This window comes from Ochotona princeps, chromosome 10 (genome assembly GCF_030435755.1).
Source record: "Ochotona princeps isolate mOchPri1 chromosome 10, mOchPri1.hap1, whole genome shotgun sequence".
Classification (NCBI taxonomy): Eukaryota; Metazoa; Chordata; class Mammalia; order Lagomorpha; family Ochotonidae; genus Ochotona; species Ochotona princeps.
In genome coordinates, this window is record NC_080841.1 from 44,514,288 (window position 1) to 44,638,735 (window position 124,448).

Sequence of the window (124,448 nt, forward strand, 5' to 3'; positions counted from 1 at the left end):
TTTTTCTGATTACCATTTAGATGTTTTTTATGGGGAAGATTTTACACTTTGGGGATTCATGAAATATATTTGGCTAGCACCAATCTAATTGCTTATTTTCTGAAAATATATTTTATCTGAGATCCTTGAAGGAAAGAATAGTCAGCATAAACGAGAGGCAAAACCTCAGACAATAAGACAGATTGTGAAGATGTCATAAATTATCTGTTCTACATATGGCTTTCCTTATAAAATTATTGCTTTTTCTTATAATTTATAGAGATAATTTATTATAAGATAACAAATATTCAAAGAAGATATTTGATTAAAATGTTACAGGAAGCTTTAAAAAGTTCACAGCAATTGGCATTTTTTTCCTATTATTCCATGAACTTTTTAAAGTTTCCTTGTATTATAATTTACAATATTTGTCATTTTTATAGGATTTTCTGTTGAGAGTATTTATGTTAAACTTTCTTTTAAAAAAGCTGGAGTGGGCATAATGACACAGTAAGCTAAGTCACCACTTGGAACATGTGTATTTCATATCTAAGTGCCTTGTTCAAGTCCTGACTACTCCACTTTCAGTCCAGCTTCCTGCCAACGCCCCTCTGACGTGGCAGATCATGACCCAAGTACTTGTGTTCCTGTCATTCACATAAGAGACTAGACTGAGTTGCTGGGTCCCAGCTTTGACACGACTTAGCCCTGGCTGTGGCAGGCATATGGGAAGTGAACCAGCAAATTGAAAATCAGATCAGCTCAGCTCCAGCTATAACGACCACTTAGGGAGTGAACCAACAGATGGAAGAGCTTTCTATCTCTCCTTCTCTCTGCAAATCTTACTTTCCAATAAAAAAATAATAATAAATCCTTAAAAATAAAAGTTAAGCTCTAATTTGAAACTACAGGTGGCATTTGTTTATACTTGGATAAGATTTGGATAGAAAACACAAATGAAATCAGCTTGATATGTTTGTAATAAAGTAGGTACACTTTAAACTGTACTAAAATGAATATTAAGATAACTACCTTATCTTTGAAGTAAATTTCAATAGCAGCATTAAAGATCTAACCAGGGAGAAAGATAGGAAGTAGGTGGATGTATATGTGTGCGAGCAAATACTTTCACACTGAGGCAAACTTTTAAGTATGTTCTCCCCTTTCCTATTCTTAAAGTTTAATATCAACAATAAAAAGGAGCCCCAAGTCCAGACATTCAGAACTTGTGAAGTCTCTGCAAAAGATTTCCTTAAGTGGTAATTTGAGAAGCACAGACAAAAGGGACCTTAAGGAACACTGATCTTGATGATGCTTAATTTCCATATGGATGCACTAGAATTTTTCTTTTCAAACAAAGATGGGTCCTTTGGAGTAAGTTACAAGAAAACTATACTCAATTTGAGAAAATAATGATAATACTGTTCACTGGTTACCTACCTGGCAGGAAACCCAAATTTTAACCAATTTTCCTTATTTTTAAAAAATTTTATTCATTTGAAAGAGATTTACAGAGAGAGGAGGAAAGGCAGAGCAAGAGAGAAATCTTCCATCTGCTAGTTCACTCTCCAAATGGCCACAATGGCTGGGGCTAGGCCAGGCCAAAGCCAACAGCTAGGAGCTTCTTCCAGGTCTTCCACATAGGTATAGAGGCCTAAGCATTTGGGCTATCTTCTGCTGCTTTCCCAGGCATTAGCAGGGAGCTGGGTCTAAAGTGGAGCTATCATCAACCTGCTTGACATTAATCACATTAATTAATCTCCCTTTATAATTCTTCATTTCTAAAGTGATAGCAATAATACTTCTGGTCCCTTGAGTCTTGCAGAACTGTGCAGAAGTGAAATGAAATAGCAGAATTCATGGTGCTGACTCTTTGCTCCTTCTTGACATTTTCCCTTTAATTTCAGTGGCTATCCAAGTTTCATCAGAGAATCCAAATGCATTGTAAAAGACAAGAGCTACAGGCTGATGCCTTGGCACAGCAAGCTAACCCTCTATCTGCGGCACTGGCATCCCAGATGGGTGCTGGTTCATGTTCCAGCTACTCTATTTCTGATCCAGTTCCCTACTTTTGACATGGGAAGCAGGGGAGGATGAGCCAAGTGCTTGAGCACCTGTATCCATGATGGAGATCCAGAAGAAGCTCCTGGTTCCTGGCTTAAGATCAGCTCAGCTGCAGCCATTATAGCCATCTGGGGAATGAACCACTGGATGGAAGATCTCTTTGTCTGTCTTTCCTTCTCTCAGTAAAATCTGCCTTCCAAATAAAAATAAATAAATCTTTAAAAAACACCAGCAAGAGCTATAATATGTTCCATAGTTCAGATTTTAAATTGCAAATTCAATCAACAAAATCCTAACCCCTGTGAAAGCAGTGACAGGGCCTCTAAGGATTAAAACAAATTGCTTAGCTCTAGAGTAGGAGGTTAATACATAATGGTCAGTAGGTATTTGTCAACTAGAAATGAAGACTGACCTTCATGGCTATCTATAGAGAAACTAACCCTGAGAAAGTAGCTCTGACTTGGGATTTGAATGGAGCACTCAATATTTTTTTTGGAAGGTAGTCACACAGGAAGGATATACCACTTAAATAGTCTTTGTTGATTTGTTGACTATGAAGCCTATATACTGCATACGTGTGGAAATGAATAATGTGAGATTATACAAAATACTAACATATTAATTGAAATATTCTGTAGAGTTAAAGAAATCATTGGTCCTTTAAACCTGATTATGTAGCTAGTAGTCTTGTGCTAGATAGATTGTTGTTCATGGTTAATTCCATTCTGGTTACACAGCCTCAAGCCTAATCTTCTCTTTAATCAGTAATATAATTCTCTAATAAAGGATGGACTAGATGAATCTCCTTATACTGATTAAAATCTTCATTTCTAAATCATTCTATAAAATGTTCTCTCTGTCTTTCAGGAGCCAAACAATCAAACAAACAAACAAAATACTTGATCATCATGAAAAGAATTGTATCCAAACACCACACTGGATCTGTTAAAAACTGATTTAAAAAATGTTTTAAATTTTAAACACTCCCCATTTTTCAAAATAAATTTCTCTACTTGAAAAGAGAAAAAAAGAGAAGAGTAGAAAGAGCAAAGAGAAAAATAATGCTCCAAAATTTGAACTTTGCCTTGGTTGCACTGACTCTGAGCCTGACCCAAAACTCTGAGAACCATAGAACCTGCTACAGTCTTGAATATAAGCTTCTAGACAACCAGACTTTATGATGACCTGTAACAATTTACCAAAAATTATGATAATTTAAATAGTAATACTATTTTTTCTTTTTTTAAAAAAAGATTTATCTATTTTTATTGCAAAGTCAGATATATGGAGGAGAGGAGAGACAGAGGGGAAGATACCCCATCCACTAATTCACTTCCCAAACAACCACAATGGCCAGAGCTGAGCTGATCCGAAGCCAGGAGACTCTTCTGGGTCTCCCACGCAGGTGCAGAGTCCTAAGGCTTTAGGCCATCCTCGACTGCTTTCCCAGGTCACAAGCAGTGAGCTGGATGGGAAGCAGGGCCACCAGGACTGGGACTGGCACCCATATGGGATTCTGGCATGTTCAAGGTGAAGGATCTTAGCTGCTAGGCTACCGCACTGGGCCCAAATAGGAATACTATTTTAAAAAGAAAAACTTATTAAATTGAAACCTCCTCTTTCCTCATTACTTTTACTTTTAATAACATGATCTAAAAGGTTTACAAATTTTATATCTCTCTTTTCTACCTGGCAAATATTTATACTTAGTGAAAGTATAAGTATAAATGTTTGTCCACAAAGAAGTTCTTTTTTAAAAATGTTTGTTCATTATTGAAGTTATAATTGTTGCTCTTTATTAGAAGCAATTTAATAATTAAATTGGACCAATGTTTTCTGTTTGTTTAAATAGCTGCTGTTCACTTATTTATACAGCTTTAAGAATTAGTTTTACCTGGGCCCAGCGGCGTGGCCTAGCAGCTAAAGTCCTCGCCTTGAAAGTCCCGGGATCCCATATGGACGCCGGTTCTAATCCCGGCAGCTCCACTCCCCATCCAGATCCCTGCTTGTGGCCTGGGAAAGCAGTTGAGGACGGCCCAAAGCTTTGGGACACTGCACCCGCGTGGGAGACCCGGAAGAGGTTCCAGGTTCCCGGCTTCGGATCGGCACAGCACCGGCCGTTGCGGCTCACTAGGGGAGTGAATCATCGGACAGAAGATCTTCCTCTCTGTCTGTCCTCCTCTGTGTATATCTGGCTGTAATAAAATAAATAAATCTTAAAAAAAAGAATTAGTTTTACCTAAGATGGATAGGTCATCATTGTACTGTTAAAGCTACAGTATAAACCTTCTGTCTTCGACAGTCATTTTTATTGTCTTTTTAAGTAAATGCATTCAAATAATGTCACATTGAAAGCATAAGTTAAATTTTAAAATATAATATTGCATTACTTAAAATCGCCCCCTACATACCTGCTTCCCCAACCACTCACACACAGAGACCAACAAGAGCAAGAGAGAGAAACCACAGAGAACTTTTTGTTATGCATTAATTTTGCAAAGCCATTTACTTCAGGAGGACTCTTTTGATCTCTAGGTTTTACTGCCTGATTCATTTCTCAATACAGAACTGACTGTACCTCAAGAAGCATAAAACTATCAACTTTCAATTTTCTTTTCTAAAAGTACAAATTTATAAACTTGGAATCCACTGTCTTTGTACAGGATTTTTTTCACCCCTACCCTCTGGGTTATAAAACTTATACCCACTTGCCTCATTACTTTCTTTGTATTTCAAACCTATTTGCTACTTAATGAAATGCAAAGCTGTTTGATTAGAAGTATCTTTATTCCCCTGCAAGTGAGTGCAAGAATCAAGATGGGGAACAGCCCAGACCAGGCCAAAATATGGTACCCACCGTCATACATTTGGTGCAGGTTGGGAGCAGGCCAGGCTGGGTAAGTCCATATCACCAACCGGCGAATCTGAGTGCCAGAATGGAGTGTGGGTCAGGCTGGGTCAGGGCACAATACCAGCCAGTCCACATGAGGGCTGGGCTTGGGGGCTGGCAGGGCAGGGCTAGGCTGTAGTCCCCACCAGCGTGAGTTGGAACTGAGGGTGAGCCTGGCCTGGACAGGCTACAGCACCCACTGGCAAATGCCAAGGTGAGGGGGCGGTGCCAGGCTGGGCAGCAGCACCCAACCAGCACATGTGAAACACGGGGGTTGGGGGGACAGCCTCAGTGAGGGGGTTGTGAAGGTCCTCCTGCTGGGTCACTACTCCCGCTGGTGAGCATCAGAGCTGGGATGGGGCAGACCAGGCTGGGCAAGGCTACATCAAATGGCCTACATGTGAGCCTGATCAGGGAAAAACAAGGCTGGGTTGACTGTACCTTCTCATACATGCATAAGCCAGTGTTGGTGTGGATTGATTGGGCTTTGCTACAGCATCAGCTGGCAGATGCTGGCACAAGGGCCAAATTCTGTCAGGCACAGACATAGCTTAGACAGATGGTGGCACCTGCTGGCATCAGTGTGGACTGGGTAGTGGGGCTGGTTGGGACGAACTGGGCTTCAATATCCATCAACATGTGCAAAAGCTGAATGGGATGTTGGGCAGACGGAACCAATCCGCTGTACATACTGGCAGGCACAGGTACCAGGGCAGGGGCGGGCCTGGTGGGGGTTTTTGTGGGTCGCTCTGACTAGATTGCAACTCCAGCTGGTTTATGTGAAGGTCAAGTATGTGGTGGGCAGGATCGGGCGCTGGGCTCTAACATCCATCGGGTTTCGTAAAACACGGGGCAGGAGACAAAACTGACCCAGCAATTGCAACTACCAGTTTGTGCGTAGGCTGATTTGGGTGACAGATTGTGCCGGACCTTGTATTGGCAAACACACACAAGAATCAGGTCTGGGATGGCCTCAGATGAGGTTTCTTGGGCGATTCCCTACCAACTGAACTGCTGGACTCAGAACACTAACCATGAAGAGAATTGCAGGTTCCATGGGCTGACTGTGGGAGTGGATGTGTCACAGCAGGGCCTCCTCAGTGGCTCAGATGGAGCAGAGGACAGCATATCCAAATGTACATGGAGGATATGGCAGTACATTGGAGCCTCCAGAGGACACCTGGTACCAATGCAGAGGACGGAGGACAGAACACATTGATCAACTACCCCAGCCAATCATTGGCAGTGAAGATCTGGGCAGACAGAGAAACTAAGGTGGACTATAGCAGCCAGTGGATGCGGGAGAGATTTCATCATGATTGGAATGGCAGGATTGCCAGCAAATTCAGAACTGTTGAACTATGAAACCCTCTCGAGAAATTCATGGTGTTGTAAATTTCTAGTTTTCTTCCTGTTGTTGATTTTGTGTTGTGGCTTTTCATTTAAGAGGGATGTGTGGTGACTCTGTAATGGAGACTTTCATGTCCAGATGTAAGGATGCAGTGCAGTGTGCATCTCTACTTCCAGATCAAAGATGCACTATTAATGAAACTATTAGCCATATCTTGATAGTAGGAAGCTGGACTCTCTGTCATTGTCCATGCCCACAGTGATGAACATGTGACTGTTTATGAAGAGCTATGCTATATAAATAATAACATAGGGGAATTTGGTGGGAGTGGATTTGGGGGAGGGGACAGAGGAAATCCCAGGACCTATGGAATTGTATCACAGAATGATGATAATAATTTAAAAAGAAGTTAAATTAAAAAAATTTTTTAAAGAGCCATAAAAAAGAAGTGCCTCTATTCCTGTAATATACTGAATAGAAATGCAACCAGGATTTGCAGCAAAAATAGTTATGTAGAAGTCACTTAAAAAACACAACCCAAACATCATTATGAGAAAACTCGTGAGCTGAAATAGAAGATAGCACCTGTAATACTGTATTTGGAATTAGACATTCTGGAGTTCATGTCACAGCACCTACATTGGTTTCATGCTTTTTGTTTTTATAAGTATAATTTGTGACAAACCAATAAGCTGCTCTGAGCTCTGGTGCTGTGGTATGAACATGGTTTGTGTCCTCGAAAACTGATGCTGAGTTTACTCTCCATTGTGAGATATGAAGGGGAGTGGAAAATTAACCTGGCTATGGGATACAGAGGTTAATTTTCTACCCCCCTTCATACCTCACATAAGATCACATAATTTCATCAAGACAGAGCCTCCCAAGATTGAATCCCAGTGGAGAGAGAGTACTCACACACACATACTCCTTGACCCTTGCCACATGATGCCATGTAGCACCTCAGGACTCACAAAAAGAAGGCCACGTCCAGATATGGGCCCTAGACTTTGGACCTCTAGAACCACCAACCAAAATAAACCTGTTTTCTTAAAATCAGTCTGTGATGCTTCGCTGCCATCAATAGACAATAAGCTGATACCCCCTGTTTTCTTAGATTCTCAGGACAATATTTTCCCCACAGTAATAAATGTCTATATGATGGTGTAGAAAGCATTAACCTTATTTAATCCTTAAAACAACCTCCAACATATATTTTATTATTTACATTTTACAGATGGGCTATACCACTTGTCTAAGCTCAAATGTTTACAAGTAAGTGGTAGAGTCAAAATTTGAAACAGTCAGCTCCAGAGCTCAAAGTCTTAATCACAGCAGAACCTTTATTGATTTAGTAGTGTCTATAACACCACCTTCTAACTCCTTCTTCTGATTTTTAAACTCCAAGTTCCAATGATTTGTTATTTAAGAAGTTAAGTACTGATCAATATATGGGAAGAAGACCGAGTATGGTATTTGTATTATAATTTTCATGCTCCTAAATTCTTAGCATAAGTAGCTGTCACATCCCCATGGTTTTATTCAACTCAAAAGACTGCCTTCTGACTTCTGGGACAAAACAGGGACTCGCCTTGTTCTAAAAATGTTAACAGTTGAACATTGGCTGTGAACTCTGCCTCTAGGGAGGGAGCTGGCCTAGCTCATGGAAATATTCCATGTGCCAAGTCTAATCATGTGGAGTCCACAAAAAGCAGACTCATGAACTCCTTGTGCCATTAACTCTAGGTTCAGCTGAAGCGAAGGTGACTTCGCCCTTCAACATTTTTCAACTTTCTTTGGGAAATAATGCTGTCTTTTAGGGTTTCAAATTGGCGGTCCGTGGCCACAGAAGTATCCTGTCTGATTAGCCGTGTGGTGACCAGAAATGTTTTTAAAAGTTGAATTAGTTATCAATACTTAGCAGTAAGTGAAGTTCACACTTATATGTAAGACACTACTTGAGCTCTGCCAGGAATCCCACCTGTCGACCACCAGCTGGACCTTAGCAGATGCTGCTGCCACTGGAATGATCATGACACTTCTGCACAGCCCCTTCCAACTCCACCTCCAGCGGCCCACTTGACTAGTGTCCATGCCTCCCATGCTCACTAACCACTGAAAGGGTCAGTCCAATTCCAGCCACTCACATCTTTCCCTGACATCAGCTCATTTTGTTCCGCACCTAAGCACTTTCCTGCTTGAAGGCTATCCACTTCATTTACTTGACTAGGGACTATAGCCAGGTGAAAAACAAGCAAGCAAATTACAGCTTAGCCTTGCTAAAAGCAAACATTTCCTTACAGGCCATTAAGGGAATGGTATTAACAGTGAGATTATCCAGAAAACTGGTTTTATCAAATGGCCTTTTGGCCAGACCTGGTTTGATAGATCATCTTCAAAACATAAAATATGTACATTTTAAAGCCACTGTGTTTTAATTTCACAAATGATCCTTTTGAGAATAAGCTGATACCAGAATCATATAGATAATATGTTCCAAATATCATACTTTCAGAAAGCTATAAGGATGATCAGTTTAATTTATTAAGGGGCTGTTTCCTAAAAACTCCTGAAGCAGTACATAAGAAATGAACAAGACAACATCCTTCATAGAATTTTCATCCTGGTAATTTTTCGTGAAAACATTTCCAACCTCTGAACTAAGATATATAATCTGAGATTCTTAGTTTTTTTGATTTGATACTTTCTAAAAGAATGTATCACTTTGAAACACTTTTAGATATTTTTTCACAACTATTATCTGGATAATAGTTATACAATATGTAAATAAAACCCCTAGTAAATTAGAGCCATAGTCTTAAAATACACAAGAAGCATACTGAGACTTCAGTGCATATGAGCCAACACAGAAGTGTCATCAAAGTAAAAATTGAGAATACTAATTCTTTCAACAAGAAATCAGTATCTAAAGACTTATATTTAGTTCCCCTTGTAACATGTACAGTTGAGAAAAGCATCACAATTTGCCATTTTACAACTAGGAATGAGAAATCATCACTGACAAACAGGTGTGCTATTCCAAAAAAAAAACAAGACATGTATCTCTTGTCTGTGATCCTAGTTCTCATTAGACCATGTTTAAACACAATTAAAATTACTTTCCACCTTAAAATGTTTAGAAGACACACCTTTGTTTCTTTTTTTTTTTTAATTCAAAAGTCAGATTTACAGAGAGAAGGGGAGACAGAAAGATCTTCCATCTGTTGGTTCACTCCCCAATTGGCTGTAATGACCAGAGCTGAGCCAATCTGAAACCAGGAAACAGGAGCTTCTTTTGGGTCTCCCTCATGAGTTCAGGGTCCCAAGAGTTTGGGCTGTCCTCCACTGCTTTCCCAGGGCACAAGCAGGGAGCTACAAGGGAAGTGGATCAGCCAGGATATCAAGCAGCACCCATATGGGATACCGCACATGCAAGGCAAGGACTTTAGCTGCTAGGCTATTGTGCTGAGCCCCTTTGTTTCATTTTTTACATGCTTTAGCCATAACACATCAGACAGAAAAAAGTCAGCAATCCAAATCTATTCAGAGGCACTTTTGAAACTGCAAATCTATGTGAAATATGTCTTCATGTTCATAAAGAAGAGAACAGATAAGTTGTGATAAACCTATTTAATGGAACACTTCATATTAAATTATAGACATGGGTGAAACCTTAAATATAATGCTAAACAAAAAGCTTCCAGAATAATAGTTGTAACATGATATCATGTCTATAAATTTTAAAGATTCAAACAATATTGTCATTAGGTTTATATGGAGTAAGTATAAAGTATGTACAGGCAAGGTAACCCCAAGTTTAGAGCAGTTGTATATGGGGAGAGAAAAGTCTGACATTAGGCTAGATCATAGCAAATTTTTTCCAAAACAATTTTTGTTTATTTATTCGAGAAGCAGAGAAGAGATAGGGAGAGGTGGGGGAAGTGCTCCTATCTTAAACCTGCACTGCCTAGGACTGGACCAAGATCAAAATCAAGAGCCAGAAACTCCATCCTGATCTCCCACATGAGTGGCAAAGACCCTATCACTTGAGTCATCAATACCATCTCCCAAGATCCACATTAACTGAAAGCTGGAGTCAGGAGCCAGACTGGGAATTATGGAACACATGTCTTTACCGGTATCTCAATGGCAAAGTGACAAGCCTGTCATTTTGACAGTTTAGAGACAAAAGAAAATAACTAAAATTCACACAATAGAAATGAAATGGTATATTGGTTTGGAATTATACCAAACAGTACTTATTTTCAAAAAAGTGCTGAACCCTAAAATCTTGAAGGAACCCTAATATCCTCAAAGCACAGAGGCACACAGCAGCAAAAACTTTCCTGTAGACTTCATCAGTGTGTGACTGCTTTTGATTCCTGAAGTCTTCAATAGGCTTTCTCCTTGGAAATTCAAATTCCAGGGAGGGTATGTTATTGGCCGAATCTACTTTTCTTTTCCTTGGGGTGGATGGGTAGGCCAGCACCTTGCTGTTATTGATTGTGAAGTCAATGGAAACATGTCTCACAAATTCCAAACTTCAAGGCTTCTAAGTGACTGAAAACCCTGAAGCTGTGTTCTGAAATCCATCACTCGAGTAGCACTGAGACTAGGGTTCTCCATAAGCTGCTCTCAGCCAACAACTGAGCTCTGCAAGGGGTACAGGCAAGTCCATTCCTGATACAGGCAGACTCTTGGAGGCAAAACTACCCAGAACTGTCTTTAGAACTATGCTTCATTCTAAGACTTCCTGCACCTCATCTTCCAATGTCCTCTCTCTTCTTTAATCAGACTTATCTCCAAGTCTGATACCCTCCCAGATTCTCCCCGCAATCTCTCCATTCTCTCTAACAGGCATTCCCTGCCCCTGGATTTCTTACACATTCAATCCCATCTTGCAATTAGCCCTTCAAAGTTCTTGGGCTGATACACCAAGAAGCATGTGGAATGCATAAGGACTATTTTCTACATGATGAGTGCTAGGCAAGAAAAACTCATCTGTAATGCAACACTATCATATTCTAGCACTTAATTTACCAAGTATCTCACACACACACACACACACACACACACACACATAAGCTCTCTGTCAGCATGTAATGCTTCATATCACTGTGAAACTACCAGCCAAAAGCCATCAGCAGATGTGGTCTCTCATTTTGCCACCTCAGAACTGAGTAAAAATAAACCCCTTTCCTTTACAACTAACCATTCTATGGTATTGCATTAGTAACAACAGAACATGGACTAAAACAAAATTTTTTAAAATGAAAACAAAAATTTTTAAACATTTACGTTTTTATTTCATTTTTAAAGATTTACTTATTTTTATTTGAAAGGCAGAGTTACAGATTTAGAAGGAGAAATAGATACATCTTCTATCTGCTGTTTACTCCCCAAATGGGCCAGTCTAAGTCAGGAACCAGAAGCTTCTTCTGGGTTTCCTCATGGTTGAAGGTGTCCCAGTATTTGGGCCATCCTACACTGCTTTCCCAGGCCGTTAGCAGACAGCTGGATCAGAAGTGGAGCAGCCAGGATTGGAATCAGCACCCTTATGGGATGCTAGTACCACAGGCACAGGTTTAATCAGCAAGGGCATGGTACTGGCCCCTAAACTGATTTTTAAACAAAAGGTCATCACAATATCTTCATGTTTATCCTACATGTTGGTAACAACGTATGGGATTCTGTCAGCTCCAGGTTTTCTCTACAGCACTATTTTAAATGGTTAATAAAATTTTTTATAACAAACGTTTCAGAGTTGTTTTAGATTATTACAGTGCTTTAAGATAGTGTGAATTAAATCGCACTGAGTGTTTGCATTTCCATGACACTAACAAATGCATTATCATTCTATTGTGACTATGTTTTGGTTGACTTCTTATCTTAATGAATGAGGGAACAGTTGATGAACTGTTCTGTTTCAACATAGACATACTAGAGTGAAAGTATAATAGCATGATTTGCATTTTTAATACCAAGATGAATTGTGTTAATGAATCAGATATTGGTGCTTTCAAATACTGGATTACAAAGGAAAGACTAGTGATTTATTTCTTGAATTTATATCTGTGACTTTTATGAGTGAATTTTTGCTTAACAGCAAGAAGACCAAGCTGAGGAATTCTGGAGGATTTAACAGAGAGGGAAGGTTGGAAAGAAGAACAGAGATCACAATGAAAGACAACTGTAACAAGGTGGAACATTCCACATGGGCGGAGGGTGGGGGGAGGGGTGGGGTGATTCCCAGTTCCAATGAAACTGTATCACATAATACAATGTAATCAATGAATAAAAAATAAATAAATAAATAAATAAATAAATAAATAAAAGAAAAAAAAAGACAACTGTAGTGTTCCCACACCTTTGCCAACTTGTGTTATCTGTGTGGTTTCATCTCCTTCCTGATTTTCTTCTTAGTCAAACATAAGCTTTCTTATCCAGCTTTTTGTCTTCCCCAGATTGGAAGCACTGTACAACCCAATATAGGGATGTTTTAATTAATGCGTTACTGCAGCAAGATACATGAAGCAGCTAACATTAAAAACAAGAGAGAAAAGATATATTTAGCTCAATGCTTTTGAGTTACAAGTCCAGGATGAGGTGGGCTCCTGCTGATTTGGCCTCTGGTGAGGGCAGCAGACATGGCACATTAAGCCAGAAATACATACATGTGGAAGTGCTTACATCGTTAAATAGCAAGTCAGACAGCAACACTGGCAATCCCACAATTTTAACAAAGGGCATGTTCTCAAATACCTAAGTTTCCCACAAGGTTTCATCTACCTCCCAATAGGTCATAGGAGTCGTCATTCCTCTAAGGTCACGCTGCAACTCAAATACCTCTTTGAATGACACTGCCTCCACACTAGTGACACCCCAGACCTGCTCTGTCATTCTCATCTATTATTGGGGTTACCCAGCTGCCAAGGCACCCTGTCCTTATTATGTTGTCTAATTTCTAATTGGTGCCTCTATCTATATACCCTGCCTTAGACACAGAAACCAGTATAGCACTGGTTTCTGCTTCCTTAGACTGACCTCAATGAGAGACCAAACCTTCCAGAAGACACTTTTCTCCTCCATGATGTTGAGCAGCATTCTAGAACATCTCCCTTATTGTACTGAGTCAATAAATTGTACAAGGGCTTGTTCCTGGTGGTCCTTGGAAATTAGGCTTTAACATCTCAGAGAAAGTTCCTGATCAACTGGTTCATAAAAGTGTTACCTAATTCTCTGAAACCCATCTTGTTGCCTTATAATTATGACCCACAGCTGACACAAAATCTGCCTGGTACTGATTTCCCTGTGTGCAGTGTTTTGCTCAGCTCCTTCTATGATATCTGTGCTTTAATGAGGTCACAACAAAAGTATTGATCAATAAGGGTACAAAACACACTGATAAGTTTCTTAATATTACATTTTTGAGTGCCAAGCATTCTGCATGTGTATGTGTGTGTTTATGCACGCGCGCACACACACCAGGCCCTATAATAAATGCCTGACAAATTAAAAAATTTTTTTAAAGATTTATTTATTTTTTTATTACAAAGTCAGATATACAGAGAGGAGGAGAGACAGAGGAAGATCTTCCGTCCAATGATTCACTCCCCAAATGAGCCGCAATGGCCGGTACTGCACTGATCCGAAGCCAGGAGTCAGGAACCTCTTCCAGGTCTCCCACACAGGTGCAGGGTCCCAAAGCTTTGGGTCGTCCTCGACTGCTTTCCCAGGCCACAAGCAGGGAGCTGGATGGGAAGTGGAGCTGCTGGGATTAGAACCGGCAGCCATATGGGATCCTGTCGCATTCAAGGCAAGGACTTTAGCTGCTAGGCCATGGCGCTAGGCCCCAAATTTAAAATTTTTTAAACTTAGAACAACACTTGGAAGGAGATACTATTATTACCTCCATTTCATAAATTATGAAACACAACCACAGAACAGGAAGCAGCAAAGTGAAGAACCATGATTTGAACCTCAGCAATCTGACTTCATAGCCACTTAACTGGTAAAAGAGCTGGTTCTAGTTTTAGTTCTGCTGTAATCTTATCATAGATTTCCACAAGTTGCTTATGTCTAATGTTCAGACTCTTCATCTACAACCTAGGAATGTTCTAGAACATTCAACTCATCTAACACCTATACAACTCCATTCTTATAATTTCAACTACCTACTTAATCAAGAACTGTGACTGGGACTGAAATTTTACCCTCCCGATGTTCAGAAGTTGGTCCACTCTGGTTTAATGGATTCTGGCAGAAAACATTAAGTACTGAGAGACAAAGGACTTTACTCACTACACAGAAGGTAGCATGAACTTCATGTTCACATTTGTTCTCTTTCCCCAAATAACACAGCAGCTGAGGTGGAGGCTGTAGGTACAGTAGATAGGCATCACAGCTGAGGAATCCTGAACAGAGAGAACCCAAATCTTTCATCACCTTTCCATGTGAAGAAGTAACAGGTACAGAAAGATGAATTCATAAAAGTTCAATCCCTACTTTGACTTACAAATTGAAGGTTCCAGACAATTTTCCCACTCATAATAACCCTGGCCAGTGGGTTGAGGTTGATCTCACTGCCCACTAGACCCAAAGTGGTGATCATTTTATTAAAGTCAGGAACAAACTACACATAGGTTGTAGATGAAGAGTTTGAACATTAGACATAAGCACAAATCCATGTGTTTTTGAAGGGAAATAAACTTAATGCCTTTTTCCACACGAGAATTGCAGTGACACAGGTTGATAGGATGTCTGTGGACAAAAGTGATCATTTTTAGGATTCCCCAGTTGAGACATCAGTTAAAGGGCCTAGGCTGAGTGCCTAGTGTTTCTGACAGGCAGGTAAAGTGCTCAGTTTGGTTTGAGTACTGATTCTAGCCCTTATTTGGCTGCAAATCCAGCTTTTCCAGTTTTTCCATACCAGATGGCATTTCCCACACCAAGGAATGACTGCGCAGTATCCACAGGAATTGGGTGGGAAGATAATCATAGGTGTTGACAAATATTTTCACGGGAAGTATGGGAGTTGGGAACCTCCTGTTTCTACTGGCCTTTCAATCAGGTTAAGAGGAATTGCAATCAGATCTTGGTCAGAGATGTCTGGCAGGGGATAGGCAGACTCAGTGGTCAGTTAAATTACGGGGCCTGTCAGAGCTAAGGAAACTTGTAACAGGGCATTTTGCTTTGTGTGGAAAGCTTCAGAAACTTTTTCAAAAAGCAAAAGATCGTTAATGCCTCTCCTCTCCCATACCTGCTGGGGTCAAGGTTATTCTCTGCCCTAGTACCAGGGTATTGCTCTCCCTTCAGTACCACATAATAAGCAAGCCTCAACTAGTAGCTGTAACTTCACTTTTTCTAAATCACCCCCTACTCAAACCCAGATCTTTTGTCTTGAATGTCTGTTACCTGAGTGGGAGAGTCAGAAGAAGTTCGGGCATCTTGGCCTTGGATCAGCTCAGCTCCAGCTATTGCAGTCATTTGGGGAGTGAACCAGTGGATGGAAGTTTTTTTTTTTCTGTCTATCCTTCTCTCTGTAAATCTGATATTTCTTTCCAATAAAAAAGAAAGAAATCTTGAACAAAAAGGAGTAGGAGAAAGTAATTTAGCCAAATATCAAAAATGGTCAGGGGATTTTTCATTACCATAGACCCAACAGGGTTCTTGCTAAAACTGGACTGGGTAAGCAGGCAGAGCCACTGGAGTCAACACCAAGCGCAAGGCTCAGTACTAGCAAAAAAAAAGCTCAGAGGAGCCTGCTTTGGTCAAAGGAGAGTCTCTATCACGATGCATCCTATTTTGTAGCCATACACTTCATTGATTCAATTGTAAAATGCTAAGTGAAGAGGAATTAAAAAACTAAAGCAATATTTTTACAATTTATTTATTTTATGATACAATGTTATAGGCTCCGGGATTTCCCCTCCCATCCTTTCTCACTCCCCTCCCCCTGCTGATTTCCCCTATATTATTACAACAGCATAGTCCTTCCAAAACAGTCGTAAGTCCAAGAATGAAAGCAATATTGAGCAAATTTAAGCACTCTGGCAGAGACAGTGCCGGTGCAACAACCTGCCTTGTTAGCTTTAGAATACCACGTGATCCTAGCATTGAGTGACTACCACCAACTGACTCAATTAGTTAACACTGAGATGTAGCACAACTCAATGTGGAAAAATACATGACTTTCTAGACTGTGCCACCCAGTATTGACTGTGGCCAGTAGCCACATGGGTGCTGAGTAATTAAACTGTGGCTAGTCCAAACAGATTATGCTGCAAGTACTTTTATGTACTGGCTATCGAAGACTTAGAGTAATTAAAAAGTTACTGCCACTTTGAGATTACTAACATCGCAAGTCATTTTCAATTGATGGAAGTGGGACTGAAAATGGAAGAGGTCAACCTGCAAGTCTATGACATCAGAAACACCAAGGAAGGGCAATACTTAGTCCTAGAGGAAGGAGGCTGAGCCAGTTACAACCTCTTTTGTAGGAATCTGTTTATGGCCAAAGACAGTAAATTCTGAGAAACTTTTATGTGTTTCATATTTTCAAAGAAAAATTATCAAAATATATAAACACCACAGACACAGTTTAATTACATTTAAAATTAATTCAGACCTATCCAACTCATAAAAATGTAACCTATAATGGCTTTACCCTCTCACTTTTGCTGTTTGACATCTTCTGTTTTTATACCTGCAAACAAATATCACATCTCACCCTCAAAGGTCAAAGTGATTCTGAATCACTTGATATTTTGAGTCTACAGTGTGATGGGTGCTGTTCTAAGGTGCTGGTGGAATAGCAGTGAACAAAACACGCAAAGTGCCTGGTCTCACAGAGCTTGTACACTTGCATTAGTGACGTATTCCTCTGAATTTTAATGTTACACTCTTCCTTCCATTTATTGGACTACTCTATTTTGGAGTTTTCTTTATTTGTATATATACATATAAATACAATTATGGAGGAGAAAAATCCTTCTCTTATAAATATTAATAGACTTATTATTATTTGGAATTTTCAGTTTTTATCTCTGAGATAGCTCAGCTTCCACCCTGGAGGTAGTTCCCCTGAAAATTCCCTGAGGGAGCTGGCTCATTCTTTCTGTGTCAGAAACTTTTCCTAGAATGGACAGTATTGTAAGTGACAGCACTGGCATTCCTGTATCAAGAAAAGGGATCACAGGGTCCTCAACACGGTATGTAGATCAGCTGTTAAAAAGACCATGAAGCTTCCAGCTGTGTGAGTGACCAGTTAATACAACCTGTCAGATCAGAAGCTGTAACTCCCAGCTCAACAAGAGCCTTGATCCATTTACCATCAGGGTTAAGCAACTATATAAGTGAAGAAAATTGCACCAGGCACTTATATTTCCATAGTTTAATTAAAAATACTGTGGAGATTAAAATTTTAGCAGGACTTCTAACTCAGGAATCAGCTAATGAATCAACTAATTCTATGTTAGTATCAAGGTCAGGGAATAGAAATGTAACCAACAATTTATATATTTTTCCAGGATTAAGTTGAGTTGTGATTAATGAACCAGCTGCAGTCTGGCAACTACTTTATTTATAAGGTATAATAGAGATATTACAAGGCATGTAAAAGCTTCTGAAGAGCCTGCTGATTTATGGGCAGAATTTCATATTGACTTGAGGCATAAATTGCAATTTGTGGTTGGTGATAAGATTTCTGGTATTTACTTTCTCCTTTCTTTGGCAAGGATACAGGATAAAAAAGTAACACATGTGACTGCATTGTTTTTTCTTAAATATTTGTAGAGCCATAAACTCTTCAAGTATCCTTTATTAAATAAGATTAGATAAATTTGGGATAAAAACCTAATTTGCCTTTATAAAAGGGGATACACAAACTATGAGAACAGTCAGTTTGAAGAAAGCTCAATTTTATAAACAACATCTGGACTAGCAAAGATTAGTGAGTGCTGTGCTCAAATTTTTTTTTTTAAAGATTTATTCATTTTATTACAGCCAGATATACAGAGAGGAGGAGAGACAGAGAGGAAGATCCTCCATCCGATGTTTCACTCCCCAAGTGAGCCGCAACGGGCCGATGCGCGCCGATCCGATGCCGGGAACCTGGAACCTCTTCCAGGTCTCCCACGCGGGTGCAGGGTCCCAAGGCTTTGGGCCGTCCTCAACTGCTTTCCCAGGCCACAAGCAGGGAGCTGAATGGGAAGTGGAGCTGCCGGGACCAGAACCGGCGCCCATATGGGATCCCGGGCGCATTCAAGGCGAGGACTTTTAGCCGCTAGGCCACGCCGCCGGGCCCTGTGCTCAAATTTTTTTAAAAAAGTCATAAGTTCAATGACTGGCAAAACTCATTTTGTCACTCTGCCTGCCCCCCTTGGTTCTACAGCTTGTCTTCTTTAACACTAGGGGTTTCACACAACTGCAAAGCAGCAGAAAGATGTGTTATGGAACTGGGCCATTAGCTTTGCTTTTAAACTCCAAACCCCTCCACACCTGTCATGCTAGGTAATTAGGCAGATTCTTGGAATTGGCCTGTCTCCCCAGAGCCAGAAGAACAATTTAGGACTTGCTTACTCTCCACAACCCTCCACTTTTCCTCATAGATAATAGCATCCTAGTCAGAGACCACCACCAGACTACAAAATAGCCAGCAAACAAAAAAGGAAATGCCTTGCCTCCTCTTCCATATCCAGGCCAGGGTCAACCTTAGGAGCTCACAGAGAACACTGCATGCATTCTACAGAAGTAGACACTTCAGCTTTGCAACGCATAAAGTGTAGTTGCACAGAGCCTCGAGAAGATAAAATGTGACTGGGTGGCTGGTGTTATGGCATAGCAAGTAAAGTGGCCTCCTGCAACCCTCTCATTCCATGTTGCCATTGGTTTGTGCCCTGGCTGCTCTCCTTCCAATCCAGCTGGAGAAAAGCAGCAGAAGATACAGCCCCAGTGTTTGAACCCCTGCCGCCCAAGTGAGAGGTGTGGAAGAAGCTCTGGGTTCCTAGCTCTGAACAGACAAAGGCTTTGGCCATTGTAACCATCTGGAGAGAGAACTGAACTAGGGGATGGGAGATGTGTGTGTGTGCATGAGTTCATGTCCCTCCAGGTAACACTGACTTTCAAACAAGTAAATATTAAAAAAAAAAAAGGAATGGGACAATAAAAGAGAACTCACCTCTTCCAGCCTCATGATAACAGAGACACACAATCTCTTTTTATTTCTATTTTTTATCTCATCACCATCACCAGCCAAGTCACAGTGTAGTGCCTCAAGGAAACATCATAACTGGCCGTTGTTGCCACATGTCTGGCTCAGTAAACACATACTTAGTGCTGCTTAGATGGAAAAGCCCAGGGGACAGCAAGAGAACAGCCAGAAGCCTGAGGTGATGGCCCCGGTGGAGAACCCTCTTCTCCACGTGCCCTTCTTCACGCGGTGTTACAGCAAGGCTTATGGGATTGAATGCAATTAAAATTTATTCTACTAAGAGGGCAAGACAAGTTTAGCAGTCAATAAACTGCCAACCATACTATGCTGTAGATCTTGTGGTCTTGTCTATGTCTAGGGGGTAACTTTTTGTAAGAGGATACAGCTACTTGGCTCTCCAAGTCTTTAACCCAGATCCATAGCCAAGCTGCAGCACTGCATTTACAATCTTTGAATTTGTCAGTATCGCATACTGAGTAAAATCTCAATGGGAAAACAATACGTATTTCCTTTCTTCCTTATTTAAAAAGGGAGGCATTTGCCACAGTGATTGAGTCAGCCCTTGGCACATTTCGATCTCGTGGGAATGCCTGATTCAAGCCTCAGTGCTTGGCTTCTGATCCTGCTTCTTGCTTAATGCGTACTCTGGGAAGCGGCAGGTGATGGCTCAAGTGCCTTGGTGCCTGTCACTGACATGGGACATGCCAAAGAAAAGACACACATCTGCTCTCCCTTTCTCAGAGCCCTCTCTCCAAGCAGGCAGAGAGAACAGACCATGCAAGGACATAAGATGGCAGCTACCCATATGCCAGGAAGAGATGCCCTACTGGCAATCAACCTCACTGGCACCTTGATTTTGAATATGTGACCTCTAGAACTGCGAGATAAGAAATGTCTTTTGTCTAAGCCACTCCATCTGTGCCACTTTGTCCAGGGAGTCTGAGAAGATTCTGCTGCCCCAAGTCAATTGATCAAAGAGTAGACATGCAGACTTCCAGAGATTTTGATCGACTTCTGTTTAAGTACATGTGTTCCCTGCCTCCCTGAAAAAAAATGGATGACCCTTCAAATCAGAGTGTAAGTGCACAAAGTTGCTGCTCAGTTGTACAGCCGTCCCTGGATACTTGCCCTCACACATTGCAAAAAATCCTGCTGTTCTACATACTAGCTCCTCTCAAAAGTCTAACCAATATGGACAATGAGGAATTTTCTGTGTAAAAACAAAAGTTCAAGGAGAATAGATTTTTGAAACAAATTTTTTTACTGTATTGGCTTTACTATCTTTTTTTTAAAAGATTTATTTATTTTTATTGCAAAGTCAGATATACAAAGAGGAGGAGAGATCGAGAAGAAGATCTTCCGTCTGATAATTCACTCCCCAAGGGACCACAACGGCTATGCTGATCCGAAGCCAGGAACCAGGAACTTCCTCCAGGTCTCCCATGTGGGTGCAGGGTCCCAAGGCTTTGGGCCTTTCTCAACTGCTTTCCCAAGCCACAAGCAGGGAGCTGGATGGGAAGCGGGGGCTATCGGGACATGAACCGCTGCCCAAATGGGATCCCGGCTTGTTCAAGGCAAGGACTTTAGCCGCTACTAGGCCACCGCACTAGGCCCGACTTTGCTATCTTAATAGGATAAGAGGTGTTGTAAAAACATTTTGATTTATGAAAGTTTCTATTTTATTCTAAATCAGTTATTTATTCTCTCCCTTCCCTCTAGTGAATTTTTACTCATAGAACACTTTCACATGACAATGACTAACTTTAAAAGTTTAATGACTGAATGGGGCATTTAATAGTATCTTCTCTTCTCCACATTTTTCACTGATGAACAAATTCCTTATAACCCATGTAAATAGTGTAAGTAATTTCAAGAGAATGTCCATGGGCAAAGCAATGTATTTTGAGTTTTCCTGCTCCTAGAATACCACCAAAATATTTGAAGAATAATAAAAGAGAATCATAGTAATTGGGAAGTTTTCTAGTGGAAATTTAAACTACATAATTTATACACAAACATGTACACATACTCACACACACAAGGAGGTTGGACAGGAACAAGCAATTACCCCAAAACAAGAATCTGATTTGCTTGTACAATATTACTAGATTTTTACCTTTTTTAGGAGTTCCATTATCGTAGATATGAGTATCATCTGTAAAATATAAATGGAATAAAATCTAACATCAGTGTTTCTTCTTGATATGTTTGAGTTTTGGAGAAGCAGAAACTTGGGGGAATGTACTCAAGCTTTGTACAATAGAAAATGTTCTTCTCAGGAATGAGGCATCTTATCACTGTCTTGTGCTTATTTCCCCCTCTAGTGAATGGATTAACAAACTGCTAGTATGAAGCCCTAACAGAAGCCTTTATAAAATTATTTCATAAAATTAATATCATAGATTACAAGATAAGAGGGCTCCTCCAAAACACCTGTTCTTTATGGGATGCCTGAAGTTCCTCTACCTGGGCAAGGGTGGGCCTTGGGAGAGCAGTAGGTAGAGGACTTAGAGCAGATCAACAGTGGCCAGAGAAGGAATGCTACTTAGCACATCCTCTCTGGTTGGATGATTCTGGGGTGGGAAACCTGAATTCAGGACCTGACTGTCAACATCTACATTGTTTATATTTTAGATACATCTCTTATGCTCTCTTTCTGTCATAATCTAGAACAGTGCTAGTTCTCTTTAAGCCATATCAGGCCATTTCAAGAGTAAAATAACATGAAACACACAGACACATTAACACTATTGATAATGTAATGACACCGATCTATAGGCTTTTTTGTTCATCTTCACAATTCTTTTATCGGCAACAGCTTTCCTAAACACCTGTTATGACCCGCAGCTCTTGCTTAAAAGAAAACCACACTTAGACATGTAGGAACTAGAGAAAGTACACAACATGAGAAAACATTAAAATGACCCTATAATTTCCTGAAAGTAGTGACTAACTTGGTCTTAATCACTAATGCATTCTGAGTATCTAATCTAATCTCTGGCATTTAGTAAGTGCTTAACAAAATGTCTGTCAGTTACATGATATAATTACATAATATAATGAAAGAATGGACATGAAAGTAGTTCAGTATCCTTTACACTGAATAAAATTTACCCTGAAGGCCTGAATTCAAAGAGCTATGCTCTGCCTAAAAAGAGGGCATGTTTACCTGGGAAATCAATGTTTTCTACTTATATGTTCAGAATCTGTGTGCAATTTTTTTTAAGATTTATTTATTTTATTACAAAGTCAGATATACAGAGAGGAGAGACAGAGAGGAAGATCTTCCCTCTGCCGATTCACTCCCCAAGTGGCTGCAATGGTCGGTGCTATGCCAATCCGAAGCCAGAGCTAGGAACCTCTTCCGGGTCTGCCATGTGGATGCAGGGTCCCAAGGCTTTGGGCCATCCTCGACTGCTTTCCCAGACCACCAGCAGGGAGCTGGATGGGAAGTGGAGCTGCCAGGATTAGAACCAGCACCCATATGGGGTCTGCCATGTGGGTGCAGTGTCCCAAGGCTTTGGGCCATCCTCGACTGCTTTCCCAGGCCACCAGCAGGGAGTTGGATGGGAAGTGGAGCTGCCGGGATTAGAACCGGCACCCATATGGGATCCCAGCGTGTTCCAGGTAAGGACCTTAGCCATTACGTTATCGCGTCAGATCGTGTTTACAAATGACAAGGAAATCAGTACAGTTGACTTCATCCAGAACTTGACTCATAAGAGAATTACGTAGAATTAGGGTCAGTATTGTGGTGTGGCAGATAAAACTACTGTCTGTGACATCAGCATCCCATGTGGGTTGCTTCACTTCTGATTAATCTCCCTGCTAATATGAATCCTGGAAGGACCTGGCACCATGGCCTAGCAGCTAAAGTCCTCACCTTGAATGTGCTGGGATTCTATATGGGCACCAGTTCTAATCCCAGCAGCCCCACTTCCCATCCAGCTCCCTGCTTTTGTCCTGGGAAAGCAGTTGAGGATGGCTTAGATCCTTGGAATCCTGCACTCATGTGGGAGACCTGGAGGAAGTTCCTGACTCCTGGCTTCGGATCAGCGCAGCTCTGGCCATTGCAGCCACTTGGGGAGTGAATCATCGAATGGAGGATCTTCCCCTTTGTCTCTCATCCTCTCTGTGTAACTGATTTTCCAATTAAAAAAAAATAAATCTTTTTGAAAAAAAGCAACATCATTCAAAAAAAAAAAAAAGCCGCCTTTTCCCACTCTTAGGTAAAATAAAACAAACTCTGCAGCACCTTCCTCCTTTCACCTCCTCACCTCTGACCTCCAAGTCTGTGCAAAGTTCTTGAAAACATCAGCTAATGGGGAATCTCAGAACTGAGTGAGGCATAAACAATAGCAAACAGCTAAAAAAAAAATCAAATTATAAAGAACATACTATTTCATGTTTCCGTGTTTAAACAATTTATTTTTTAATAGTCAAAGCATGGGCATCCACAACAGAAGTAAAGGCAAAGATATGTGGGCACCTGAATCCTATACTGAAGTACAAGGATTTGAGTTCTGGATTCCAGCTTCCTGCCTATGGCCAGCCGGGAGGCAGCAGGTGATGGCTCAACTGTGTTGTCTACCTGGGAAGTCCTGATTGAGTTCTCAGTGTACGACTATGGCCCAGCCCCAGCAGTGGGGTGGGGGAAGGGGAATTTCAAGTCAGTAGATGGAGCCTTAAAAAAAAAAAGTGGTCAGGACATTTAAATCAGTATAATTACTATTTTTTAAATTTTACTTATTATTATTATTATTGTTATTATTACTATCATTTTATGATTCAGTTCCATTGGCCCTGGGATTTCGCCATCCCCTCCCCAAATCCCTCCTACTCATTGAGTTCCCCTATATTATTACTATAATACAGTTCTTCATAAACAGTTATATTTCCATCATTGCAGGCATGGACAATGGCAGAGAGTCCAGCATTCTACTGTCAAGATATAGTAAAAAATTTCATTGTGAGTCCATCTTTAATCTGGAAGTAAAGATGCATACTGTATTGTATCTTCACAACTGGATATGATAGTCTCTATTACATAGTTACTATACATCTCCTTAAATGAAAAGCCACAATATAAATCAACAACAGGAAGAAAAATAGAAATTTATAACACCATGAAATTAAATAACATGCCAATGAATGACTAATGTGTAGCTGAGGAAATGAAAAAGAAAATCAAGAACCTTCTTGAAGAAAATATTGCTGCTATATGATTTATGAATCGGCGAAAAATTTAATTAAAAGAAAGCATTTTGAAGAGGTGAAACTAATAACAACAACAAAATCAAAATCCATGAGATAGTTTTCGCTGATCTTTGTTGGTGAGATGTGTCTACTGTATGCAACAGATTTTTTTTTAAACCAGCCAACTAATCTATAATGTTTAATTGATGAGTTTAAGCCATTTACATTCATGGTTAATATGAATAGGTGGTAATTGATCCTGTCATTTTAGCAATGGGTTGTTCATTGATTTAGTCTTTTGCTGTCATTTTACTTGGTTTTTCCTTCACTTTTGATTTGGTTTGGGTGGGTTGCTTTTTCTTTTCTCTGTCAAGAGAACATCTTTAAGTATCATTTGTAGGGCAGGTTTGGAAGAGGAAAATTCTTTTAATTTTTTTTTAAAGATTTATTTTTATTACAAAGTCAGATATACAGAGAGAGGAGGAGAGACAGAGAGGAAGATCTTCCATCCGATGTTTCACTCCCCAGGTGAGCTGCAACAGGCCAGTGCATGCCGATCCGAAGCTGGGAACCAGGAACCTCTTCCAGGTCTCCCACATGGGTGCAGGGTCCCAATGCCTTGGGCCATCCTTGACTGCTTTCCCAGGCCACAAGCAGGGAGCTGGATGGGAAGTGGAGCTGCCGGGATTAGAACCGGCGCCCATATGGGATCCCAGGCGCGTTCAAGGCGAGGACTTTAGCCACTAGGCCACGCCGCCGGGCCCTTAATTTTTCTTTACTGTGGAATAATTTTCTTTCATTTTCAAAGACAAAGGAAAGCTTTGCTGGGTACATTATCCTGCGTTGACAGTTTTTTTCCTTTTAGAATATGGAATATGTCGCTCCATTCTCTTCTTGCCTGTTAAGTTTCCTTTGAGAGGTCTCCTGTGAGTTTAATTGGCATTCTTTTATATGTCAGTTGATTTTTTTTTCATGTGTACATTTAAGGATCTTTTCCTTATGTTCCATTGAAGAGAGCTTGATGATCATTTGTCTTGGTGAAGATTGCTCTGGTCAACCCTGTTGGGAGTTTTGTTCCCCTCTTGGATGTTGTTTCCCAACTCTTTCTCCAGATTAGGAAAATTTTGATTGAATACAGCTTTAAACCCAGCTTTATAGCAAGTGTTTTGAATTCTGTATCCCCCATTTCCTCAATATCTTCCTCAGTGAACTCTGAGGTTGGCAAAGGTGCTTGCTCCTTTGCAGGGGAGTCTTCAGTAATATTCATTGTGCCTCTGTCTCTTCTTTTGTTCTTGATCATTGTACTTCTGGTTAGCAGATTTTTCTCCTTGGGGCAGATTTCTAAGCTCCTGGCTCCCCTACCTCCACCTCCTGTGATATCGTGCTGAGGCTGCACTGTTGTCTATACAACCTTTCTCCCACTTCCAGTTGGAGCAGATCCCAGGATTAGGGAGACACCAGGTGTCCTATATAGCTAGGTTGTTGGTGGTACTGATCTTGCCGGAACCTGTTGGCTGTTAGGTCTGAGAACCATATGGACCTATTTTGACTTGTATGATGCCATAGTCAGTATTATTTTCCATGTGGGATCAGTGCAACGTACTGAGCTCAGTGAGTCTGCTCCCAGCTCAGCACATGCACAGCTCACTGTTGTCCCTACAGTCTTAGAAAGTTTTTCCACATTGTACAAAATGGTGCCTGATGTGCCACTGCTAGAGTTCTTGATCTGCTGGCCGTCAGGTCTGAGGTCTTAGGTGGAATCTGTAGGATGCCATTCTGGTGCAGTTCACTGAGTCAGAAATGAGTTCACTCCCAGCTCAGGGCATGCATGGTCCTGTCCCTTCCCTTGCCTTTGCCACCTTAGGCAAAATGGGGTCCAATTCAGCTCCAGGGGGTAGACTGGCCTATGATATTCACCCTGTTCCCACACTGCCCGTCTGGTCCTGCTGCTCTGTCTCTGCTCCTGGTCAAATCAGACAGACCAGCAGGAGGAGCAGTTCTTTGTCTGGGTTCACCTCCTGAGTTCTCAGTAAATGTCCCTTCCCAGCTTGTTGCTGGTGGAGTTCTGGCTGCCGCTGCAATTCGGATAGCCACTTGCTGAATGCCACTGGGGTATCAGTCACTGCAATACCACATGGTTGTGTCTGTTGCTTTCCTGTGTCTGTCAGTCTCCAAGTGCCCCTCTGCTGTTTTTCTGTCCTCTCCTGTTTTCTGGAATGTGCCCTCTCTGCTTCACCCTGGCTAATGTTTCTCCGTCTGTTTAAACGTGTCCTTACCCTATTCCGCCATCTTGATACTCCAAAATCAGTATAATTAAAAGTCTCATAAGGATAAACAAGAATGTCACATCATGTAATAAGCTCAGACCATTAATGAACAGAAATTAACCAGAGATCTTAGGAACACAACTACTGAATTTTTAAAATAAAGAAACTTCAAGAAACAGACTTTTGAGCAGACTGGGCATTGCTCTAGAGTCAACAGAGGGCTGGGATACCAAGCCAAGGAATTCTCCTGGAAGGCAATCCAAGGGAGAAGAACATAAAGGCTGAGAAAGGCAGAGAAAGGATTATGGAAGACATCCAAGTGGTTCAGCAGAATCCACAGACACCCCCCTGATTTGGCTGCATCTCTGTTCATTGCTGACGCCAAAATGAAGGCACTCTCATGGTCAAGTTTGTGTCCAGTAACAAAGTCAGCTGGTTCAGAGCGCTACTGGTGTGGGGTCCCAGGACTCTGTCAGGGATATCCTCCTACCCGCACTGTAACTTCCCGGGACCTCAGGTATGCCCAGACCGCCAGCCAAGCCGCCTACCTGCGAACACAGTCCTGAGCAGAACAGCCTACACCCCTCAAGCAATGAGAAAGCTGCCCCTCAGCTCGCGAAGGCAGGAAGTTTCCCTTTATGGGTCCCTCAGCAAAGACTTCCGTTGTGTTGCGGTCCCGCCAACTAAAGGTTCCGCCCCTTCGCTGTGGCCACGCCCCACACAAGCGCAGAGTTTTGTGGGAATCGTGGTCCTAAGAGATTGAAAGAACAAGAACGGGTGTTCCCTGGCCTTCCGTGTCCACTAAAACCAAGGCGCCTGGACACCAGACTATGTGGGCTGGAACGCGGGGCTCCCAGTCCTGTGTCTGCGCCGCGCGGGTCTTCGGCCCACCTCTCACAGCCTGTGGTATGGACTCTGAATATGTCTTCTTGGGCCTTCCAGGCCCTGACCTTTGAAAAGAGGCCTGGACGTGCCGAAAATGGGGCTCCTTTGATTCTTCTTTCTGTAGCTTCATACCTACATTACCTCAGAAATCACCCTGGCGGCTAGAAGGAACCCAGCAGAAATAGCAGAAGCCTGGCAACCTGCATGTTTCACTGTTGCAAACACGAGGATGAAGCCTCCCTCCGAGCTGCTGTCCAGTGCATCCCACGCGTGGTCTCTCCACGAGAGGCTTCTTTCCCCTGCAGAAAGCACATCTGAGCCCAGTCCTGCTAGAGAAACAGCTCCTAAGGGAAAACATTTCAAAAGGTTTTGGTAAAATATTGCAGTCCCAAGTACTGAAAGCCTACGACTTTCTCCCGATGGTGGCTGTGGAGTCAAAAGAAAGGACCCAGAAGTTTCTCCAGTGTCGGGCTCAGGCATGGTAGATTTTCATCAGATTGTGATAGAAGCCGGCACGCTCCTGTGGTACAAGGGCACCAAGTGGTTGGCCTGCAAAAATAGTATCAGGAGTGGTGAATTTACAGAGGCCGCCCTAACCAGCCTTTCCTCGTCATCCCAGAACTGGTCACAGAAACGTATGTAGCAGGCATGATCCGTTATGCTTTAATACTGGGTTGCTGCATATAAAAATCGAACTTGAACCTGAGGCACTCTTGCAGCAGAGCTGGTGTAACTTCACATCCTGTCCCGGGTACCACTTCTTAGGTCACAAGTGCTATCCTAGACGTGGGATCTGTTTTCAGCTTTGTACTAGAGACTCCTGACCTTGGGCAAGCGTGTTTATTACCTCCTGGCCTCCCTGGGTTTGCCTGCATGTGCACGCAGCTCTGCTAAGTGTGGGCAACACCATTCCAGCGCTGGGCTTGGAGGACTACAAGCACCCACTGTGGGTGAGTTACATTGTGTTGGACTAAGATTGGTATTTAAAATGAACCCAGTTTTGGATAGAATTACTTCATGTTGTCCTGTATTTTAAGTGTGTGTCTAGTGAGGTGGCGTCTTTTCATCAGTGATTTTTCTGCTTTTTACCCAGAGCAGGCACCAGATAATCAGTTTTGGTGTTGTTCATCAGTTTTCTTGTAATTGGAGCCTTTTTTTTTTCATCTTCTGTCCTCTGTTCCATAAAGCTTAGAGATCCTAGTACATGAAGTTTCGCTTGTGCAATCTTGTTTCATTAGGCTGATATTTTCTTTCTTTTTTTAATTTTTAATTTTTAGTGTTTACATAGTTGAGAAGGATGCATGCCCATGTGGCACTCTGATTAGGGTGTGTGGTGGGGGAGGTCACAGTATGGAGGAAGGTGGATGGGATAAATGTTTACAGCCTTTCTTTCTTTCTTTCTTTCTTCCTGCCTGCCTGCCTTCCTGCCTTCCTGCCCGTCTGTCTGTCTGTCTGTCTTTCTTTCTTTCTTTCTTTCTTTCTTTCTTTCTTTCTTTCTTTCTGCCTGCCTTTCTTTCTTTCTTTCTTTCCTTCCTTCCTTTCTTCCTGTATCTACAGGGAGAGGGAAAGGGAGGAGGCTACCCTTTGCTTCCAAACTGTATCACCTGGGGCTAGGGGAAGGTCATTTGGTGACATCTTACATATCCTGATGTGGGAAAGAAGGTTCCAAGGATATTATTACTTGAATACTTTTTTTTTTAAGATTTATTTTATTTTTATTACAAAGTCAGATATACTGAGAGGAGGAGAGATAGAGAGGAAGTGGAGCTGCCGGAATAAGAACCAGAGGCCATATGGGATCAAGGCGAAGACCTTAGCCACTAGGCCACGCTGCCGAGCCCCTTTTACTTGAATACTTTTGAAGGATCTGAGACATTGTTGGTTTTGTTGCACCACGGTTGAAAAAAATCCCTCCAAGTCCTACTTGCTGATCAGGTACACTTCAGTGTCTCCACAGACCCAGACACTGGCTGCAAAGCTTGGCCAGCAGAGTTGTACTTTCTAAGGCAGTTCTAGTTTCTGTCCTCTGATGAGGCACTTGTTGTCTTCTGTTGGCCTAAATGAGCTGGTTGTCAAGTTCCCTGTGTGCATCAGTGTATATTATCCATTGTACAAACATGAGCAACTTGAGGAGTTCTAATTCAATATGTGCACTCCAAGGCTGGACCACATATCTTGTGCTTTTCCCTGTTGCCAGGATTTGAGTCCAGCAGTCTATTTGAGGAGTCCCTCAAGATACCTCCTCTGGGTTGACTTCAGACTTGACACTTGTGTGTGCCAGCTAGTACAGGGTCAGGTTTAGTCTGTCATCTACAGCAGCCAACGCACATACCTGTGAATACAGCTGCCTGGTCATTCTGCCCCTATCCCCATCTCCTACATCATCTGACACACACTTTTGCCTAGCCTAGCACAGCCTGCTACAGACCCAACCTTTATGCATACCAGCACAATCTGCAGCCTAATCAGGGCAATCCCCAGTAATCCTGACCAGCCTCCCCCACCCCCAGTCTGTTTCTGCATGTATTGGCATGTGCAACAGTTAGCCCAACCATTCCACACCCCATGCAACTCTTATGGATGCTGTGGCTTATCTCAGCCTGACCCACTCCCCAGACATAGCCCATACCTATGATGTGGGGAAGAAGGTTCCAAGGATATTATTACTTGAATACTTTTTTTTTAAGATTTATTTTATTCTTATTACAAAGTCAGATATACTGAGAGGAGGAGAGACAGAGAGGAAGTGGAGCTGCCGGGATAAGAACCAGAGGCCACATGGGATCAAGGCGAGGACCTTAGCCACCAGGCCACGCCGCCAAGCCCGGTTGAAGGTGATGTTAACTGAGCATCCTATGAGTCCATTTTTCCCCTTTGCATATCAGGTACACTACTTTTTGTTTTGTCTTAAAGCATTCTTGTTTTTTAAAACTTGAAAAACAGAAGCAGAGACAAAGAGATACATAAAGAGAGAGATACTGTCTACTGTTCATTCCCCAAATGCCAGCAATGGTTGGGGCTGGGTTAAGGCCAAGGGAAGAGACAGAAGTGCAATCCAGATCTCCCATACTGGTGACAGGAATCAGCCATTTGAACCATCATGGCTGCATGTCAGACTCTTCATTAGTAGAAATAAAATAATGTTAATTCTTCTCTCCTATTCTTTATCATTGTTGTTCTTTTCACTGACATTTAAGCTTGTACAAATATATATATATATATTTGTAGTTGAATATTTTGTGATTATTATTATTTTTCAAGACTTATATTTGTTTTCATTGGAAAGGCAGATTTACAAAAAGAAGGAGAAATGGGGAGAAAAATTTTCCATCTATTGGTTCATTTCCCAAGTAGCTGCAAAGGCCAGAGCTGAGCCCTTTCGAAGTCAGGAGCCAGGAGCTTCTTCTGGGTCTCAAACACAAGTGCAGGGTTCCAAGGTTTTGGGCCATCCTTCTCTGGTTTCCCAGGCCACAAGGAGGGAGCTGGATTGGAAATGGAGCAGCAGGGACAGGAATTGGCACCCATATGGGATCCTGGCCTTGCAAGGGGAAGAATATCCAATTAAGTCATGGGGAGAGGGGAGGCAATGTTATTATTTTAAACTAATTTGTTAGAGCAGTTAAGGAGAAGGAATGTAGTTTTTCCCATCTGTTACTCTTCTAATGTTCTTCCTTTTATGTAAATAGTTTAGTCTATGTAATTTTTCATCTCTGAAGAAAATTTAATATTTCTTCCAAACACATCTACTTGACAAAAATTCCCTCAGTTTTTGGTTATCTGAGAAAAATCCTTGTTTCTCTGTTGTTTTTGAAAGGTAATTTCACAAAGTATAGGTATCTAGATTTTCATTCTTATCCAACCATGTCTAGTCAGAGTAACGACTTCTAAGCTTCCTACTGCTAGACATTATAGAATTTAAGTATTTTAAAGTAAAATAACTATTTTATTGTTGTGCTTATAAGGTTTGCAATCATCATTAATAATTCATCTTCCCTCTTTCCATTGGACATTTAGGAGCCATCACTTCTTTCTTATTTATCAGAGGATTTATACTTCAATGGACATGATCATACACTTGTTTTCTTCTTAAATTCAAAATTCAGATCCATGATCTTCAATCCCAAACTCGAAAAAAGAATATCAGATTCATATGTGACTGTGTTCCTAGGGAGAGAGAAGGGGTAGGGGTTCTACATAGCTGCAAGTGATTGTACTGACTGAAATGGAAAATTTCTGAGAAAAAAGTCAGTATTACAGGAAGTTTCCTGTTTAAACAATCAAAACCACAATCCTCTTTGTCTACAAAATAAATAGTCCTGAAACTTAGAGAACTATTGTAATGTTGCTCATGGGTGTTTCTGAAGTACAAGCTCTTAAGGTCGCAAAAGAAAAGTCAATTCATTTTTTTTCCCTGCGAGAAAATATATTCCACATTGTGCAACTTAAATTTCTTCTGTTTCAACTGAATTAAACTTTCCATGCACAGAATGCCAGGTGCAATGTGATGCTTAAAAAAAAAAAAGTCAATCTCCTTTGCTAAAACTCCAATAGCAGTGTGCGCAGGTTTCAGGCGATTCTGTGCAGGGCCTCAGAACTATTGTTTGCCTCTGGTGCCCCCTACCTTCCCTCTTGATGCACTTCACTCTCTTTGTCCCCTGAGTTACTTCCTTCTTGGTAATGCTTCCGTATTGCCAAGACAAAACCTGGTTGGATAAAAATGGATAATAGCTTGGGAAATTTTAAATTTTAAGAGCAATAAAAATAGTGTGACACAAAAAAGTAAAATGCTACCATTGTGAATGCAGGTAGGAAAAGTCTTGAATCACTCTAGGTACAGTAACCACAACTTACTGTGTGAAAGGCAAACAAATCACTAATTGTCCTCATTTCCATTTAAGTAATGAATAGTCTGGAAAATGAAAAGAATAAAGAAAAAATTCAGGCAATCTTTATAGATTATTGTGTCAAATGTGTATAGGACTGGACGTGGCAGATAGATTGATTTGGTTAAGCAGGCATTTTTGAAAAATCTTTTCTAAGTTTGATATTCAATTTTTAAAATTAAAGAAGTGTGTTTGAATGAGTTCTCCATATATAAAACTAAACCAATACAGAAGCTTAAGTCCCCTTTAAATATTACCCACCCCCATTCTGTTGTCTCCTCTATTAACTGTTATTTCAACCTGTTTCTCTTTTATTTCCTTTTCTCTTCTCTTCTTAGCTTTTCTCTTCTCTTCTCTACTTTCTTCCTTCTAAGTGGTTTTCTTGAGGTATAATTGTCAAGCAATCACCTACAGATATTTGAAGTGCACAATTTGATCCCCAGGAAACTATCACCACAAGCAAGATAGTCAACAGATCCATTACACACAAGTTTACTTATTTCCCATTGTAATTCATCCCTCCTTTCCCACCCTCAACCCTGAGTCCATATGGAATATGTGTCACTGTAGATTCAAGTGTGTTTCAAGGGGGTTATATAAAAGGAGTCATAGATTATGCACTTTAAATTTATTTTATCTATATAAAATGAATAAAATGTATATGTTTTAGGTGTTTTTATTTGCCTATTTTTGGCCTCTCTCAGCATGACTATTTTGTGCTGTCGGTGTCTATGTGTCAGTAGTTATTTCATTTATTGCTGAATAATATTCTGCTGTAAACATATACCACTTTTTAATTTGATTCACCTGTTGATTGACATCTGTTGCTTCCTTTCCCAAATGGCTACAAGGGCCAGATCTGGGCCAGGAGATTTATCTATTTTTCTCACATAGGTGGAAGGGCCCAAGTACTTGGACCATGTCTGCTGTTTTCCCAGGCACGCTGGCAGGGATTTGGATCAGAAACAGAACAGCCAGGACTCAAACCAATGCCCATATGGGAGGCTGATGCTGTAGCTGGCGACTTTTCATGCAATGCCACAGTCCTGGTCCCTCTGTAACATTTCTTGTAGTGGAGGTCTACTGAAGGTGAATACTGTCAACTTTACCTTTCTAAAAACGTTGTATGTTTTTGAAAGATTTTTCTATGGGTGTACCATTCTAGGTTGACAAATTTTGCTTTTAATTCTATAAAGATGTTGTTTCTCTGCTTTAAAGATGCTCTACTGTTTCCTGCCTTGCCTAGTTTCTGATGAAAATTTGATATCTTTACTTTTGTCCTCCTTTCTTCCTGTGGTTGTTATACATTTCTATCTTTAAAAACTTTATTTTTAATTAATTTATTTATTTATGTTTTAACACTCTTGACATAATTAGGGTAAAAAGTTTCAAGCACTACAGGAAGATGGGCAAGACAATTAGTTCCGTATTGTTTCTTTAATATATCTGATGTAAAAGGGGATTTAAAGGGAGAAGCCCCATCCGGTCTCCCAACCACCCCAGGTCCCAGATGTGGGACATGCTCCAAGGGTCTTGCTCAGGTGGTTTTGATAGTTCAACAGTTATGAATTGCTGCCACTCTCACCACTCCACAGATTCTTGTATGTACTAGCAAGCACAGGGTCCAGCACAGTCCATTGCCTCTATCAGCTGTTGGTTGCAATTGCTGGTTGGTTCTGTTTCCATCCCTGTCTTCCACTGAAACCAATTGGTGTTTGCAGTCCAGCCTGGTTCTGCCCAGCACATACTCGGCTCTCACATAAACCAATGGGAGCTGCAGCCTAGTTGGAGCAACCCACAATAACCCCCACCAGGCCTGCCCCCTACCCTGGTTTGCCAGTATGTGTGGCAGACTAGTCCAGTCTGTCCCACATCCCCTTCTGCTCTCATACATGTCAAAGGGTATTAAAACCTTCTGGGTTGGTTCTGTTTCCAGCCCTGTCATCCACTTGGACCAATGGGTATTGTGGTCTAGCTCGATCCTACCCACTTCATACTCGGTCCTCACGCAAACCAATGGGAGCTGCAGCCTAGTTGGGGCAACTCCCCATAACCCCCACCAGGTCTGCTCCCTTCCCTAGTTCCCATGCAAGCGAGTATGTACTGCAGGCTTATTCAGTCTGTCCCACCTCCCATTAAGCTCTGGTACTTGTCAATGGACATTGAAGCCTTGTTCGACCCAACCAGCCTACTATCCAGCCCATACACATCCTGGCAGGTGCCTTTCTGTTTAGCAACCCCTGCCCCTGTCCTGGTTTTCTTGCTTTCCAGTGGGAGTGGGTACCCACGAGGGAGGTGCCCACTATCTCCCTACTAGGCCACTCCAACTTCATGATTGCACACTCTCCAGGTGGTTCTGGCATTTACCTTATCAGAATTTGCTCCCGGTGCCAGACTCTGCCATCTGATGATGTGGCAAAGCCCTACCAACCCTTGCCCACTCTAATTTTGCTTGCACCATTCGGAACCGTCAGCCCAATCAGATCCTTCCCCGATCTAGCGCACATGAGGCCCACAGGTGTTCCCCTCACCTGTCTCAGCCTTTGCCTTCAATGCTATGGCATAGTATCCCTGCCTCCTGTAGACCAGTTGTTGTAAGAGCCTGGGTTGGAATGACATGTGCTCCATCCTGATTTCTATTCTTTTTTTGTGAGTTGAAATTTGTTTGGCCCTGCCCAGTCTGCCCCCTTCCAGTTGCAGTTTGGCCCACTCCACATCCTGTTTTAGGATGCTCCTTTGGATGATGCTGCCTTGACCTGCCCAGAATGCCATTGGTTCCTTTACCCATAAGTGATGGCAGGTGCCATGGTCACTCCTTGCTTAGCCCCTCACCACCCCAGCTTGCGAACTAACCTGTGGGACTTGTATTTCCACAGGGTTAGGCCCACACTTCCCCCATAGAGTTTACCCCCGGACCAAATTCTCTCGCATGCTGGTAAGTGTCTTGACCCTGCCGAATGTGACCAGTCCACTGTTCCACCACCCAGTCAAGTAATGGTGCCCAGCTAGACAGGCCCCCATCCATAGCTTTGGTGTGGACAGGTGTGTGGCAGTCAGTGATGCTCTATGCTAATAGCCCTTCTCAGGATTCCTAATTTGGCTGGTGATTTAGTCTGGCTGAAACAGATCTTATGGACACTCCCCTCCAAATCATCAGGTCTCAGTCCCCACACTTACTCGAAGGTTTCCTAAGCAGCAATTTCATTTCCTAAAAAACCCAGAGCTCGCTGCTGGGCGGCCAGCAGGCAGAGCCTGGCACCATTTGGTGCACTGGCCGCCCAAAGCCAAGGACTCAGTCACTGCCTTTGGGCAGTGGTTTTGGCTGCTGAGTCCCCAGCCTTGGATCTGGCCCTGCAGGGGCACCCCCTACAGATGCTACTCTGTGGGGGGGCTTCCATCCGCCCCCAACCCCAAAGCCCCGAATCCCAAAAACTTTTAATTATTTTACACAGACACTTTTTTTAAATGCAGACCTGGAAAACATATTTTTAAAATTTTGTTTATTTGAAAGGCAGAGCAACAGAGAAGGAGAAATACAGAGAGGCAATGAAATGGAGACAGGGTGAGCTTCTAGCCCCTGGTTCACTCCCTAAATGGCTACAACCGCTAGAAATGGGCCACATTTAAGCCAGGAGCCTGGAGCTCCATTGTGGTTTTCCACATGAGTGACAGAATAGCAATTACTTGGATTGTTGTCTGATGCCTTTCTCAGCACAAGTAGCAAGAAGCTGGATTGGAAGTAGATTAGTTAGGACTTGAATCTGTGCTCCAATATGGTAAGCCAGTATCATAAGCAGTGACTTAACCTATCGTGCCACAGTGCCAGCTCAAGAGAGATTCTTGGTCCACTGGTTCACTCCCTTAAAGGTCTGCAACAGCTAAAGCTATGCACTGGTTTAAACCTCTTCAACACAATGCCCACCCCTGGGTCTTGCTTTTAAAATGAATTTTCTAGGTAGAACTGGGCCAGCGCTTGCTTAGTCCAGGGCTTGCTTAGTCCAGGGCATATGATTCCCCACTATGAAGGCAGGATCCTCTGTGTACTCTGCTGAATACCCATGAACTATATAGTGTTTTCTAGTCCAGCTTCTGGCTCCCAGCACAATGGATCAATGGCTAAATCCTCGTCTTGGCAAGTACTGGGATTCCATATGGGCACTGGTTCATGTCCCAGCTTCTCCACTTCCCATCCAGCTCACTGCTTGTGGCCTGGGAAAGCAGTTGAGGATGGCCCAAAGCCTCAGGACCCTGCACCCACATGGGAGACCCAAAGGAAGCTCCTGGCTCTTGCTTTGATTAGCTAAGCTCCGCCTATTGCCATTTGGGGAGTGAATCAGCAGATGGAAGATCTTTCTGTTTCTTCCTCTCTCTGTGGATCTGCCTTTCCAATGGAAATAAATAAATCTTAAAAAAGAAATCACCTCTGAATTTTTATTCAAAATTAAGAAATATGAGGATATTCCTAAGGATTCATGGAAAAATAAAATTGAAAGATGGATTTATTTTTGGTGCAGAAGAGTTAAACCCTTGTAACTTTTCAGAATATGCATTTTCTATTCATTTTTGGAAGACCATGCACACTGATGTATGTGAAGGCATTCACTCAAGAACTGTAAATGATGCTTAGCCAGGAGCACCTGAATTCAAAGCACCAGGAACTCCTTCAGGACAGGTGAAGTTCCTCGGGCTGCTGGAGGATATTTTGAATTAAAGTGCCCCACCCAGCCAGCAACCACACCATCTGCCTCATCTTTTCTCTCTTCTGTAACACCCACTCTCACAATTCTAAGTGTGTTTAGCAATACCATTCTGAAAATTATCTACAGTTAGCCATTCACTTTGTGGGAAACCAAACAGGTCATATTTCTACTGGGTAAACAGTTCAAAGTAAACAAGAGGAGACCAGAGTCAACCTCCTGAATGCAGAGGGTATTGCTTCATCAAGGAGAGGAAACTTGAAGAATTATTCTTACTTAAATATAAGCAGCAGGATAGTGTTCCTCTGGCAAACAGGAATCAAATCAGCCAAAAAAGATAATGTTCTACCTATTTATGTTTCTAATCCCTGTTAATATTCTGGAAACCACCTTTCCAGATCATTTTATGCTTATGTACAAATCTATGAGGCAATTGACTTGCCTATAACAATGAATGCTTAAGGAAGTAACAAAAAAAAGTTTAGAATTTTCTGATTTAAGTTTCTTCCACATTTGGATGACAATGTAAATCCATTCAAATAAATTATAGTGTATTGGAAGATTAAACAATCTCTCAGCCTGCATTCTCTCTTCACCCTGTCCTATCCTCCACACAGCTGTCAGACTAATCCTCCAAAAACAGCAATTTTCTCTTGCTCCTTTTCAGAAACTGGCTTCTTTGATTTCCTGTTGTCTAAAAAGCAATTTTAAATGTTTTTGCCTGGCATTGAAAGCTCTCCGAAATATAGACACTCATAAATGTTTCACTCCTGCTAGTACTATTGCCACATCTCATCTATTTGTTCTTGGGCTAGTTGTTTGAAGGCCCATCCCCAAGTCCCGCCAGGGTCTCCTTGGCTCATTGGCTTACTGTGGCTGTGATCTGTGAGACTGTGACTGAGTCCAGTGCTGGCCTTTGGAGTTGCAAATCAAGAGCCATTGCACTTCTACCTGTAGCATGCACTGAGAGTAGGTAGGATGCCTCTGCAGAAGAAAACCGGGCACTTCTGTGAGGAGTTAAATGACTCAGGACAACTACAAAGCTCTGTGGACAGGATTTAATAAATATATTTTCCAAAAATGAGGAGATCCACATTTTAGTAATTCTCATTGGGCGTTTTTCATCACACACAATTTCATTAAGGACATATAAAGGAATTTATTATATGTGTAAATATATATGGCAGAGAGAGAAGACAGAAACCTCCACTCACTGGTATTCTCCCAAATGACCACAGTGCCTGGAACTGGACCAGGCTGAAGCCAGGAGCCTGGAACTCAATCTTTGTTTCCTACACAGATGGCAAGACCCAACTACTTGAGCCTGCTACCTACCAGTGTGCTGGAAAATTCAACTGCACAAACTATCTCATTCTGAGGCCTTCAGACTCTCCTGTATTCCTACATCCATATATTTCTTTGGTAGTTCTAGGCATTTTTTGTTTCTGTCAGACCCCTTTGGGCAGTCCTGTTTACTGGGGGTCATCTGATAAAATCTATACATCCTTTAAAATCAAGAAGTATGTGGTTTAGTGATATACTTTTTATCTTAGATTGCAGAAGTTACAGTACTTCAAAAGTCATAAAGCAAACAAAACTGATGAATCAAATAAAATATATTTTGAGTTGCTGTATTTGAAGATAACTTTTTTGAGAATTGTGATTATTCGTGAAAGACAGAAAACTGCTTTTCTTTTGTTGAGTCTGCAGAGGTGTGGCCATGAAGTGTCTCAGAATCTGCCCGAAGCTTTCTTGGCGCATTTTCAGTTTGAAGTACTTACCATCATGATGCTTTGCTTTTATACATCTTCAGTGCCTGCCTACCTCTATACATTTACTCTCTCCATGGTTTAATGTTCATTTCCCCACTTCTGTAACAAAACAATATTTGCAAATCTCTCTTGATAATAATCTCCTTAGGAGTTAGGGACTCTTTATTTTGGTTTCCCCAAGGTTTGCATTTTGTTTGATACAAGAGGGGCAATGGAGATAAGGTTTTGAAAAAAAGATCACATTAAGGAATGCTACTAGTCAATCCACTAATCCATGCGATACACATACACTGTAATTAATATTAGTTCATTTCTTGTAACAAGAGCAATAGGATGTTCTGTTTCCAAAGAAAGAATGAAAACAGAAAAGGTCACTGGTCTACTTATACCTACTGTGTGGCAGGCACTGATTTCAGTATTTTAAAATATATATTGTTTTCCTTAGCTGTAGGCAACTGCCTTGTACCTAGGCAAGTGTTATACTGCTGGGAGAAAAACAGCCAATAGCTGGCAGGTATTCTGGACCTGGTTAATACCAACTTTGTGGCTAACTCTACCAATGTGACAGCATAATTGCCTATTCTATTTCTTTTTCTTTTAAAGATATGTGGAAAACACCTCCTGCTGCTGCATGGCGTCACACTGCAGCAAGTGGGACACACTGCCCCAGCCTCCAGGCATGTCAAACTCCATTGTGTGGGATGGGGGACTGCAGATTGCCCAGGGAAGGTATCTGGGGACATATTGAAATAGGAGCCACCTTTGGTATGTTTGACAGGAGATGACATCCATGGATGAGGCCACTTCATTCACAGCTAAGAGAGGCAACTGAAACAAGGTGGTTTTGAAAGGGGAAACTGGAGGACATGTCTGAGTAAGGCCAAAGCTCCTACCCATCAGAGTGGTGGGCTGGGCTAAGTAGCATGACCCACCACCCACAGGCACACATGGAAGCTGGGGTTGGGGGACATGCCTGGCAGGGCTAGGCCACAGTACATATTGGGCTTGGGGCAGAATGACCAGGTAGCTGCATCCACTAGTATAGGCATTAGCTAGTGCAGGTGACAGAAACTGACCCTGTACTAGCTGGCACACACAAGTGTCAAGTCTGAAGTCAACCCAGAGGAAGTATCTTGAGGGACTCCTCAAATAGACTTCTAGACTCAAACCCAGGCCACAGGGAAAAGCACAAGATATGTGGTCCAACCTTAGAGTACACATATTGGACTGGGCCTCCTCAAGTTGTTGATGTTTGTACAATGAATAATATACACTGATGCACACAGGGAACTTGACAACCAGCTCATTTAGGCCAAGTGCCTCATCAGAGGATGAAAAGCAGAACAGGTTGGATAACTCTCCTGGCCAAACTTTGCAGCAAGTGTCTGGGTCTGTGGAGGCGCTGAAGTGTACCCAATCAGCCAGTAGACCTTGGAGGGATTTGCTCATCCCTGGTGCAATGGAGCCAACAACATCTCAGAATTGTCAAAGTGACATCCTTGGAGCATTCTTCCTCATTAGGGCCTCAAAGGTATGATCAGATGACCATCTGGATGCTGATGTAGCTTGAAGGCAAGGAGCAGCCCCGTTTCCTTCCTCTCCCATGTAGATACAGGAGAAAATGAAAACAATTGGAAACATTTATCCCACCCACCTTCCTCCCTACGTTGACCCTCCCCACCCTGATCAAAGTGTCACATGGGCATGCATCCCTCTCAAATATGTAAACAATATTAGAAATAAAATAAAAATTAAAAATATCTATATATTGCTCCAGTGATTTTCACAATTCTGTAAAATCTAACAGACTCAGAACTTTTTTTTGTTTGTTTTTTGTTTAAGGTAGCATAACTTTGTGGTGATAGGCCCATGAGTCAAGTCCAGCATGATTGACTCTATGATAACTCATCAAATATCCATTGGTCAGAAAAGGAAAATTGAAGATCATTCAGAGAACCGTGAAAGTGTGGTGAGTATTGTGATGTAGTGGGTTAAATTGTTGCTTGGGACTCTTACCTCCCATAACAAAGTGCTTGATATAGTTCTTGCTACTCTACAACTTCTGATCTAGCTGCCCATTCATGTGCTCTGAGGCAGCTCCTATCGTCCATGTGGGCTCTGTCTGGCCTAATCCCAGATGTTGTGGGCATATGGGGATTAAACCAGCTGATGAAAAGAGTTCTCTCTCTCCCTCTGTTGCTTTCCCTTTCAAATAAATTAAAACCCTTTAAAAAAAAAAACACAGGAAGCAAGAGAAATACAAAATGTAACACATCACTCCAAGATTCATGAGTGTTTGGGTGCTTTTAGGAAATGTTGAAAATGTCCATTTTTAGAGTATTTTAAAACATTTTTTGGGCAACAATAGAAGAAAGTACTGAAGGATATAATGTGGTAGCAAATTGTGTGAGAACTCTATAAATTTAGTGAGTGAGAATGATTTTTAAATTTCTTTTCTTCTATGTAAATTGCAAAGGCTGTACATTGCAAATGTAAAATGCTGCTATTTGCATTACATTTTAAAGATCCCAAAGCACACAAGAAAAACAAAGTTAATGATAAGATTTTGGTTTGAGGGAAGGAGGCACAGAAAAATGGAACGAAAGAAAAAAATAACCTCATCAGTCTTCCTTTTAAAAAAAATTTATCACTAAGGCACACTTCCACCACACAGCTTCTATTTAATACAGTGAAGGATAAGCATAATAAGGGGATGAATTATGGGTTGCCGTTTTGAAAAGCAACCCCTCATCAGAGCCATGCCTGAAGTTGCACCGCAGACAGAGAGAACCCACCTTAAGCATGTGGTTCCCGGCAGCCAACCTCACAAATTATTCCATCTTCATGTGAAGTACAGAAGGACCACAAACCAAACCTCAAAATGGATTCTCTGAGAAAATACCCTTAAAAAAAATTTCCCTTCCTATCAGATGGCAAATCAAGAGGAAGTTTATCCTCCCACCCACAAATTCACCAGGCCTTTCATCTAGAAGGTTTGGCTCTTGCTGGGCGCACAGTGAGCACCCTCCTCTCTCGAACCTGTTTCTTCCCTGCGACGCACAGAGAATAAGACAGTGATTTTAAATGTGCCATGGGCCTCCGGACGACTAAACAGATGGGGAGAAGTGCAAAGCCACCTCCTGGTCACCACAAGGGTATGTAGACACCTGCCACTCTCCTGCCACCTTTCAGAACTGAGTGTTTAGCTAGAGGTTATTTATGGTAACTGGTTGATGATATTTGACTCTAACTACTATTCTTACCTCTTTCAAACCAGTTTTTGTGGTTGGGTTCTTAAGTGTAAAGACAGGTATCAATTGTTAAAATTCTTGAGAGATTCCCATTAAATTTGAATTGCATGTAACATTAGGATTGATGATGGGTTTGTTTAAAATGTAGCCATTTTAAATATATCCTTAATAAATGATTGCAATCTGCTTATTTAAGGAAATAGTATGAATTCGCATTTACATTAAATAATTTGATTTTTTAGAGGACCAGGCAACCATTTCCCAGACAATCTGTGTTTTTCTACAGAGGCTGTGAGGGTGCATCTCGAATCTTCTTTTTAAGGCTCTTTGTGTAGCGTTCACCTTGGAGGTCATGTAATAACTAATACCAAAGAACAATCTAAATAGAATTAGCGTGTGCCATCATGCAGCGGCAGTCTGTCTAAAGATGAGGAAATTGTTTAAATATCTGATCTCGGCCCAGGCCTGTGCAAGGTGAGTCCCAGCTGGGGAGCAATTAGAGCCAGGAAGGCAGGCGACCACGAAGGAGGGGTGATTCGTCTGTCTCGGACTGCAATTAGTGAGTCCCACAGTGGGATCCCGCGCAGGGAGACGTGGGCACTGGACAGGACGTGCACTCCGGTCACAGGGGATACCCTGTGCCCTAGAGAGGGCTTTCTCTGTGCCCCAGCCAGCTGTCGCGGAACCCCGGCCCCCGCCCCGCGCCTCTGGAGGGAGGGCCGCGCGGAGAAGGGGCTTTGCCAATTGCAAAAGCAGGAAGTGAGCACGAGGAAGAAGCTGCGGAGCCCCGGGAAGAGGAGGTGGAGGTGCTGGTGGAGGAGGTGGTGAAGGTGGAGGTGGAGCAGAAACGTGCAGAGTCGCCTAGGTTTGCTCGAAGCTCATCTTGGAAGAGCAGGACTTTGTATTCTGTGGTCCGGCTCTCTGGCCCATTCCTGGAGGTCGCCCAGCCCGACTCCAACCACTCTCATCTGTCCCCATCCCGCCCCCATGGCTTCTCCGGAGGACCCTCTGCGCGCAGGTAAAGTGACTTGGTGCTTCATCCCCCACCTGGAGCGGGGACCACAGATCTGGCAAGGCACCGGTGGCGGGGGCGGTGGCGGGGGCGGGGTGGGGCTGTCGGGGCAGAGCCTCAGCACCGAAGGGGTGCCCTGGGGCCAGCTGGGCTGCGAGTGGCCAGGACCGGCAAAGCTACAGCAGCCCCCTACTCCAGTGTATGAGCAGCTGCTGGTCGGCTCGCCCCTTCCCCACGCTCTCATGGGCTGCTGCCTCTGGTTCCCTTGAGACACACTGCCCGGTGGCCTGACGGTGTCCCCGGCCTGTGGTGCCAGGTTGAAGCCAGACCCCAGAAACCAGTGGCAGTAAGGAGTGTAACAAGCGGTTGTCCTTGATTCCCCAGGCGCGAGCGTGCTCTCTTCTGCTCTTCCGGTCTCCTCCGTGCTTTTGTTTTCTAAATAGTGAGCTGCCCTTGTAGCTGTTTTATAAGCTAGCATTCACAAAACCAAGAGGCTCATCCCACAACAGGCTCCCCTTGGAGGCGCTGGATTTAAAAAAAAAAAAGCCTCTAGTTTTATCCTTATTTTAAAATACTGGATGTTTTGTACCTGAGACCGGATTCCAGATTTTTTTCTTTACTCTCACAACTTGAATTGAAATCTTCATACTTCACCTCTCTGTCTCTGGGTTATGAATGCCCATGATTTTATTGAACATAAGAATGAATGAATTATGTATCCCCCAGGTTACGCTTGGGGCCCATGCTGAGGTTGGAAATGCTAGAGAGAGCCACACAGAACCAGATAGAACTGCTTAGATAAATGTGTTCCCTGTTTTTTTTATATACATTTTATTATTATTATTTTATAGTACAGTTTCATATTCCCTTATCCCCTCCCCAGGTCCCTCCCCCCCAGTTCCTCTATATCATTACTAACATATAGTTCTTCATACTCAGTCATATGTCCATCATTGCGGGCCTGGACAATGGCAGACAGTCCAGAATCCTATTGTCAAGATATAGTAAATAGTTTCATTGCAAGTCTATTTTTGTCTGGAAGCAGAAATGCATACCACACTACATCCTCACATCTGAATGTTAACTTCTTGGTGTTGTAAATTTCTTTTTTCTTCCTGTTGTTGATTTTGTTTTGTGGCTCTTCATTTAAGGGGATGTATAGTAGCTGTGTAATGGAGACTGTCATATCTAGTAACATGTCATTTAACTTCATGGCATTGTAAATTTCCTCTTTTCTTTCTATTGTTGATTTTGAAACATGACTTTTCATTTAAGGGGATGTACAGTAGCTGTGTTCTCTGTTGATTGCATTTCTTGAGCTTAGGCAGAGCACAGAGCTTGACCTTGGTGATTTGTGACCTGACTGGTTAGAAGATAGATGATGTCTGTGGTGGTCAGCAGAGGTTAAACCGAAAAGCGAAACTGGCACCGGGAAGGGTCAGGGGAGTTTCCCAGAGCCATTAAGGAACTATCTGAATTCTTCAAGTCACAGTTGCAGATGGAACACAAGTAGTCTGGTGCCTAAGTAGTCCTCCCTGCATCCAACCACCCATTGTTTGGAAAAACACAAGGGTGCATAAAGAGGGAAAATCCTCTCCTATCCTCTCATCCCCACTCCTACGGAAGCTGCCTGCTCTTCTGAGAAAGGAATTGACAGGGAGCCAAGAGAAGTTTTAGGCTAGATTTCATTAAGTAATGATGCAGTGGCTGTGGGAGTTGGAAGGGGCAGGGGATTCAAAAAGATCTTGAGAGACACAGACATTGAATGTAATACAAGTAAAATATGTACTGGGCCCTGAAGAATGGACTGTGCTAAGTGGGGTGAGCAGTTGGAAGGGATGCTGGGAAGCACAGCCAGATGATGGCATCAGCGTAGAAAAGCCCCAGTGAGTTGATAGTTTAAGGGAGAGCATCATGTGGGCAGGTGTGATCTTAGATGTCAGCACCTCAGGGTCTGTGATTCTTGTAGGGATGCTTGTAGTTGGCTTGGCTCAGTTTGATCAACTTGGAACCAGCACGTAACCTACAATAAAGGGATTTCAAAATCCCAGCAGCCTATGTGACTGTTGAGCGAAGAGAGGATGTAGGAGGGTATCCTATGAAAAGAATCTGTCTCTTTAAAAGGCAGGATGCAAACCTGTGGGTGACCTCTTAGGACAGAGGTGGATTTGAGCATCCCACCAAGAGGAGGGAGACCTTTTGAGCTTGAAATCTTCTTAGCACTTGGCTGTTGAAGAGCGTATTCAGGCATCTGAAAGATGCTCCTAATGCCAATTCCCTCCCTGGGATTCTACCAATAAAGGCAACAACCTTTTAAATATATACAAACACATACTCAAAACACCTCAATTTTTCCCAGCGTTTCGCACAGTGTTTGCAACCCACTGACATACCTACCTGTCTTCCATTTCTCTAATGAACCCACAAATGGTGCCAGTGTATGTGAGCTTTTAGAGAAGAGTATCTGTGTCTCCTCCCAAGACCAAGGTACCAGTAATCTCTGGTTATTTCACACTCACTCTTGCCTTCTACCAACCTATTATCCAGGAAGTGGCCCGAATGATCTTTCAAACACAACCTGATGTTGTTAATTCTCAGCTTAGAACCCCTCTCTGGCTTCCCAACCCTTTCTGGCAAACCCTTAGTACTTAAATGATTTCCTACTTAGTTATTTTACCTCCCTACCTCCTGCCCTGTTCAGCCTCCCAACTCTCCATGTAGCAGTCACATGGTTTCCTTTTGTTTCCTTGAAAACCTTTGCAGCCACCTGCCTCCTGGCCTTTGCACAGCTTGCTGTGATATCTGGAATGCCCTCCTCCTCCCCTATTACCCTCTACCTGCCTATTAAGTTTCCGATCCAGTCCCTATTAAACACTCTCAGCACACTGTGTACCTTTCCTTTGTGACACTCGGCACAGTTTCTAGCTACCATTATTTTGGCCCATGTCACTCTCCCCCACTAAACTATATACTGCTTGACAGAGTCTGGGTCTGTTTTGTTTGGCAGCTTCTCTCCATAAGGCCTGGCACAATACCCAGCACATAGTAAGCCCTGGACAAAAGACAAAGCTTCAATGAGTGGATGAGAGATACAAAATTTAACAGCATGTGTTCCAAGTGATGAGGGGAAGAAAACTGTTCCTTTCCACAATGGTGCCTTAGAAACTTAATTCATCCAGTTAGATGTTTATACTAGCTGTTAACTACCGAGTTTATAGTAGTATTGCCTATTCATGGGAAGTTTGTACTGAGATTACAGTGGATATCTGAAACCTCATGTATTCCTGGGCCATACAGGAATGTGTGTGTGTGTGTGTGTGTGTGTGTGTGTGTGTGTGTGTGTGTGTGTTTAAGTAAATCCCATATGCTTTCTATATGTACAACCTCTGGCGAAGTTTCATTGATAGGGGCTGGTATTGTGGCACAGCAAGGTAAGATACTGCTTGCAAGGCTGGTATCTGATATCAGAGTTCCAGGTTCGAGTCCTGTCTGCTTTACTTACTATTCAGCTTCCTATTAATGCACTGCAGAGGCAGCAGAAGATGATGCAAGTGCTTGGGCCCTGGCCAGCCATGTAGGAGAAATTCCGGTGGAGCTCTAGGCTCCTGCCTTCAGCCTGGTCCAACCCTGGCTATTGCAGCCATTTGGGAGTAAACCAGCAGGTGGAAGAACTCTCTTTGTGTCTCTTCCTTTCTCTGTAATTCTGTATTTCAAGTAAATAAATCCATTTTAAGACAACGCTGTAAACTAGGCATATGAGTAACAACAATAACTAATAATAAAGCAGAAGAATTATGACAGTATACTGTAATGAAAGTTATTTGAAATGTATGAATTGTTTATTTCTGGAATTTTCCATTTAATATTTTTAGAGTGCTATTGAATATGGGTAATGAGAAAAAAATTATGGATAATGTGGGGACTTGAAAAGTTTTATTAAAAGATGTACGTATACCCACACACATACAGTAAAAGTATTTCATCATTCCACATATGCTGATTAGTTTTTTTTTCATGCTTCATCTTTTTTTTTCTATTTTTTTTTATTCTTTACATAGTTAATTACGGTATAAAGATTCAGGGGTTATAGGGAAGTGGGTAAGACTTTTATGTCCATGTTGTTTCCTTCATATATCTGAGGTAAAGGGGGATATTGAGGGAGAAGCCCCACCCAGTTTCCCACCCGCCCAAAGTCCCGGATGTGGGGCATGCTCTGAGATACTTGCTCAAGTGGTTTTTTTTTTTTTTTTTTAAGATTTATTTATTTTATTACAGTCAGATATACGGAGAGGAGGAGAGACAGAGAGGAAGATCTTCCGTCTGATGATTCACTCCCCAAGTGAGCCGCAACGGGCTGGTGCACGCCGATCCGAAGCCGGGAACCTGGAACCTCTTCCGGGTCTCCCATGCGGGTGCCATGTCCCAATGCATTGGGCCGTCCTCGACTGCTTTCCCAGGCCACAAGCAGGGAGCTCGATGGGAAGTGGAGCTGCCGGGATTAGAACCGGCGTCCATATGGGATCCCGGGGCTTTCAAGGCGAGGACTTTAGCCGCTAGGCCACGCCGCCGGGCCCGCTCAAGTGGTTTTAATAGTTCTCCAGTTATGGATCGCTGCCAATCTCACCACTCCCAGCTCGATGAGGTCATTGAAGAATCCACTGATTGTCAGAGTCCATCATAGAGTCTTCATTTGCCCAGTATTTCGCTGCCCAACATATAGCTGAGGTGGTTGATTGATTTATTCTGTCCTCTGTCTTTTCTTGGCGGGGGTTCTGAGTCCAGCAGTTCGATTGGGGAGATCTCCAAAGAAACTTTGAGGTATTCCCAGATCAGATTCTTGTGTGTTCTAGTAAGCACAGGGACCAGCACAGTCCATCACCACAATCAGCTGGTGGTTGCAATTGCTGGGTTGGTTCTGCTCTCAGTCCCGACTTGCACTGGAACCAATGGCTGATTAGTTTTAAAAAGCAAATTTTTACACTGAGAAAATCCATAAGACTATTGTAGTCAGATGGAATGAAAACAGTCATACTGGCTCCAGTGGAGCTAACCATTCTCTATCTCTCCCACAGAATAAATAAACAATCTGGCACTGAATGAGCCAGAATGGTTCATTTGTGTTCATGTGGATAGTACAGACAAATGCAAGGAATAAGGGTTTTGAAGGTCTGGCTTGACGAGGTGGTACAATACTTGTTTTGCTGCCATGAGCCAAGGGCCCGTGGCCACAGAGCACAGCAGCGCATGCTTGTGCTTTGTTCTAGGATCTCATTTGTCCTGCACACTGTGCCCTGAGAGCCGTAGTCTTAGCCAACAGTCAGGAGGGCCCCTGTGGCGGGTCAGGTGGTAGTCTGCTCTACCATGGCAGAGATGGGGTTAGGGCGTGGGTTCTAAAAATTGAAGGGTGAGCTGCTCCCAAGGGCACCCATGTTTGAAAAGCTGGGCCAGCCAGTTGTTTTTTTGGAAACCGTCTCCCTTGTTTCCTCTCTGCTCCCCCTCCCTGTGGATTTGTCTTTAACTTTCTTAAGATGCTTCTGTCTTCTCCATTTTGTGTTCCTTGGTTTCCGTCTCTTCCCCCCCATCCTCCTTTGCCTCTCTTCAGTTTGATCCTGGCCAGTAGACTGAGACTGTCCTCCAGAGAAGTCACTGCAGGAGTGGACTTTCTTGATCTCTGTACCTGTTTGGCCCATAACAAGGTGGCGTGCTGCCCAAAACAGAGAGAAATGCCAGTAAAACTGTGGGTCATTCCCACCACACTACGGCACTGCTGCTTGAATGCATTCATCATCCCGAATACGGCTCAGGACCCCAGTAGTGGGAGTAGCTGTGGGGCCACAAAAGAGCTATGGTAGCAAAAGAGCTATGGTAGCAAAATAAATAAATAAGATAAATTAACTCTGAAATCACAGGTTCAAAGAATGACCTTTAATTCTTCACTTGAAAACACAAAGAACCCCATTCTTCAGCTCTGAAAGCCGGAAGCTCTGACATGGTTCCTTTGTTTTCTCTGAAAGGACATCTTTAAAGGTGTCTGAATTTCTTTTGAGAAACTATGTAATGTGACTAATACACGGAGCTGTGGGAATGTGACAGCACAGGCCTCCCTCAGGCATCCTGCCAGTGTTTCTGTTGCAGGCAGGATGCTGGTGATGCCTGGTTGGTTGCACAGCGCTCTGCTGTGCCTGATGAGATTTTGATTCAGTAGATGACATGATCTGAGTTGAGGAATAGATGAGATTTTGTATCTAGAGTTGACACTGGAATGACTAAGGTTTTGATGGAGATTGTCATGGGGTGAATATATTCTTCATGTAGGAAAGATGTGAATTTAGAGAGGAAAAAGTGTACAATTATTGGTTGAATTGTCTCTCAAAATAATGTTTAAGTTGTAACTGAACATTGACATACTCAGAAATAGTCTTTGTAAAGTTAATCGAATTAAAATGAGGTTATTTAGAGTTGGTTTGTATGTCTGAGGTTTAGCGCCCTAGGGGCAAGCAGACTCAGAATTTGACAGGCTAAAGATAACAAGTCACTGCCATTTGTGGGCTTATGTCTTCTTTACTCATCATGGCAGGGAGAAATGCACAAAGAGTAACCACTTAGCCTGACATCAGTGGGGCCTCTGGAGCTACCCACCTTTGTGTCCATGGAAGCAGTCAGACACACACAGAGATACCTACATACACCCACACATAACCACACATCCATATATCCACAAGCAGCTGCATATATGTCCACATCCATCTGCAGGCAGCCATGCCCCACAATTGCTTGTATGAGTTTACAGACAAAAGTGGCCCAGAGCCAAACCATTACATAACAGACTTGTGAACAGCTAGCCAAGCAGGTGACTTGACATGTTATCATGTCACTATGACATACAGAGATAGAAATATGGGAACACAGAGACAAAGGGGTAATGACAGAAAGGTATGGGAACTTGATATCTTCACCTTTCAACCTCATCTCGTCAATCAATATCCTTCCTCCTAAAACACAGAAAGTTGACTGGGTAGCATTTGGTATAGCAGTTAGAACACCACTTGGGATGACCACATCCTATATCAGAGTGCCTCTCTTTGAGTCCTGATTTCATCTTCCTGCTAATATTTGCCCTGGAGGGGACATAGCCCAAGTACACCTGCTTGGTTGAATTCCTCTGTTGCAGGCATTTGGGAATTGAGTCCACAGATAGTAGCTCTCTGCTTATCTGTTTCTCTCTGTCTTGCTGAAAATATAAATTAAAAAAGAAAAATCTGAGCCCAGCACAGAATAGTGGCTAAAGTCCTTGCCTTGCATGCACTGGCATCCCACATGAGCGCTGGTTTGTAACCTGGCTGCTCCACTTCCCTTCCAGCTGCTCCACTTCCCTTCTAGCTCCCTGCTTGTGGCCTGGGGTAACAGTAGAGAACAGCCCAAAACCTTGGGAACCTGCACCCATATGGGAGACCCAGAGGAAGCTCCTGGCTTCAGATCAGCTCAGTTCTGTTGTGGCCATTTGGGGAGTGAACCAGTGAATGGAAGATTTTTCTGTCTCTCCTTCTCTCTGTAAATCTGACTTTCCAATAAAAATAAATAAATCTTTTCTCAAAAGTACTTAAAAAAAATCTTTCATCATCCTGTAAGCATAGACATTCAATATGTTAAAAAAAGAAAAGACAGTACTTTGTACTGTTGTCAAAGTTGTTTGTAAGGCTTTACAGGACTGTGTGCATGAACTATGCAGTACAGAACAGACAGAAGGAGAAGTTAGAGTTCTCATTTTATTGAAGGCCCAAGTGCTAAAAAACATTCAGCCTGAAGATGCTCTACCTGCGTGGCTTCTGCTGCCACTGCTTAGGGACCTTTAACACTGGGAGAGGATAGAGAGGCTCTCCTGTACCCTTTAATGTTATTCAGGGACTTGAGGCCCACAGAAAGAAAGTAAATATGCAGTCCACCCAGTCGTCTCTTGCCTGGGACGCTCAGAGCCAGCCAGCTGCCCTGCCCAGGGTTCCTGCTGCTTTAGCTCACTGGGTTTTTCCCATACTTGTTTGAGTAACTCTCCAGAAGATGTTTGTAGCAATAAAACACCATTCTTGGGCCATCAGAAAGCTCTCCATCTGTCATTTGCCAGCCAATTTGAGGGTGATTTGAACCTTGTTCAGAGTCAGTAGTGCACGGAGATCAGCAGAGATTAATCAGAGAGATTAATAATCAGAGAGATTAGCTGAGTCTGAGACAGTGAAATAACAGCCAGGAGCAGAGCAGAGAGGGGCATTGTCCCCCCACTGGGCCCTGGTAGAGCTGCTGGCCATGCTTCTCTGGGATTCTGAAGGCCCCACTTTCTGTTTCAGGCCCCTCCGTGAACCACATCTTTTTGTTGTTAGAGCTTTACTTAACTATCTGGGACTTACGAAAACAAACCTTTAAACCTTCTAAATAAACTATTTGGATCTGTATTTAACAGCATTGTAAACATGCAGCCCAAGGGCACTAAGAAAGACAACTATGCTTCCCAGTCAGTCACAAGTAAGCAGGAGCAGCCTTCCTCCACATAATTTCCTTAGCACACAAAAATCTGGACATGTGAGAATAAAACTCGTTTGGTTTTGACCTAAAACAGCTGCCCGGGAGAGGGCATAGACACAGATAACAGAACACAAGGCACCCCCTGGGGCTGAAACTGTCAACACATTTGGTGATAATACATTCATAGACCCAGAAGCATTGGAATAAAATAATGAAGGACCTGAAAATGCCTCTAATACTAGTGCTAAACACAGTGCCTTTCCCAGGCTCTCTCATCTCATTGTCACAATTCAGAAAGATTTATTAAAATTTATTTATTTGAAAGGCAGAGTTAGAAAGAGACAGAAATCTTCCATCTTTGGGTCACTTCTCAAACAGCTGAGAGTGTACCAGGCCAAAGTCAAGGGCTTGGAACTTCACGCATGGCCAGGTCTTCCATGTGAGTTGCTAGAGGCCACTCTACCACCCTTTGCTACTTTTCCAGGCGCATTAGCAGGAAGCTGGAATGAAAGTGGCAGCTGGTATTCAAGCTGGTGCCCTCATGAAATGCCTGTGTCACAGACTGCAGCTTACAGTGCTGTACCACAACACCGACCCTCTTCCCTTCTTAAATTCTGTTTGAAGTTGGACCAGAGCAAAAGACTGTGCTTCTAAATCCTTGCTGTCTTCTGCCTCTGTCTTCCTATTTGTCTTGTAACCTTCTGAGACATGGTCAGTTTTATCCCAGGGCCCGGTCAGAATCCCAAGGGAGTAGAAGTTCAGCCACTCTTGTGGTTCTAAAACCTGGCCCCACCAGAATAATGATCATCTAAGTGTGGAATGAGATACCACACTCCTTCATAATTCAGAGGAAAATCCTGAAGCTTAGAAATCTTCTAAGACTAATACAAGGTTATGGTGCTGGACCCAGTTATGGTCATACTGTTGGACCCTTCCAGGAACATACAGGACTGGTTCAGGGTAACAGCATGTGTTTGTTCAAGGTCAGTTTTCTAGCTTTCAGTGGTATGCAGGTGAGGCCCCCAGGCCTCCCCAGCCTGTGCCCATCCTTTTTTCCTTTTGCTTGTCTGTTTGCCTCATCATGCTGCCTTTGATGTGACTCCCAGCTCTCTCCTCCGGTTTCTTCAACCTTTTTGTCCTTCTCACTGTTGATTCCATCCCAAATCTGCACACCAGCTCAGCCTGGACAAGGAGGAAGCCAGGAGCCAGAAACTCAGTCTGGGCCTCCCACTTGGGTAGCAGGGATCCAACTACTTTGGCCATCGCTTACTGTTTCCCAAGGTACTTGTTAGCAGGGAGCTGGAATTGGAAGTAGAATGAAGATTTGAAAGCAGACATTTTTATACTGGTTGTGGGTCCCAATCACATTGTAAACGGAGAAGAGAAAAGGGACTTGAGACAGGCTACTTATGTGAGAAGGATAGAAAACAAAAAGAGAATAGAAAGCAGCCTGTCTGATTATTCAACTGTGATGCATCAATTGATGTTCCTTGTCTAGAATGCTTTTCCGTTCCTGAGTCCTTCTGTCTCTGATATCAGTTGCTCTGAAGGCTCTTCTCTTCGCGCCCCTGCTGTCTCCAGGATGCACACCTGGCTGAATGTATGTGCTTCCTGCATGTGTCTCGTTCTGTGCTTCTACTCTCCTAACACTATACGCTCTGTATCATAATTACCTGCTGGGCCCTGTGCGGGATTACTTGCTACTTGGGCAGCAGAAGTTGTGCAAACTCAGGGTGGAGTTAGCTTTTCTTTCTTCTTCTTCTTCTTCTTCTTCTTTTTTTTTTTTGTTGTTGTTAATTTTGATATCACCTTAAATTCTGATCTGACTCTGTATCCAACTGGCCTGATTCCATTTCATCAGATTTGGAGCCCTGCCCCGCCCCCAGAGCTACCTGAGAGGTGGGGGCTGGTTCTTGGAAAAAGAAAGAACATTGAAATTTTAGTGCCTTAGGGAGGCATTGTTGTCTGCAACATAGAAGCGTGAGAAGTCCCTGGAGACCCATTGCCACTTAGCTGGGTGTGTATCTAGAGGTTAAAAGAGCTCCACGGGTACTCTGAGATTATCTAGGTCCCCAGGGCACAGTCTGCTCATAGGAGCTGTAGAGGTCCCTCCCCTGCTGCGTGTAAAAGGATGCAGCTTGTCCTTTGGGCAGTGTTAACACATGTCAGGCAAAGAAATATGGGATGTCCAGACATGATCTCAGTCAGCAGAACTCTAGAATAGACAAACAAATCATTGCCTCTGTGAAATTTGAATTCCTCAACAGCATTTGTAGGACTTCTTGGTTAGTCCATAGTAGGTGCGTGTTGAATCTTGGCTGGGCCTATGGCTTCCACCTGAAGTTTTACTCTGCTTGCATCTAGAAAATGCCACTCAAGCTGATTTGATTATTATTTAGTCAGTTTTCTAACTGATACCTTATTAAGTGTCTGTTTTTTAATTTATATAAATTTATGTGATTGTAGTGGTGACCCTGACTGAAATCTGTACATTTTTCTGTATTTCCTTTTTCAGCTCTTTGCTTGCAATAAGTGAGAATGTGTCAGAAGCAAAATATTAAAAAGGAAATATCAGTTTTTATTTGATAAAAGTACTGTGAGGCATTTTTTTAAGATTTATTTATTTTATTACAAAGTCAGATATACAGAGAGGAGGAGAGACAGAGAGGAAGATCTTCCCTCCAATGATTCACTCCCCAAGTGAGCCGCAACAGGCTGGTGCGCGCCGATCCAAAGCTGGGAACCTGGAACCTCTTCCTGGTCTCCCATGCGGGTGCAGGGTCCCAAAGCTTTGGGCCGTCCTCGACTGCTTTCCCAGGCCACAAGCAGGGAGCTGGATGGGAAGTGGAGCTGCTGGGATTAGAACCAGCGCCCATATGAGATCCTGGGGCATTCAAGGCGAGGACTTTAGCTGCTAGGCCACGCCGCTGGGCCCCCTGTGAGGCATTTTTGACTTGGTTAATGAGCATGAACTATATTGAGAAACTTAATATTCTAAAGTGATAAGAATGGAAAAGTGGCAAAGAAGAACCCAAAATCAGAATGCAGTTTTCCCTGCCCTAAATAATGCCAAGTCCAATATGTAACTAGCCATTAATAATTTATGAATGATTGTAATTCTAAATATTTGTGGCTATTTATAAGTGGCCTGGTCCAAAATATTATGGTTTTTATTATTTTTTTTAATATTTATTCATTTACTCTAAAAGCAGAGCTACAGAGAGAGGGAGAGGGAGAAAGAGATCTTCCATTCTCTGGTTCACTCCCTAGATGGCCATAAAACCAGGATGGTGGGCCAGGCTGAAGTGAGGATCGTAGAATTACATCTCGATTTCCCACATGGTGAAAGGTCCCAATCACTCGGGCCATCTTCTTCTGCTTTCCCACATGCATCGGCAGGGAGCTGGATCAGAAGTGGAACAGTTGGGGTTTGAACCAATGTTCTTATGGAATGCCAGCATAGCAGGCAGTGGCTTAACTTGATATACTGCAGTACCAGTCTCCACTGTTTTTGTTTGTTTTGGGTTTATGTTGTATTGATATTTAAACATTTTTTTTCATTAGTGTAGATAGAAGAGGCTTCATGTATTTCATAGATACAATTCTAAGATAACCATACTGTGGGGAGCGGCCGACCCCACACGGATAAGGGGCTTCAAGATGGCGGCTGGCCGAGTGCCAGGAGGCGGGACTTGTTCCCCGCCAGGAGGCAGGCAGGAAGTCACAAGGATAGGCTAATTCTCCCTCGCTGCGATTGCTGGCCTATCAGATAGCGCCCCGTGGACCACGTGCAGAAGTGATTGGTGGAAGAACTATATTTAAGCAGCTCGCTTTCGGCAATAGAGGTCTTTTTGGTTCGTGACATTCTGGTGGCTCTTACTTGGGGAATGGGGGAAATACAGAAACGGGAAGAATTGGGAAGAAGGGTGGTGGAAAACGGGAGGAAGGTGGTGAAGAAGCGGGTAGGAAAGCTTAGACAGACGGGGACAGGAGCAGCAGAGAAAAGGTTTTAAACGCAGCCGCTTTTGCCAGTTTTTCCCGGACCCCCAAGAGTATGACTAGGCATTTTTAGTGTCGCTGCTGCTGAGCGGCAGTAACACCATACATCCTTCCCTGGTGGTAATTTTTTTAAAGATATTTTATTTGCTTGAAAGTTGGAGTTACAGAGTGTGTGTGTGTGAGAGAGAGACAGATAGATCTTCCATTCTATGGTTCACTCCTCAAATTCCTACATTGGCTGGTCTGAGGCCAGGAGCCAGGAAATTATTCTGGGTCTCCCACATGGGTGCAGGGACCCCAATAGTTGGCCTTGACGTTCTTTGGCTGCTTTCCCATGTACGTCAACAGGAAGCTGTATTAGAAGTATCATAGCTGGTATTTCACCTAGCACTCATCTGGGATGCTGTCACCACAGATAGCGGCTGTACCTGCTGTGCCACAGTGCCATTCCTACCTGATGGTTTTAAAAGTTTAGTTTTCTCTATGTGATCTGAACCCATGCCGCCTTCTTTTTCTCTACTATTCATTGAATGTAACCTTTTCTCTGACCCAATCACGCTTGTATCCTTGTGAAGACAGTTATCAGAGGACTTATTTATGCTTTCTAATTGAAGAAAATACTTTTTTTCTTTTAAAAAACAGATCACACGACAAAGGAGCCAGTGGAGGACACAGACCCTAGCACTTTATCCTTTAACACGGTAGGTGACAAATTCTGTGCCAATGGCTTTTGCTTTCCTTTTCACATCTTTGTTATTTTTTATGATTGTTTTATTCCTGAGTAAGTGTCTGAGGTCCAACACTCCCAGGATACACTTCTCTGTCATGGTATTCTCTGAAATAATATACTGGGGTTTCACTTGACTAAGAAGTGTGTCAAATTCTATTCTTGTTTTGACTGCACCGGAAATGATCCTTCTTGGATTATGTGTGAACTCTTTGTCTACTTCCCTGCTTTTACTGCTGCTTGTGGCCATTTCGATGACCCTTTCTTCAGAACTGAAAATATCTCATGTGCCAATGGACATACACTTTTTTTTTAAGATTTATTCATTTTTTATTACAGCCAGATATACACAGAGGAGGAGAGACAGAGAGGAAGATCTTCCGTCCAATGATTCACTCCCCAAATGAGCTGCAACGGGCCAATGAAGGCCATCCGAAGCTGGGAACCTGGAACCTCTTCCGGGTCTCCCACGTGGGTGCAGTGTCCCAATGCATTGGGCCGTCCTCGACTGCTTTCCCAGTCCACAAGCAGGGAGCTGGATGGGAAGTGGAGCTGCCGGGATTAGAACCGGCACCCATATGGGATCCTGGGGCGTTCAAGGCGAGGACTTTAGCTGCTAGGCCATGCCGCCGGGCCCTATTGATGAACTTTTGATGACTGGTTTAATTGCAGCAGCTGGGATTCTAAGCCCCAACCCAACCCTGCTTGTCCTGTAGCCAATCCAGGCATGTTTGCGGCTTTATTTTACCAAAAGTTTCACATATATTGTTTTTTCCTCCCTCCAAATATCTTATGAGGGAGTGGAGCAGGTATTTTTTATTCCATGTGTGGACGTGAGGAAAGAACTCACTGTGTTAGGGTTACTCAGCTGGAGACCCGTTTTCCTGTACAGTACCCTCCTGCTCCCGCGGAGGCCTGGATCTGTGCCTTCTGATGGCATTGCCAGAGCTCTTAAGCACACGGTGTTAGACACAGGACTTAGCTCTGACAGGTTCTGAGGAGCTCCTTTAGTTACAGTGTTACAAAATGCACTTAATTCAATAAATGACTTTCATCTGGAGGGACCAAGGGGTTTGTTTTGCTGTCCTTTGGTGGTCACTGCAGTTTTGTAGGTGTCTGTGGCAGTTAAACTTTGACTCACAGCACAAATTAATAGGAAAAAGTCTTCTGTTTCTTATAAAAACCAGCCTGTGATTAGGTGTCATGTGTTAGGGAAGCCTTTGGTTTCTGTAAAATGACAGTCTCCCCTGTGCATTGCCTTCCCATTGCCTACAACTGTGGTTATACAGGCCTCCAGGGTCTCCCCCTGGCTTCCTGACGTGAGGTTCTCCATCCATCAGAGCCATTCTCCTTACCACTCACTGTAGGTTGTGGGAAGCTGTAGTCACTCCACACAGGGACAGTATAATCTTTCCAAAGCCTCTCTAGTGTTGATCTGCTAGCTGTCATAACAAAATACCATAGACTGGGAGAGAAAAAGGACAGAGCCTTTTACAGTTCTGGGGCCTGGAAATCCAATAATCAAGTTTCACTGGACTATATTCCCTTGGAAACCCATTCAGGAGAATTCTGCCATGCCTCTGTGGGTGGCTGCAGGCCATGATGGACATGCGTTGACTTGCAGGTACATCACTCCATTCACTTACTTTGTTGAGAGACAGCTGTCTTTCTGTGTGTGTATGTGTCTCCCCTCTTAGGACACTAGTCATATCGACTTAAGGCCTCACCCAAATCCAGCATGATGTTTTTTTTTTTAAAGGAAAGATTTATTGCTTTCTACTTGAAAGTCAAAATTACAGAGGAGGATGGAGAGAGAGATGTTTCATCTATTGGTTCACTACCCAAGTGGCTGCCACTGCTGGAGCTGGGCCTTTCTGAAGCTGGGAGCCAGGAGCTTCTTCTGAGTCTCTACATGAGTGTAGGGGCCCAAGGCCTTGGGCTATCCTCTGATGCTTTCCCAGGCCATTAGCAGAGAGCTGGATCAGAAGTGGAGCAGCGAGGGCCTGGCACAATAGGGCCTTGCCTTGCATCCGCTGGGATCCTGTATGGGTGCTCATTTTAATCTGAGCTGCTCCACTTCCCATCCAGCTCCCTGCTTGTGGTCTGGAAAGGCAGTAGAGGACGGCCCAAAGCCTTGGGACCCTGAACCCACGAGGGAGACCCAGAAGAAGCTGCAGACTCCTGGCTTCAAATCAGCTCAGGTCAGTTTTGTTGCGGCCATTTGGGGAGTGAACCAGCGGAGGGGAGATCTGTCTCTCCTTCTTTCTGTAATTCTGACTTTCCAAAAATTAGAACAGAATAGACTAGACTAGACTAGAATAGAATAGAATAGATCTTAAAAAAAAAAAGTGGAGCAGCTAGTGCACAAACAGGTGCCCATATGGGATACTGACACTGCCAGTGGAAAATTAGCTTGCTATGCCACTGCACTGGCCTCATTTTTAAAAGATTTATTTTATTTTGATTTGAAAGGAAGAGTTAAAGAGAGAGAAGGAGAGACAGCGAGAAATATCTTCCATCCTCTTGTTCACCCCCCCCCCCCAATTGGTCACAATGGCCAGAGGTAAGCCTATCCAAAGCAGGAGCCAGGTGCTTCTTATGAGTCTCCCACTTGGGTGTAGCATCCCAAGGAGTTGGGCCAACCTCCAGTGCTTTCCCAGGTCACAAGTATGGAGCTGGGTCAGAAGTGGAGCAGCCAGGATACAAACTGGTGCCCAAATGGGATGCCAGTGCCACAGATGAAGGCTTGGGCTACTATGCCACAGCACCAGCCATATGACCTTAACTGATTGCTTCTGTCACAATTCAATTTCCAAATAAGTCACATTGTTAGATTCTGTTGGGTAGGCCTGCAATATATTTTCTTGGAAGGACAGAGTTCAACCCACAAAATTGCCGTGCTTTAAGTTTAATAACAAACTCTTTGACGTGGCAGATGGCCTGGTCCTTCATCAGCTTCTCTCTCCACTTCCCTCGTGAGCCAGTCATTTGTGGCTATTTGCTGCTTCTCAACTGCTCCGTACACTCTCATTTTCCTGGATATGGGTAGTGCTGTTTCCTGCTGAAAGGAGAACTTCCCTACTTCCTCACCTGATGAATGCATTTGCACCCTCTGATCCCAGTTCACATGTGTTCTGTGCTGCAGCCAGCATGACATGAACTGGGTCTTGAAGAGAGGTTGAAACATAATGAGAAAAGGCAGAAGAAGCTTTTGGAAGGTGGGGCAGCCAGAGAAATTCTTTCTGCATGAGAGTAGATTCATCACAGTGCGTGTCCTGGAAGCTTGTATTCATTCAGGGAATCACACTTAATGTTGATTTGATTTACTTGTGGGTCTTTTGTTTACTGACTAATCACCATCCCAGTCAGGTGGATCGTTGCACACCCAGAATGAGGAAGAGAACAGAACATGTGGCAAATTTTCTCAGGTATGTGTGTGGCCTGGATTGTGGCCTGGCCAACCTTGGACCTTGTCAACCCAGTGTCATCCCCATGAGTTTTCATTCTCAGACATCGGGCACTTGTTTGCCTCTGTCCCCCTCTGGCTTGCTGATTTCTACTTAATGACCTCCAGCATCTGAATCTATTGCCTTCTGAAAAATAGCTTGGCAGACTGCTGCCTGGCATGCAAAATGCCCTGGGAGAGTTTGTTCTCAAAACAGTTTCTGCATGTGGCTCTCTGATTTGTGAAGGCTGCTTTGCCTTGGGCCTTCAGGTGTTCCCTTCTTTGTAACCTAATCGCTTGATATCACAGTCAATTTAATTGCTTGCTTCTCTGTCTCCCTGCATATCGGTGTCTCCCGTCCCGCGGAAGAAATCACCTGATACTGGAGAGCGTTTCAGAGGCACTTTTATTCCAACCTTCAGTTCCTTCTTTGGGGCAGAAGCCTCTGGCTTATATATCCCTCCTGTCCGTTAAATCCGTTACCCAGAAGCCTTCAGTTAAGTCAGTTAAGTCCGTTATTTCCGTTACACAGAGAACCTCCTCACCCCTCCCCCGAGGCCCCTGGCTATCTCTCAATCCTCCAATCAGCTTACACGCCTGAGGCAAGCAGTAAAGGGCCAATCACAGGGCACTTCCTGAAACCTGTCTCCAAGAGGAAGTAGGGTCCAGGCTCTCCTTAGGGCAGGGCACAGGTGCAGTGCTCCCAACAACTCCCCCTTTTTGTTTTATTAAGCAAGGGACTGTGCCTGTCTTAGGTGTTCCGAGTCCAGGCTCTCCTTACCCGTCATGGGCAAACCGCGTGGCTAGGAACGTGGTGCCTGTCTTAGGTTGGTAAAGCCTTTTCGGATACTTACCCGTCTCTGACTACCAGTCCAACATGCCTAGCCAGACTTCTGGGGATTCTCTGTTGTGAAGGGCAAGCACAGCTTGCACTAGCAGCCGCTGTTGCTGCTGCTGATGCCATACTCAAAGATGAAGCATCTGCAGACCCCCAAAGAAATAAGATAAGGCCCAGGCCTACTATACCGGCCCATTGGCGTGCAAAGGAAAGACCCTTTAGTATCCAATTTGTCCATTGCTCTACCGTGGCAATCTCTACTTTGGTGCTATTTATAGCGGATAACTCTCTGGGCAAATTCAATGCTCGGGACCCATTGGTGACAATAGAAGGAGTAACACACAATCCAGGTAAATGGAGCTTGTACACATACATAAATAGCATTATAGATAACATCACGACTGCAATTAACTTTAACATCTTCCCATATTCTAGAACTATTACTACTATAATTACAATTTTTTATCACTACCTTATCAATAAATGCAAAATCTGATATATCTGAACATCTACCCCTACTGGTGCACAATACCCAAGCATTCCAGGGCAGGGCAGATACAGATTGAACAGGATTACCATATGTATAATTATATCAAACTGAACATCCTAAGTCCCATACAAATAAACCGTGTAAATTATCAAACTAAACATCTCAAGTCCCATTCAAATAAACTGAAAGGCTTCTAAATAGATTAGCTGCAAGTTGGAAACTGAGAGGACCTCAGATAACATGTCCACCTGTTCTTAAGTCAAGTTCACTCATCAGCTTATGATTAGCAAGCCAGTCCAAACATGTTGGTTAAACTGCTCCTGTGTCTGAAGAACCACAGAGATCTGCCATGCCAGGGTGTACACAGTCATAACCGCCGGTAGCTATTGCTGTTACAGTGGCAGCAGTAACCCCGAAGTCATACTCTGACTGCAGCTGGACTGACAGGTCGTTTTCTTTAACTGTCATCGGTCTGGGAAAATAGGTGGGCACGCACATCACCACAGCCAGCGGGTACTCAGTTGTATTCCAACATTCTGAAAGAAAACAATCTATTCCACAAGTTAAGTGAATCTCTGCCTAACTAGCATTGCTAACAAGAAACACAAACGGATAAAAGCAATTCTGCAACTGGCCTCCAAAAATCATGGACATTGCTGCTTCCACAGCACAAACGGAGGCTTCACCTCAAAAGAATTTGTGGTTATACTCTGCATAGGATTTTAGTAGGAATACTTATGTCCTCTAAATGTACTGTTTTTATCTGTAAAAGAATGGCCACTATTCCTAAGGTTTAACTAGTCAATACAATGCAGGGTGATGGCACAGTAAAATTACTAGTATTAATACTCACCTGAAACAATAATAACTAGCTTGTCCTTTAGGGATCTATATTGATCCCTATTCCCCCTTTCTGTTTATATAGCATAGTTTTAATCTTTTTTTTTTTTTTACGCTTCCACAGCTTTATTGCTTCTCAGCACCATTTTTTAGCCTGTTCATACACTAACTGCTTTACCAAAGGCATTGCTGACTCCACCTCCCCAAAAATTCTAGAGGCAGTTTGAATAAGTCTAGCTACAAAATCAACATAAGGCTCATTGGCTCCTTGAATGACTTTGGAGAGACATCCCTGTAGATCCCCACTGCCTGTTCTAAATTCCACTGGGGGTTTCCTGCAGCAGCATTATGCTGCGCAGTGTCTGAACAAAACTCTTGGTATGCTATCTTCCAGGAAAAAGCATGGGTAGAAATTGAGCTATTTATAAAAAGAGCTCCAGACCCCCAACAGCTGGGGTCACACACCAGACAATCTGATAGTCTGGTTTAAGGAGAAACTGGCAGGAAATATCAGGACCTAAGTGCTTAACAGATACTAATATATAATATATAAAAGCCTAATATACTTGCTTGTCCCGTCGCTCTTCCAATTCAAATGCCATCATCTTGGCCAGTACCCGAGCTTTCAGAAGACTCAGCAGCAGGAGCTTACCGGACAAGCCTCTCAGAAATCCACCTCGAACCATTTTCGTTTTTTGTGAAAATATAGACTGATCCTTGCCTCCAAATGAGGACGGGATCTGGGCCTTGGGTCTGAGGTACCAGGTTGCTTACTCTTATAGGGTTAATATAAAGTGAAAACTGTCAAATAATAGCTTTACTAAACATTTATCCCAAAGGCCTACTTCCTGTTATAAATGAGACAGGAATACAGGTTAATAATAAATGTATCAATGATATAATATACTTTAAAAAATAATTATTAGTAATTTAAATTACATAAATTTAAGAAATCCATGTTAACTAGTAATCTTATTCAAAGTAAATGAATTTGTAGCAAAGGTTTAAAATCACTTAGATATTTTTACAATCCTATCAGAAAGCTCTGGGAGTGTTTGCAGAATTCAGAGCTCAAGGTAACCTGCTTTTGCTGTTGATATGCAAATTATATGTATGCATTAATTTACCTGCTTTTTAAAATGTTTCCTACAGGAAGTTTAAACTTAATTCACAAAAGCTAGAATATTTTCTGACCAACAAACAGACAGTAACACATTATAACAATTTTAAACAATTTATACAGATGACAAACATTAAGACACACATGTGCGCGCACACACACACACAGACACATGCTTTTGGAGACTTAAAAAAATTATTCTCAATTAAACTTAGTAATAGTAGTGTTCTCCAGAAACCAGTAGCTGTAAAATCATCAAGTAAATAGTCTTGAACAAAGACCTTGAGAAAGAAAAGTCACCGTTACGAGATCTTTTCATCATTGCAAACTAAAATTTAAACCTTCACAACTCCATGGATGTATACAACAGTTTGACATGACAGAATTTTACTACATTTGGCAATAATCTTAATCCAATCAACCTGATTAACTGTCTCCACAAAACGGGAGATAAATCCGTTGGCATTCTTGAGGCCTCATAAGAATACCATGGGAAACCCTAGAATTGGAAACTTTTGAATTCTTGGATGCCCCTTTAAGGATGGCTAAAAATATCTGGAAGAAGGTTTTTGTTGTTGTTAGTATAACACATTATAGGTTAGATTTCGTTATTGACATGAAATCATCATTCAAATACCTTTAAAACAAATACAAAATCTTTACCAATTTAAAGCAGTGAGAAGTTTGATAACCAGCCAAAAACACAAGAATTATTTTAAACTCTAAAAATGCTTTATATAAAATAAATACATTAATTTAACTTATACCTTGAAATAATTTAATAGTGAATTACAGTTAACTTCTATAACAAATTATTTGCAATAAAATTTTACATTTTTGAAAACATCACAAATGAAACCTTAAGAATTACAAGAGATGAAATCTTTTTTTTTTTTTTTTCTTGACCTTTTCTTTCTGATCATACTAAAAAGATATTTAAAAGGTAGAAAACAAGGCAACAGAAAACTTAGGGTCAGGTAATGGAGGTCTGAATGAATCAAAAAGCGGCCACCTGTAGTAATATAAGGCCTGACTAACAAAATCAGCATCCCAAGAACTGCTATAAGAGCAAAGCATTTAACCAAGCTTTTAATGGGTGGAGGATCCTCAGAAGACTCACTTCCAGAGGCCTCTTCCTTATCCTCCGAGTTTGACTCTCCTGACTCACTTAACAATCTCTGCAGCAGGTGCTGCATGCGCACCGTGGAGGACAAATTCCCCATTGCTCTAACTTTTCTCTAGTCACTCAACCGTGAACCTTATTGTCGCCAACCGCGAACCTTTTTATTTTTGTTTTTGTTTTTCTTGTCGCTAACCTGCGAACCTGACGTGCACGTCCCCGCCTAGTGCGGCTTCCTGAGCAAAAGACTCAGTTGTAAACTAATTCCCGCTGTAAGCGGCTCCCTGAGCGATCTGCTCAGCTACTTACCTTCCTGGTATTCACCAGCTAACTTCTGTCCGAGTCACGGTACCAGATATCGGTGTCTCCCGTCCCGCGGAAGAAATCACCTGATACTGGAGAGCGTTTCAGAGGCACTTTTATTCCAACCTTCAGTTCCTTCTTTGGGGCAGAAGCCTCTGGCTTATATATCCCTCCTGTCCGTTAAATCCGTTACCCAGAAGCCTTCAGTTAAGTCAGTTAAGTCCGTTATTTCCGTTACACAGAGAACCTCCTCACCCCTCCCCCGAGGCCCCTGGCTATCTCTCAATCCTCCAATCAGCTTACACGCCTGAGGCAAGCAGTAAAGGGCCAATCACAGGGCACTTCCTGAAACCTGTCTCCAAGAGGAAGTAGGGTCCAGGCTCTCCTTAGGGCAGGGCACAGGTGCAGTGCTCCCAACACCTGCAAGCTTGTTTTGACCTTGCAATAAGCAAAGTTGGCCACACAGAAAGGAATAATAAATGTGTTAAGAAGAGTCAAGCTTCCTGAGAACCTAGAATGGTTTCCCACCCAAATCCCTTAACTTCAATTTCATGGTCCTCCTTGGAGATGGACTCCACCATTTCACATCCAACCCTATCTTCATCTGTTCACTTGCAACAGACATCTCTGTTAAGACTGACAGGTCTGAAGTGTTCCACCTGCTGTGGTGTCCACCATCTGAGTTCACCCAAGTCCTAGGCATCCTTTTGGCTTCTTTCAAGCATCAGTTTCTCTTCGAGACCTGCACTTGGTCTAGCCTGTGTGTTCAACCATGCAGACTTAAGTAAATGTTTACTTCACAAAACTGAAAATATGGGAATGCGAACACCATACATCATTCTCTCAAAGAGCTCACAGCCTATTTGAGGAAATAGGCAAACACTTTAAAAACACTAACAGGAACTATAGTGTAGTGTGTGTGTGTGTGTGTGTTCATACACTAGAAAGTACAGATAATAACTAATTTATTTTGGGGTAAAACTGACTTTTGTGCTTTTTGTGATTAATTTATTTTTGAAAGATTTATTTATTTGAAGGGGAGATTGACAGGAGAGAAAGCGAGATTGTTAATTTGTTGGCTCATTCCTGAAATGACTGCAATGGTCAAGATTGGTCTAGACCAAAGCCAGGAGCTCAGAGCTCCATCTGGACACATATGCAGGAAGCTGCATTGGAAGCAGGGCAGTTGAGACACAAACTGGCACTCTGATATGGAGTGCTGACATTGCAAATGGCAACTTTGCTCAGTGAAACATTATACCAGCCCCTGTGATTGGCTGACTGATTCTATTTAGGCATTTATTATGCAGAGAAGTTCGAAGTTTCTAGATATTCTCAACCTTTACTATCCAGCTTCAAAGAACCAGCAAGGAAAGGCAGTTGAAATAAAAACCTTTATTTTTGCTTTTATTTCTTTGATTTTCCTTCTTTCTTTTCTTTTGTTTTCTTTCGTTCTTTCTCTCATCCTTTAAGGCATAGGGAAAAGAATAGGCAGAGAGAGAGAGAGAGAGAGAGAGAGAGAGATCTTCCATCTGCCGATTCACTCACTGTCTAAATGGCCACAACAGCCAGACTGGGCCAGGCTGAAGCCAAGAGCCAAGAGCCAGAAGCACCATTGGCACAGGGACCCAAGTATTTGAGCCATCCTCCACTGCTTTTCCCCGGTGGATTAACAGGGAGCTGAATTGGAAGTGGAGCAGCTGGGACTCAAACCAGGGCTTATATGGATGGCAGTGCTGCAAATAGCAGCTTTACTCACTATGCCATAGCTCTGGCCCCTCCACTGTGTCTTTGCCTCCTTTGTCAAAGGAAGACATGAGTGACAGCAGTAACTGTTCAGGTTGTAGGATAGGGATAGATAGAAACTGGGAGCTGAGCTGGGCTTGGGAACAGAAGAGGGAAACAGCTCAGTCTCACTCTTGACGTGGAAACCTTCAGGGACTGTCTGCAATGTTTGCTCTGAAACATTTTTTTCATAACATCAGATACCTGCAAATGAATATGAACAAATTAGCAAATATGAGATTGTAAGAACATTTGATGTTTTGAATTTCCTATAATAATACTATGCTCAGTAAGGAATTATCTATTATTACTAACCTGATTTTTAGATCTTTATGAATCAGTAGGACAGTTACCTTTGGAATCCTGTCCTCTACATGCTCATTGGCCCCTGTGACCAGAAATGGTGAGAAGAAATGAGCCACCTCCATAATTCATGATAAGAAATGTTCCTTATCTTTAAATTGTGGAAGAACAGCATTGCAGCCAAGAGAGGAAATGTGGTTTAGTGGTCAGAGCTCAGGAAGTTAGGGAGGCTTATTGTCGTTCATGTTCAACATGAACTTCTTGTCCGCCTTGCTTCATTCCTATCAATTGAGAATAGAAACAATCAGTGAGTGAGACCAGTTGATCTGCCCGGGGCTAAATACTTCCAACGTTTTAAATTCAAATCTCATGAAGTCTCCTAAGACAGAGCTTTCTTTTCACTTTGATCTTGTAATTGGCTGTGGCATTTAAAAATAACTCTCCTTTTTCATTGATTTTCTACAGTCAGACAAATATCCCATTCAAGATACAGGACTCCCTAAAGGTATGTACAGTTAATATAATTACTTGAACTTGTGGTTATGTTAGTGTCTCAAAGCACTATTCCAAGTCATTTTTCGTTCTTTAAAATTGAGAAACGTGCTGATCATTTAGCTTGTGAATTGTCACATGATTATCTCAGAAATGAATGTTCTTGTTAAATTGTCTGTGAAATTTTTTGCCATTTCATAACAAAGTGTATATTCCATTCTTATGATATTTTTAATATGCAGAAAATAAAGGTAGGCAGAGGCTCTGGGTTGTAAATAAAAGAAACCTGACACAAATCTGTTTAAAAGTTGGGGGAGCTGGGCCCAGCACGGCAGCCTAGAGGCTAAAGTCCTGCAAACACTGGGACCCCTTATGGGAGCTGGTTCTAATCCCAACAACCCCATTTCCCATCCAGCTCCCTGCTTGTGGCCTGGGAAAGCAGTTGAGGACGGCCCAAGGCTTTGGGTCATTGCATCCACATGGGAGACCCAGAAGAGGCTCTGGGCTCCTGGCTTCAGATTGGCGCAGCTTCAGCCATTATGGCTGCTTGGGAGTGAATCATCGGATGGAAGATATTTCTCTCTGTCTCTCCTCTTCTCTATGTATCTGATTTTCCAATAAAAAAAAAATCTTTTTTTTTAGAGATTTATTTTTTTTTATTGCAAAATCATCCATTGAGGATGAACCAATGGATGGAAGGTCTTCTGTCTATCTGCCTTTCCAATAAAAATGATAAATATAAAAAAATACTTGGGGAACCATGATTTAGGGACCATTTAAATGATGCTCTTGTTCTGAACCGTTCTGCCCCGTGGCTCTGTCTGCCTTCCTGTGTGTTCGTTGCATTCTCAGGCATTGAAGGTCTCCAGCACCTCCAGCTTCATCTGGTGCTGCTCAGGACAACGGAAAAAGAGGGAGCATTTCCTCCCACACCAATAACGCAATTTTAGGGAGTAAGTCTAACTGGGACAGTTTCAGTCTTATATTCATCCCTGAACCAACTGTTGTGATCTAGAAGGTAGATAATGTTAGCCAGATGAACCTTGAAGTTGGTTGGGGAAGGAACAGAAGTGTTTTGTGTGTGTGTTTTTTTTAAGAGTTATTTTTTATTGGAGAGTCAGATATACAGAGAGAAGGAGAGACAGAGAGGAAGATCTTCCATCTGCTGTTTCACTCTCAAGCGGCTGTAACGACTGGAGCTGCGTCAATCCGAAGCCAGGAGCCCAGAGCCTCTTCTGGGTTTTCCATGTCGGTGCAGGGTCCCAAGGCTTTGGGCCATCCTCAGCTGCTTTCCCAGGTCACAGACAGGGAGCTGGATGGGAAGCGGGGCCGCGGAGATTAGAACCAGTGCCCATATAGGATCCTGGTGCGTTCAAGCCAAAGATTTTAGCCTCTAGGCTACTGGGTTCCAGAAACTTTTTTTTTAAGGTTTATTTATTTTTATTACAGTCAGATATATGGAGAGGAGGATAGAGAGGAAGGTCTTCCGTCCGATGATTCACTCCCCAAGTGAGCTGCAATGGCTAGTGCTGTGCTGATCTGAAGCCAGGAGCCAGGAAACTCCTCCAGGTCTCCCACACAGGTACAGGGTCCCAAATCTTTGGACCATCCTTGACTGCTTTCCCAGGCCACAAGCAGGGAGTTGGATGGGAAGTGGGGCTGCCGGGATTAGAACCAGCATCCATATGGGATCCCGGGGCGTTCAAGGCAAGGACTTTAGCCACTATGCCATGGTGCCAGGCTCCAGAAGTGGTTTTTACCCAACTACAAGGAGTGTTCTATTACTAGACCAGGGAGTAAAGGATACTTTTTCAAGATCAAGAACAAACCAAGAAAACCATTTTTCACAGCCCATAAACTCTTATCTTAGATATGATGCAGACCATACAGGTGGCTAAATTATAGTCTTTCATATTCTCCCCTGTGAAGCAATCTACAAGACTGTGTTCCCTTGTGGAGGCCAAGCTGTTGTTGGTCACAGTGTAGCGTTTACCTAGTACTCTGCTAACAACCCAAGATGGGAGTTAGGGGAGAAACGGGGAGAAGCAGCAGATCTTTAAAAAAAAAAATTTATTCGAAAGTGAGTTACAGAGAGGGAGAAGGAGACATTCTGTTGGTTTACTACCCTACATGTCTGCAGTGTTTGGGGCTGGGTCAGGCAGATGCCAGGAGCCAGGTGTTTCTTCAGGGTCTCCCACACATGTGTACCGGAACCCAAGCATTTGGGAGGTCCCCCAGTACTTTCCACGTGCATTGACAGGAGGCTAGTTCATTGTTGAACAGCTGGGAATTGCATTGGTGCCCGTCTGGGACGCTGGCACTGCAGGTGATAGCTGAACTGCATATTCAATTGCCACAATGTTGGCCATGAGAGAAGTCAGATCTTACCAGTTTGGAGGTGTCTGGTCACCAGATTTCCTGGTCACCATGATGAGGTAGGTGTACTTAGCATTTCTTAGGTAGTGGCTAATGGTAGGGAGATCCCGATCAGCTCCAGGGTGTGGACAAGTTTAGGGCTCAGCCAAGGTTCTCCTCCCTCCTCTCCCTTTTTTCCCCTCTAAACCCAGACTCTTCTCCCTGCTCCCTCTCTTAACACAATTAGAGTGTTGTTCCTCTTCTTTCCTATGTACACCTCTGGAGTGACAGTGGTACAGGGAAAATAAACCAAGACCAGGATTAAGTCCAGATCCTGGCAGCACTAGGAGAGGTTTCTGCTAAACTCTCTTCTATTGTGTTCTCTCCATGAATGGCCTCAAAGTCTCCCAGATTCTTCAGTCAGAGACTATTTCAGAAGTGGGGAGGGGCAAATCAGGCAATGGACAGATCAGAGGCAGTCCTGGGTAGTCATTGTTAGATTTTGCTGCGCAATGAAGAATCAGCAGGAGAGCTTGTTGAGAATGTAGACTCTGAGCCCAGCATGGTGACCCAGTGGCTAAATCCTTGCTTTGCATACTCCAGGATCCCATGTAGGCACTGGTTCATGTCCCAGCTGCTCCCCTTTCCATCCAGCTCCCTGCTTGTGACCTGGGAAGGCAGTGGATGTTGCGCCAAACCCTTGGGATCCTGCACCCGCATGAGAGACCCAGAGGAGGCTTCTGGCATCGGAACAGTTCCACCCCGGCCATTGTGGGCACTTGGGAAGTGGGCCAGCTGAAAGACAATCTTTCCCTGTCTGTCCCCTTCTTTCTGTGGATTTGACTTTCCAATAAAAAGAGAAGAATGAAAGAATGAAAGAAAGAAAGAAAGAAAGAAAGAAAGAAAGAAAGAGAAGAGAAGAGAAGAGAAGAGAAGAGAAGAGAAGAGAAGAGAAAAGAAAAGAAAAGAAAAGAAAAGAAAAGAAAAGAAAAGAAAAGAAAAGAAAATGCATATTCTTTGTCCCACTTTCCCCCAAATTCGGATTTGGTGGATCTCAGACAGAACCCATAAATCCGTGTGCCTCAGCTTTAGAGCCTGCCTAAAAAGCCGCAAGGACTAACTTCAGCCTAGCAGCTGAGTGACTTCAGCAGGTGACTGCAGGTCTCAGGGTCTCCATCCCTCAGATGGGCAGTGGGGTTAGGGCAAGGTTACCATCTACCTCTCAGTTACTAATAAATCAGCAGAAGAACCTAGGACAGTACTTGGCATACTTGTACAAGCAGGCAGAGATGGAAGGAAATGGCCAAAGATGTGGGGAAAAAAAAAATAGAGGGAAGGTTGTTAGACGTTTTCACACAGAGTGACCAAAGAGTAAGGCTCTTAAAAAGACCATGCTGCAGTACCCTGGCAGTGCAGTCCGGTAGAATCTATCTTAAGATCTTTCTTTTATCACCCTTGAATCTGATTTCCTGTTTTGAAAGGAAAAGATTGTTACCTAGCAGCTGGGTATTACAATTACAGTATGTTGGCTTTCTCCTAAAATCTGTTCTTTCCAAAGCTTTAACTAAATTTCTGATGTGTTTACAAATATCATGGCTGGAAAACCGTATCTTAGGCCCCCTTATCTTTATCCGTGGTAGCTAGTGTTACTAAGTGCATAATATTTTATCTGCAAATTGATACATCATTTTACATTTGAATGATCTATGATCAGGAGTTTTAAGGAGTACTCCAGCATTAGCATTCAATCATATAGCAATGTAATGTCAGCTAGCATTTTTCCTTAGCATCTCTAATACAATTACTAGCATTATTAGATGCTTATAGTCATTTTCCCATTTGTTTTTAGCGGAAGAAAATCCAAATGGATTCATAAGGAAACTAATTTATAGACTTAAAAGTGAATTCAGTACTTAGATTAAATACAGATTTGAAGTGAATTTGAGGGGAACTTTTAAAATGAATCATTTGAAATTAGCCTTAACAATTTCCTTATGTTAAATAGTTCTCAACATTTGTATTCTTTGTGGTTGGCATTATGGCACAGCAAGTTAAGCTGCCATTTCTCTGACTTTCAAAAGAAATGAATAAATATTTCAAAAACTAAATTTTTTTAACAGAAATGGTTTTTAACAGATTATTTTGAAATACAGAGTTATAGTTGGGGGGGGGGGGCGGGGAGAGCAGAAAGAGAGGAGGAGAAACAGAGATGTCTTCCATTTGCTGATTCACTCCTCTTAGGGCCATTATGACTAGAGCTCAGTCAAGCTGAAACCAAGAGCCAGGCGCTTCATCCAAGTTTTCCACATGCATGGGAGGGACCAAATACTTGGGCCATCTTTCATTGCTTTTCTCAGGCCTTTAGCGGGAAGCTGGATCAGAAGGGGAGCAGCTGAAATTTCAGCGGGTGCCCATATAGGATTGTTGATGTTGCGGGTGGTGGCTTTACATGCTGTGCCACAATGCCAGACCCAGACTGTTATTGAGGGAGGAATCCCATTATCTTAGGGCAACATTCAAACATGTGGCATCCAGTTACACTGGGGTGAAGAAATCAGTAGCAGCTTTTGAGTCACCTACATTCATATCCCAATGTAGGGCGGTGCACACAGTATAAGATCATAGTTGTACTTGAAGACAAAGTGAATAGCCAGGGGTTGTGGAGGCAAACTTTGTAGAATCAAAAAGGTTGAGTGTCCCTCGATCCCCTTACCTGAGAACAGGATATGGTTGGTTGGTTTGAAACTGAAACCTTACACTCAAAGCTAAGCAGGATTTTGCTTTTTCCTGAATCAGAAACTTGACTCAGCTAGAGGAGCTTATCTTCCCAAAGAGTGGTTTGGCAATCCAAGGCCCTCCAGATTTTACTTGGTGTCCAGGCTGCCTAAATTTAGGTCTGACTCCACAAAGTGTGTTTTCTTCATCAAATTTTGTGTGTTTTCTTTTCAATCTCTAGCTGAGGAGTGTGATACAGTTCTTCTGAACTGCCCGGCAAGCTCTGATGAGCAGCATCAGGTAAGAATGATTCCAATTATTTGTTGACTCTTAGGCCCATGATAATCCACCAACACAATATTTATAGATAATCTTATACAGGTTAAAAGAATGAAAATACAGGATTTCTAGATATTAAAATAAATTTGAAGATAATTTTGTAAGTAACTCCTTCTAATAAGTGTTACAGCTTTACTCCATAGTTTGACATATTCATTTGTTGAGTAAGACCAGAAAAGTCAATGCTAGTTAGAAGGTCATATTCTCTCTTGTGTGATTTATGGCTTTTTTGATGCTGGAACAGGGTAGAGAAAAATTTGTTTTAAAATGCAACAGAACTGGGCCATACATGTTTCTCTGGTGGTTTGTAAAACTCTTGCTTTTTTCAGATACCACAAGTTGAACTTCCAAATGTTTTTACCCCAAAACCAAATGTTTGTTGTGTTTTATTATAAAAGGTTTACCATTTTTATAGATCAAACCGTGCAAAAAACTAACCCCCAAACTTGTTATTCCACTGTTTATCTTTTGATGTCCATCCTTTTAGAATCTTTTTTTGGGTCATTCTGTGCTTCCGATGACTTCTTGTATTGTCCAGTCCATTTCTGCTCTCAGAGCCCATTAGCAACACTGCACAGTACATTACATCTGCTCAACTGTTTGCCAAGCTTTAACCAACTCAGGAAAAGCAAGTCTTGTCTCAAGTTTGGCTGGTTTGTACCTGTTCCTGCCACCATCTCAAGTTAGTTTTTAACAAGTTTTGTTTAGTTTTATTTTGAAAACATCGGTCTGTAGTCAATATTTAATAATAAAGCAGTTAGACACGGTTGATGAAGTAGCTAGTTATGGTAAGGCATACCTCTCTTGAAAATGTCAACGGTGATTTTGTTTGGGTGGAGGGTGAAACAGATGTTCAGTCATGAGTTTGAGTATCAGATTTTCTGTGAACCTCACCATTACCATTATCCTTCTGGTTAAAATCTGATTGTTGACGTCTGCAATGACTAAATGGAAATATTTTAATGAACTGAAAATATAAACTTTTCTTTGTTTACTTATCTATTTGAGAGAGAATAGATGAATATATAGAGAGAGTTTCCACCCACTGGTTCACTCTCTAGATGGCCATAGTGGCTGGGGCTGGGCCAGTCCAAAGCCAGGAGCCAGAAGCTTCTCCCAGGTTTCATGTGGGTGGCAGGAGTCCAAGGCCTTAGACTATATTCTACTGTTTTCCCAGGGTCATTATCAGGGAGCTGGATTGTCAGCGCTACATGCCAAGGCTTCATCTGATATGCCACAATGCTGCTTGTCCCAATAAACTTTTCTCTTCTTGGATTCCTTAATTTTTTTTTAACAAAGTTTCATTTCCATAAGCCTGGCACAGTGGCTCACTTAACCAATCCTCTCTTTGCAAGTGCTGTGATCCCATAGGGTTTCCGGTACATGTCCTGGATGCTTGACCTCCAATTCAGCTTCCTACTTATGGCCTGGGAAAGCAGCAGAAGATGGCTCAAAACCTTGAGACCCTTTTCCCTCTGAGTCTGCCATGTGGTGCAGGAAGTCAGTATGGAGAGTGCTAAGAGAACTGAAAATTGACCTGCCGTATGACCCAGTTATCCTACTTCTGGGAGTATATCCAAAGAAAATGAACTCTCCATATGAGAAAGGGAGCTGTAATCCTGTAGTTACAGCAGCATAATCTACAATAGCAAGACATAAGAACAACCCAGATGCCTGTCAAAAGAGGAGTGAATGAAGAAGCTGTGGTAAATCTGCTCCATGGAATACTACTCAGCCATTAAAAATAATGAAATTATAACATTTGCAACAAAATGGTCCCAATTAGAGACCATTAAGCTCAGTGAAATCAGTCAATCTCAAAAGGACAAATATCGTATGTTCTCTCTGATATAAGGCAACCTTCATGCAAAATACAAAATCAATTGATGTATAGGTAAATATGCAGGTGCATATAGTCATCTAGAGGAACTGTGTAATAGAGACTATCGTATGAGATGTGACGATACACTGCAGTTTGCATCACTACTCCAGAAACAAAGATGGACTCCCAACAAAATTGTTAAATATCTCTAGATAATAGGGTGCTGGATTTTCTGCCATTGTCCATACCTACAATGTCAGGATACACTTAAATAGCAGATTAATGGACTTATGACTGTTTTTGAAGGACTATATTATTGTAATAAAATGCCTATTATGTAATAAAATAGGGAAAATCATTGGGTTGGGGGAAGAGAAATCCCTGAGCCTTTGGAACTGTATCATAAAAATAAATAAATAGATCAATTAAAAAATAAATGAAGTAATAAAGGCTGAACAAAGGCAACAAATATTAGAGATAAAATATATGTTAGGACAGTGTTCAGCATTTTTCTCAACTTAAGTATTATAAGTAAAGACTTCCCTGAAAAAATGGAATTAGATTTATCAGTTACAAAAAGGCGACTTACTGAGATTTTTAAAGTTCTATTTTAAAACAAAACGTCTTATATTTCTGTAAAATGCAGCTCTGTAAGCCAGCAACCTCAGTTGATTATTTCTTTGTATACTTTATCAGATTGTTCTAACTGCTAGATACCCAGAAGGATTCTTTGAGACCAACTTGGAACCTAGAACAAAGAAAACTCATTAGGGATGGTCTGTTTGAAAAACCAAAGAACCTACAAAACCTTACACCAGTTTCTTCAGTTGACATTAAAAGAAAGTTAGAAATATATTATTGGAAATATTTTAGTTTTTTAGTGATTTTTGCCATTTCAAAACTAAATTTCATACCCACAGCTTAATTTCAGCTGCTTTTTTGTTTTGACTCACTCACAGGAGGAAGGTTGTGGCATTCTAGTGTCAAAAATGAAAGTGTGGCTCAGGCAAAATTTTATAAAAGATTCTCCATTTTATCATTCATTTAAAATAAATACTCCCTCTTCTGGAGCTATCCCTAATCCTACAATTTGTTGTAAGCAATGTTAAATGAATATATGCTGTGTGACCAGTTTTGGACTGGGTATCAGACCAAAAAAAAAAAAAAAAGGTGGGATGGGATGAGAAAGAGGAGGCTTCAGGGAGCACTTACAGACCCATTGGCAAAGCAGTGCACACGAAATTAGTTTCTAGCATGTGGGCATGGTTCATGTGTTTAAACAGTTTTCCACGATACTTACATTAAGACGCATTTCCTATGACTGTTGTCAAGGAGTGCGGCTTTAACTACTTTAATTACGTAAACAAGCATATGCAAATCAGGAGAAAGCAAAATTTATTCCACTTTGTAGCCAAGAATCCATGCTCAAAAGAATCTGAAGTAATACTAAAAATATAGGAAATGCCAAATATTAGAATGTCAATTGGAGTTAGAAAAACATAGAAAAGGTCCATTGTGGTGAACTAGTGGCTAAAGTCCTCACCTTGCACATACCGGGATCCCATGTGGGTGCAAGTTCTAATCCTGGCAGCCTTGCTTCCCATCTAACTCACTGCTTGTGGCCTGGGAAAGCAGTCAAGGACGATCCAAGGCTTTGAGACCCTGCACCCATGTGGGAGACCCAGAACAGGCTCCAGGTTCCTGGCTTCAGATTGCTGCAGCTCTGGCCATTGCAGCTGCTTGGGGAGTGAATCAACGAACGGAAGCTCTTCCTCTCTGTCTCTCCTTTTTTCTGTATATCTGCCTTTCCAATAAAAATAAAATAAATATTTTTTTAAAGAAATGCATGGAAAGAATAAGATTTTCCTCTGTGTTGTTTTTGGATTTACAAAAGCAGTTTCTTTTAGCAGTCATCTTAGTTGAATGGCTCATTTATTTAGTTGTGACAAAAGCATCATCCAAATGTAAGATAAATGTAGGGTATATGGGAACTCTGTGACCTCTTCTGAAGTTTTTCTAAATCTGAAAGTTTTCTAAAATAAGATGTTTATCTAAAATAATCACACTAAATAAAATTTAAGATCTAGAAAAATAGAAAAATGTATCCACAATTCCACCACTTTTTTTTAATGACTTACTTATTTTTATTGGAAAAACAGATCAAATTTACAGAAGGAATGAGAGACAGAAAGATCTTTCTTTTGTTGGCTCTCTTCCCAAATGACCACAACAGCCAGAGCTGAGCAGATGCAAAGCCCAGAGCCAGGAGCCTCCCCCAGGTCTCCCACATGGGTGCAGGGTACCAAGGCTTTGAGCCATCCTCTACAGCTTTCCCAGGCCACAGGCAGGGAGCTGGATGGGAAGTGCAGCAGCTGGGATGTGACCCTATGTTCATATGGGATCCTGATGCTTGCAGTGTGAGGATTTAGCCATTGAGCCATCATGTGAGGCCCTTAATTCCACCACTTTAATATAAACTATTTTGTCACTTTGATGTCTTCTTTGACAATTTATATGCATAATTATAAAAACTTTGCAAGCAAGTTTATATTTGATATGCTATTGTTTAAATTTAATATTTCATAAGCATGTTAGCCAATTTCCTCTTGGATCTTGCCATCTGATTTCTTCCTGGTCATACTGCTGTTGTGGTCACTGGCAACATGATGCTTCTAGGATATGTGTTTGAAAGTCTGTGGGTGGAATGGTGTCAGAAAAGACTCTGGAGAAGGGAGTGTGACTGGGGCGAGAGAGAACACCAGCACCCCCATCTCCTACTTCACTCCCCAGATGCTTGCAACAGCTGGAGTTAGGCCAGCTGGAAGCCAGCAACTGGGAACTCAGTCCTGTCTCCCATGTGGGTGATTGAGACCCAATTAGTTAGCCATCACTGCTGTGTTCTCTCAAGGTCTGCATTAGCAAGAAGCTGTATACAGAAGATGGAACTGGGAATTGAACCCAGCTACTGAGATGTGGGACACAGGTATCTTCACTGGTGTGTTTGCCTCTAGGCTAAATGCCACCCGCAGGAATTTCTTCTCCAAGTCTTCATACATGTGAATCCATCTCTGTGTCTAAATCTCCCCTTATATCATGAAGACTCCTGTTATGTTAATTTAGTGCCCACTCTAGTGACTCTATTTAGAGGTAACCTGAGTATCCATACAAGGACTCTATTTTCAACAGAGTCACATTCTTAAGCCCTAGGGTTTAAGAAGCAATGTGAATGTGTCAGAGATGTGATTCAACCCATAAGAAAATTGGAATGAGAATTATACAACATTTTGAGAGAGAAGGGGAAAACTGAATGTCTGACAAGCCCTGAAACAAAAGGGAAGGGAAGGTTTGATGATCCTACTTGGTGATGGGATCCATGGCAGGACCGCTTCAAAACCAGAAAAACGACTTATCTAGACAAAGGAAAAGTAAACGCATGATCTGGATCAAGCAGACTTCATGTCCTCTTCCATCCTGAGAACTATCTGGTTGGCAGATTATCATTTTTTTGTTTTGTTTTGTTTTAAGATTGGTTTAATTTGTGTTGGAAAGGCAGATCTGATTTACAAGAGGGGCTCGGTACAGTAGCTTAGTGTCTAAATCCTCTCCTTGCATGCCTGGGACACCACATGGGGCACTGGTTCATATCCCAGCTGCTCCACTTCCCATCCAGCACCCTGCTTATGGCCTGGGAAAGCAGCAGAGGATGGCCCAAAGCCTTGGCACCCTGCACACATGTGGGAGACCCGGAAGAAGCTCTTCTTGGCTTTGGATCAGCTCAGCTCTGTTGCTGCCTCTTGGGGCGTGAACCAGTGAATGGAAGGTCTTCCTCTCTGTCTCTCCTTCTTTCTGTGAATCTTTCCAATAAAAATAAATACAAATTTTATCGAGAGAAGGAGAGACAAATATCTTCCATCAACTTGTTCACTCCCTAAATGGCTGCATTGGCCGGAGGTGAGCCTATCCAAAGCCAGGAACCAGGAACTTCTTCTGAGTCTCCCAAGTGGGTATCGGGTCCCAAGGCTTTGAACCATCCTCTGCTGTTTTTCAGGCAACATTAGCAGAGAGCTGGATGGGAGTGGAATAGCCCAGACTGTAATCAGCATCCATATGGGATGCCCATCCTTCAGGTGGATGTTTCACCTGTTATACCAGCCCCTATCAATTCTTTTTTTTTTAATATATTGTGATTTTGTTTTTTCATCCTGAAAGTCATTAGCATACGTATGTTTCTATGTATTTTCCTATGTTATCTTCTAAGAATTTTATAGTTCTGCATTTCATATGTAGGCCTGTTATCCATTGAGGTGTAAGGTATAATTGCAGGCTTTTTATTTTTTCTATTGATCTGTTTGTGTGGTCTTTGACAGTCCTTCACTGTCTTAATCACTGTATCTTTATATTACTTATGTCTTGAAATTGGGTGAAATCAGTATTCAAATTTTCCTTTTTTAATCAGCCATTATGCCTCTTGAATCTTGGCATGAAATTTTATTTTTTCTGTTTTGTCTTCTACTTCTGTTTTTTAAAGTAATTTTTATGATACATTTAAATAGGTTCTGGGATTTCCTTGACCCCCTTCCCAGATCCCCTCCTGCTCACTGATTTTCCCTATATTATGAATAATAGTATAGTTCTTCATAAACAGTCGCAAGTACATCATTCTGCTACTTAAGTTGATCTTGACGTTGTAGGTATGGACAATGGCAGACTCCATCATCCTATTGTCAAGACATATTTAACAGTTTCATTAGGAGTCCCTCTTTGATTTGGGAATAGAGATGCATACTGCATTGTGTCTTCATATTTGGACATGACATTTTCCATTACACAGTTACTATACATCCCCTTAAATGAAAAGCCATAAAACAAAATCAACAACAGGAAGAAAGTAGAAAATTTATAACAACATGAAGTTAAATAACATGCTACCGAATGAGCAATGTGTCACTGAATAAATTAATAAAATAAAATGTTTTTTAAGAAATGAAAAAAAAAATTTTTTTTTAAAGATTTTTATTTATTTTATTACAGCCAGATATACAGAGAGGAGGAGAGACAGAGAGGAAGATCTTCCATCCGATGATTCACTCCCCAAGTGAACCGCAACGGGCCGATGCGCGCCGATCCGAAGCCGGGAACCTGGAACCTCCTCCGGGTCTCCCACGCAGGTGCAGGGTCCCAATGCATTGGGCCGTCCTCAACTACCTTCCCAGGCCACAAGCAGGGAGCTGGGTGGGAAGTGGAGCTGCCGGGATTAGAACCAGCGCCCATATGGGATCCCGGGGCTTTCAAGGCGAGGACTTTAGCCGCTAGGCCACGCCGCCGGGCCCAAGATAATTCGGATCAGCGCGCATCAGCCCTTTGTGGCTCACTTGGGGAGTGAATCACCGGATGGAAGATCTTCCTCTCTGTCTCTTCTCCTCTGTGTATATCTGGCTGTAATAAAATGAATAAATCTTAAAAAAAAATCTGTTATAAAAAAAGAAATGAAAATTTAAAATATGAAAATTCATGAGATGTAGCAAAAACATTATTGAGAGAGACATTTATATATAACATCAAGTGCTTGCAGAAAATAGAACTATCACAAATAAATTACCTAACAATGCATCTCAAGGACTTATTAGAAAAGAAAAAATAAACAGGAAGCAAGAAATGATAAAAACCACTGCAAAAATAAATGGAATTGAAATTTAAAAAACTACAAATTGCAACAAGAAAGAGCCATTTTTTAAAAAGATGAACAAAACAAACTTTTAGCCAGTCTAGCAAGGCAAAGCAAGAGAGAAAAACCATGTAAAATTAGAAATAAAAAAGAAAACATCATAAGAAACTATTCAGACGATCTCTTCTTGCCGAATGGATCCTTTGATCATTATGTCCTTTATCATCTCTTAATATATTATCTGATACAAGAATGGCCACACCAGCTTGTTTTCTTTTTCATTATCCTGGAATATCTTTTTCCATCCTTTCAGTTTCTGCTTATCTTTGTTGGCGAGATGTGTCTCCTTGTAGGCAACAGTTAGGTGGGTTTTATTTTTGGGTCTAATCTGCTAATCTATGATGTTGGATTAATAAATTTAAGCCATTTACAGTCAGTGTTGCTATCAGTCAGTAGTAATTTAGTCCTGTCATTTTAGCAATGTGTTGTTCATTGTTTGATTTAGTCTTCCGTTGTTATTATATTGAGACCTTTTCCACATTTGCCTTTGGTTTTGGCAGATGCTATTCCTTTTCTCTGTCAATAGAACATATTTAAATATCATTTGTAGGGCAAGTCTGAAAGAGGCAACTTTTTTGAGCTTTTCTTTACTATGGAATAATTTTCTTTCATTTTCAAAGATAAAGGAAAGCTTTGCTGGGTACATTATTCTGGGCTGACAAATTTTTTCCTTTTAGAATCTGGAATATGTCACTCCATTCTCTTCTGGCCTGTAGAGTTTCCTTTGAGAGGTCAGCAGTAAAACTGATTGGGGTTCCTCTATATGTTAATTGATTTTTTCCTCATAAATATTTAAGGATCTTTTCCTTGCATTTAACTGAAGAAAGCTTGATTATCATGTGTTATGGTGAAAATCAGTTTTGGTCAAACCTATTGGGAATTCTGTACACCTCCTGCATTTTGTTTCTAATTTTTTTCTCCAGATTAGGAAAGTTTTCCTTTATTATTTCATTGAGTACATTTTTAAACCCAGATTCTCTTTCTGAGCCTTCTGGAACTCCCACAACTCTTATTTTGGTCGTTTGATAGTGTCCCTTAATTCTTGAATACTTTTTTTTGTTTGACTCGGTTTCTCTTCCAGCCTTTTTATTTTATCCCCATTGTTGCTGGAAGTATCTTCCAATTCTGTGATTCTTTCTTCTGCCTCACTTATTCTATTATTGAGGCTTTACACTGAATTTTTAATTTGCCCCATTGTATCCTTTATTTCTAATAATTTGATTCGATTTTGTTTCAGTGTTGCTATTTTCTTGAACTCCTGTATGTGCTTCTCGATGTTGTTAGGAAGTTTTATAAAGAGTTTTTAAAATTCTTTATCCCACATTTCCTCAGTCTTCCTCAGTTGATTGTGTGGCTGGCAAAGGCTTTTGTTGCTCTTTTGTGGGGGAGGTCTCTTCTTTTGCTCTTGGTCATTGCTATTCTGGTTAGCAGATTCCTCGCCTTGGGGCTGGTTTCTGAGCTATGTTGTCCACTGGCCTACAGGTTGATTTTACTGCTTTAGTTTGTTACACAGTTCTTTGTTTGCAGTCACTTTAGCCACTCCCTCCTGGGAGTTTGAATCCCAGGCTCTTGTGCTAGTCTTTCACCATGGTCTCCATAGCCCCAGCTCCTGGCTCACCATTTTCTACCCCCTGTAATTCTGTGGTTGCACCTTTGCCCAAACATTCTTTATCCCAATCCTGGTTCAAGCAGTGCCATCTACCAAAGACGCCAGCTGCCTTAAATTACTGGGTTATCAGTGGTGCTGGTCTTGCAGGAACCTATTGGCCATTAGGTTGGAGGTCACCTGGACCTATTTTGGGTGGGATCTATAGGATACCAAGTTGGTACTATTTTCCCTTTGAGGCCAGTGCAATGCATTGAGCTGAAATTGAATTCTCTCTCAGCTCAGCACCTGTACAGCTCACTGTTGTTCCTTCAACTCCAAAGTCTTTTTCCACAATTCACAAAATGGCGCCTGCTGTGGCTTTGGTGGTGGTCTGGGCCTACTGACCATTAGGACTGGGGGCTGCCCAGACCTACCTTGGGTGGAACTTTTAGGATGCCAAGTTGGTACTGTTTTCTCTGGGACCAGTGCAATGTGTTAAGCTAGAAATGAGCTCACTCCTAGCTCAGCACATGTGCAGTTTATTTCATATTTTTCCTGTGCATATTTTGCTAGATTTATAACTAAGTATTTCATGTTCTAGAGTGCTAATAAAAAATGGTATTGTATTTTAAGTTTTGAATTTCATTTATTCATTGTAAGTGTATAGGAAAATGATGATTTTTAAAGAAACATTAACCATATCACTTATAATTCTACTGAAATTACTTGTTAATTTTAAGAGGTTTTGTGGCCAATTTGAAAATTTTCTATATAGATGATAAGTTATATGTGAGCAAAGACAGTTTTTCTTCTTTCTAGTCAGTGTACTTTTACTTTCTTATATAGTTGCTTCATGGTACTCACTGAGGGCTCTTTTATTTTTTAAGATTTATTTACTTAAGAGGCAGAGTTACACAAAAGGATGGAGAGACAGAGATCTCCCATCTACTGATTGACTACTCAAGTCAGCTAATGCTGGGCCCTGAAGCCTGGAGCCTGAAATTCTATCCAGGTCTCCTTGGTTGGTAGCAGAGACCCAAACATTCAAGCTACCCTCCCCTGATTTTGCAGGCACATTCATAGAGAGCTGGATGGGAAATAGAGGAAGCAGAACTCAAAACAATGTTCCCTTGGCCTGCCAGCATTGCAAGTGCTGGCTTAGTATGCTGTACCACAGTGCCAACCCCTGGTTTTCTTTGCTTGACTTAGGAGCCATGCATTAGATAGTTTAGCACTACCATAAGAAAATACATGCAAGATAACTTTTAAAGGGTTTTATTTATCTCATAGTCTTGGAGATTCAAAGTCTAAGAGTGGATGATCCCATTGGTTTGGCTTCTGGGGAATGTGATAGATGATGTTACATCATGACAGGTTTATGAGTAGGAGTAGTCAATTCTCAAACAGGAAGCAGAGAACAAGTCAGACTTGTTCCTTTTATTTTCTCAAAGTGACAAATAGAGGGAGAAACAAAGAGATCTTCAATGTAGTGGTTCACTACCAAATAGCTGCAACAGCTGGAGTTGTTCCAAGCAGAAACCAGGAGCCAGGAACTCTGTCCAAGTCTCCTACACAGGCAGCAAGGGCCGAAGTACTTGGGCTGTCTTCCACTGCTTTCTCAGGTATAATAGCAGGGAACTAGATCAGAGGAGCTGCTGGTGCACGAGCTGGTACTCTGATATGGGATGCTGGCATTGCAAGTGGCAGCTTAACCCTTCACACTACAGGGCGGGCCCCCAGACTTGCTCCTGTTTAAACAACCCTCTTTGGAGAACTACCAAGGGATCACATTAGCCGTTTTGAGGAAACATTTCCAGTGACCGAAGGTCCTCCCTGTAGACCTCACCTCTGGAAGGTTTCAAAGCATCTCTCCATACCTCTACCATGAAGAGTAATCCTTCAATGACATAGATGCTTCTGAGATACACAAGCCATGTCTAAACTGTGGCAGACTGTAGTTATTTTCATGATGATTTCCTTTTGCCTCTGTGGAGAAGGTAGACAGCAAGGTAGAAAATGATATATCGCAGTGATCCTTTGACATTGGTAAGAGGTCACAGGGGAAGAGGTGGTAGAGGAGAAGAAAGTCAAACTAATAATTAAAATGTTAATATATTCATAATCTTCATTGCAGCCTTTATAAGTGTGCGGGCCCATTCTTGGTACTTGTGAGATAAAGTGTTTTCTCCACATTACAGATGAAGAAATGTGGAAAAGTTAAACTTCCAGAAGAGCCAAGGGGAGGGGAGCATGCATTCTGTGTTTCCAGGGACCTCTGTACCTTTCCGTCTTCCAGAACTTTTATCCCATGTTTACTGGATCGTTGGGAGCTCAGAGCTGTCACAATATGATGAATACCCCAAGAACGTTTTCAGGATTGGCGAGTCTAAGGTTTGGAGCATGAACTGCCAGAGAATGAGAAATCATGATGCTTACGGGGTATTAACACTTAAATTTGAAAAGAAATAGAAATGCTTCATATGAAGCATGAATTTTTAAAAATATATGTGTTTTGATTTATCGAAAGTCAGAGTTTACAGAGAGGGAGAGACAAGACAAAGGTGTTACATTCATTGGCTCACTCTCCAAGGGGCTGTAGCAACCAAGGGAAAATGAAGAGTGCCATGTTAAACAGGAAATTGGATACAAACTGTTCTGGATTCTAGATACCAGGGCAAATAACTTGCTTTTAGAAAGTATTAAAGCTGGGCCTGGCACAGTAGCTTAGCGGCGGAAGTCCTTACCTTTCATGCGCCAGGATCCCATTTGAGCCAGTTTTAATCCCAGCGGACCCACTCCCATCTGGCTCCCTGCCTGTGGAATGGGAAAGCAGTCAAGGACGGCCCAAAGGCTTGGGACCCTGCACCAGCATGGGAGTCCCGGATGAAGCTCCAGGATCCTGGCTTCAGATTGGCTCAGCTACAGCTGCTGAGGCCACCTGGGGAGTGAATCAGCAAACGGAAGGTCTTCTCTGTCTCTCCTCCTCTCTGTATATCTTACTTTCTAATATAAGTAAAATAAGTCTTTAAAAAATAAGAAAATGTTAAAGCAATAAAAGCAGATGTGGTAAAAGCAGAAGTCACTCCAGATCAAGCAGCGTTGCCTGTCTTGCTGCACCAGCAATGGCATGAGCGCAGCGGTTTGCAGAAGATAAGCAAGGCAAGCTTGCTCCCTCCAGAAACCCACATGGGAGCTGAGCTTACCAGACACAGGCATATGCAGAACAAAAGACTCAAGCCACTGACTGCAAGCACTTACCCCATACCTTCAAACTGGCTTGTTGAGGAATTTTCAGGACCCTCACCCATGGGTTAGCTTGTTGGTGGGGAAGGTGGAGTGAGGAGCGGCATTAGCTGGACTCTCAGTAGCTGCCAACTGTAATGGGGAATGGTGGTAGGTGGAGTGGAGGGGAGGAAGTAGGGCCTGGTGGCAGGAGCTCTGAGCTTGCAGCACAGCAAGCACAGGCCTGCTCAAACCCTGCCTGCCCCACCCCCCAGCTAATGCTTTAAAGAAAGTGGCTCTGATGTCAGAAATGATTCTGACATACCCCCCCACTCCCTTCCCAGATATAGAGTCATTGTGCAGGAGAATGAATGGGCATGGGTTACATTCACCTACTCCCCAAAAGTTAAATTTATGACCAGTTTCTTTTTATGTTCATACAAGCCTTCATTATGTGTGGTTGCAAGATAAATCACAAATATGCCTGTTACCCATCATTTTCCCTATTGTCTTACCACCCTCCCATTTGGGCCCTTGTGTGGGAAATCTATGAGCTTGACATATCACTTTGCATAATGCAGGTGCTTCAAATATTTGCTGTGGTCAGAGTGGAGGTCCAGTCTACTTCATCTTGGCATCATATGGCTAGGCCAATAGGCAGCAATGGGAGTCCTTTTAGGACAGAGTTCAAAAATATGGGAAGCAGCTGTCAGTAGCTGAGAGAAAGCAGATTTAAATTTTCTTACTACTAGAATCATCAATATCCATCTATGTTCTGCTTAGGCCAGTGATTTGGAACCCTGCTTGTATATTAGAGCTACTAGGAGAAATTTTAATGAAATACCAGTTCCTGAGCCTCATGCCTCAGAGGTTCTGGTTTCAGTGATCAGATGAAGGCTCCAAACATTGATATTTCTTTAAGGGCCTGAGCTTATACAGTGCCGTCAGAGTGTAGGAGACTGTGTTAGACTAAGTGTGTACAAGATAGAGGAATGAAGGTGTGTTCAGAGCGTTAACTCTTTGTTCAACATGTACTAGTATGGGCTGCTCCTACCTGCCATCAGGTGCGGCCTGCTGAGCTGAAGGAAAAATCAGGCAGCCTGCTGGTGGGGGTTATGGGGAGTCGCCCCAACTAGGCTGCAGCTCCCACTGGTTTGAGGAATGACCGAGTATGAAGTGGGTAGGATAGAGATAGACCACAATACCCATTGGGCCAAGTGGATGACAGGGCTGGAAACAGAACTGACCCAGTGGAGACTGGTCACATAAAGCAGGCCCATGCCATCAACAAACACGTTAGAGAACTATATCCAGGGGTAGATTCTGTGGGGGATGTGTGGGCCAAACCCTATGGAAAATCTAGCCCCACAGGTAACTTCAAGAGATGGAGTAGTGATGAACTAAACTAGGTGTGACCAAGGAGCCTGCCATCAATCACAGATTAAAGAACTGACGACAGTCTGGACTGGTCAAGGCAGCAGCACCCGAATGTGCATCCTGTATAGGGTGTGGGGTGGGCCGGGCTGCTACGTTCACCAGCTCATGCAAGGCCAAAAGGAAGGCCAGACTACGCCAGGCACTGGCCTAAAACCCAATGGCATGTATGAGAACTAGGTCTGGGAGGGGATCAAGGGGAGAAGCTTGGGAAACTCCCCTGATGAGTCATAGCTCCCACTGGTGAACAGGTGGTCCAGACTTGGGGGTCGGACAAGCTAGGTGAAGTAGCTCCAACTGCTCCTCAGTGTATGAAAAGGTGATGGAATGGGTGCACTGGGCAGTACTGAGCAAACCTTAGCCCACAAGTAAAATTAGAAACCAGGATGGAGCACAAGACAAGCCCAGCTAGGTGCTTGCACCAACTGGTCTGCGTGAGCCAAGGATGCTGAGCCACAGTCTCTAAGGCAGGGGTCGTGACAGGTGATGGGCTGTGCCAAGCTGAGTCAGAGCAAACACTGGCATGCTGAACACTGGCTGGGAACAAGCCCGGTTGGGGAGCTAAGGGGACACCCTAGCTGGGTGGAGGTTCCCACTAAGGGGCGCACGAGCTGGAATGGGGCTGCGTTCTGGTCAGGATATAGTAGTAGTCTTCCCTTGGCACAAGTGTGGACTGGGACATGATGCACCGGGCTGGGTCAGACTGCAACAGCTTCTGGTGTCTGGAGGACCAGGGTAGATGTGGGATGGATTAGGCTAGGTCTCAACCCCAACTGAGCCATGTATGAGCTATATGTGGGTATGGACGAGCCGTGGCTGGGCTGAAACATCCAACAGCAAGAACCGGAATGGGTTGAAGGCCAGTTAAGAAAAGCCGCTGTTCCTGCTAGGACAGGAGGTGAACTGAGTAGTGCTGGCTCATGGACCCCCCTGGTATGCGTGAAATCTGGCACTTGGAGGGGTTCTGATGGAGGAGCCTGGGCAACTCCTCTGACAGGACACAGACCCTGCAAGTAAGCACAAGAAGCATGATAGGAAACAGCCCAGAAGAGGTCATGGAAAGTGTCCCACTGGCATACATTTGGCATGGGTCAGGGGCAGACCAGGCTGAATCAGTTCACGTCATCCACTGGCAAATCCGAACACTGGAGCAGAGTGTGGGTCAAGCCAGGTTCGGTCGCAACAAAAGCAGTACACAACACGGAATGCCAAGGTGAGGTTGCCTGTGCCAGATGTGACCGCAGCACCCAACCAGCGCACGTGAGAATCAGGAAGGGAGGGGCAGAGCCAGCAGGGGAATAAGGGGTGGTTCCCTTGCTGGACAGCTACTCCCACTGGAGAGCGTGAGCTGGGATGGGGACAGACCAGTCTAGGCAGGGCTACAGCACCTGTGCGCCTCTTGTGGACCAGATCAGGGAAAAACCAGGCTGGGCTGATTATTCTTACTGGTGCAATCTACAATTGGAGTGGGTGAAGGTTGTTGGGGCTTAGCCACAGCATCAGCTGGCAGAAGCTGGCACTGGGGGCTAGTTCTGTCAAGTTAAACCACAGAACCACCTGGAGAGTGCATAATCTGGGAGTGGGAGTGGCCTGGGAGAGAAATAGTGAACTCCTCCCTCTTGGGTTACCACCTTCCACAGGAGGGCACAAAAACTAGGACAGGGGCTGGGGTGGCTAGACAGACACCCAGCAACATCCGTGAAGGCTGGATAGTTGAGCTGGTTAGATGGAACAAGGTTTTAATGCCCTTTGACATGTATGAGAGCAGAAGGGGATGTGGGACAGACTGGACTAGTCTGCCACACATACTGGCAAACCAGGGTAGGGGGCAGGCCTGGTGGGGGTGATTGTGGGTTGCTCCAACTAGGCTGCAGCCCACATTGGTTTGTGTGAGGGCTTTGTATGTGCTGGGCAGAACCAGGCTGGACTGCGACACCCATTGGTTTTAGTGGAAGACTGGGCTGGAAACAGAACCAACCCAGCAACCAACAGCTGATCGAGGCAATGGACTGTGCTGGACCCTGTGCTTGCTAGTACATACAAGAATCTGGTCTGGGAACACCTCACACAAAGTTTCTTTGGGGATTCCCCAATTGAGCTTCCAGACTCAGAACCATAACCATCAAAGACAGAGGACAGAACAAGTCAATCAACTACCTCAGTTATATGTTGGCAGTGAAAAACTGGGCAAACAGAGACTCTATGATGGACTATGTCAATCAGTGGATTCTTCAATGACCTCATCATGCTTGGAGTGGTGAGAGTGGCAGCAATTCATAACTGTTGAATTTTCAGAACCACTTGAGCAAGACCCTCGGAGCATGCCCCACATCTGGGACCGGGGGTGGGTGGGAGACTGGATGGGGCTTCGCCCTTAAAATCCCCTTTTACATCAGATATATTAAGGAAACAATACGGAAAAAAATAAATAAAATGTTAAAAAAAATCAGGCAGCCTGGTTGGGTTGATGGGGGAGCCAGCCCCACCTCTGCAGTCAGTGTAGGTGCTGGAGTACCGTTGCAATTGCTGGGGCAGAGGGAAGGGGAGATTCATTCATTCATTCATTCTCTCTCTCTCTCTCTCTCTCTCACACACACACACACTCTTACACACACGCACACACACACACACACCATGTCTTTTTCCACCTCTTAGACCTAGTAGTGCAAAGAGCACACGATGGGAAATGCTGATATGATTGACTTGTTTTGGGTTTGTTCTTGGTTGGTTGCTGCTGATACAGATTTTGTGTAGACTTACAGGACATTAGAGGAGAAAGGAGTAACATCTCTTGATCTGATTTTCTCACTTTGAAGAAAGGAAAACATTCTCAGAGACTTGCTTTCCCTTGCAAAAGCAATTAGCATCCATGCGTGGGCTAGTGGCTCAGGCCACCCTAACTGGCGGGTTCAAACAGTAGACACTCTCTCACAGTTCCAAAGGCTGGATATCCAAAATCAAGATCTGGACAACAACTGTGGCTGTGAGGGAGAAGCTGTCACGTGTCTCTCCGCTCTCTGCCAGTGGTGTGCTCTCAATCTTTGGCATTCTGCAGTGTGTAGGAGTGTCACCTCGATCTCTGTCTTCAAGCCATCATTTTCACGATTTACCTCCAAAAACACTGTTTTTCCTGGGGCAGACATTTGGTGTAGTGGGTAAGTCCCCTCCTGGGATGCCCACATCCCATATCGAGGTGCTTGGTTCAAGTCCTGGCTACACGTCTCTCTCTCCAACTTCCTGCTAAAGTACACAGTTGAGGCAGCAGATGATGCTTCTAGGTCCAGTTCATGGGAGGTCTCTGCCTTCCCATGTGGAAAACACAGATGGGGTTCCAGGCTTCTGACTTCAGCCTGACTTAGCCTTGGCTATCGGACGAATTTGAAGAGTGAACCAGCAGATGGGAGATCTCTGTTTCTTTCTCTCACTTTGTCTCTCTGCCTTTCAATACAAAATGAAAATGAATGTGTAGAATGGTTTTTAAATGGTTAACTAGTTCCAAAGAGGCCCACATTCTGAGTACTGGGCTCTAACATAGAGCTTCAGTCTAGAACAGCTTCAGTACCCGGGTGTTGGTGGTGCTGGCATGGTGATGGCGGAAGATGATGCCTTTTAGGCATTTCACCAGTGGAAAGATGGGTTAGTCATAGCTCCTAGCTTCCGGGATATTGTGTACATTGGTGGTTAGTAGTTAATAGGAACCCGAAAACATACACTCCACTTGTTAACATTCTCCTCTGAGTGCATACCAGAGTTTCCCTAACTCACTCTGCTCTCTTGATTCATTTTGCTTTCTGGCTGTAGAGGTCATGCTTGTGCTGGTGTGTTTTTGTTTGTTTGTTTGGTTGGTTGGTTGGTTGGTTGATTCTTCTCCCTATGCATACTCATCTTTTGCCAAATCACAATGCCTTTCATATGAAAAATCCTGAATATTTGTTTTAAAATGTTGACTGTAACAGAAATCTAGGAATACAAAATGCTTTCTGAGAAATGATGACCTTTCCAGAATGACAGTGAATGCTTATTAATAAAGAGGAAGCAGCACAGACTGTTGCAGCCATCTGTGAATTAAACTGACATACGGAAGGTCTCTTTCTCTCGCACTCTGCCTTTCAGATATATAAACGTTCTTGCCATTGCAGACATTTTGGGAGTGAATCAACAAATGGAATCCCAGCACTCCATCTCTCTCCTCTACCCTCCCTGCCTTTTTCTGTCACTCTGCTTTCAAACAAGTAAGTTGTTAAAAAAAGAGGTGATTAAGCTATGGGTGTTGTCTTTGTGAGTGGACTAATGCTGTTCTCGTGGGAGTGGCCTACTTGTAGGCAGAGCAGGAAGTTATAAAGTATGTCTGCCTCTCGTCTTCCTCTGGAGTGTGCTTGCTTCCCTTTCTGCCCTTCTGCCATGGTGTAGCACAGTGGGCCCCGGGGGAGGGGACCTCACTAGTGGCTCCTCTATCTCTGACTTCCCAGCCTCCAGAATTGTGAGCTTCAATGCACTGCTTTTCTTTAGAAATCCCAGCTTGTGACATTCGTTTATAACACAGAAGATGGACTGAGAATGGGAAGCAACCTCGGAAATCATGCTGGACGCTGTGTTTTACTGATAATGCTGCCTGAGACAGCTGACAGTGTCGGGACCTGGAGCCTTGCCCAGCACCACCCACTGTCCCGTTCTCAAATGCACAATATTTCTGAGTTGGCAGCAGTTGCTGTTACTGTTTGCTCCGGGGCCTTTTACCTTGCTTAAATCCAGGGATATTTTGGCTGTGCCACAGATCTTAGTAATATCAGTCTGACAGAACAGAATGGAGTAAATGTCTCTGGGATGTAGTTGGTTAATGGAGAGGGGTGTTTGTTTCTTTAACCTGAATTGAGAGACAGCAGGCAAAATCCCATCCAGCAGCCTCTGGCTCGCCAGACTATCTGCATATCCAAAGCAATTATGTGCATTATAATAACAGGGAATGGACCCCAACCAGCACTCTCCACAGATGGTATCTGATGTGAGTCAGTCCCGCAGGCCTCTGCCTGCTCCTCTTGATATGCAACAATCTTTTCAAGCTCCAACAAGAGCTGTTTAATGGATTGGTGAGTGCTTCAGAGTGTGTGTGTGTGTGTGTGTGTGTGTGTTTTCTCTAAAGGAAACTCAGTTCTTCTTTACTTGGTAATTCCTTACTCCACCCTTACTTGAAGTTTAGATAGTGAGGAGCCAGTTCTACCAGGTACAACTAGAAAAGCCTTTCCTAGGGCTTACAACTGGCACCTTTAGCTCTGATCAGAGAGCCTCCTTTCAGACTCTAGTGCCTGACTGCCTGTCCAGTATACTGGACTTTCTTGAACCAGGCCAGGAAAGGATTCTTGACACTGAGTGTTCTTGAGAGAGAGCAGGAATCTGAGGGCCAGTCTCCTTGGAGTGGAAATCATCTGTCCTGTGACCACAGGCAAACTGCCCCCTCCCACCCACTCTGCTTTTGCTGATGTATTTGCACAAGAGCTCATGGAGCTGCTCTTTCATTGTAGGAAGGAGTCAAAAGTGCCGCAATAGAACAGTTAAACTCACCACTAGAAGTTACAAATGGCGAGTAATACCAGATAAACTTGATTAGGGGTCTTAAAAGCGATAGACATTCTCTCTTCCTTTCTCTGTCTTTAATGATCTTAGGCAGTTTTGCTCCAAACAGGTCCCACCTTCCACTGGATATCTTACTCTCCCTGGCCTGGGATCTTGAAACGCCCCTCTTACCCTTTGTGTCATGCCATTATCACATTATTGCTGAGAACAAACCCTTGGCCCCAGATTCTGAAGATGCCCACTCTGACCCCAGCCTCACCTTGTTTCTTCCCTCTCTCCCTTTGCAGGCACGTTTAGCTATCAGTGCTGCCCTCTCTCACTCTATTAGTACTCAGAGCCTGTGAAGAGACACTAATGTAGCTGTAGACCTTGCGTCCCAGGCCTCCACCCTCCCTCGGGCCTCCTGCTGGCTCAGTCTGATCCCCAGCATGCTGTTGACACCCTTACTGATTCTTTGTGAAACTTCCCTTGCCAAGCGCTTGACCTGGATAAGCCAAGACAACCTGCATCCTTTGTTTTAGATTGTTAGTAAAAATAATAAAATGTAATCTCGTTATTACATTTCAAATTCATACTACCCAACCTCAGTCTACAGTGTGTGACAGTGTAAACTGATCACGCTCTTCAGAACGTTATTTGGCCGAGTCTGTTACTCATTATTGTAGCAATCTCAGAAATCATAAGAGTGCAAGATATATTTTGTGGCATTTGAAGTGGAGTTGCAGATAACATCCATGCCCATTGGTAGGAACAGGTTGAATAAAAGGATACATGGATGCTGTGCAATATTTTAAAATATTTATTTATTTGAAAGACAGAGTGAAGGAGTGGGGAGAGAAAGAGAAATCTTCTATCCACTGATTCCCTCGAAATGCCCACAGGAGCCATGGCCGGGCCAGACTGAAGTCAAGAGCTCCATCCAGGTCTCCCATGTGGATCGCAGGACCCAAGCACTTGGACTATCTTCCACTACCTTCCCAGCTGCATTAACAGGGAGCTGGGTCAGAAGCAAAGAATAGAACTCGAAGCAGTATTTCACTATGGTTATGCATGGAATGCATAACAAGGTACACACAGTGCCCACCCATAACTGTGTAATATTGAAGCGTAAGAAGAAGAGACCAGTGGCATTAAAAAATATCCATGGTATATTCTTAAACATAAAGCAAGTTATAGACCAATATGATTTCAGCTGAAAAATCTCTCCCTGTATGTTGTCAGTATGACTATCATTAAGAAATTAGATTGTGGGCCCAGCGTCGTGGCCTAGCAGCTAAAGTCCTTGCCTTGAATGTGCCGGGATCCCATATGGACGCCGGTTCTAATCCCAGCAACCCCGCTTCCCATCCAGCTCCCTGTTTGTGGCCTGGGAAAGCAGCTGAGAATGGCCCAAAGCCTTGGGACCCTGCACCCACATGGGAGACCTGGAAGAGGTTCCAGGCTCCTGGCTCCTGGCTTCAGATCGGTGCAGCTGTGGCCGTTGTGGTCACTTGGGGAGTGAATCATCGGACGGAAGATCTTCTCTGTCTCTCCTCCTCTCTGTGTATCTGACTTTGCAATAAAAAATAAAATAAATCTTTAATAATAAAAAAAGAAATCAGATTATAGCAAGGACCTCTGGGGGATGACAGGATTGAGAAAGAAAGATTTTACTCCCTTTTTTCCTTTTTTCTAAAACAGTATAATTTTGAGTGATTTTTTTTTACTTTGTGTAAGTTTTATGTGTTTTTGAAATAGAAGTATTAGAACATCATTCAAAAATGTAAATGACAGTTGGCTCAGTAAACATGTCATATTTTGACACTTGAAACCAAATGAAACCAAATGGTCTCTCCAGTTAGCAGATAGTTATGCACTGCAGGAGTATTTAAGACTAAACTGAGGAGTTTATTCATGTACTTCCTCTCACGTACAATTCAATGAGTCTGTGCTCTTCATCTCTTATGTAGTATGTCCTGAGTTTGTGAATGTAATAGAAGCAAAACCCCCTCACTCACTAACATTCATATCTACATGGTCTACATGTACTTTCATGTACAAACCATAATCTCCTGTAAAATACTTTGTGATAGCTCTGAACAACAATCAACTGTACTTCATACACACAGGGAAAACCCATTTATCTTTCATCTTTGAAACCATAGCAGAGGTATGAAATTACACCCGAACATGCCCGGCGTCAAAGTTGCAGGAAAGTCTTTGACCCGCACTTCAACTCCAGAAGTCATAGGTCTGCCTTGTAATTGGATAGAAAGCTCAATGAAGAAAGAACTAAACGTACTCCACAAGCCCACAGGTTTGCTCTTATCCTTGCAAAGCACTGAAGCGTTTGCTCCAAGTAATCATTGTTCTTTATTTAGCTCTTTCATCCCCAGCGAAGCTCTCGCTGCTCCCTGAGGTCTCACTTGAATTCTTACCCACCTTTTTGTTACCTTTCATGTTTTGTCTTTGTAACACAATGTTCCTTGTGATATCAAAATTATGTTCATACCTTTGTTATACTACTGGGTTATAATTTTGAGGCAACACATTTTCTTTGGTCTCTATATTCCAGGTCTTAGAATGGTCTGTTACACCACCAAGTGCTCAATAAATGTTTCCTGGATTTGATCCATCTCAGAAAGCCAGTTTCTGGATATACTTTCAAATGAGTGGAGCTGTGTTTCTATATGTATTCTTCAATAGAAAGTATATTTACTGAAGACGAGCTAAGTATAAATTGGCTTTTTGGAGAAACCCAACCAGAGATTCATAGTCTAGTCCTAATATTAAGACAGGGTTAATTAATATGTTCAGAGCACTTACCCAGATCCTGGGTCTGTCTTGGGAATTCTTATCACTGGCCATGTGATACAAGAAAGTTTTGAACAGTCAAAATCCAAACGAAAGCAGAAGTGCTGTTCCAAAGATACCCTCAGGCTTTTTTTTTTTTTTTTTTTTTTTTTTTTGAGTAGCAGAGAGATGGGGCAAAGATCTTCCATCCACTGGTTCATTCCTCATAATGTCTACAATAGCTAGGGCTAGTCCAAGACAACACCAGAATCCCTGAATTGCATTTGGGTTTTCCACGTGCATGGCAGGGATCCTAGTATGTGGGTTATCACCTGCTGCTTCCCAGGGTGTACATTAGAATTGGAAGCAGAGTTGGGACTTGAACACCAGCACTCTGGTATGGGATGTGAGTATGTCAAGCATCTTGACTGCTTGCCAAATACCCACCTCACACCCAGGTATTTAAAACTCACAACTTCAAGCCCACTTATTAAAGTATTTTCTTAAATCAGCAATCAGACTTAACATTAGTTGTTCTCTCAAAGAAGCTAATTAAGGTTACCGCCATCAGGTGAGCAGTGGCAACGTGGTTTGGTCTTCCTGGTAGTTTCCAACAAGAGTTAGATCATATCAGATTAATCATGCAGTTATCTTGTGCTTAGTTTGCAAAATAATGAAGATAAGCTTTTTATTAATTAGCAGAGCATAAACGCTGTAAGTTCAAACTAGACGGTCCTGGGGAGTGTGCTTCACAGACAGCTGGGCCCTGGGTATCAGAGGGGCCTGCCAAAACCTGAGATCTCAATAGATTGCATTTTAAAGATGGGATTGGTTTTTATTAGTGGTTTTTATTAGTCATTTTTGTAAGGCAGCTTCACTGGAGCAAGGAAACAGCATTGTACTTGGTTAGTAGTGGTTACCCAGGTTACTTTCTTAGTGTGGATTAAAGCCCAGGTTGACTGGACCCCTTTTGATTGGTAACCATGAATCTCCTAACTTTTTCTCCCAAAAAAAATCAGCCCATTTGGAGACACGGCTATCTTTTTGCTGTTGATTCCTCAAAAGGTCAGGTCTTACCGGTGAACACCTTAGGTTCCAGCTTGATGACATGGAAGGTTCACGTGAATGATTTTTGCATTTTAGGTAGTTTTGTTGGGACCTAGTCCAAGAGCTTCGTCCAACTCAATGCCTCCCATACATTGAGTTTAACAGAACTTTCCCGTCAGGTTGTCAGTGTCTCTGTTCTTGTTAATCCATCTGCACATGAACTTCACCTTCAGCTGGGAGCTGAGAGCAAGTCCTTGGTGTGAACTCTCAGGTGTAAATCTTTAGCTGGTCTTCGTCATCCGGAGCTTTCAGCTCCCTAAACAGAAATGGGGCCCCGCAATCACTTTACAAACCAACCGAATGCAGAATTCTGTCACTTAGCCAGCTGTCTCTTTGCTCAAAAAATTCTTGGCAGCACTTAACACATTTTGCCTAAATATAAGGTAATTCCCTCCTGTTAGCAATGAGAAGGTTTTTCAAATGAGAGTTTTCTCTACCCTCCTTGAAGATATAAAACATTCAACCTTGCAGTGCTTGAAATTTTCTTAAGTTGATTTTTGAAAAGCAGCCATGTCCAGACCTCACACCACATCAGTTAAATGAGAATCTCTCCAGCCAGGATTGAGAAAAATGAATATCACATTTTAGGGAAGGTAGACAGATTATCTAAAAACATTCTTACATGATTTATGAATTCCTAACATATGTAACATTATAAATTGTTTTAATTTGGAGATGCGGCCTGTCCCCCTGTTCCCCACTTGAGGATGGTACTCATACAGTGTTTCCACATGCTTCCTTCAGTGTCCTCTCTCCCGGGTACACGACTACACAAGAGTTCAGCATCTTCCTATTGCCCAGCAGTCTCTAAAACATGCCTTTTCTTAATTGTGACAAAAAGCACACAAAGTTTTCAGTTTTTAAGAACACAGTTCAGTGACATTCGATACATTCACAATGTTGTACAATCAGCACCACTATCCATTCATGAAACTTTCTTGTCTTCCCAAACTGAAACCCTATCCCCATTAAACAACCCCTCGTTTCCCCTCCACCTTTCTCCTTTCTGTATAAATTTGGCTACTCTGGGTCCCTCATATGAGTGATTAGACAGTATTTGTCCTTCTGTGACTGGCTTATTTTACTTCACATAATGCCCTTAGGGTTCATCCAGGTTGTAACATGTGTCAAAATTTCTTCCTTTTTAGGCTGAATAATACTCTACTGTATGTTATAATATACCACATTTTAAAAACCCATCCAACCATTAATGGGCACTTGTGCTACTTCCACTTCACAGTTTTTATGAATCATCCTGCTGTTAATATGAATTATAAATACATTTTTAAGACCTGGAATTCAATTTTCTTGGGTATATGCTCAAAAGTGTAATTCTTGGGTTGTGTGGCAATTCTATTTTCAATTTTTGGTGCAACCTCCATCTGTTTTTCACAACTGCACCGTTTAACATTCCCACCAACAACGTACACAGGTTCTGATAGTTTTGCCTTGTCATCAATACTTTGATTGATTTTTAATATTTGTTTGACTTATTTTTGTTTTTCACTTTTTTATAGCTGGCATTGCAGTTCAAGGAAGGTAGTGAGAGCACTTTTGAACCAGAAATGATTCTATCCATTTACATTGCATTAGGGCAGGATTTCTCTTTGTTGTTGGTTTAAAGGATCATCCTGTGATAATAATTATTGCAATTCACACAATGCATTAGACTGCTCATTTAAAATGATACTGCCAGAAAAAAAATCACTGTGTCTGGATTAAATCTTCTTACCTCCTTTTTCTCCAAAGGTTCATGAAGCCACACAAATGTTTTCCATAAACACTAAACTTTACTAACCAGGGACCTGAAACTCCTGTGGGTCTCCCACACAGGTGGTAGAGGCCCACCTGACACATGAGCCATCATCTACTGTATTTCTAGGTGCATTAGCAGGAAGCAGCTCAGAAACAGAATAAATATATGGGACTTAAACTAGCATTCAGGATGCCGGAGTCCCAAATGGTGGCTTAATATGTTGCGCCACAACACCCACCCCACCCTTTAATTCTTTTACAGTCACTTTTTAAATAAACTAACTCCTTACACACACCTTTGTCTTTCATATACACAGTCAGCTCACTCAGAAATGGTTCACTTTTCTGCAAAACCAGTGCTTTACATATTTTCCAACTTTACTCAGAATGAAGGCAAGGTGTTTGAACAAAAATCTCCAGTGTTTCGCTACTTATACATAGCTAACTCTCTCTTGGGTCTTAGGTATTTGGAAGTCATGATCTAACTCAGTTTTGGGTCACCTGCTTGGCACATTGACATGCACCCACAGCTGCAGTCAGGTTGAATAAGTTATGTGGTTGGTGGTTGCTTTTCCCCAGCCACATGCAGCAGCTTAAAGGAAGTTGGGTAGAGTGAAATTTATGCAGAGCTAAGCATTGACAGGTACTCAGTACTTGTTAATGACCTGAAGGGGACTCGTGAGGATGAGGCCAAGAACTGGTGACCACGAGACAAGGCTGAAAAGCATGATGGTGGGGTGTAAGAAGAGTAAAGAGACATGTAGAATAGCTGCCCGTGCATGATTGGAAAGAACTTAGGCCCCATTTTGTACTTACTTTCTCTTTCCTCCTCCCTTGCACCATTGTCCCTGCCACAGAGTCTTGGTGTCAGCCTGGACTCAGACACAGGCCCCACAGCATTGTATGGACAAGGCCCTGGCCCTCATGGTCTGTAGCGTGGTGTGGGAGACTCCAAACCCAGCAAAACAAGCGTCTCATGAGATGACCCGCACAGGATGCTGTGGCACACTTCAGGGCACAGAACCCACATTGAGGGTTTGGAGAAGGTGCCCTAGAGGAAGTAATGTGTGAGCCGGGGCCTTGCAGATGGAAAGGTTAAGCAGACTGAAGGCTGGGCAACCCTGAGTAGTGTTCTAAGAGACAACCACATCCGGCCACTTCTACGGCCTCACTGCCCACCAGGGACAAGTTGTTGTTTGCTTCCACTGCTCTGCTAGAAGCACTCCTCACCAAGTCTTAGCATCACTCAGTTGTCAGAGCCCATGGCCTACCCACGCCTCCAGCTTTGTTTCTCTTATCTTTGGCATTCTCTTTCCTTTCTCATTCCTTTCCCTGCCACCACAATGCATTTGGTTATGACCTCACCCTGCCAGTCTCTTCTTCCATAGTCCCTATGGAAGGGACTATGAGGTCTATGTCTTGCCCTGGCCTCTCCCCGGGGCCAGTACTGTGTTTGCAGCTCCCAAGGCGTCTCTGTTATGTGAACTTCACCTCATATTCTTTCATCATCACCTCTTCAGAACTCGCTCTTCATCTCACCTCCTTTGACTGTGTCTTTGCAGTGGCTCTTGCTTTTGTCCCCTCCTCTCCAGTTGAGTGCTTTGGGTTCTCATAGTTGCCTGTGTGAGTCAGCCATGTTTCCGCTTCCCCACACCACCTGATATCCAAGCTGTCCCCCACCTCCTTGTTCCTTGCTGTCTACAAATAAGGCAGATGCTCCCTGAACTAATCCTGGGCATCACTGAAGATGCCCGACTTCCAGAGGTAACCCCTATATGACATCCCCTGTGTATAAAATGCAGCCCAGCTCCACGGACAGGTCTTGGTCTGTTTTCTCCCATTCATCTCCCTCCTGCCCCACGTTCCTTAACATAAAATACCTTGTAGTGCATGTCCTTGCCAACTCCCTAGCACCCGTGCCTAAATGTCCCTTCCTCCTAAGCTCCCTTCATAGGTCCTCAGCGGACCCTGTAGAGCTCTCCATCTGCAAGAAGCTGCCTTTGCTTTTTTTTTTCACCCTCAGAAAGTTTTCCTCCCTGACCCTCTCTGTACCTTCCTGTGGAGGACTCACCATCCTGTGCCTCACATTGTACCTGTCTGTGTGGTCTGTAGTCCCCTAGGGTGTCTGGGAGCAGGCCTGGAGGGCAAGGGTTCAGTTCCAACATGGGGGCTTGTGCAGAGTTACTGTTCAATAAGAGAATGTTTGATAAAGATAGAAATGTGGTTACAGTTAGGCCGTAAAAATTACAAAAAGAAGTCTTTATTTTTGCATTTAAAGATTGTACTCGTAAAAAAGAAAAAAGAAAAAAGGAAAGTAGTGTAATCTATAATCAGAGCCAAGAACAGAAAAACATAGATAGTAATCTAAATGCTCTCTTCATCAACCTTCACAAATAATTCAGACATAGTGCCTGTCTACACCATGGGAGATGATTTTGGCCAGACGTTGACTTAGATGACATTTTTTCCAGCTCATAAGGAATCAAGTCAAATATGCCATGTAGCCTCGTTTTTATTTATAGAAAAGTTCATGTTTGAGCAGAGGCCTCAAATACCACAGAACCTGTCAAGCTCTAAACATGTGTGTCTCTCGTCACTACCCAAAGTTCCTCTTTTCTGTTTCCTCAGCCCAAGTTTGCAGTTCAGTGCACAGAGCAGTAGATGTGTGGATAAAAGCATACACACCTGCCCCGTCCTGCCGGAGTGCCACACGTGTTGCAAGGCAGGTCCTCACAAGACCTGCACAGAACGAGTAGTGGCCCAACACCGTGGCTCTGAGCTTAGCTTTGAAAGCTGCATGGACTATTGGCTGTTCCTTCAGAGACCTCTTATATCTCTTACACACACTCACCCAAACGAATACATACACACCTAGAAATAAGAGGATGATGAGAAGGAAGTAGTTTGAAGTTAGTGGAGGGAAAACATGATTTATGGTAAGCAGATTAGCTCTCTGTTTTAGTAAACACAGGGGTAAGGAGGGAAACTCAAACTGAAGCAAGAATTCTATAAATTGTGGGAGGGGAAAAGCCAGCTGATAAGAGATAAAATGGTCTTGTGTGGAAAACGAAAATAGACTTGTGGTTGGACAATAGATGTCTCCATGCTGCTAAGGAGTGGGGAGTGAGGAGAGAGTGAGCTTGGAGTGAGGAGAGAGGTTTGTTAGAAGACACAAAGACTGGCTAAATGCTCATAACACACTGACACCCTTGAGCTAACACATCTTTAAAGCTGAAACTCTTGGAGACCTATGGGTGCAGAGGCACCTGAGCTGAGTCAGGGAAGTAGCCCCCCAAAGCCACAAATGGGGTATCTGAGAGCAGCGTCAGTAATGGTATGTCTGTCTCAACCTAGTGCCTCCTTGGCAGTACTGTGAACAGAGGAATGACACTAACTGACCCCAGAGACCTTAGTTATATAAAGATGAAATTAATGTCTCTGCCAGCCTCATGGAAAACACACACACACATGTGCACACAGAGTGGAGCCCTCCTGCTGTGTATGAAGTAACATGCCTTGGTTGTGAAAACAGAATCCCAGAGGTATGATGGATTCTCAGAAGGTTTAGTCACTATTTAATCACAGTTTGAGTTGATTCACAATATTTACTATTTAAGTAAATTAATTTAATAGGCAAGGGAAAGAATTATAAAACAGTAAGCCAAATAAAAGCAGATAGGAAATAAAATGACCCATAATGTAAAATAAAACAATAGCACCATTTTGCATGCACTGATGCTTTTTGAAAAACAAGGGCTCTAATACATGTAGAAGATATTTACTAAGTGTCTGCTCTGTCACACACACTGTCCCATAAAATTCCTGCCCTCATGAAGCTTACATACAAATGAGGACCTATGGCCCAACCCTCATTAAAATGTCGTTCTTGGAGCCAACATCGTGACTTAGAGTGTACAGCCGCTACCTGCGCTGCTGGCATAGCATGATGTAGACTCCAATTCCTGTACCATTTGCTTTACTTCCAGTGCAGCTCCTTGATAGTAGCCTGGTAAAAGCAGTAGGTGATGGCCCTACTGTCAGGGCTCCTGCCATCCACTTAGGAAACCCAGAAGAAGCTCCTGGCTGCTGGCTTCAGCCTGGCCCAGCCCTGGCTGTTGCAGCCAGCTGAGGAGCGAACCAACAGATGAGAAGTCTCTTCCTCTGCTTCTGCCTCTCTCTCTTTGTAGCTCTGACTTCCAAATAAATGCATATTTTGCTTCTTTAGTATTGTTTTATTTTGATGATCTTTACATAATTGATTAAGGCACAAAGGGTCAAGGGTTAAGGAAAGCTGGGCAAGACTATTGTTTCCACATTCTCTTTTTTCCCTTCCTGTTCCTAGGGGAAGGAGGGAGATAAATGGAGAAACCCCACCCAGCCTCTCACCCATCCCAGTCCCTGACATGCAGCATGCTCCGAGGGCACTGCCTAAGAGGTTTTGATAGTTCATCAGTTCTGAATTGCTGCCAATCTCGCCAGTCCAAGCACGATGAAATTGCTCCAGAATCGACTGGCTGACATAGTCCACCTTAGCATCTCTGTTTGCCCAGATTTTCACTGCTAAGATGCATATTTTTAAATTCATTCTTAAGATCCAACCCTGGGATTTTGATGGAAATTTAATCAGATTGGACAATTGATAATGTATCTCTGCTCATATGTGGATATGCTTTTTATGTTTTCGTTGCATTCAAAATTACTTTTTAACAGATTAAATAGAGTTTGCAGATACAGTGCTAAGAATATAATGATATGTGAATATAATTTTAATGAAAGCTGATTTTTGGATTTTAGGGAGAAGAAAATGGCTTTCCAGACAGCACTGGAGATCCGCTTTCAGGTAAATGATTGGCTTTAAAGATACCTGGGCTGTGGCAATAGCTGGTACGGCAGATTGAAGACAATCTGTTTATCATTAGCTTTTAAAGTTCGTATTACAGAATACGACAGCTTTCCACACCGGTGATGACATAGCAAACTCTAAGGAAAGCTGTTTATTACACAATTTCACAAATGCTTTCTGGCAGTATTGCCTCTGAAGGTCTTTGCTTGTGAGGGGCACAGCAGGGTGCTGAATTGGACAGATTAGGATTGGGCCTTGGTAGAACCCGTCAGACCCTGTCTCCCTCCTGAGAGCCTCGGTGTTGAGAGAGGACATTGCTGGTGACAGTGGTGGAGTGGGGTGACTCCCCCACACCTGAGACAGATCGGACCAGCATGGGAAAGCTGTGGCTGCTTCCACCTCCGCTCTGTCGTCAAGCACTTGAGCCAAGAGGATCCCCCTCCTGAGTCTCACTCTTTCTACTTCAGGTGCGTTTAAGCAACGAATCATTAAAGTTTATCACCACCAGCCCCTTTTAATCACCAGACCAAAATTTTGGCAATGTTTAGATTTCTTCTTAAAATTAATCATGGGGAAGATATAGAGTGAACTGTAAAATAAGTTACCAGAATGAGATGGTTTTTGTTTTTTGTTTTTTTTTTTAATCATTTCTACCTATTTGTTTATATGAAAGAGACAGAGACCATTCATCTGCTGTTTCATTCCCTCCATACCTCAAACAGCCAGGACTGGGCCAGACCAGAGCCAGGAGCCCAGAACTTAAGCTGGATCTCTCATGTGGGTGGCAGAGCCTTAACTACTTAAACCATCAACTGCTGTCTCCCGTGGTATGCATTAACAGGAACCTGGAATTGGAAGGTAGCTGGGACTCAAACTCAGCAGGTACTCCGATGTGAGATGCAGATATCCCAAGCAGTGCCTTTGATTTCAATGGCAAAGGTCCACCCTAATCATTTTTTCAAAACCCAAAAAGCCCACCAGTACTTCTCACATCTTTAAAGCATTTTTTAAAAATTTATTTGAAACACAGAATTAGATATCTTCTAGCCACAGATTTACTCCCCCAAATGACTACAACAGTTAGAGCTGTTCTAGATTGCAGTCAGGAGCCAGAAGCTTCATCTGGGTCTCCCACGTGAGTGGCAGGGACCCAAGACTTTGGACCGTCTTCTGCTGCTGCTTTTCCTACGTCATTAGGGAGCTAGATCTGTAGTGGAGTGATCAGGACATGAACTAGCCTCCATATGGGATGTCAGGATGGCAGACAGTGACTTAGCTCGATTTTCCACAATAATAAGCCCCACTTTTTATACCTTTTAAAACACTAGGGGTAGTCTTTGGTACAGCGGTTAAGTTACCACATCCCATAGGAAAGTGCCTGGTTCAACTTCTGGCTTTTCTGTGTCTAATCTACATTCCTACTGGTGCTTGTCCTGGAAGGTAGCAAATGATGGCTAAAGTAGTTGGTTCCTACTACCCACTGGGAGACGTAAGTGGAGTTCCAGGCTCTTGGCTTCCACTTGACCCAAGACTGCTGTTGCAGGCATTTTGTGAGTGAACCCGTGGGTGGAAGATCTCTATTTCTGCTTCTCCTCTGCTTCTCTCAATGTGTCGCTCTGCTTTTCAAATAAAATGAAAATAAATAAATTTTTAACAATTTTAAGAAATGGTAAAGCACCAACATTTTTTTATATCTTTTGCCTGATTGGTCAAAGTTTTGTTTCTTTCTTTTTTTTTTTAAGGGTATCAGGAGACCCCTGTGGTCCTTGACCATAATCACTCCAGGTGACCAATCTGGAAAATTAGAAAATGCGATGTGTGTTTAACATTGTTTTTTCCTTTGATGCTGAATATACCAAAATAATACATGTAGAAGCAACAGTTATCTCTGGGTGGTGAGATTCTAGAGAAACTTTTTAAAATTCGACACATTTTCACTAAAAATCTACCATGTACCAGGACCTTTAAGGAGACCTTGTACAAAATCACATCAGTGGGAAATTCTAGTTGAGGCTATGGCTCCCAGTGTGGCCACCTCATCACTGTTGTAAGAAAAATCTAGGTGGAAATTAGGTTACCTGGCCCTCAGGAGGAGTCTTCCCACTGGGTTTAAGACAGACCCAGAACCCATCCAGTACGTTCCTTTCTTGGGCCAGAGGCCTGAATCACAGGCTGATAGGATTCCCTTTTCCTCAAATGTTGTACAGGCTCAAAGCAGAAGCACTCCACTGGATGAGATGGGTGAGCACAACACACCTCTGGGTACAAGGAAAGGAAGCTCAAACAGGAGGGTGATTCTGAACTCACCACTATCTAATCTGTGTATACAAATGCATGTATAACAAATGATTAGATACAGGCAGATATACACAATGTGTGGTAAAATAAGCTAGGACATTTCTAAAAGCTTAACTGTTAATCTGAATTTGTAGATTTTCTATGATATATCTTCCTTTCTGTCTCTCCTCCTCTCTGTATATCTGGCTTTCCAATAAAAATGAATAAACCTTTAAAAAAAAGAAAAAAAAAAAGATTTTCTATGATAGGCACGTATTTCTTGCAATTTAAAAAAAACCTGAATGTGAACTTTTTAAGACCTCATACCCACCACACTAATGTGACATATTAGCTAAAATAAAAGAGAATTAGAAATTTATTTGTGAATATCTACAACTCCTCTAAGGACTCTTAGGAGTCCCAATATCTATTCATTTTTTAAAAAGATTTATTTATTTTTATTGGAAAGTTTGACACATAGAGAGGAAAATCTTCCATCTGCTGATTCACTCCCCAAGGGACTGCAGTGGCTGGAGCTGAGCGAATCCACAGCTAAGAGCGGAGCTTCTTCCTGGTCTCCCATGCAGGTGCAGGGTCCCAAGGCTTTGGCCATCCTCTGCTCTTTTCCAGGCCATAAGCAGGGAGCTAGATGTGAAGTGAGGCTTCTGCAACACAAACCGGCACCCATATAGGATCCTGGCATGTGCAAGGCGAGGACTTTAGCCACTAGGCTACCATGCCGGACCCAAAATCTGTTCATTCTTAATGAATGGAGTAACTTTAATCAAGCTTCTGATGGTCTTCAGAATCTTTTACTCATGTAACAATGAAGTGGAAGGTTTTCAAAGAAAAGAAACTCCACAGCTGTAACAGGTCATGCGATGCTGGAACTTTGCACATGCTCCCTGAAGTAGTTCTTGGGAGCTGAAGTTGTGCAGTTGGAGTCAATATCACTAGCACCTCTGCTGGTGTTTGACACCCAGGAGCATTCAGGTGTTCTGTTTTCTATAAACAAATAAAGAAGAGGCATTTAGTTAATGGCTTTTGCCCTTGGATGAACAACCAGCAAAAGCAGATCCAACCATTTCGCCTTTGAATGAGGGTAGGGACTTAAGTATGATTTATTGTATTCTGTTGTGCCTACACTGACTTGGCACATGTCTTGTACTAGCACTCTACTAAGCACTGTATAAACATTAACATACCCATGACAGCCCAGTGGGTAGCTTCTGTCCGTTTCTTCATCTACTTTAGGTGACTGAGGCACCCAAGGCAGCCATGTGTGGTTGTTAGCAGCAGCAGGGTTCAAGGCCTGGGCCAGGCCTGAAGCCAGCTCCCAACAGCACTCATGGCTACCTTGGGTGCCCACTATAAGTGAATCCTTGTGTAACACAGGTGTTTAATGGTGAGTGCACTACAGGACAGCCAAGTTCAGACCTCCACTGTTAGACAGGGTCTTATGTTGGATCAGAGCCCCAGTCCATGCCCACACTTCCAGAAGCCCATTTCTGCACCCCTTCCAAAAATCTTGCCCCTTCCACAAAAGCTTGCTCCCTTCCATGGGTGAAGCTCTGGGGAATTAACTCATAACTTGGCTCTTATTTAATTGCTGTGCTTTGAAAACCTTAACTGTCCACAGTCTGGTACACAGGATTAGTTAAAATAAGCCATGTGGGGAAGGTGTGGGGCACCAGAATGGAGGGAGGGTCTGTACAGCAGCAGGGAAGAAAGAGAAGGAACACATCAGGCATCAGCTGCTGCTGGACAGACAAGTCCTCTTTGCAGAACCATGGCATCCCCAGGGATGGAGCCGGCTATATTTGTCCTGATGCCCTGGATTCAAACAGCAAACATAGTTCAATTCAGCTGAACAAAGCAAAGGAAGCAGTAAAACTTTACATTGCCTTCATACACATTTTCAAAACAAAAACGTTTTAGCATTAAAAGAAGGCTCAGCCATCAGTTTATCTTAAAACTCCCCAGAATTGGAAGAACTCAGCCCAGTGTGCCCAGATCATTGAGACATCACCCTTTATTTAAAAAATTGAGCAGGAGCTAGCATCAGGAGCTAGCATCATGGCCCAGTGGGCTAAGCCACTGCCTGTCACACTGGTACTCCATGAATTCCAGTTAAAGTCCTTGCTGCTCTGCCTCCAATTTGGCACCCTACTAATGCACCTGGGCATGTACCTGTGAATGCCAAAGTGCCTACGTTCTTGGCTCCTATCTGAGATGCCCATGTAGAGATTTGGTCGCCTGGCTCTGCCTGGTCCAGACCTGGCTGATACAGCCATTTGGAAAGTGAACCAAAAGATGGAGGATTCCTATCTGTTTCTCTCTGTGAAACCCTGCCTTTCAGATAAATAAAATAAATAAATAAAATTTTAAACTAGAAATTTAAAAAATAAAAATAAAAATTGGATATATTGTTGAAGAGAAGCCCTGGTTCTGGCACTCCCTTCTCACGGCACTGATACCACATGGCTACTTAACACTTGTTACCAGTTTCTCCAGCATTGCCTGACATAATTCAGCTTTTGCTTGACCTAAAACTAACTTTCCCTTAGAAATGAATGGGAAATAGGATCTTGGGTTTCTAAAAATTAGGTACATAATGTGACCCTTGGTTAACAGAGCTGTGTCACATTGTTTCAAACCACATGATTTAGACTCATGTCAAGCATTATGCTAGCTCTTTCATAAGTAAGAACTTGTTTTCTTCTCCTGTCTTTTTGCATGTGAATTCTATACTCTGATTTTACTTGTCTGGATCCACCCAGTTTGTCAGCTAGACTCCCCAGTGTAGCCATCAACTTGACATGTCATGTTTTAAAGAGAGAAAATGAAATCACGCTGTTCTCCCCTTTTGGTTAAGAGATCAAACACCCACCAAAAGCCCTTGGGTCAGTTTCTTAGGAGATAAAAATAATTCTTCATCACTTTATAGCTCATGACATATAACTATCTGTGATAAATAATGCAAGGGTGCACCCTAACACCATGATTATTTATCAAAGCTAGAACCCGACATTTTAAACGCATTTACTTCCAGCCACATGGGAAACCATACACAGGAAAAATGTGAATTCAATGCTTAATAAATATGACTATATGTGACTCTACTTTGACACTTGCTGACATTTTTCCAGCTCCAAATCCGACAGTTTATAGACACCTGAGTTGGTTTATTTCAGAACCAAAATGTATTTCTATATAAAGTTGCCAACATAAAATGTTTATTGTTTAACTAACTTTGAATAAATTCAAGGCCTTGTTATTCGGTGTCATGACAATGGAGCTGGGAGCTAGCAGTGGGCCCAGAGCCTGTGGGAGGAAGACACCAGCTTGGTCATGTACAAGATAAAAGGGCACTTCCCCTGCAGGGAGGCACATTAATTCAATCTGTGATCCACTGCCAACATCCTGACTGGAGCCTTTTCTAGACTCCACTAATCATGACCTTTGTGAATTCTGAATCTTGTTCCAATTCACAATTAACTGTTAATTGACCTGTATTTTATAATCTGCCAACCCAAAGCATAAGAGTTAAACATGACGCCATAGGACATTAGCCGTTTCTTGACACTTGTCCCTAAACATGCTTGCTTCCAGAACCCATCTTGAAAATCTAATGTAAGATATATGAGAAAGGACGGTGGGTGGCGCAGGGTGGAGGTCGGGGTGGTCACTGAGCAGGAAAGTCCAGTCGCTTGCTTCTGAGTCTGGGGCAACATCGCGTATCTGAGGCCTCTTAATCACCCAACAGACATGGTGTCTCCCAAAGAGAAGTGACTCAATTTCCAAATCCAACTTGGTCAGATCCTTTTGACTAAATACTAGCTCTCTTGGAGATGTCTTTAAGGCAGTGGTTTTCATCCCTGGCTGCACATTAAAAGTCCAGGAAGAGCTTTTAAAAATTCCTATGTCCTGCTTGCAACCCTAGACTAAATAAGGATCTTGGTGGGTGGGACCAAACAGTCAGATTTTGCAAAATTCCCCAGGAGTGAGTTGTTCCATGCTATGGTGCAAGTGGACAACCAAGTATTTTTCCAAGGGCTGTGAACTGTTACCCGTCACCCACAGCTGTTCATTGCCACATCCTCACCATGTGCTAGGACACTGCTTTAGCAGATTATCTCCTGTATTCCTCATGTGTGAGATAGGTGTCGCTGTCCCTGTCCAGAGGGCATGCAAGATGCAGGCTTAGCCAGCTCAGTAACCTGTGCAAACTGTAGTAACCTCTAAGGCTCGTGCTGTTAAATTCCATGGTGCACAAGTGTCCTTCTCCCTGGCAACGAGTAATCTTTCTTCTACTTTGGATATGCTGAGTTAGTATTTTTTTTAAGATTTATCTATTTTATTGGAAAGGCAGATGCACAGAAAGGAGGAGAGACAGAGAGGAAGATCTTCCATCCGATGATTCACTCCCCAAGCAGCCACAACGGCTAAAACTAATCCGATCCCGAGCCAGGAGCCAGAAACTTCTTCCGGGTCTCCCACGTGGGTGCAGGGTCCCAAGGCTTTGGGCCGTCCTCGACTGCTTTCCCAGGCCACAAACAGGGAGCTGGATGGGAAGCAGGGCCAATGGAATTAGAACCGGCACCCATATGGGATCCGGGCGCGTTCAAGGTGAGGACCTTAACCATTATGCTATTGCGCCGGGCCCAGTTAGTATTTTTTAAAAAAGAGACAGTTGGTGTGAAATTTTTTAGCTAGCTTTCCATGGCTGTTCAGGTTGTTTTACTTGACCCCTTTTTTGGATGAGGGGGGCTATTTTGACTTTGTAAGTATTTTGACTATGCCACACACTTCATTCATTTGATTTATTCCCCAAGTATCTATTGATCACCTACCTGTCTGCCTGCCGTGTTGTGGTGACATCAGGCATCAAAATACTTTTCTTCCTGGACCTTCTCTATTCCAGTTGAGAAACAATAAACACCAAATAAATCGATAATTTCATGGGGAGACCAGCCTTGTGAGAGGATGCCTGGCAGAGGGGGGCTAATTTAACTAAGAAGGGGCATCAAGCCTGAACAGCGTAAAAGAAACAGGCATGTGGAAATTGAAGAGAGAGGATCCCAGGAAGAAGAGCTTCCCAGGTCAGACCCTGGGATAGGACCAAGCTTGGTGTTCTTGGGCAGGTGCAGGCAGTTAGTGCCATGGAGGAGGTAAGCTGGAAGACTAGCATAACCTATTTACTCTCATGTCTTTAAAACAATCAATTTAAGCTTACACTGCTAAATAACTCATAAAACTTGGTTAAAAATGTTTCTTGTCATTTATCTCATGGAATCATGTGATACAGGAATTATTACTCTCTCCATATTACAGACAAGGTATCCCAAGTGCATAGATGTTAAAGGCCCTCAGAAATCAAGGCAATTGGAGCAGTGGTGTTGCTGAGCCGCATAGAGACGCAGCATCGGGATGATGAGGGATATGCCCGTCAAGGACTCAGTGCAGGGCTGCCTAAGTAAATTAGGCACCAAATAGACGACAGTGACCGAGATGACAAGAAACAGCCTTTTCTCCCCAGACATAGTCTGCCTTAGTTTGAGCCAGTACTTAAGGAAGACTTACAGAGAACATATCCTCCCAGAGTTTTGTCCTTTCTTCCCCCGCCCCATCTAGAATCAACTCCCTTTTTGTATTTTAAGATCAGTTCTGTACAGTTTTCCACCAGCATCCATTTACTGCCAGCCAATACCAGCTGTGTTTTTACTATAATTCTGTCTCCCGGTTTCTGAAATTCTCCAAATAACTAACAATAGCAAAACTGCCTTCTCTCTCAAGGAGAATTGTTATTAATTTGTTTCTTTAGAAAACAATTCTGAGAATTTCTACTATATAGCTCCCAGTGCTTGTCATTTGAGAGACATCAAGTACTGATCTTATTTCTCCCTGTTACTGATGAAGACTTCTTTGGTCGTAAGTCTTTTTCTTCCTTCCCCAAGGCATCACCCAGGCTACACTTTCATGTACACTGTTACATGATCGCTGTTAAAAGTATGGTGGAGTAGAATGTATTTGATAGGAGGAAAAACTTGTTTCCCCTGTTTGGGTCCTCCAGGGAGGTAATTATAGTTTGTGGTTTTTAAAAGACAGCTTTAAATTCACTCATGTAGGCTGTTCATGTGGATTCCAGTTCAGTAAATGCTTTGTCATTCGTGTAATTGAAAATGCAAAAAAAAGGGAAAACTTCAATAGACATGGTAGGACCTCGTTTATTTTTAAATAAGCTAATAATGTTCAATGTAATTATTCAAAGAAGTAGGTTTAAAGGGACATTATACAAACCTTAATGTTTTTTACTAACTTTTTTGAAGCTAAAAATGGATTTTATAAAGATCAATCTAAAAACAGCTCTTGACAGCATTACATGTAAGTTTGGGCATAAAGGCTTAAATCTCTGTTTTTTCTATGATGTTCAATATATATTATTTAACAGTATTATTATTTTGAGAGAGAGAGAGCTCCCATTCGTTTATTCGCTCCTCAAGTGCCCGCAATAGCTGAGGCTGAGCCGGGCTGAAAGCAGGAGCTAGGACAGGTTCCTGTGATGGGAGCAGGGAACCAACAACTTAACGATCACCTGCTGCCTCTCTGGGTCTGCATTTTCAAGAAGCTGGATCAGAAGTGAAGGCAGGACTTGAACTTGGGCACTTGATGTGAGATGACACTGATGGTGTGAACTGACTCAACCTCTCTGGAAACTGATCGTCCACAGCCCCAGACTTCACAGACTTTTGTCCTAATCATCCCATAATAACTAAAATTTACATGAAAGGCCTGCATTGTATCAACACCCTGATAGTTTTTCCAAAACATGTAATTATATATATTTGCCAGATTTAATAACACTGAGATTAATTGGTATGTTTTAAAGTTAATTCAGTCTTGAAAGACAAAATGCACGGGATTGAGAAGTTCAGTGTGGCTGCAGCTGAGGTTCTGTTTAAGGAAGTCATGGGAAGTAAGATAGAAGCAAAGCAAGGAGAACTTGGTGTGAAAGACTAGGTGGGAAATGGACAGACCCAGTGGGAAAAATAATCAAATAATTGCAGGAAAGCAGACATGCAAATAAGAGAGACCAGGTATTTATGGTGTATAGTGTGAACCATTTTAAGTTTATATTGACTGAGTTGGGTATGTCATCTAGACATCAATAAGGGCTTGCCCAGATGAGTCTTGGGCCTAGCTAATGAATAGATAAGCCTATACCCCCATGTGAGCGTACCTGGGTTCAGTGTCCCCCACAGGCTCCTAAGTGGAGCTTCCTCCCAATGCAGACCCTGGAAGGCAATAGTGATGGTTCAAGTAATTGTATTCTTGCCTCCCACTGTGGCAATCTTAATTGAGTTCCTGGCTCCCATCTTTGGTCTAGCCCATATCTGCATCTCTCTCTCTTTCTCTCTCTTCTCTCTCCCTTTCTCCCTCTCTCTGTATGTATATGTCTCTATGCCTCAGTGTAACTAAATTTTTTAAATAGAAGGACTTCCAGTAGTTACAGAGCCCAGAAGAGCTGAAGGGCTAACCATTCGTTTATGCACTCATGAACTTATTTACTCATTCAGTAAACGTTGATAAAGCATTTACTGTATGCCAGAGGCTGCATTGAGTTCTGCACATGAAAAAAGAAAGGGCCCTCCATTCTAGTGAAAGAGTCTTAGAACTGCTAGTGTGGAGATGCCCAAATGGAGAAAATGCGGAGGGGGAATCCTAAGGGCTGATACTGGAACTGCATCACCTGCTCCCACCCACTCGGGTCTTGGCTGAGCTAGAGCTTGGATCTGAGCATGCCAGACAGACAAAGGCAGGGATGTAGTGAAGGCCTGAGAGTGCTTGGCTGCGAAAAGAAACCCTCCAGGAGACTATAATTTGCAGTGCAGTATTTGGTATCCAAAGGGGCAGAGAAGTCTTGGGCTCACTCCAGAGGGAGCCTAATGCTGGGGCAATACTAGCCGCAACAACGAGTCCAAGGGGATTCTCTGAGGTGGATGGGGAGCTGCTTTCCTGGTGGAGATATTTCCACTCAGTCATAACTGGACTCCGGCAAGCATTTAGGTTGTAGAGAGCCAGGTTAAGTCTCTATGAGTGTTGGTGGGAATTAGGCAGGGTCAGATGGTACTCAAAGCAAAAGAAGATGATGATGAAGAATGGGGCGAAGCATTAAAGGTGCCAGGCCCAATATATGCATATATTCTTTACATCTTATATTTTTTTACTTATAGCCAGGCATTTTCTAGGTTGCGCTGTGGTCTGCCTGTTCCTAGAAGTAGCACACTAATTTGTTTCATTAGTCTCCCTACTCTAAGCATCTGATTTTTAAAATGATATTGAAAATAATGCTACCTTAAAAGTGGTCACATAGATATATACTCTGGGTTATCTCTTCAGGTCACATTCCCAGACAGGTCAAAGAAGATGAACACAATTTTTTACTGCTTTTATTCATTACTTTTTCATTTAGCCTTGCCACACAATTACTGGTTCCTAAACTTAGCATAGCCAAAGTGATTTCTTCTCTCCAATTATTTAAGAAAAAGATAAAGAAAAATATTATTTATTTATTTATTTAAAAGATATAGTTACAGAGAGAGAAAGGGAGAGACAGAGAGACAGAGAGAGCATCCATCTGCTGGTTAACACTCCAGATAGCTTCAGCAGCCAGGTCTGGGCCATACCAAAGCCAGGAGCCCATAACTCCATCAGGGTCTCCCGTATGTATGCAGGACCCCAAGAACTTGGTCCATCTTCTCCTGTTATCCCAAGCCTGTTAGCTGGGAGCTGGGTTGGAAGTGGAGCACCTAGGATTCCAACTGGTGCTCTCAAGGGCTGCTGACATTATAGGCCGTAACTTAACCTTCTGTGCCACAAACTGACCTCCAGCCAAATTCTTTATTTTCCTCAACCAAAAGGCTATAACTTAATGTAATGCCATATGCAGTAAAGGTCATCACAACTTCCCCTGGAATTTCCCCAGCCAGTAATGTCTTTAGGTGCTAAAATCTAAATTCAAGAGCAGGTATTTGGCCTAATTATATTTCAAACATATAGGTCAAAGATGCCACTGGTTGAAAGAGAACATCCTTATATTGGAGTACCTAGGTACCAGTTCTCACTCTACTCCTGATTCCAGCTTTCTGCCAGTGCACACCCTCAGAGGCGTCAGGTGGTGGGTCAGGTGGTGGATCTCTCCCACACCGGGAGGAGATTTGGTCTGAGTTCCCAACTTGAAGCTATGATCTGGCTTAGCCTAGCTGTTGTAGACATTTGGGAAATGAATGGGAGATATCTCTGTATGTCTTTTTTTGCCCCCTCTCTCTTTCTTTGCCTCTCTGCTTTTCAAATAAGTAAATGTTATTTTTAAAAATCCAAAATCAGAATATGCGTAAGATTCAGTATGGTTGCAGAATTTATGCTCCTTCATTTACCATGTATAGACACTGCATAATACCTTATTTTAAATGATTTGCCAATTCCTCTTACCTACGAACTTCATGCTTCTGCCTAACATGCATGCCTCCAAGCAGTAAAACGGGGCTAAAGATGACTGGCTGTCAGAGGCTGCCCTCCCCCTGGGAAGGAGTGTGCTCACCATGGAGAGGCAGAGCTCAGAAGCCTGCTGCCGTCCTCACTGCACATACCCCAGGGTGTTGGCTCCACTTCAAAGGGAGCCTGTGGGTGAAGAAAACACAGATAAAGGCAGAGGGATGATAACACAGCCATAAATTTTAGAAGTAAGTTTTCTGGCACTATCAATTATCACTCCTTTCAAATATGCACATAGCATGGCTATCCCAGTTTTCAGGGTTTTTCTTTTAAGGAGCTTTTAAAAAATTGTGCAATCATTTACACCCTGACACATTGTGTTTGGTGTTAAAAAGCTTTCAGGTGGTAGGTGTCGTGGTGCAATAGGTTAAGCAACTTAAGCAGTGCATAGCATATCATATAGCGTAGCATATGCCTGCATAGCATATCAAAGAGCTGGTTTGAGTCCTAGTTCTTCTGCTTCCTACTATTGTGCTAGGGAAGTAGAAGGTGATGGCCCAAGGACTTGGATTCTGAGTTTGGCCTGACCAGGACTGGCTGTTGGAAACATTTGGGGAATGAAAACTTTAAATAAAAGCCATCAGGGCTGCCTGGCACCTGGGAAGGGGCAAGGATTGAGGGTACATGCAAAGTTGGGTTACTTATAGACTCTGCAGTCTGGTCCGATCTACACTGGCGATCTGCTCACAGACAGGGGTTCATTCCTTGGAATCCTCATTCTAGCTGTTACACGCTGTAAGGCACAGTCTCAGAAAGAGAAAATGGCTTTATAAAAATTCTGCTTCTGCTTTCCACAACACAACTCATCGTTAGCTATAAAGAGTAACACATTATTGTCTGTTCTGAGTGTTTTCTCTACAAGGTAGGCTGTTACACTTGGACTGATAATACTGACAATTTTGGCAGGAAAACCCAGGCCATCAGAAATGAATGCATTTATGGGGCGTCTTGTTGACACGTGGGCTGTACTGTTTTTTTGTTCCCCCTGCAGATGTCAGCAACGACAAGCCCTGTCATGAAAACTGTACTTGTTCCTCCTGCTCACATCGGGCCCCCACTATCAGTGACTTGCTCAATGATCAGGACGTACTAGATGTGATCAGGATAAAGCTAGATCCGTGTCACCCAACAGTAAAAAACTGGAGGAATTTTGCAAGCAAATGGGGCATGCCCTATGATGAATTGTGTTTCCTGGAGCAGCGGCCACAGAGTCCCACCTTGGAGTTCTTGCTCCGGAACAGTCAGAGGACGGTGGGCCAGCTGATGGAGCTCTGCAGGCTCTACCACAGAGCCGACGTGGAGAAGGTTCTGCGAAGGTGGGTGGACGAGGAGTGGCCCAAGCGGGAACGCGGAGACCACCCCAGGCACTTCTAGATCGCTCTTCTTCCTTCATTGGCCTCTTCAGATGTTGAAACAACCCCAGGTCAAAGAGGAATGTGAAATCTGTTCTTTTTTCTTTTTTGAGTGTAAGATAAGGACCTGTTGCCATGGATGTTGGTTTTCCCCAAAGCTGATGTTTTTTGTGGAAGGGTAGGTTTTGTTTTGGTGGTGGATGTATGTTTCTTGGTTTTTGCACATGTATTTTAATTTAATATTTGAATCTGGAATTGGGGGAAAAATTTTAAAGTTCCTGTAGCAGCTGAAGTCTGCAATCAGAATGGATTCATACAACAATGAAAATGGAGGTGTCCTCTCCTTTAAATACTGCTGAGGTTTTCCACGGGACCTGAGTTGTTGATGACTCCAAGCATACAATCGCCATCACACCAAGATCCATAGCGACCAATGGCTTTCCCACTGAAGAAAATAGCAATGAGAAGTTACCCTGTTACTTTTTTGTCATCTTCAAGTGAATTCAAAAGGATGCTGTATGATATGACATTACCTTACAGAATGGCACTGCCATCTTTTTAATCCAAATAATGTTTATAATTTGTGAAGTAGTAACAGTGTCACTTGCTCAGATATCTTTAAAAGAAGCACAAGAAGCTATGGTTACTTGGACAATGGATTTAGAAATTAGTAGGTCAAGGGAATGATGTTTGACAGAGTATTGGAAATGCCCTTTTGTTACTCATCCTTTTATTATTTAATATTTAATTTCTATTTCTATACGCAGCTAAGTATTTCACCCCCTGAAACTCAGTTAATCGGTAAATAATGATCATCTGTCCACTGCTTCTAGCACTTACTGTCCCAGTTACAACATGACCCAATAGCACCACCCAGCGACCTCACCAATATCGAGCTAGCAGAGGCTTAATGTGGATACTTGGAAGGAAGGTGTGTACTGAAAATCTAATTTTAAACAGTTTTCAGCAAAAGGAGAAATTTATTTAAAAATATCTAATGCTCTTATTTAATAGTTTTGGAGAAAAAGAAAAGGTGAGCATAGGAGAGTTTGTTATTATAAAGGCAAGACTTTCTGTGTTCTTTGAGGAAAAAGAAGCAAAGCCTTGCTTTTGGTGATACTCTCATGAAATATTATTTGATTTTAGCTGTGAGCTTAGAAAATTATGGCACTTGGAGATTCTGTGCAAGGCCTTGATTAAAATAAGGGAAACCAATGACTAACCCTGATTAAATATTGAAGAACCATAAGAACCCTAAGAATTAGCTCAATTCAGTCAACGTTGCCATCAAATATAAACTGTAAACTAGTAAAATCTACTAGAAGCTTACTCATCACTTATGATTTGGCATTAATCACACCCACGTCAGCTTTCATTGGCTGATTTAGTCTATCATAAAAAGTACTTAAAACAACAGCCAAAATAAAGTGTATTGATTTTTAGAAATAGATTTCTCGGCCAATTGGTGTTCACCGTGGCAGCTTCTGAACAGGCATTGTCAGTCATGTTCCAGAAACCATATGGGATTTGTTACGGGTGTTTTTGTCTGTGACCTTAATTGGATAGGTCACACCTCACTAAGCTGCCTATGACCTGCTCTCACTCACTCTCCTCAGTTCATCATGAACAAAATGTTGGAAGGCTTTTGACACTTGAGGGAAATAATAACTGTGTGCACTGTGATTATTTGGCAAGTTTTGTAGTACCAGACCCCCAGTGCTATTCAGTGGCCACACCCCCTTGTATCCTGCCACCTCAGGAATGTAAGGAACAGGTCCCAGGTCAAAAAATTTCTTAGTTACTGCCCACCTAGGTGCTTCCAGAAAGTTCCTTCCCTCACCCCATCTCCATCCAGGCTGACTTGTCACACCAGCAGGACACAGGGCAGCACCACCAAGGAGGTGGTGGTGGAGTTGGTGGCTGAGGAGAGGGAGAGGAGGAGGGAGGGGGGAAACTCCCTCTGTTCCCTGTCCTCAACCCGCTCCTTCCTCCTCCTCCTACTTTGGGGCCTCCATTCTTCCCAAACCAGGAACAAGGAAGAGCAGGTGGGACATGCCCCCAGTCCCCCAGCCGTTATTCACATAGGGAGAGGAGGAGATTTGCCGTGTTCTCAGAGACTTCCTGCCTGAGACTGACAAGTGCAAAAGGTGCTGCAGGAAGAAGGAGCATCCTGAGAAGAAGTGGGGTGAGCCAGCACCCATCCCCTCCCCACCCCTGCTGCCCACGGCCTTCTCTGCTTCGCCCGAATCCCCAGCTCAGCAGGAGCCCTGCTCTGCTCAAAGGCCACACTGAGTGACTTGGAACAGCTGCCAAGGAGGTGTCCTTCAAAATCCCCTGTGTGGGGCTTCAGCAGTAACACTGGACAGTTTGAAATATTACTAGCATTCCACATTCAGTGGAACTTGAAATGAAAAATTCCTCATGGAAGCATTCCTCATATGCGGCAATCAGGTTTGGTGGAACCCAAGTTCAGCTTCACGGATGTCTGAAGTAAAAGCCCTTGGTGATCTGCCTTTGGGGAAACTGGTTCATCGTTGGACTGCTTCTATGTGGGCCTAATTCCAAGATTTCAAGCTCAGACTTCCAGTCTCAAAACTGACTTTAAATTGAACTTATCATCATATACATCTCGAACACAGCTATTGTTCCTAAATGTTGGTAGAATGCGCATCTCAAGTTTGATGAAAAATGTCAAGCAAAAGAACACTCACTCTTATGGAACGAAGTGTTGCCCAGTGAAAGAATAAAAGATAAAATCAGCTGGGCCAGAATTGTGGCGTAGTGAGTTAAGCTTCTGGCTACATTCCCTTGCAGGCCACATTGGAGAAGTCAATGAAGCTCCTGGCTTCAACTTGACCCAGCCCTGGCCCTCTTGGGCATCTCTCCCTCTCTGTAACTCTGACTTTCAAGTGAATAAATAAACATTTTTTAAAAGAACTATTAAATCTTAATGATGTTTAGGCTTTTTTTTTTCTTAAGTGAGAAATAAGATACCACATTCCAGCACATCAGAGAAAGGGGTCCTTAGACTCAGCTCAGCAGTGCAACCAGGAGCTTGGCCAGAGGAATCACTCATATCAGTAACAAATGGCAGCAGATCACAGATGGTGCTTGCTGGTTTTCTCAGTTTCAAGCAATCTGAGTGTGGCACTGCCCTCTGCTGGAAACCAAAGTCTATCCACTCCTTTCTGGCTTGGCTCTGGCTGGGATCAGCCTCAGAGCAATGAGTGTTGCATGCTACAGCCCTTACAAGTAGCCTGCTAAGAGAAGGAGAGAGTATAGTTGTTCCACAAGCTGACAAGAATCATCAGAATGAGCCTGGCATAACCGAGAAGGGGGTTCCAATCTCATGTGTGCTCACCAGGAAATTGTTGTCATTCAGGCCATGTGTGTAAATAATTTGCATAACAGTTCCATAATCTGGAAATTATTTTTAAACAGACTTTTCCTCCACACGGAGTTAGGGTTAATACTTGATAGACACTTGGTCTGTCTTAATGTAGAGCCTGAGGAAGCAGTCATGACTAACAGGACCTGCAGCACTGGCCTCACACCTTCCTCCATAATCTCTAATATACAAATCTGGTCTTTTACATACAATAGTAACAATTAAAGTCTAACAGATATTCTGCTCCTTTCTAGATGAAGAATATGTGCTTCATTTAGTTTTGAGCAAAATCAACCCCCTTATAGATTTTTTCTGCATCTGCCCTGCCAGTTTTATTATTTTCCTGTCCTTTAGGTTCATGGTGTGGCTGTATGTTGCTCATTTTAAAACCGTTCGCCTCTTGCTTATGCCATATTTCCTCTCTAGGCTAACAGTCTTCCCTCTCCACTGCACAGGCTAACATCTGCTACACACACTCACACACCTGTTTTCTTTTAACAGAATTTGATAAATTGTCTTTCATCTTCAATTACACACTGAACCTTATTCTGTGAAAACGCTTTCTATCCTTATAACCAAAACCCATGTGTCTATACTGATGCACAAAGCAATGGCTGAGAAATCTCTGTCCCATTTGTTCCCAGATTTCCTATTTGGGACTTCTGACTCCAGTGTCTTGCTTCCCCTGTGTTTAAAGAGAATCATGGACAAGTTGCTTGGCTAAGAACCAGTAGAGACAGCTCCTCGGGGTACTGACCACCTCAACTGGAGCCTGTTCTCTTTCTCCCCATGGCTACAGAGGGGCTGTGGGTCTGGAGCAATGATTACTTGGGATGTCTTTTGGAAGTCGGCTTTACAGATGAAAGTTTAAAGCAGTTGAATGTGCTGGTTGAAATTAAGTGATTGAGTTGATAGAGCTTCTTTAGAAATGTAGGAAGTAGCCCAGTGACTGTTGTCCTCTGAGGCATGGCTTTAGAAACTACATGGAGGGCATTTCTTCAGCCAATGGGGGCAGTGCTTTTGAACTGCTGAGTCATTGTGGTTCTCTATAATATCATGCTATCCTTTGTAAGCTGTGTTTGTTGTGATTTCCTATAAGATTGTCAGGTTTTTTCTTATAAATAAGAAAAGATTGCTTTTAATTTTAATAATGGGTGCTACAAAAAATTGAAGATTGAGGTAAACTGCTGTGTAGTTGGTGCTATTATGTAGATTCCAGCCGTTGTTAACTTGCCTATTCTGTTCACCAGTCATCAGTCACTAGATTCCCTGGTACGCTTCTCAAATGTGTCTTAGACACTAGGAGTGCAAAACATATTTTACCTCCAAGGGGCCTACAGATTTGGGAGTGCTGATGTAGGCAAGGAGAGGGCTGGAGAGAGCAAGGTGCAGGAGAACTTGTGTTGAGAGTTGAGAGTCTGAGCTGGGAGGGGTAACGGGCAATCAGCCATCAAGCCAGGTCTGTTAGTTACTGTGACAGCTCTGTGTGATGGGCCATTTCATGGTTACTCTCCATCTCTCCTGCCTTTACGCATTGGGCCCAGGCTTGTCCTCTGAGCTGCCGGTGTCCCTGTGTAACTGCTGACTGATGTCTCCATGTGAATACTTCACAGGCACCTCTGACTCAACTTGTTCTAAGCTTAACCTGTGATTTTTTTTTTTTGTTTGTTCCAAACTTGTTTCTTGCCAGAGTACCCTATCTCAACCATCCATCTGCTTGCTCATGCCTTCCTTAAGACCTCGCTCCCCTCCCCTATCTGTTCAACCTCCAAAAAAAAAAAATCATACATTTCTTTCCTCTCCAGTTTCACAGCCAGCATCCTAACTTGATTATTTACCTTTTTTCATCCTGTGAGGGTCTGCCAGCTGGAATCAGCACTGGTGGAAGGTCCTGTCATCTTCAGCATCAACCCCTCCAAGGAATTCCTATGGTGAAGACAAAGTCCCAAAAGATGTGCTGTTCAAAATGGTACCTGGGTTTGCTTTCTGGGTCTAGCTCCTGACTCCAGCTTCCTGTTAATGCACACCCTTGGAGGCAGCGGTAATGGCTCAAATAAATGGGCTCCTGGCACCTACATAAGAGATGCACACTCAGTTTTCAGCTGCTGCTTTGACCTAGCTCAGTCCCAAACTTTGAGGGCATTAGGGAATAAACTAGAAGTTAGGCTCTTTCTCTCTCTCTCTCTCTCTCAAATATTTTTTTCGAAGTTCCACATTGCTAGTACTGCCTGTAAAACTCTGTGTAACTTGTCCCCTGTCTCCCCGACCTGCTGCTGTGTTGCTGCACTGTCCCATAGCACCTGAGGCTTCAACCATTCTGGGCTTGCGGATCCCCACAGTACCATGCGATGATGCCCTCTCTATCCTTTATACATTCATGTGGCCTCCTGCTCGGAGAAATTGCACTTGATCTCATGCTTCATGGTCTTCCTCTTATCCCTGCAATGGTATTCATTACCTTACTTGCTCAATCATCACTGTGGTGTGTGCACTAACCAAGGACCTATCCTAAGAAACGCGCTGAGTGAATGAAATTGAATGAATGAGTAAAAAAGTGGAACAATCTCCATGGAAACAAAACTGTCTTTATAACCAGATTACAAAATTCAAGTTGTGACCATTGTTGCCTTTCGTTTCAGTCTCCTCCATTTTTAATTTAGCATCTTTAATTTAGCATGATGATAAAGATACTGATTGGGTTGCCTGCTTCCCATGTCAGAGGGACTTGGGTTGAGTCCTGGCTCCAGCCCTTCTTCTGGTTTCCTGCTAATGCACACCCTTACAGGCAGCAGGTACCACCAGGTGACTGTTGGGCCACCTGGCCAGGTTCTCCCAATGATCTATGTGAACTTGTTAACTGAACCCAGAATACTTTTAGAAAATACCAACCTTATAAAACATATAAAAGCAATTATTGGGCCCAGTGGCGTGGCCTAGCAGCTAAAGTCCTCGCCTTGAACGCCCCGGGATCTCATATGGCCGCCGGTTCTAATCCCGGCAGCTCCACTTCCCATCCAGCTCCCTGCTTGTGGCCTGGGAAAGCAATTGAGTATGGCCCAAAGATTTGGGACCCTGCACCCATGTGGGAGACCTGGAAGAGGTTCCAGGCTTCCAGCTTTGGATCGGTGCAGCACCGGCCGTTGCGCTCACTTGGGGAATGAATCATCGAACGAAAGATCTTCCTCTCTGTCTCTCCTCTCTGTATATCTGACTTTGTAATAAAAAGTAAATAAATCTTTAAAAAAATTATTAAGGCCATTGATCAAAGAATCACCAAAAAATCCTTAAAGTAAGTTCTACAAATGTAATGAAGGATGCCCCAATCAGAACGGAGGGACTTCAGCTAGAGTGAAGGCAGGACTGCTGCTCAGCTCTGCTCATGTCAGGAACCCTGAAAGGTAGCTCTGTGTCAGCAATGCCTTAGAGAGTGCATCCCTGATCAAATGGGCAGAGCATAAACTAATTCCGAAACATATTCATGAAGCTTATGTTCTTCTCCATATCACAAAATAGATCAGCTAATGCAGGGATTCAAAAAATCACTTGCAGAACTCTAGAAAGATTCAACGTCAAGAGTAGCTGAGTGTAAGACCTCCTTTGGAGTCCAGGTAAGTCTGAGTAGTGGGTGGGTGTCTGGGGCGAGGCTTGCTGCTGGAGATCCTGGCTCCCCATCTACTGCTGCTGGGTGGGGAGAGGGTCTTGGGTTTGTCCAAGCCCAAGTTCAAGAATTTCCTCCATCCACAGCAACCATGCTGGGAAAGAATCTTGGACAGTTCCGAGCATGCTCAAGATTATGGCTCCACCAACCGCTGCCATGTTGGTGGGTAGAGTCCAGGTAAGTGAGCAGTGGGCAGGTGTCTGGCAGCAGCTGTGGCTGGGGTGGGGGGTGGAGGGGCACCTGTGCCAGGCCAGGTTTCCTGCTAGGAATCCTAGCTCCCCATCCACTACTGCTAGGTGGGGGCGGGGGGAAGGTCCTGGGCTTGAGGGCAGCCAGAGTGCCAACCGATGCTGGACCTGGCAGTGAGCTCTGGGGTCTTGGGGGTATGGAATTACTGCCTAGGGACATCCATGAATAAGGCCTGTGCATGTAGGTGAAAAATGAATCCTGAGGGACACCCAACGACAGGGCCACTGTACTTGCAGGTAAGTGAGTGGACTGAGACCTGGTGGTTTGGAGGGTAGAGACCTGAAGATCTTTATGGATCAGACCCACATGGGAGTCCTGGGTTGGGCTTCTTAGCATGGAACATGGCTGACCAGCACACGCCAGCACACACACAAGCTATGGCTGGGGGCCTCTCTTTCAGGGCTAGATCCTGACAGTGAGTGTTGGATCAGGGGATGGGTTACATTAGACTGGGCCATGAGACCAACAGCACACAAAAGAACCAGGTCTGGGGTTGAATTCTGTGGGGGACATGTGGACCCAGCTCTATGGAACTACAAGTCCCACTGGTTAGCTTGAGAGTTGGGATGGTGATGGGCTGAGCTAGGCGTGACCATGGGACTCACTGATGCTCACCTGTACTGGGGCTGGAAACAAGCAGGGCAGGTCCATGCTCAGCACCCACATGAGCACCCTAAAACTGCACAGTTCAAACAAAGGCCAGGATGGAAAGGACAGGCCATGCCAGGTAAGGGCCAAGCACCTGCTGACATGTGTGAGATCTGGGTCTGGAAGTGGGCTAAGTGGCAGAACCTGGGAAACTCTCCTAGTGGGTCATAGCCCCCACTGATGAGCACATGGTCCAGGCCTGGGTGTTGGGCAGGTTGTGCAGGGTAGCTCCATCCCTTGGCAAGTGTGTAAGTTGGTTTTGGAAGGGGCAACCAGGTGGGGCCGAGCAAGCCATAGCCCACTGGCAAGTGCAGAAACCAGGATGGACTGCAGGTCATGCTGGGCTAGGCTGCCATACCTACTGGTTTGCATGAGTCAGCAATGAGAGCAGACTGAGCAGGGCCAGGATGCAGCACTCACAAGCAAGAGTTAGGACTGGGGGCCAGCTGGACCAGGCCAGGCTGCAGCATCCGAAGACAAAGGCCAAGACAGTGGAGGGACTATTCCAAGCTGGGTCAGAGCAACCACTGGCACATGGAAGAACTGTGGCTGGGATCAGGCCTGGTTGATGAGACAAGTGGACACCCTGACTGAGTTGTGGGTCCCACTGGTGAGTGCAGAGGCCAGGGTGGGGGCTGCAGTC

At 43.0% G+C, this 124,448-nt stretch overlaps 1 protein-coding gene across 3 annotated transcripts; it reads left to right on the forward strand.

The window, feature by feature from the left end:
- The first annotated feature begins 42,218 nt into the window (after positions 1-42,218).
- EDARADD (EDAR associated via death domain) lies at positions 42,219-117,312 on the forward strand. 3 transcript variants are annotated; one of them, XM_058669390.1, is made up of 7 exons: positions 42,219-42,346; positions 56,610-56,668; positions 67,404-67,443; positions 72,742-72,800; positions 102,630-102,675; positions 115,502-115,826; positions 116,696-117,312. In XM_058669390.1, the coding sequence occupies exons 1-7, from the start codon at positions 42,283-42,285 to the stop codon at positions 116,727-116,729; spliced, it is 627 nt and encodes a 208-aa protein (XP_058525373.1). In that variant the 5' UTR covers positions 42,219-42,282; the 3' UTR covers positions 116,730-117,312. The 3 variants fall into 3 exon arrangements, with proteins under 3 accessions (XP_058525373.1, XP_058525372.1, XP_058525374.1); XM_058669389.1 differs by lacking the exon at positions 116,696-117,312 and having other exon boundaries at positions 42,222-42,346; positions 115,502-116,334; XM_058669391.1 differs by lacking the exons at positions 42,219-42,346; positions 116,696-117,312 and adding an exon at positions 43,029-43,460 and having other exon boundaries at positions 115,502-116,334.
- Positions 117,313-124,448: the final 7,136 nt, after the last annotated feature.

Excerpts from the sequence above, each read along its gene's own strand:
- EDARADD (XM_058669389.1), top strand. The coding sequence starts at position 42,283 with ATGGGCCTCCGGACGACTAAACAGATGGGGAGAAGTGCAAAGCCACCT. Across the intron at positions 56,669-67,403 it reads GCACTTTATCCTTTAACACG|TCAGACAAATATCCCATTCA; the intron begins GTAGGTGACAAA and ends GATTTTCTACAG. Across the intron at positions 72,801-102,629 it reads GCTCTGATGAGCAGCATCAG|GGAGAAGAAAATGGCTTTCC; the intron begins GTAAGAATGATT and ends TTTGGATTTTAG.